This window comes from Scyliorhinus torazame, chromosome 7 (assembly GCF_047496885.1).
Source record: "Scyliorhinus torazame isolate Kashiwa2021f chromosome 7, sScyTor2.1, whole genome shotgun sequence".
In the NCBI taxonomy this organism is placed as follows: Eukaryota; Metazoa; Chordata; class Chondrichthyes; order Carcharhiniformes; family Scyliorhinidae; genus Scyliorhinus; species Scyliorhinus torazame.
The window spans coordinates 307,458,218-307,602,396 of record NC_092713.1 but is presented as its reverse complement, the minus strand read 5'-3'; the positions used below and the strand labels follow the sequence as shown (position 1 = coordinate 307,602,396).

At 59.6% G+C, this 144,179-nt stretch overlaps 1 long non-coding RNA gene across 1 annotated transcript; it reads right to left on the bottom strand.

Moving 5' to 3' along the window:
* Window positions 1-27,533: 27,533 nt before the first annotated feature.
* LOC140427159 (uncharacterized) lies at window positions 27,534-141,231 on the bottom strand. Its single transcript, XR_011948402.1, has 3 exons — window positions 140,325-141,231; window positions 138,036-138,207; window positions 27,534-27,829 (listed from the first exon to the last, which is right to left on the bottom strand). It is a non-coding gene; the product is annotated as an uncharacterized lncRNA (long non-coding RNA).
* Window positions 141,232-144,179: the final 2,948 nt, after the last annotated feature.

The window sequence follows — 144,179 nt, the reverse complement described above, 5'->3', positions numbered from 1 at the left end:
GACTGGGACGCAGCTGAGTCCGGGGAAGCTGCAGATCTCCGACTGCTGACTCACTTGGATGTTCCTGCCACCCCTGATGTGCATCCGCAACTGTGTGGGGCTCACCAGATTGTGCCCCTGAAGCCTATCCATTAGTATCGCCCACCAAGGTGTGTGTCTCTGTGTTGGTGGAAGGTGGGGGCGAGGGGTCGCCTCAGAGCTTTCCGCTAAGATGATCTCTTGGGTGGTCAGGGGAAATGACTCCAGTTGGTGTGGCCCCGTCAGATGGAGATCCTGCGAGACAATGGACATGTGGTCAGTGAGAGGGAAGGATCAATTTGTCTGACCCTGAGCAACTCACTTGAGACATGTCACCTGGGTGAAGGAGCAGCGGATCCTCACCCCTGTGGCCAAGACCAACCTCGCTGTCGGTGACTGCTCCCTCCTTGGGCAATCCCGTGATTTCCAGAGCCCATTCCTCATAGCGGGTGAGGACTTGAATCTCTGGACAGACCCCACAATCCCCCCCCCCCCCAGCTTGGCCCTTTCCCATTTATTATGGCTGCCTTCAATTGCGGTGACAAAGAGAGGGCATTGTGAGCTGCCCACTTGATGGGTCAGGGGGTCTCTGGTAGGTGGCATGGGTGCGCACTGCAACTGGACTTGAAGGGGTTATGCTGGTGGGTGCCGGGGGTGCTGAAAAACAAACGTAAAAAGCGGATGTGGGGAGGGTGCGAGGTAGCATCCAGTGATTTGGTGGGGAGGGGGTTATGAATTTGAGGAGTGGTAAGCGGAGCTGATGCCAGAAGAGGGCTGGTAATGTCCCCTTGCGGCTCGTTGGAGGTCACTGGCCTACTTCCGACATCGGATGGCGGTCCTCCTGGTCACGCTGCCCGCACTGGCAGCCGCTGGCACTGCCTCCCAGACGGCTTGCTGGCCCTGCTGCTGGTACTCTGACCCCCTCAGGGGGAACAGGGTGGCCCGCCTCGCATCCACAACGTCAAGCAGCCTGGCCAAGGTTGGCGTGCCCAAAGCGAGGAGCAAGTCTGCCCGCTGCCACGCCTGCTTCTGGTGAGGGAGCGCTTAAATCAGCTCCCGCTTGTTCGTGGCGAGACGCTGAGGGGCGAGTCTGGCGAATCAAATGGCGAGGGAGCCAGGAATGGTGAGAATCTCGTGGGGGCTCATTTTTGGTGCTAAGTCCCATTGAATAAGGGCCCCGATCTCGCCAACGCGGCTGTCGAGAAACACTCCGCCAAACGCTCCCAAAATTTCCGTTAAATCGCGCCCACCCTCTTTTTGCTTCAGATGTTAAAACAAGGACCCAGTTGGATGTCAGCGATCCTATGGGAACTCTGTGAAGAAGCTTTAGGGAGTTATCCCCCATATCCTAGCCAACATCCAGGCCTCAATTAACAAACAGCGCAAAGACAGATTCCTGAGTCATTGTTACATTGTTAACCACATTCATTAAAATAATGTTGCTGAATTGCGGGTGTGAGGGTGACACAACCAAAGGAAAGACAAGTAAGAACAAGCTCAGTTTGCTTGTTGAAGCTTCTGTAAAAGACCCCGCGGCCCTTTCTGAAGCAGGAGTAGTTTGGTGTTGCGATTTGGGGCTGGAGTTGATTTGTGGGCGGCACTTGAAGGGGAGACGCTGGTCTGGGCAGCCTGGATGGTTAGCACATCGTTCAGCATTACGCCAACAGTGTTGGGCTAAATTCCCATTCTGCCTGAGGTAGACATGCGGCCTGTCTCCTGGCCCTGTTCCTGAGAGTGGAAGGCAGCAACAAACCACTGCTGACAATTAATTGCCAAGAACATCAGCATGAAAGTATCGGCAGGCAAGGGCCTGCCTTTTAGGCAGCACACACATGACAAGACTTGCTAGAGCCAAAAGAACCTCCTCGTTATCCTTTACCCTACACAATGCCATTTGTGTAATTGACTTCCCCGGGCTTGCTATTGTAATCTAATGGGGAGGAGAGAGAGAATTCTTAATTGCTGCCCCTTCGTTTTTAGCAAGGTATTAGAAAAGGAGACCAGAAGATAGGTCAATAGAATAGGAGGAGAGGGAGGGATAGAGAGAGATAGTGGAGAAGTTTAAGGAGGGAATCACAGGGCTTAAGGCTCACACAACTGCAGGCTCAACCCACGAAGGTGGAACGTTTACAATCGATGAGCAGAAAGGTTTTGGGGCAAACAACCTTTCTATTTTGTCCGTGGGGTGTGAGGGTGCCTGGTAAGGCTGGCCTTCATTGGCCGGGGAAGACGGCAGATTGTTGACGCAGTTTGTTACCACGGAGTGGCTCCTTGGGCCATTTCAGAGGGCAGCTAAGAGTCAACCCCACTGCAGTGGCTTTGGCGTCACGTGGCAGGGCCAGACCAGGAAAAGATGGCAGATTTCCTTCGCGAAAGGACGTCAGGGAACCAGATGGTTTTTCATTGAACAGCAATCAACGATCGCTGTTCAGGTCACCGTTATTGAGACCAGTTTATAATTCCAGATTTATTTCATAGATTTCATTTCATAGAATTTACAGTGCAGAAGGAGGCCATTCGGCCCATCGAGTCTGCACCGGCTCTTGGAAAGAGCACCCTACCCAAGGTCCACACCACCCCCATAACCCAGTAACCCACCCAACACTAAGGGCAATTTTGGACACTAAGGGCAATTTAGCATGGCTAATCCACCTAACCTGCACATCTTTGGACTGTGGGAGGAAACCGGAGCACCCGGAGGAAACCCACGCACACACGTTGAATTTAAATTCCACCTGCTGCTGTGGTGGGATTTGGACCCCTGTCCCCAGAGGGCCAGCTCGGGCCTCTGGATTGCTAGGCCACTGACATAACCATTAAGCCAACATCTCTCCACATTAGCATTGCTCTCTGTTTTGTGGGAAGTGCTGTTTTTCATTTCCAATCATTTTCAACACTCAAATGCTTGACCATATTCCAGTGTGATTCTGTTCTCACCGTGAATCTCAAAAAGCTGACGTCCCCCATAAAAATATCTCGCTTTCAAACCTTTCCGTTTGGCAATATTATTTTTTTTAACAAAACAACCCCTTCATTTCCCCAGAATGCAGAATGAGGTCAGGCAGGAACTCGTTTCTGCCAAGCATCTAGTACATTCGCCTCATGCCTTTCTGTAACACCCCTCTCATTGAACTATGTTACAAGCTTGCTGCCCGTCCATCTCCAGACCACTGCCAACATCCGGGCAAAAACCTCTCTGTGTCTGCTCGCCCGCTGGCCAGCCTGAAGCTGGAACTGCGTAGTGCTCGATGGGGAGAAATTTTAAAAACATTTTGTTACTCCTTACATCCTTCTTCTTTTTTCGCTTCTGCCTCCAGGAACTGCCTCGCTGTTCAATTTTTAGAAGTTCTGCAGGAAATGGCTTATTGGGAATTCTGCCTTTAATAACAGATCAAGCCCAAACTGCTCCCATTTACAAGGGAGGGTCTTTCTGGCTGCTGTTAACTTTTTCCACAGGCAAAGGAGGAGGGACCTGGCATCGAGAGCCTTGGAAATGCTGCGGAGAACAAGCTGTGTCTGGGTTTAAATGCTTCTCCCTCCCCTGAATCGTTCTTTGCTATTCTGTCACTCCCAGAGGTACTTTCTCAGGCCTTGCTACAATCATGGCAAACACCTTGACCACCTCTGCTGGCTAATCTCACTCAAGAGGCTCATTGAGCCCAGGCAGTTAAAAACAAACAGCTGCCTGCTCTGATTTTTGCTTAAACATCAGGTAGTGCCGCATTCCAATTATTTAAACCCAACTAATACCTTTGTGGAAATAATCGGAGTTAAGCCGTGCACTTATACACTCATGTGCAAAGTCTGTCGAGGCAATGAGTCAGCTGTGGATTAGTTCAAAGGCAATTTACCCTTCAGATAAAAGGTTCAAACCTCACTCCTGCACTTTGAACCACAGGCGCAATGTTTCAATCACCTTTCACCATGCCAGGGTGTTGCAAAGGGCTTTCCAGCCAACGAGTTTATTTTAAAGTTGCAGCGTAGGAGACGGAGCAGCCAATTTGTGCACAGCAAGCTCCCACAAACTGCAATGTGGACAGTGAACACATAATCTGCTTCTGGATCGATTGAGGATAAATATTGGCCGCGGGACAAAAGGGAGCACAGGCCTTCTGTTTTTCAAAAATCGCGCAATGGGATCCTTTCCACCCACCTCTGAGGGCAGGTGAGGCCATGGCAACGGTGCTCTGCTACCAGCTCTGGAAATGTGGGCTTAGAGTTCGATCTCTGGAGTGGGATCTGAGCCCGTAATCCAGGCTAACGTCCCCAGTGCAGCACTGAGGGAGCACCAGCTGCACCATCAGAGGTACTGCCTTTCGGATGAGGCGTTAAACCGAGGTTCTGGCTGCTCTCCCAGGAGGATGTCGGAGGCCCCGTGGACACGATTCGAAGAAGGGATGCTGGCTCCATCGCTGATGCACGATCAATTACGATGAGACGAGGGCGGAATGTAATCGAGGTTTTATTACACAGAGATGTGTGGCCTCCGACAGCAGCTGACGAAATGGATGCTGTACTGAGAGCAGACATAGTTATACTCCGTCTACTGGGCGGAGCCAGCAGGCAGGGATCTACCCCCGTACCTGTAGTACAGGGGCCTTACCGAAATACCCATATATACAATATAATACAACAGGGGTGACTACCACAATCTCCCAATCTGATTACCAGCCTTTTCTCACCTCCAGGGGCTGGTTTAGCACACTGGGCTAAATCGCTGGCTTTTAAAGCAGACCAAGCAGGCCAGCAGCACGGACTCGGGGCTTTTCACAGTAACTTCATTTGAAGCCTACTTGTGACAATAAGTGATTTTCATTTCATTTCAATTCCCATACCAGCCTCCTCGAACAGGCGCCGGAATGTGGCGACTAGGGGCTTTTCACAGTAACTTCATTTGAAGCCTACTTGTGACAATAAGCGATTTTCATCTTTTCATCTTTCATCTCAGATCACCCTCTTATCTATGCCCCCAGATTATTGATCCCTTTACTTAGGGGAAATGTTTCTTCCCACCTATCCTATCTATGTCCCTCATAATTTTATACACCTCAGCAACCTCCCACCCCCTCAGCCACGTCTGCTCCAAGGAAAACAACCCCAGCCTAACCAGCCTCTCTTCATGGCCGAAACGCTCCAGCCCAGGCAACGCCCTGGGGAATCTCCTCTGCACCCTCCCCAGTGCAATGCGTCCCCACTGGCTCTCCGCTTTGCTTCACAACGTGAATCGAAACAACAATCTCAGGGACACTGGGGATACACAGTGACGGCCTCACAGTGAGAACGGTGCAGTTTGGATCAGGTGGAAGCTGAGCTTTTTGTGTGAACCGATGGCTGTGGGTAACTGGAGGATGGCAGTCCCCCTGTGCACAGTCCAAAGAGGGGATACCCGATACTCTGGGCAGTTCCCCCACCAGCTGACCCCCACAGACACACTGGGGAAAATTCTATTCGGGACATTCCACATGGCGCTCCACATTCACCCCGATACTGAAGCACCTCAGACGAGGCATTGTCGGAGCATTTTAGCAATGCGCAGGTTCTGAGCGTTGTTACACCGTCATCCCTTTGTGCAATCTCTCCCTTTATCTCTCTGTCCATGGATTTGCTGAATGAGCAATAGCTTAGTGCTTTCAGAGAAAACAGTTTATCTCGGGGAGAGAAAGCTACGTGCTGACGCGATGAAGCAATTCATAAAATAAGATAAGGATTAAGCAGGACAAACAGAACAGTGTGCCGTGTGCAAGTACAGTAAAGCCTCTATTTGTCAGGGAAAATAAATGATAGATTAAAATGTTTGAATGCTGCAAATAAACCTGCCAGCTAAATAAACTAAATGAGCAATATACAAGATGCCATATCCTGTTTTCCTTAAAGCAAACAGCACTTGTATTGAGACTATCGATGGTGAGATAGCAGTATCTTTAATGCCACTATTATAAGCCCCCGTGATCGGGCAGCACGGTAACACAAGTGGATAGCACTGTGGCTTCACAGCGCCAGGGTCCCAGGTTTGATTCCCCGCTGGGTCACTGTCTGTGTGGAGTCTGCACGTTCTCCCCGTGTCTGCGTGGGTTTCCTCCGGGTGCTCCGGCTTCCTCCCACAGTCCAAAGACGTGCAGGTTAGGTGGATTGGCCGTGCTAAATTGCCCTTAGTGACCAAAAAGGTTAGGAGGGGTTATTGGGTCATGGTGATAGGGTGGAAGTGAGGGCTTAAGTGGGTCGATGCAGAATCGATGGGCCGAATGGCCTCCTTTTGCACTGTATGTTCTATGATCAATCACTGCTCTAAGAAAAGTTAGTTGGTGTCAGCTGAGGCTTCACTTGATGCAAAAGATCCCACGGCCATTATTTGAAGAAAAGCCCTCACTCTTCTAAACTCCAAAGAACAGTACAGCACAGGAACAGGCCCTTTGGCCCTCCAAGCCCGTGCCGACCATGCTGCCCGTCTAAACTAAAATCTTCTACACTTCCGGGGTCCGTATCCCTCTATTCCCATCCGATTCATGCATTCGTCAAGATGCCTCTCAAAAGTCACTGTTGTGTTCTGCTTCTTCATGTAGCATAAGCTGCTTCCTTGATGTATACTCTGACAAAGGAAGGTTCAGACTTGGAGATAGGTTTAACACATTTATTGAACAGTTAACAATTCTCCGACTTGAGTTCGACTCTCCTGCTAATCTTGCTATAGCAACTCAGTCTAACTAACCAGTCTGCTCTAAGCCATGCGGTGGGTGTGATGCTTCCGACCTGCCCCTGTCTCTTTAAGTGTCACCTGTGGAAAGAGAAAGAGCATGTGTGCCCTGTCCTTTTATATGGGTTGCCCTCTTGAGGTAGTGTCACCTCTGGGTGTTTTGTCTGCCCATTGGTCGTGTCCTATTCTATGTGTTCATTAGCTGTATGTCTGCATGTCATGATGTCTCTGGTGCTCCCTCTAGTGTTTACTTAGTCTTAGTGCATTTACGTTAACCCCTTGTGTATTTACAGTGATGCATATCACCACAGTCACTATCGTATCTGCTGCCACCACCTCTTCTGGCACCCCATTCCAGGCACTCATCACCCTCTGTGTCAAAAACCTTCCCTCGCAAATCTCCTCTAAACCTTGCCCCTTGCGCCTTTGTTGCTACAGTGTGTCTGTAACCCGTAAGCGATGGACAAACGATTGTGAGCCGGTCTTGTTCAATCAAATAGTATTTATTCACACTCACACAACATTTCAGTTTATCAATCACACCATCCAACACAAGGATGGAGAATTGGTTAGGATAACCCCCTCCCCCCTGTAGTCACATGGTCTGATACCATTGATACAAAAGCAAAATAATACTTCAGGTGCTAAAGTCTGAAACAGATCAGAAAATGGTGGAAATGCCCAGCAGGTCTGGCAGCGTCTGTAAAGAGAGAAACAGAATTATCGTTTCAGATCGGTGACCTTACGCCCAACTGGGTCAACTTAGAGATGTAATAGACTTTAAGCAAATACAGAGGCTGGGGAAAGGGGGGTCAGACAGAACAAAAGGAAAGATCTATAAGAGGGTGAAAGGCTGGAGAAATTAGATGATGAAAGGGATAATAATGAGAGGCAAAAGGATTTTGGGAATGGGTCAAGTAAAGAAATAAATGATGGGTCTAGAGGAGGTGTGAATGGTAAGAAGCAGAATGTTTACCGATAGCTGTTGTTCAAAGCAATGGGGCAGTGGGTATGGCCTGAAATTATTGAACTCAATGTTGAGTCTGGATGACTGTAATGTGTCTAATGGTGAGCGGGATTCTCTGTCCCGCAGCACCCGCCTCCTGGTGCGGCGCGCCCCCACCAGCAGGGGATCCTCCGTCCCGCTGCACCCGCCTCCTGGTGCAGCGCGCCCCCACCAGCAGGGGGATCCTCCGTCCCGCTGCACCCGCCTCCTGGTGCGGCGCGCCCCCACCAGCAGGGGATCCTCCGTCCCGCTGCACCCGCCTCCTGGTGCGACGCGCCGCCACCAGCAGGGGGATCTTCCGTCCCGCTGCACCCGCTTTCTGGTGTGGCGTGCCCCCACCAGCAGGGGGATCTCCCGTCCCGTTGCACCCGCTTTCTGGTGCAGCGCGCCCCCACCAGCAGGGGGATCCTCCGTCCCGCCAGCCGGCCAATGGGGTTTTTCATTGTGGGCATCTCCACACTGTCGGGAAATCCGCGGGCTGAGTGCGCTGCCAGCGAAGCGGAGAATCCTGCCGAGGGGTTTTTCAGAGACTGAGAGACTGAAGGAGCCGGGAGTTAGCCTTACGAAGTTGAGGGAAGGGTGAAAACTGGAAGAAACTGTCCAGTTTGAGGCAAGAACATGAAATGGCGCCTACAGGGGGCGACGCTCCAAAATGGAGACGAAGTGTTCGCGCTGCCGTGAACACCGTCACTATTCACGACGGCGCGAAACGGGCACAGGGTCGACCGATTCTGTCCCCACAGGGGGCCAGCATGGCGGTGGAGCAGTTCACACCGCTCCAGCCTCTCTTCCTGGTGCCAAATGGGTGCATGCGCAGTTGGGCCGCGCCAACCCGCGCATGCGCGGGGGACTCCTTCAACGCTCCGGCCCCGACGCAACATGGCGTCGGTGTTCAGGGGCCGGCCGCGCAGGAAAGTAGGCCCGGGGGGGGGAGAGGCCGGCCCGCCGATCGGTGGGCCCCGATCGCGGGCCAGACCCCACCGGAGGCCCCCCCCCCCCCCCCCCCCCCCGGTGAAGGATCGCTTTTCCCCGCCCCACAGGCCGCCCCCGACCCTTCGCGCAGAGCTCCCGCCGGCAGCGACCAGGGGTGAACGGCGCCGGCGGGATTCTGTCGTGGCCGCTCGGCCTATCTGGGCCGGAGAATGGGCGGCCCCGCCGATTCCAGCGGCCCGCGGCCGGCGCCGCGTCAAACGCGGCGGCGCAAATGGCGCCGATTCTCCGCACCTCGGAGAATCGGGCGCCGGCGCGGGGGGGGGCGTCGTGGCGCGGTTGCGGCGATTCTCCAGCCCGGCGCGGGGCTCGGAGAATCGCCCCCAGACTGTCAACAGCGTACCAGGGGAAAAGGCAGAGGAGTCATGATCTTATTGAATGGTGGTGCACACTCGATGGGCCAAATGGCTTACTTCTGCTCCGACGTCACATGATCGGATGGTCTTGGTGGGGGACGGGACCTGAGTAGGACTAGAAAAAACTGTTGCATAGATCCCACAAAGAGGCTGGCCTAGCTAGGTTCTGTCGAAGGGTCATATGGACTCGAACCGTTAACTCTATTTCTCTCTCCACAGATGCTGCTAGACACGCTGAGCCGCCCCAGTGGTATACGGCGCGTGACGCGATGATGCCATTTCAGAGGGGGCGGAGCACACAAAACCTGCATCAAACAGGCGGCGCCTCCGATTTCGGCGTCAAAAGGGGTTCTCCGCCCGATCGGCGATTACAAATTTGGCGTCGGGGAACGGAAAATCCCGGCCGCCGAGTTCATCCAGCAATTTCCGGCTTTGTTTGAGATTTCCAGCATCTGCTGTATTTTGCTTTTATTGGCTGGGCCCCGTACGGGTTCCCTGAATTTGGAGGGAGTGAATGGAGTCAAAGGAAGAGAGGTTGTTCAGTTTGAGAACAATACCAGCCAGGCAGAGGAGGGTGGTGATAGATGGAGACTGCTTAGGCCTCTGTTTAAGAAAGCAGGAAAGGTCCTTCAGGCTGTTCTGCTGGGGGAGGGACGTGTGAGAGGAATTGGATATCCAAGATGATACAAAAGGTCTACTGATACCATTCACGCTCAAATGTGAATAATTCCACCCTGAGATGAAGTATCAAAACCTGGTGGATTTCTACACAATTAGAGAGGGACCCACAGAAACACATGGTAAAAAATCCCTCAGAGCTTCTTGACAGGAAGGCTGTCCCTCCAGTCCTGGACATTACACTTTGGGGAATGATGTGAAGGCTTAGAGAAGATAGCCCAGAGAATTTACTCGCATAGTACCGACGATAGGGGACCTTCAGTTATCTGGAGAGACTGGGGGTGTCACACTCCTGCCTGGCCCCCTCTATGCGAAGTTGCCGGGAGAATTTTGTTATATTGTTGGTCCCTGGGACTTTCTGATTCCTGCAGTGAAGGTGCTGACTGGTGTTCGGACAGGCCCATCAGTACTGGCAGCCGCCCGGCCTCTTCGCCAAGGAGCCATTTGTCACGTATCAGCATCAACAGCAAGTGCTGGAAGGCCAATTGCCTGGGGTGGGCATCACACAGGGGCCTAATCCAAATGCATCTTTTAATCGGGATTGACCCGAGATCAAGAGTAATAATTAACCCTCGCTGTATTTTCCCACTTGTTATACTGGGGACTGGAAAACTGGGGACTTTTCAACTTTCAGTCCCATTAATTTCCCCAATACAACCATCTTACTTATACTAATTTCCTGCAACCCCTTATTCTCCCTAGTCCTTTAGATCTCTACATCTGGGCAATGTGCTGCATCTCTCTCAGTGAAAACAGGCACAAAGAAATCATTTAGTTTCTTTGCCATTTCTCTATTCCCCATTGTAAATTCTCCTGACCCTGCCTGCAATGGACCCACATTTGTCTTCGCCAAATGTTTCTGTTTTACACACCTATAGAAGCTTTTACAGTCCGTTTTTATATTTTGTGCTGGATTGCATTAATATTCTGTTCTCCCTTTTATTATCCGTTGCTTGGCCTTCTTTTTCTTTATTCTAAACACCTCCTAATCCTCACATTTACTACTGTTTCTGGAAACCTTATGAGCCTTTACCTTTAATCTCGTACAGTCCTTAACTTGCTTTGTTGGCCACGGTTGACTCGTTTTGTTTTGCGTTTTTGCACCCTGAAGGAATGTATAGGTGCTGTACGTGATGTAATGGTTCTTTGAAAACTACCCATTGCCAATGCACACCTTCGAATGTACTTTCCCAATCCACCTCACCAATTTGTCCCTCGTAACTTCATAATTTCCTTGATTCAACTTGAACACCTTGGCTTCAGATTGAACTTCCTCACTTTCAAACATAATGTAAAATTCTATCATATTGTGGTCACTCTTCCCTAAACTAGATAATCAATTAGCCCTTTTTCATTACATAGTACTCAATCGACTTGCTTTTGAAGCAGTTCAGAGATTCCTGGGGTGCAGGTTTGTCTTATGAGGAAAGTTAGAGCAGACTGGGCCTACACTTGTTGGAGCTGAGAAGAAAGAGAGGTGATGTTATTGAAACGCATCAGGTTCTGAAGGGGCTCATCAGGGTAGATTATGAGGGATGTATCCTCGCCTGAGGGAATCTAGAACTGGGGACAGAGTTCGAAGATTAGGGGTCTCCCATTTCAGACAGAGATGAGAAATTTCCTCTCTCAAAGGGTCATTAATCTTTGGAATTCTCTTCAACAGAGAGCAGTAGGGGCTGGGTCACTGAATATATTCAAGGGCGAGTTAGACATATTTGATTGACAAGAGAGTCAAAGGTTATGGACTGCAGCCAGGAAAGTGGAGTTAAAGTCTCATTAGATCAACTGTGAACCTATTGAGTGGTGGAGTAGGCTCCACAGGTCAAAGGTTCGATCCCTGCCCCAGGGCAGATGGTGGTGTAGTTGTGACATCACTGGGCCTAATAATCCAGGCTCATGCTCTGGGAACACAGGTTCAAAACCCCAACACTAAAGCTGATGGAATTGAAATCCGATTAATAAATATGGAATTGAAAGCTAGTCTCCGTAATGGTGGCCATGAAACTATCATTAATTATTGCAAAAAAAAACATCTGGGGCGTCATTCTCCGACCCCCCCGCCGGGTCGGAGAATGGCCGTTGGCCGCCGTGAATCCCGCCCCCGACCCCGCCGAAGTCTCCGGTACCGGAGATTGGGCGGGGGTGGGAACCGGGCCGCGCCGGTTGGCGGGACCCCCCGCTCAATTCTCCGGCCTGGATGGGCCGAAGTCCCGCCCAGAAATTGCCTGTCCCGCCGGCGTAAATTAAACCTGGTATTTACCGGCGGGACTAGGCGGCGTGGGCGGGCTCCGGGGTCCTGGGGGGGGGGGGGCGCGGGACGATCTGACCCCGGGGGGTGCCCCCACGGTGGCCTGGCCCGCGATCGGGGCCCACCGATCCGCGGGCGGGCCTGTGCCGTGGGGGCACTCTTTCCCTTCCGCCTCCGCCACGGCCTCCACCATGGCGGAGGCGGAAGTGACTCTCCCCACTGCGCATGCGCGGGAAACTGTCAGCGGCCGCTGACGCTCCCGCGCATGCGCCGGGAAACTGTCAGCGGCCGCTGACGCTCCCGCGCATGCGCCGCATTTCCGTGCGGGGCAACAAACGCCATTTCCGCCAGCTGGCGGGGCGGAAATCCCTCCGGCGTCGGCCTAGCCCCTCAATGTTGGGGCTCGGCCCCCAAAGATGCGGAGCATTCCGCACCTTTGGGGCGGCACGATGCCCGTCTGATTGGTGCTGATTTGGGCGCCAGTCGGCGGACATCGCGCCGTTGGGGGAGAATTTCCCCCCTGGTCGTTTTGCGAATTAAATCGTCCAACCTTACCTGGTCTGGCTTACGTGTCTGACCACAGCAATGTGGTCATTTCTTAACTGCTCTCTGGAGTGGCCCAGCAAGCCACTCAGTTCAAGGGCAATTAGGGATGGGTAACAAATGTTGGCCTTGCCAGGGATGCCCACATCCCGTCAATGCAGCACAGTAGCATTGTGGATAGCACAATTGCTTCACAGCTCCAGGGTCCCAAGTTCGATTCCGGCTTGGGTCACTGTCTGTGCGGAGTCTGCACATCCTCCCCGTGTGTGTGTGGGTTTCCTCCGGGTGCTCCAGTTTCCTCCCACAGTCCAAATTTGAGTGGGTTAGGTGGATTGGCCATGCTAAATTGCCCTTAGTGTCCAAAATTACCCTTAGTGTTGGGTGGGGTTACTGGGTTATGGGGATAGGGTGGAGGTGTTGACCTTGGGTAGGGTGCTCTTTCCAAGAGCCGGTGCTGTCTCGGTGGGCCGAATGGCCTCCTTCTGCACTGTAAATTCTATGATAATCTTGTATTCTTAGATTTTAAAAAAGATTTAGAGTGCCCAATTCTTTTTTTCCAATTAAGGAGCAATTTAACATGGCCAATCCACCTACTCTGCACATCTTTGGGTTGTGGGGGGTGAGACCCACGCAGACATGGGGAGAATGTGCAAACTCCACACGGACAGTGACCCAAGGCCGGGATCGAACCCGGGTTCTGCAGTGCCTTGTGGCAGCAGTGCTAACCACTGTGCCACCGTGCTGCACCTGTGTTCTTAGATGAAGTGAATAACAGATACCTCTCTGACCACAGACTGGTCTCAGATGTGTTATAACACATCTGTTGCCATTTGAATGATCCTTCAGCAAAGCCAAACACCCACGCGGGGGTGGACTCTGTCACAGGGGTCACGGAGCACGGGCAGGAGGTAATAATGCCCCTATATAGAATCTTCTGACCAAATATGTGCCAACACAAGGCAGACAAATATGTGCGTGACATGTCTCAAACTGCAAAAGAATCTTTCGCTGGCTGCAGCTGTATAACTGGTAACAGTGAGCTGCAATGACCATTGTCTGACCCCGCACAGCCAGACAACCCATCAGTCCAATCTCACCGCACTAACATTGACGTACACTGTTAATGGAGCAGACATTAGGGGCGTCATTCTCCGACCCCCCGCCGGGTCGGAGAATGGCCGTTGGCCGCCGTGAATCCCGCCCCCGCCGAAGTCTCCGAAGGGAGAAAAGTCGGCGGGGCGTTAATGGCGCCGCTGCCGCGGAGAATGTCACGGGTCTGCGCAAGGCAGCCGATTTTCGGCCTGCCGATATTCTCCCTTCCGGATGGGCCGAAGTCCCGTCGACGTGATGGCCGTTCACGTCGACGTGAATCAAACCTCCTTTTCATCGGCGTGACCCGGTGCTCCAGGCTCACGCCGACCAGCGAGGAGGTGAGTGACGGCCTGGGGGGTTGGCTCTGGGCAGGAAATGGCGTGGCCGCAGACTGATTGCGTGAGGAGAGGTGTGTCTCGGCTTGTGTGTGTGTGTGTGCGGCGGGGGGGGGGGGGGGGGGGGGTGGTTAGAGTAGGCTGGGCTCCGGGGGAGTGCCGGGAGGGGGTCCGTGCTGGGGTGGAGGTTGGGGAGGGGGTCCGTGCCGGGGTGGAGGTTGGGGGGGGGGTCCGTGCTGGTGTGGAGGTTGGGGGGGGGGGGTCCGTGCTGGGGTGGAGGTTGGGGGTTGGGGAGGGGGTCCGTGCCGGGGTGGAGGTTGGGGGGGGTCCGTGCTGGGGTGGAGGTTGGGGGTTGGGGAGGGGGTCCGAGCTGGGGTGGAGGTTGGGGAGGGGGTCCGTGCTGGGGTGGAGGTTGGGGGGGGGGTCCGTGCTGGGGTGGAGGTTGGGGGTTGGGGGGGGTCCGTGCTGGGGTGGAGGTTGGGGAGGGGGTCCGTGCTGGGGTGGAGGTTGGGGGTTGGGGAGGGGGTCCGTGCCGGGGTGGAGGTTGGGGGGGGGTCCGTGCTGGGGTGGAGGTTGGGGGTTGGGGGGGGTCCGTGCTGGGGTGGAGGTTGGGGAGGGGGTCCGTGCCGGGGTGGCGGTTGGGGGGGGGGGTCCGTGCTGGGGTGGAGGTTGGGGGTTGGGGAGGGGGTCCGTGCCGGGGTGGAGGTTGGGGGGGGTCCGTGCTGGGGTGGAGGTTGGGGGTTGTGGAGGGGGTCCGTGCCGGGGTGGAGGTTGGGGGGGGGTCCGTGCTGGGGTGGAGGTTGGGGGTTGGGGAGGGGGTCCGTGCTGGGGTGGAGGTTGGGGAGGGGGTCCGTGCTGGGGTGGAGGTTGGGGGGGGGGTCCGTGCTGGGGTGGAGGTTGGGGGTTGGGGGGGGTCCGTGCTGGGGTGGAGGTTGGGGAGGGGGTCCGTGCTGGGGTGGAGGTTGGGGAGGGGGTCCGTGCCGGGGTGGAGGTTGGGGGGGGGGGTCCGTGCTGGGGTGGAGGTTGGGGGTTGGGGAGGGGGTCCGTGCCGGGGTGGAGGTTGGGGGGGGGTCCGTGCTGGGGTGGAGGTTGGGGGTTGGGCGGGTCCGTGCTGGGGTGGAGGTTGGGGAGGGGGTCCGTGCCGGGGTGGAGGTTGGGGAGGGGGTCCGTGCCGGGGTGGAGGTTCGGGGGGGGGGTCCGTGCCGGGGTGGAGGTTGGGGGTTGGGGGGGGTCCGTGCTGGGGTGGAGGTTGGGGAGGGGGTCCGTGCCGGGGTGGGTAATGGGAGGGCAAATGAGTTGGTCCACCTGGCCAGGTGCCAGCCTCCAACAGTTGGACCCATGCGGTCCATGCCACTGGGGAGGAGGGGATATGGGCAATGATGACATGTCGTCGTTCCCCTCCCCCCCCCACCAGGCCGTCATGTTTTCAGACCATCCAGCGATGTTGGCCGCCGTGGTGGCAGCCGCTCATGTCTATGTTGCCCTGGATGAGGAGGAGGAGGAGGAGGAGGAGGAGGAGCGTGCCAGAGAGGCGGCGCAGGCTGCCGCAGAGGGGCAGGCGGCAGCCGCCCAGGCTGGAGGGACACCTGACCGACAGGACGAGGAGGGGGAGGAGGACGTCGCGGCCCCACGGCAACGGAGGCACCCGAGGGCGCCCCGTGTGTACCGGCCCCGGCAGTCATACCAGGACCTCACGGACCGGGAATGCAGGAGGAGACTCCGGATGAGCCGGGAAACCATGGCACACATCTGCCACCTGCTGGCACACCTGTCACCGCGTGGCACTGGCGGGGGACACCCTCTCCCCGTGTCCGTCAAGGTTACGGTGGCCCTGAACTTTTATGCAACGGGGTCATTCCAGGCACCGAGTGGGGACCTGTCCGGCATATCGCAGACATCGGTGCATCGGTGCATCCGGGCAGTGACAGATGCCCTTTATGCCATGGCGCACCGCTACATCCGCTTCCCCGTGGACCGGGCCAGCCAAGATGCCCGGGCCGTGGGCTTCTCTGCCGTTGCCGGGTTCCCCATGGTCCAGGGCGCGATCGATGGGATGCACGTCGCCGTGCGGCCACCTGCAGAGAACAGGGCCGTGTTCACTAATAGGAAGGGGACCTATTCAATGAACGTACAGGTGGTCTGCGACCACCGCATGATGATCCTGCACGTCTGCGCCCGTCACCCAGGCAGTGTACACGACTCATTCGTGGTGTCGCGGTCATCCATCCCCGGCATGTACGAGGGACGCCATCCCCGGCTGAGGGGCTGGTTGCTGGGCGACAGGGGCTACCCATTGCGATCGTGGCTGATGACGCCTATACGGAGGCCACGCAATGAGGCGGAGAACCGCTACAATGATGCCCATGTAGCGACAAGGGGAGTGATCGAGAGGTGTTTTGGCGTGCTGAAGATGCGTTTCAGGTGCCTGGACCTCTCTGGGGGCGCCCTCCAGTATCGGTCAGATAGGGTCGGCCGCATCATTGTGGTGTGCTGCGTCCTGCACAACATAGCCCAGCAGAGGGGCGATGTGCCGCAGGCAGAGGAGGGCGGAGTGGAGGAGCAGCAGGAAGAGGCCCAGTCCTCCCCAGATGAGGGGGATGGGGGCAATGCTCAGGGCAGACGGGGTAGACACAGGCGGGTGGCTGTCCACCGTTACCGGCTGGCCCAGCGGGCACGGGACAGACTGATAGACGCCCGCTTCACTGACTAGATGGGCGTGGGAATCGGGTAGTATGGCCACAGACCGCACACCATGACAACAGCCGACCACCCACACCCCCCACCCATCCACCCACCCAGCACCCTCACCCCCCTCCCCAACCCGACACACCCCACCCGCATGCACACCACCCCCCCCCCCAATTGCCGATCCACCGGCGGCACAACGGGCCGGGCTCACCCAGTTGCGGGTGGACGCGTGTCTATCGCAGGCCATGGAGGATGATGACAACCCGCCTCCGATGAGCTCCTGGCTCTACATCGTTGGACTATGTCTGACCCATGGCCACAGTACCACCATCCACCCGGACCATGCCTGCATGCGGCTGTGACACTGCAGCGCACGGTCCCATCCTCTGCCCGGGGGATGTTGATGGCGGCCCAGGGGGAAGGGGGCAGACTCACCTGGGGCTGAGGTAAGACCACCCGTCACACACACACTTGCGCTCAACGTACATGACACGCCCGCACACTTTGGACAGAGCACAAAGGCAGCTTCGGTAGGTGTAACATTGACTTTAATAACCAAAGGAGTTCATGCACGTGCCCTAGCCCCTAAAACTCATCTGTGCCCTGCACCCGTGCCAACTTACTCAGTGTCTAATTGTTTGGCCTTACGGGCCCTTTGACTACGTCTACGTGGTTCCCCAGACGGTACAGCAGAACTGGAGGTGGACTCCTGTGATTCCTGCCCTCTGACACTGGATCCCTTTGGCGGCCGTTTCCTGGGGCGTCCTGGCCTAGATGGGCCAGGCTGCGGCCCGGGCGACTGGGATGGCGAGCTGCCAGCCTGTCCTTCCCGTTGCCCACCCGATGCACCTGGGACGGAAGGGGGGGAGTCCGAGGTGTCGTGGTGTACCGGGACCTCCCCTACAGAGGGAGCCGGGACGGACCACACCACCTCCTCCTCCCTCGGGGTGCCCGATGGCCCCCAGGCCTCTACATGGGTGGGGGATGCGAACGGACTGGCCATCCGACGCGCCCCCGACATCTGGCGCTGCCAGTCCTGGAGGCCCGTGCTGGTATCGACAGGGGTCTGCAGGTTTGCAGCCATGGAGCCCAGGGGGTTGTCGAACCCTGTCTGTGACAGTGCGACGCCGGCTCGCACATGGCCACTGGCGCCGATGCCCTCAGCGATGGCCTGCTGAGACTGGGCCATGGCCTGCAGAGACTGGGCCATGGCCTGCAGAGACTGGGCTATGGCCTGCTGAGACTGGGCTATGGCCTGCTGAGACTGGGCCATGGCCTGCTGAGACTGGGCCATGGCCAGCTGAGACTGGGCTATGGCGTTGAGCGCCTCTGCCATCTGGCGCTGGCACTGGCTCATGGCCTCCTGTGAGAGGGCAGCCATTTCCTGGGCCACAGACGCCGCCTGCACGGAAGACCCCAGGCCTCGCAAACCGTTCCCCATGTCTGACACCGTCGCACCCATTGCCTCCACCGCGGACGCCACCCGTGCGGTGTCAGCCTGGGTGGCACGCATGACCGGGACCACTCCCAGCTCCTGGACGCGGGTTAGACATCAGGCAGTGATCAGGTGATACGGGGGAGAGGGATATAGGGGAGGGGGGATATGGGGACGGGCTGTTGGTGGCTCACTTGCTTGTGGGGCCCCGACCTCTGCATCAGCAACCTCCCGGTCCTCAGGTCTGCCTGCCAGTTCCAGGGCCCTTTCCTCGTGTACGGTCAGTGGCCTCTCATCAGCGGGCCCTCCTCCAGTCCTCACATGCTCCCCATTGTTGTGTGCGCGCTTCTCCTGTGGGGGGGGGGGGGGTGGTGGCAGGGGTAAAAGGCAACAGTGTTAGGCAGGTATATGAATGCACGCCATCGGTTGCGCGTGCATTGCAGAGGTTAAGGTTAGGGCTGGATTCACTTGGGGATATGGGGGAGGGGGGATATGGGGGAGGGGGAATATGGGGGATATGGGGGAGGGGGGATATGGGGAGGGGGATATGGGGGAGGGGGGTATGGGGGAGGGGGGATATGGGGAGGGGGGATATGGGGGAGGGGGGATATGGGGAGGTGGGATATGGGGGAGGAGGGATATGGGGGAGGGGGGATATGGGGGAGGGGGGATATGGGGGAGGGGGGATATGGGGGATATGGGGGAGGGGGGATATGGGGAGGGGGATATGGGGGAGGGGGGATATGGGGGTTATGGGGGAGGGGGGATATGGGGGAGGGGGGTATGGGGGAGGGGGGATATGGGGGAGGGGGATATGGGGAGGGGGGTATGGGGGAGGGGGGTTATGGGGGAGGGGGGGACATGGGGGAGGGGGGATATGGGGGATATGGGGGAGGGGGGATATGGGGGAGGGGGGTATGGGGGAGGGGGGGATATGGGGGATATGGGGGAGGGGGGATATGGGGGAGGGGGATATGGGGGAGGGGGGATATGGGGGAGGGGGGATATGGGGAGGGGGGATATGGGGAGGGGGGATATGGGGGAGGGGGGATATGGGGAGGGGGATATGGGGGAGGGAGGATATGGGGGAGGGGGGATATGGGGGATATGGGGAGGGGGATATGGGGAGGGGGTATGGGGGAGGGGGGATATGGGGGAGGGGGGATATGGGGGATATGGGGAGGGGGGATATGGGGAGGGGGATATGGGGGAGGGGGGGATATGGGGGATATGGGGGAGGGGGGTATCGGGGAGGGGGGATATGGGGGAGGGAGGATATGGGGAGGGGGGATATGGGGGATATGGGGGAGGGGGGATATGGGGGAGGGGGGATATGGGGAGGGGGGATATGCGGGAGGGGGAGATATGGGGAGGGGGGATATGGGGGAGGGGGGATATGGGGGAGGGGGGATATGGGGGAGGGGGGATATGGGGGAGGGGGGATATGGGGAGGGGGGATATGGGGGATATGGGGGAGTGGGGATATGGGGGAGGGGGGATATGGGGGAGGGGGGTATGGGGAAGGGGGATATGGGGAGGGGGATTATGGGGGAGGTGGGATATGGGGGAGGGTGGATATGGGGGAGGGGGGATATGGGGGAGGGGGGATATGGGGGATATGGGGGAGGGGGGATATGGGGGAGGGGGGTATGGGGGAGGGGGATATGGGGAGGGGGGATATGGGGGAGGGGGGATATGGGGGAGGGGGATATGGGGAGGGGAGATATGGGGGAGGGGGGATATGGGGGATATGGGGGAGGGGGGATATGGGGGAGGGGGGGATATGGGGGATATGGGGGAGGGGGGATATGGGGGAGGGGGATATGGGGGAGGGGGGATATGGGGGATATGGGGGAGGGGGGTATGGGGGAGGGGGGATATGGGGAGGGGGGGATATGGGGGAGTGGGGATATGGGGGATATGGGGAGGGGGGATATGGGGGAGGGGGATATGGGGGATATGGGGGAGGGGGATATGGGGGAGGGGGAGATATGGGGGATATGGGGAGGGGGGATATGGGGGAGGGGGGATATGGGGGATATGGGGGAGGGGGGATATGGGGAGGGGGGGATATGGGGGATATGGGGGAGGCTCACCCTGCCTGCTCTGACGAGGTCGTTCACCTTCTTGTGGCACTGGGTGCCTGTCCGTGGTATTAGGGCCACAGCGGTGACGGCCTCTGCCACCTCCCTCCACAGACGCCGGCTGTGGCGTGGGGCAACTCTGCGGCCGTGCCCGGGATACAGGGCGTCCCTCCTCTGCTCCACCGCGTCCAGGAGCGCCTCCACATCGCGTGACTCGAACCTCGGGGCTGAGCGACGGCCAGCCATCAAGTCGGGTGTTGCGGTCGGGTGTTCCGGTCGGGTGGGGGGGAGCTGCGCGGCCTTATGAGCTGTCACGCCGTGCAGCGCGTATGACGCTGCACGGCGTGAACCATTGCGCAAGCGCGGATCCCGTCACGTCGCTGCTAGCCCATTTCGGGCCGGAGACTATCGGCCCATTTTTATGACGTGACGCAAGTGGGATTTGCGCCGTTTTTTGCGCCGATCGGCAGACTTTCCGCCGATAACGGAGAATTTCGCCCTAGTTGTCTCAATAGTAAATACACAGCAGATGGATGGATGGGAATCTGGAGCGGGATTCTCTGATCCTGGGGCTACAGGGGTCCAGCACGGCACTGGAGCGCCTCTTGCAGATCCAGCCGCCGATACAGGCGCCAGCACGGGCGGTGCGAGTTCACACATGCGCGCTACGGCCAGTGCAAATTTGCGCATGCACGTGTGTTGCCTTCCCTGTGACGGCCCCTGGGCAACATGGTGGAGCCCTACGGCGCGGAGGAACATAGACCCCTCCCCCCCCGGGATAAACTGGCCCGCCGATTGGTTGGTGTTGCTCGCGGGCCTGGCCACCGTGGAGCCCCCCCCCCCCCCCGTTGACGGAGCCACCCTCCCCCACACAAGGGTGGCCCCTGCAGCAGGAACGCTGAGGTCCTGCCGGGTAGGACCACATGCGAACGGCGCCGGCAGGGCACTTGGCCAGTCGAGCGTGGAGAAAAGCCGCGTCGAGCGGCCCCGGACCGGCGCCGCGGTGACTGCGCCGGCACTATAGGCACCGATTCTTCGGTTGCCGGAGAATCGATGAATCAGCATCAGAGCGGCGCGTGTGATTCACGCCCCCGCCTCCCCCCACCCCCCCCCCCCCCCCCCCCCCCCCGCGATTCTCCGGCCTGCCGCGGGGTCGGAGAATCCCGCCACTGGTAAATTGTTACTGCCGACCAACATAGCTTTCTCCAGCCTGGAAAAAACCTGTATTTATTGGTATTCACATCAGAATTCATTCGGAAATTGCAACTACAACAGCACTCATGCTGGATGCCACCCAGGAGAAAACAGCACACTTGATTGGCAATCCATGCACCATATTATACAGCTGCAAACTCCAGCAGTGTGCACCATCAAACGATGCACTGTAGCAATTCCCCAAGGCTCCTTCAACACCACCTTCCAAACTCACCACCGCAGCCACCTAGAAGGACAAGGGCTGCAGATGGCATGGGAACACCGCCTCCTGCAAGTTCCTCTCCGAGCCGCACACCATCCTGATTTGGAACTACATTGTCGTTCCCTCACTGTGTTACGATCCCAGTTGGAGTTACTACTGGAGGGGAAGGTCCCAGAATGGAACACTGGCTCGAAAGGGTGAAAACGTGGATGCAGACAGACACAGGGCTGCCAATTGGCTTTTCAACATTAAAAAAACATTTAATAAACATGAAGGGCGGAATTCTCCGACCCCCCCGCCTGGTCGGAGAATCAGCGCGGCGCTGCGTGAATCGCGCCATGCCGTCCCGATGCGGGGACGCAATTCTCCACAGTGCGGAGAATCGGCGCCATTGGCACCGGCGTGGTCGGCACGGCGTCGGTCAGGGTATGCGCTAGTTGGCGCCGTCCCAACTGCGCCGATTTCACGCCGGAATCAGCAGCTGGGGCGGCAGAGGCTGCTCCAGCACCGTCCTAGCCCCCTGTGGGCCACAGGATGGGGTCCTGGAATGGGCGCCGACACCAGAGTAAAACACTCCCGTTTTTACTTCGGCGTCGGCACTTAGCCGCCCGTTGGAAGAATCCTGCCCGAAAAGTTTGACTATAATACAATAGTCCTTCACCCCCACTTATTTTCTGCGATACACACAGATTTTAATGATAACATAGCTGACAGATATATCATTACTGTTAAATGGCTCTCTAGAATGGTCCAGCCAGTCACATAAGGGGTTAGTTTAGCACAGGGCTAAATCGCTGGCTTTGAAAGCAGACCAAGGCAGGCCAGCAGCAGTGTTCAATTCCTGTACCAGCCTCCCCGAACAGGTGCCGGAATGTGGCGACTGGGGGCTTTTCACAGTAACTTCATTTGAAGCCTACTTGTGACAATAAGCGATTTTCATCTCATTTTCATTTCATAATTCAAGGGCAATTTGGGGATGGGCAATAAATGCTGGCGCAGCCCATTCCGTCAATAAGTTATAAAAATATATTCTTTACTAAGAAACCGGCCGTCCTTACCCTGTCTACTTGTGACTCCAGACCCACAGCAATGTGGTTGACTCTTAAATGCCCTCTGAAATGACCCAGCGAGCCACTCGGTTGAAGGGCAATTAGGAATGGGCAATAAATGCTGGCCCTGCCAGTGACACACACACCCCATGAACACATTTTTCAAAGGAGGAAAGGAGAACAGGTAGACGTAGCAGTCTATCTGGCAAGAGTATCGAGCAGCTCCACTCCACATCCCACATGTCAGACCTTATCAGTACCAGCAGGGTTGAATACCACAAGAAATGCTCGTTGTGTGATGTCACCCTATCGCCCACAGGTATTTAAACCACAACAAACTTGTAGGACTTGAGTCATCAATTGCAATATCTCCGGTCAACCCTTCAGTTGCGACTCCCAAGAGTTCATAAGTTTGAGTTTTCAAAAGGGCGGTGGGGAGGGGGGGAGGGGTCGATGGGGGTGGAGGCAGCTAAGATGGAAATGGAATGGAAATGGTTAACTTTGGACCCCATCTGTGGTTAAAACCGGACGGAGGTCAGGGTTCACCGAATAGCGAGTGGCTGTAGGAAGACCCTCCAGTTACACAAATGTGCTCGAAAACCTTTGAGTCGTTCAGGAGAGAGGCGGTGAGGGGGGTTATAGCCGATCGGCCAAATGGCCTTCCTCATCCATGTGTATCCTTTCAATCTTTCTGATCCCTGGAATGACACCACAAGGCACAGATAAGTTGAAATTTCCGCCTGCCCCCCTCCTCCGTCTCTCCGAGGAAAACAATCCTGCTGACCGTGAGTTTGTCTTGCACATTAATTCCACTCCGCTGCTCCACGACCACCTCCTCCCCTGCCCTGCGATGTTAGTCTGCGTGAGCAGCGTTGGGACAATTGTAACAATTGTGACAATTTATCACGTAAGTGTTTTTTTCCCCTGGAAAAAGCGCATGTCCACATGGATTTAATAATAATAACAATCTTTATTGTCACAAGTCGGCTTAGAGTAACACTGCAATGAAGCTACTGTGAAAATGCCCTGGTCGCCACTGTCCGCCACCTCTTCGGGTACACAGAGGGAGAATTCAGAATGTCCAATTCACCTAACAGCACGTCTTTCGGGACTTGTGGGAGGAAACCAGAACGCCCGGAGGAAACCCACGCAGACACGGGGAGAACGTGCAGACTCCGCACAGACAGTGACCCAGCGGGGTATTGAACCTGGGACCCTGGTGCTGTGAAGGCACAAGTAGCAGGGTAGCACAAGTTGACAGATGATCTTGTGATGTGACAGGAATTGCAGAGTAAAGGGCTAACATCAGAATCATACAATGGTGCTGATGTCAGATCATATGACTGAGAAGTAAGCAAGATTTGGAAGGAGATTTGCTGTCAATCAGGGGTAAGGCTTTTGACAAGCGAGCAGCGAGCTTCCCGTACCAGCCTCCCTGAACAGGCGCCGGAATGTGGCGACTAGGGGCTTTTCACAGTAACTTCATTTGAAGCCTACTTGTGACAATAAGCGATTTTCATTTCGGCATACTTTGGGAGAATGGACAATCACCAAGTCCTCTGACTAGGTCCCGATCATACAACAAAGGAGAAGGTTCAAGACTGGTCCCTTGCTCTTTGCAGCATATTTCAATGTTTCAGATTTAAATGGAGGGGCCATGATTAACGGTAGCACAGTGTTTAGCACTGTTGCTTCACAGCTCCAGGGACCCAGGTTCGATTCCCGGCTTGGGTCACTGTCTGTGCAGAGTCGGCACGTTCTCCCTGTGCCAGTGTGGGTTTCCTCCGGGTGCTCCGGTTTCCTTCCACAAGTCCCGAAGGATTGGATTGGATTTGTTTATTGTCACGTGTACCGAGGTACAGTGAAAAGTATTTTTCTGCGAGCAGCTCAACAGATCATTAAGTACATGGGAAGAAAAGGAAATAAAAGAGAATACATAATAGGGCAACACAAGGTACATAATGTAACTGCATAAACACCGGCATTGGGTGAAGCATACAGGGTGTAGTGTTAATGAAGTCAGTCCATAAGAGTGTCATTTAGGAGTCTGGTAACAGTGGGGAAGAAGCTGTTTTTGAGTCTGTTCGTACGTGGTCTCAGACTTCTGTATCTCCTGCCTGATGGAAGAAGTTGGAAGAGTGAGTAAGCAGGTGGGAGGGGTCTTTGATTATGCTGCCCGCTTTCCCCAGGCAGCGGGAGGTGTAGATGGAGTCAATGGATGGGAGGCAGGTTTGTTTGATGGACCGGGCGGTGTTCACGACTCTCTGAAGTTTCTTGCGGTCCTGGGCCGAGCAGTTGCCATACCAGGCTGTGATGCAGCCAGATAGGATGCTTTCTATGGTGCATCTGTAAAAGTTGGTACGGGTTAATGTGGACATGCTGAATTTCCTTAGTTTCCTGAGGAAGTATAGGCGCTGTTGTGCATTCTTGGTGTTAGCGTCGACGTGGGTGGACCAGGACAGATTTTTGGTGATGTATACCCCTAGGAATTTGAAACTGCTAACCATCTCCACCTCGGCCCCGTTGATGCTGACAGGGATGTGTACAGTACTTTTCTTCCTGAAGTCAATGACCAGCTCTTTAGTTTTGCTGGCATTGAGGGAGAGATTGTTGTCGCTGCACCACTCCACTAGGTTCTCTATCTCCCTCCTGATTATGACTCGTCGTTATTCGAGATCCGGCCCACTATGGTCGTATCATCAGCAAACTTGTAGATGGAGTTGGAACCAAATTTTGCCACGCAGTCGTGTGTGTACAGGGAGAAGAGTAGGGGGCTAAGTACGCAGCCTTGCGGGGCACCAGTATTGAGGACTATTGTGGAGGAGGTGTTGTTTATTCTTACTGATTGTGGTCTGTGGGTCAGAAAATCGAGGATTCAGTTGCAGAGCCAAGTGCTAGGTTTTGGAGCGCTGATATGAGCTTGGCTGGGATTATGGTGTTGAAGGTGGAGCTGTAGTCAATAAATAGGAGTCTGATGTAGGAGTCCTTGTTGTCGAGATGTGCTCGGGATGAGTGTAGGGCCAGGGAGATGGCGTCTGCTGTGGACCGGTTGCGACGGTATGTGAATTGCAGTGGGTCAAGGCGTTCTGCGAGTATGGAGGTGATGCGCTTCATGATCAACCTCTCGAAGCACTTCATTACGACTGAAGTCAGGGCCACTGGTCGGTAGTCATTGAGGCACGTTGCCTGGTTCTTCTTTGGCACCGGTATGATGGTGGTCTTCTTAAAGCAGGTGGGGACCTCGGATGGAGTAGGGCCAGATTAAAGATGTCCGCGAACACATCTGCCAGCTGGTCCGCGCAGGCTCTGAGTGCACGACCAGGGATCCCGTCCGGGCCCGTCGCCTTGCGAGGGTTCTTCTGAGGAAGGCTGATCTGACTTCGGAAGCTGTGACGGTGGGTATGGGTGAGTTATGGGCTGCTGGGGCACTTGACAGCGGATTGTTGGCTACTTGCTCGACCCAAGCATAAAATGCATTGAGTTCATCGGGGAGGGGTGCGCTGCTGCCGGAGATACTGCTCGGCTTCGCTTTGTAGCCCGTTATGTTGTTTAGTTCTTGCCACAACCGCCGAGAGTCTGTCTGTGACTCTAGCTTGGTTGATATTCTCTCTTGGCATCTCGGATGGCTTTGCGGAGGTCGTACCTGGATTTCGTGTATAGGTCAGGGTCGCCTGACTTGAACGCGTCAGACCTGCCCTTCAGTAGCGAATCAATCTCGTGATTGAGCCATGGTTTCCAGTTGGGGAACGTACGTACTGCTTTCTTCGGCACGCAGTCATCCACACATTTGCTGATGAAGTCTGTGACGGTGGTGGCATACTCATTTAAGTTGGTCGCTTAGTTCTTAAATATGGGCCAGTCCACTGTCTCTAAGTAGTCACGTAAGAGCTCTTCTGTTTCCTCGGACCAGCACTGCACAACCTTCTCAGCTGGATTCTTCCGTTTGAGTTTCTGCTTGTATGCCGTTCCGTCTTATGGTCTGATTTCCCAAAGTGCGGTCGAGGGATGGAACGGTAGGCGCCCTTGATTTTTGTGTAGCAGTGGTCAAGAGTGTTGTCGCCCCTGGTGGGACAGGAGATGTGCTGGTGGGATTTTGGCAGTACACTCTTGAGGTTGGCCTTGTTGAAGTCTCCGGCCACGATGAACAAGGCCTCCGGGTGTTCTGCTTCGTAGTTGTTTATAACTGCGTACAGTTCGTCCAGCGCCTTCCTCACTTCTGCCTGGCGTGGGATGTAGACCGCTGTGATAATGGCTGAAGTGAACTCACGTGGAAGATAGTATGGGCGGCACTTCACGGTCAGGTATTCCAGGTCCGGGGAGCAGTCGGTCACCAGGGTCGCCACATCCAAGCACCAGGAGGAATTGATGAGGAGGCAAACCCCTCCACCCTCCACCCCTCCAGGACGTGCTGTTCGGTGAATTCAGCATTCTGAATTCTCCCTCCGTGTACCCGAACAGGCGCCGGAATGTGGCGACTAGGGGATTTTCACAGTAACTTTATTGCACTGTTAATGTAAGCCTACTTGTGACATTAATAAAGATTATTATAAAGGAGTTTGCAGATAACGTAAAAAATGGTTAGTGGTTAATAATGAGGGAGGAAGCTGCAGACTGCAGGAAGGTGTCAATGGATTGGTCAGGTTGGCAGATGAATGAGATATGGAGTTCAGTGCGGTAATGCACAATGGGAGGGCAAACAAGGGGAGGGAACGTACTGGGTAATATATTGAAAGGTGTAGAGGAACAAAAGGACCCTGGGCGTGTATGTTGTTACCGTACCCTGGGCTAGTGTGTGGTCAATCCAAGCCCATGTGCGCCGGAGTCACAAGTATGTTTATAAAAATACCCAATGTCTTTGGCCCTTGGCTGCCCAATAATCAGTCACCAGGTTTGTAAATCTAAACACAATTAGTGTTTATTTGCAACAAGAACTTTCATGAAATATGCAGTAAATACAACTGGTTAATAAGCTAATACTTCATGCCCACTGTAACTTGCCCCCCCCTCTATACATGCACACACAAGACAGACAAACACAGAGGGGTGGAAAGGTGTAAAAAAACATAAGTGGTGGGAAGAAAGAGTCTTTGTTCCAGATGATGGGTTTAGCACACGATTCTTCACAGCAAACTTGCAGATTAAAGTCTTTGGGTTTCAGCCTGTAATGGTCTTCTTTGTAGATTCATTCGTTCAGGTACCCTGTAATTAGAAATGCATTACTCACAGCGTTTCCTGGAGAGGGGCATTATTTCTCATCAAACTGTGTTTTCAGTTCATAGTTTATCTTCAGGTCCCTGGAGTTTCAAGAAAACTGCACCCAGAGGCATTCTGGAGAGAGAGTCAGTCCTCACACCGGATCTTTCTGGAGAGAGTTAGCAAGATCTTTCTGGTGAAAGTTAGCGGGATCTTTCTGGGGATGGTTAGCTGGATCTCTCTGGGGAGAGTAAGCTGGATCTCTCTGGGGAGAGTTAGCTGGATCTCTATGGGGAGAGTTAGCTGGATCTCTCTGGGGAAAGTTAGCTGGATCTCTCTGGAGAGAGTTAGCTGGATCTCTCTGGAGAGAGTTAGCTGGATCTCTCTGGAGAGAGTTAGCTGGATCTCTCTGGAGAATTATAGCTGGATCTCTCTGGAGAGAGTTAGCTGTATCTCTCTGGGGAAAGTTAGCTGGATCTCTCTGGAGAGAGTTAGCTGGAACTCTCGGGAGAGAGTTAGCTGGGTCTCTCTGGGGGAGAGTTAGCTGGACCTCTCTGGGGAAAGTTAGCTGGATCTCCCTGGAGAGAGTTAGCTGTATCTCTCTGGGGAAAGTTAGCTGGATCTCTCTGGAGAGAGTTAGCTGGATCTCTCTGGAGAGAGTTAGCTGGATCTCTCTTGGGAGAGTTAGCTGGATCTCTCTGGGGAGAGTTAGCTGGTTCTCTCTGGGGAGAGATATGCTGGATCTCTCTGGAGAGAGTAAGCTGGATCTCTCTGGGGAGAGTTAGCTGGATCTCTCTGGGGAGAGTTAGCTGGATCTCTCTGGGGAGCGTTAGCTGGATCTCTCTGGGGAGAGTTAGCTGGATTTCTCTGGAGAGAGTTAGCTGGATCTCTCGGGGGAGAGTTAGCTTGATCTCTCTGGAGAGAGTTAACTGGTTCTCTCTGGGGAGAGTTAGCTGGATCTCTCTGGAGAGAGTTAGCTGGTTCTCTCTGGGGAGAGTTAGCTGGATCAGTCTGGGGAGAGTTAGCTGTATCTCTCTGGGGAAAGTTAGCTGGATCTCTCGGGCGAGAGTTAGCTGTATCTCGCTGGAGAGAGTTAGCTGGATCTCTCTGGAGAGAGTTAGCTGGATCTCTCTGGGGAGAGTTAGCTGGATCTCTCTGGGGAGCATTAGCTGGATCTCTCTGGGGAGAGTTAGCTGGGTCTCTCTGGGGAGAGTTAGCTGGATCTCTCTGGGGGTTAGCTGGATCACTCTGGGGAGAGTTAGCTGGATCTCTCTGGGGAGAGTTAGCCGGGTCTCTCTGGGGAGAGTTAGTTGGATCTCTCTGGGGAGAGTTAGCAGGATCTCTCTGGAGAGAGTTAGCAGGATCTCTCTGGGGAAGGTTAGCTGGTTCTCTCTGGAGAGAGTTAGCTGGATCTTTCTGGGGAGAGGGTTAGCTGGATCTCTCTGGGGAGAGTTAGCTGGATCTTTCTGGGGAGAGTTAGCTGGATCTTTCTGGGGAGACTTAGCTGGATCTATCTGGGGAGAGTTAGCTGGATATCTCTGGGGAGAGTTAGCTGGATCTCTCTGGGGAGCGTTAGCTGGATCTCTCTGGGGAGAGTTAGCTGGATCTCTCTGGGGAGAGTTAGCTGGATCTCTCTGGAGAGAGTCAGCTGGTTCTCTCTGGGGAGAGTTAGCTGGATCAGTCTGGGGAGAGTTAGCTGTATCTCGCAGGAGAGAGTTAGCTGGATCTCTCTGGAGAGAGTTAGCTGGATCACTCTGGAGATAGTTAGCTGTATCTCTCTGGGGAGAGTTAGCTGTATCTCTCTGGGGAAAGTTAGCTGGATCTCTCGGGCGAGAGTTAGCTGTATCTCTCTGGGGAGAGATAGCTGGATCAGTCTGGGGAGAGTTAGCTGTATCTCGCTGGAGAGAGTTAGCTGGATCTCTCTGGAGAGAGTTAGCTGTATCTCGCTGGAGAGAGTTAGCTGGATCTCTCTGGAGAGAGTTAGCTGGATCTCTCTGGGGAGAGTTAGCTGGATCTCTCTGGGGAGCGTTAGCTGTATCTCTCTGGGGAGAGTTAGCTGGGTCTCTCTGGGGAGAGTTAGCTGGATCTCTCTGGGGGTTAGCTGGATCTCTCTGGGGAGAGTTAGCTGGATCTCTCTGGGGAGAGTTAGCTGGATCTCTCTGGGGAGCGTTAGCTGTATCTCTCTGGGGAGAGTTAGCTGGGTCTCTCTGGGGAGAGTTAGCTGGATCTCTCGGGCGAGAGTTAGCTGTATCTCGCTGGAGAGAGTTAGCTGGATCTCTCTGGAGAGAGTTAGCTGGATCTCTCTGGGGAGAGTTAGCTGGATCTCTCTGGGGAGCGTTAGCTGGATCTCTCTGGGGAGAGTTAGCTGGGTCTCTCTGGGGAGAGTTAGCTGGATCTCTCTGGGGGTTAGTGGAACTCTCTGGGGAGAGTTAGCTGGATCTCTCTGGGGAGAGTTAGCAGGGTCTCTCTGGGGAGAGTTAGTTGGATCTCTCAGGGGAGAGTTAGCAGGATCTCTCTGGAGAGAGTTAGCAGGATCTCTCTGGGGAAAGTTAGCTGGTTCTCTCTGGAGAGAGTTAGCTGGATCTTTCTGGGGAGAGTTAGCTGGATCTTTCTGGGGAGAGTTAGCTGGATCTCACTGGAGAGAGTTAGCTGCATCTCTCTGGGGAGAGTTAGCTGGTTCTCCCTGGTGAGAGTTAGCTGGATCTCTCTGGGGAGAGTTAGCTGGATCTCTCTGGGGAGAGTTAGCTGGTTCTCTCTGGTGAGAGTTAGCTGGATCTCTCTGGGGAGAGTTAGCTGGATCTCTCTGGAGAGAGTTAGCTGCATCTCTCTGGGGAGAGTTAGCTGGTTCTCTCTGGTGAGAGTTAGCTGGATCTCTCTGGGGAGAGTGAGCTGGATCTTTCTGGGGAGAGTTAGCTGGATCTCTCTGGAGAGAGTTAGCTGCATCTCTCTGGGGAGAGTTAACTGGTTCTCTCTGGGGAGAGTTAGCTGGGTCTCTCTGGGGAGAGTTAGCTGGATCTCTCTGGGGAGAGTTAGCTGGATCTCTCTGGAGAGAGTTAGATGGTTCTCTCTGGGGAGAGTTAGCTGGATCTCTCTGGGGAAAGTTAGCTGGTTCTCTCTGGAGAGAGTTAGCTGGATCTTTCTGGGGAGAGTTAGCTGGATCTTTCTGGGGAGAGTTAGCTGGATCTCACTGGAGAGAGTTAGCTGCATCTCTCTGGGGAGAGTTAGCTGGTTCTCCCTGGTGAGAGTTAGCTGGATCTCTCTGGGGAGAGTTAGCTGGATCTCTCTGGGGAGAGTTAGCTGGTTCTCTCTGGTGAGAGTTAGCTGGATCTCTCTGGGGAGAGTTAGCTGGATCTCTCTGGAGAGAGTTAGCTGCATCTCTCTGGGGAGAGTTAGCTGGTTCTCTCTGGTGAGAGTTAGCTGGATCTCTCTGGGGAGAGTGAGCTGGATCTTTCTGGGGAGAGTTAGCTGGATCTCTCTGGAGAGAGTTAGCTGCATCTCTCTGGGGAGAGTTAACTGGTTCTCTCTGGGGAGAGTTAGCTGGGTCTCTCTGGGGAGAGTTAGCTGGATCTCTCTGGGGAGAGTTAGCTGGATCTCTCTGGAGAGAGTTAGATGGTTCTCTCTGGGGAGAGTTAGCTGGATCTCTCTGGAGAGAGTTAGCTGGATCTCTCTGGAGAGAGTTAGCTGGATCTCTCTGGAGATAGTTAGCTGGATCTCTCTGGGGAGAGTTAGCTGTATCTCTCTGGGGAAAGTTAGCTGGATCTCTCGGGCGAGAGTTAGCTGTATCTCGCTGGAGAGAGTTAGCTGGATCTCTCTGGAGAGAGTTAGCTGGATCTCTCTGGGGAGTGTTAGCTGGATCTCTCTGGGGAGAGTTAGCTGGATCTCTCTGGGGAGCGTTAGCTGAATCTCTCTGGGGAGAGTTAGCTGGGTCTCTCTGGGGAGAGTTAGCTGGATCTCTCTGGGGGTTAGCTGGATCTCTCTGGGGAGAGTTAGCTGGATCTCTCTGGGGAGAGTTAGCAGGGTCTCTCTGGGGAGAGTTAGCTGGATCTTTCTGGGGAGACTTAGCTGGATCTTTCTGGGGAGAATTAGCTGGATCTCTCTGGGGAGAGTTAGCTGGATCTCTCTGGGGAGAGTTAGCAGGGTCTCTCTGGGGAGTGTTAGCTGGATCTCTCTGGGGAGAGTCAGCTGGATCTCTCTGGGGAGAGTTAGCAGGGTCTCTCTGGGGAGTGTTAGCCGGATCACTCTGGGGAGTGTTAGCTGGATCTTTCTGGGGAGAGTTAGCTGGATCTCTCTGGGGAGAGTTAGCTGGATCTCTCTGGTGAGTGTTAGCTGGATCTCTCCGGGGAGAGTTAGCTGGATCTTTCTGGGGAGAGTTAGCTGGATCTCTCTGGAGAGAGTTAGCTGGATCTCTCTGGAGAAAGTTAGCTGGATCTTTCTGGGGAGACTTAGCTGGATCTCTCTGGGGAGAGTTAGCTGGATCTCTCTGGGGAGAGAGTTAGCTGGATCTCTCCGGGGAGAGTTAGCTGGATCTCTCTGGGGAGAGTTAGCTGGATCTCTCTGGGGAGAGAGTTAGCTGGATCTCTCCGGGGAGAGTTAGCTCGATCTCTCTGGGGAGAGTTAGCTCGATCTCTCTGGGGAGAGTTAGCTGTATCTCTCTGGGGAACGTTAGCTGGATCTCTCGGGCGAGAGTTAGCTGTATCTCGCTGGAGAGAGTTAGCTGGATCTCTCTGGAGAGAGTTAGCTGGATCTCTCTGGGGAGAGTTAGCTGGATCTCTCTGGGGAGCGTTAGCTGTATCTCTCTGGGGAGGGTTAGCTGGGTCTCTCTCGGGAGAGTTAGCTGGATCTCTCTGAGGGTTAGCTGGATCTCTCTGGGGAGAGTTAGCTGGATCTCTCTGGGGAGAGTTAGCTGGATCTCTCGGGCGAGAGTTAGCTGTATCTCGCTGGAGAGAGTTAGCTGGATCTCTCTGGAGAGAGTTAGCTGGATCTCTCTGGGGAGAGTTAGCTGGATCTCTCTGGGGAGCGTTAGCTGGATCTCTCTGGGGAGAGTTAGCTGGGTCTCTCTGGGGAGAGTTAGCTGGATCTCTCTGGGGGTTAGCTGGATCTCTCTGGGGAGAGAGTTAGCTGGATCTCTCCGGGGAGAGTTAGCTGGATCTCTCTGGGGAGAGTTAGCTGGATCTCTCTGGGGAGAGTTAGCTGGATCTCTCTGGAGATAGTTAGCGGGATCTCACTGGGGAGAGTTAGCTGGATCTCTCTGGGGAGAGTTAGCTGGATCTCTCTGGGGAGAGTTAGCTGGATCTCTTTGGGGAGAGTTAGCTGGATCTCTCTGGAGAGAGTTAGCTGGATTTCTCTGGGGAGAGTTAGCTGGATCTCTCTGGAGAGAGTTAACTGGTTCTCTCTGGGGAGAGTTAGCTGGATCTCTCTGGAGAGAGTTAGCTGGTTCTCTCTGGGGAGAGTTAGCTGGATCTCTCTGGAGAGAGTTAGCTGGTTCTCTCTGGGGAGAGTTAGCTGGATCTCTCTGGGGAGAGTTAGCTGGATCTCTCTGGGAGAGTTAGCTGGATCTCTCTGGAGGGAGTTAGCTGGTTCTCTCTGGGGAGAGTTAGCTGGATCTCTCTGGGGAGAGTTAGCTGGATCTCTCTGGGGAGAGTTAGCTGGATCTCTCTGGAGAGAGTTAGCTGGTTCTCTCTGGGGAGAGTTAGCTGGTTCTCTCTGGGGAGAGTTAGCTTGATCTCTCTGGGGGAGAGTTAGCTGGGTCTCTCTGGGGAGAGTTAGCTGGATCTCTCTGGGGAGAGTTAGCTGGATCTCTCTGGGGAGAGTTAGCTGGATCTCTCTGGAGAGTTAGCTGGATCTCTCTGGAGGGAGTTAGCTGGTTCTCTCTGGGGAGAGTTAGCTGGATCTCTCTGGGGAGAGTTAGCTGGATCTCTCTGGGGAGAGTTAGCTGGATCTCTCTGGAGAGAGTTAGCTGGTTCTCTCTGGGGAGAGTTAGCTGGTTCTCTCTGGGGAGAGTTAGCTTGATCTCTCTGGGGGAGAGTTAGCTGGGTCTCTCTGGGGAGAGTTAGCTGGATCTCTCTGGGGAGAGTTAGCTGGATCTCTCTGGGGAGAGTTAGCTGGATCTCTCTGGAGAGAATTAGCTGGATCTCTCTCGTGAGAGTTAGCTGGTTCTCTCTGGGGAGAGTTAGCTGGATCTCTCTGGAGAGAGTTAGCTGGATCTCTCTGGGGAGAGTTAGCTGGATCTCTCTGGGGAGAGTTAGCTGGATCTCTCTGGGAATAGTTAGCTGGATCTCTCTGGGGGAGAGTTAGCTGGATCTCTCTGGAGAATGTTAGCTGTATCTCTCTGGGGAGCGTTAGCTGGATCTCTCTGGAGAGAGTTAGCTGGATCTCTCTGGGGAGTGTTAGCTGGATCTCTCTGGGGAGAGTTAGCTGGATCTCTCTGGGGAGCGTTAGCTGGATCTCTCTGGGGAGAGTTAGCTGGGTCTCTCTGGGGAGAGTTAGCTGGATCTCTCTGGGGGTTAGCTGGATCTCTCTGGGGAGAGTTAGCTGGATCTCTCTGGGGAGAGTTAGCAGGGTCTCTCTGGGGAGAGTTAGCTGGATCTTTCTGGGGAGTCTTAGCTGGATCTTTCTGAGGAGAATTAGCTGGATCTCTCTGGGGAGAGTTAGCTGGATCTCTCTGGGGAGAGTTAGCAGGGTCTCTCTGGGGAGTATTAGCTGGATCTCTCTGGGGAGAGTTAGCTGGATCTCTCTGGGGAGAGTTAGCAGGGTCTCTCTGGGGAGTGTTAGCCGGATCTCTCTGGGGAGTGTTAGCTGGATCTTTCTGGGGAGAGTTAGCTGGATCTCTCTGGGGAGAGTTAGCTGGATCTCTCTGGTGAGTGTTAGCTGGATCTCTCCGGGGAGAGTTAGCTGGATCTTTCTGGGGAGAGTTAGCTGGATCTCTCTGGAGAGAGTTAGCTGGATCTCTCTGGAGAAAGTTAGCTGGATCTTTCTGGGGAGACTTAGCTGGATCTCTCTGGGGAGAGTTAACTGGATCTCTCTGGGGAGAGAGTTAGCTGGATCTCTCCGGGGAGAGTTAGCTGGATCTCTCTGGGGAGAGTTAGCTGGATCTCTCTGGGGAGAGAGTTAGCTGGATCTCTCCGGGGAGAGTTAGCTGGATCTCTCTGGCGAGAGTTAGCTGGATCTCTCTGGGGAGAGTTAGCTGGATCTCTCTGGAGATAGTTAGCGGGATCTCACTGGGGAGAGTTAGCTGGATCTCTCTGGGGAGAGTTAGCTGGATCTCTCTGGGGAGAGTTAGCTGGATCTCTCTGGGGAGAGTTAGCTGGATCTCTCTGGAGAGAGTTAGCTGGTTCTCTCTGGGGAGAGTTAGCTGGATCTCACTGGAGAGAGTTAGCTGGTTCTCTCTGGGGAGAGTTAGCTGGATCTCTCTGGGGAGAGTTAGCTGGATCTCTGTGGGAGAGTTAGCTGGATCTCTCTGGAGGGAGTTAGCTGGTTCTCTCTGGGGAGAGTTAGCTGGATCTCTCTGGGGAGAGTTAGCTGGATCTCTCTGGGGAGAGTTAGCTGGATCTCTCTGGAGAGAGTTAACTGCTTCTCTCTGGGGAGAGTTAGCTGGATCTCTCTGGAGAGAGTTAGCTGGTTCTCTCTGGGGAGAGTTAGCTGGATCTCTCTGGATAGAGTTAGTTGGTTCTCTCTGGGGAGAGTTAGCTGGATCTCTCTGGGGAGAGTTAGCTGGATCTCTGTGGGAGAGTTAGCTGGATCTCTCTGGAGGGAGTTAGCTGGTTCTCTCTGGGGAGAGTTAGCTGGAGCTCTCTGGGGAGAGTTAGCTGGATCTCTCTGGGGAGAGTTAGCTGGATCTCTCTGGAGAGAGTTAGCTGGTTCTCTCTGGGGAGAGTTAGCTGGTTCTCTCTGGGGAGAGTTAGCTTGATCTCTCTGGGGGAGAGTTAGCTGGGTCTCTCTGGGGAGAGTTAGCTGGATCTCTCTGGGGAGAGTTAGCTGGATCTATCTGGGGAGAGTTAGCTGGATCTCTCTGGAGAGTATTAGCTGCATCTCTCTGGTGAGAGTTAGCTGGTTCTCTCTGGGGAGAGTTAGCTGGATCTCTCTGGACAGAGTTAGCTGGATCTCTCTGGGGAGAGTTAGCTGGATCTCTCTGGGGAGAGTTAGCTGGATCTCTCTGGGGAGAGTTAGCTGGATCTCTCTGGGGGAGAGTTAGCTGTATCTCTCTGGAGAATGTTAGCTGTATCTCTCTGGGGAGCGTTAGCTGGATCTCTCTGGGGAGAGTTTGCTGGATCTCTCTGATGAGTGTTAGCTGGATCTCTCTGGGGAGAGTTAGCTGGATCTCTCTGGTGAGTGTTAGCTGGATCTCTCTGGGGAGAGTTAGCTGGATCTCTCTGGGGAGAGTTAGCTGGATCTCTCTGGGAGTTAGCTGGATCTCTCTGGGGAGAGTTAGCTGGATCTCTCTGGGAGTTAGCTGGATCTCTCTGGGGAGAGTTAGCTGGATCTCTCTGGGGAGAGTTAGCTGGATCTCTCTGGGGAGAGTAAGCCGGATCTCTCTGGGAGTTAGCTGGATCTCTCTGGGGAGAGTTAGCTGGATCTCTCTGGGAGTTAGCTGGATCTCTCTGGAGAGAGTTAGCTGGATCTCTCTGGGGAGAGTTAGCTGGATCTCTCTGGAGAGAGTTAGCTGGATCTCTCTGGAGTGAGTTAGCTGGATCTCTCTGGTGAGTGTTAGCTGGAACTCTCTGGGAGTTAGCTGGATCTCTCTGTGGAGAGTTAGCTGGATCTCTCTGGAGTGAGTTAGCTGGATCTCTCTGGGGAGAGTTAGCTGGATCTCTCTGGGAGTTAGCTGGATCTCTCTGGGGAGAGTTAGCTGGATCTCTCTGGAGTGAGTTAGCTGGATCTCTCTGGTGAGTGTTAGCTGGAACTCTCTGGGGAGAGTTAGCTGGATCTCTCTGGGGAGAGTTAGCTGGATCTCTCTGGGGAGAGTTAGCTGGTTCTCTCTGGGGAGAGTTAGCTGGATCAGTCTGGGGAGAGTTAGCTGGATCTCTCTGGGAGTTAGCTGGATCTCTCTGGGGAGAGTTAGCTGGATCTCTCTGGGGAGAGTTAGCTGGATCTCTCGGGAGAGAGTTAGCTGGATCTCTCTGGGGAGAGTTCGCTGGATCTCTCTGGGGAGAGTTCGCTGGATCTCTCTGGGGAGAGTTAGCTGGATCTCTCTGGGGAGAGTTCGCTGGATCTCTCTGGGGAGAGTTAGCTGGATCTCTCTGGGGAGAGTTAGCTGGATCTCTCTGGGAGGGAATAGTGGGATCTTTCTTTCACGTTGCTGCCAGAATCAAATCTCAAACCAAACTCAAATCCTGTGACCTCCCAGTGGAATAGGATTCAATTGCCACCTGCTTCCGGACAGGACACAGCCTGTTGGTCAATTTGCAGGCCACTATCCAGGTCAATCAAACCGCCATCCAACCCATCTCCCTCTTTGGGGCCGACAAGTCTGCAGCTTCTGTTCAAACCAGCACAGCCTTCCAGATCCTTCCTGCTTGAATAAAAGATACAGGGCGGGATTCTCCGACCCCCCGACGGCTCGAGAGAATTGCCGGGGGACGGCGTGAATCCCACCCCCGCCGGCTGTCGAATTCTCCGGCGCCGGGTTTTGGCTGGGGCGGGAATCGCGGCCCGCGATGGGCCGAGTGGCCGCCCGTTTTCGACCTGGCTCCACGGGCGGCCTGCAGAGTCCGCGGGTGGGGGGGGGATCTGGCCCCGGGGGGGGGGGGGCCCACGGTGGCCTGGCCCGCGATCGGGGCCCACCGATCCGCGGGCGGGCCTGTGCCGTGGGGGCACTCCCTCCGCGCCGGCTGCTGTCAACCTCCGCCATGCCATGCGCTGGGATGACGCCAGGACAAGCCGGCGCTCCTGCGCATGCGCCAACTCGCGCCGACCGGCGGTGGCCCTTCGGCGCCGCTTGGCATGGCGTCAAGCCCTTCCATGCCGGCTGGCGCGGCGGCAAACACTCCAGTGCCGACCTAGCCCCTGATGGTGCGGAGGATTCCGCACCTACGGGATGGCCCGACACCGGAGTGGTACACGCCACTCCTCGGCACCGAAGTGGCCCGCCCTGCCGGTTCACGGAGAATCTCGCCCACGGGCTTCTTGCCTTAAAGCCACATGTCCATTAATCATCCATGGATCAAAAATGTAACGGAAAAATTAAAGAAAGGCGAAATAAAGGAATAAACAGAGAATAAACAGGAAGAACCCTTACAATGTTTACAGATCCCTGAAAGGAGCAGCACTGGACGATACTGTGGTTAACAAGGCTATAGGATGCTTTCTTCTATTGCCCATGAGTCTTGTATTATAAGGTCAGGGAGGGTACATTGGGACAATAAAAAACACGAGGTAGGCCTCAGTGAGAGTACCATGCACAGCTCTGTGTACCACATGACAGGGAGGATGTGATCATACCAGGGAAGATACACAGGAAGGTGTTTCCAGGACTGGAGGGGGTGGTGTTCCCCTATGTCTGCTGCCCTTGTCCTTCTAGGTGGTCGCGGTCGTGGTTTTGGAAGACGCTGCCGAAGGAAACTTGGTGAGTTCCTACTTAGACCCGAAGAGGCTGGGGATTTGGTTTAATTCAGCTGCATGAAATTACGAGGAAGCAAGATAGGGTAGACAGAAAGGAGCTTTTCCCCTGAGCAGAGAGGCGATTAACCAGGGTGAGCAGATTTACAGTAATTCACTACTGAATTAAAGAGGAGTTGAGGAGGCATTTTTCCAGAGTTTGGTGAGGTCCCGCTCTCGCTGCCTGAACTGGTGGTCGAGGAAGAAACACTTATCACATTTTAAAAATACTTGGATTTTCGCTTGAAATGGGATTAAGCTGGATTACAAATGTGTCGGACAGAAAATCGTCCTTTTAAGTGCTGTGAACTTCGTCAGCGTGATTCTCCATTACTGGGACAATGTCCCCGCCCCGGCGTCAAAATTTACTCCTGAAATTCCTGCAAAGAAGTGAAACAAATTCTAAGCCCTGCAGGGAACCCGGGTAAATCCCGCAGCTTTTGCTGCAGATACGGCCCCCGCATGTCCGAGTCCGAGGCCGCGCATGCGCACGGCGGGCGACCTCCAGCGGCCGCGCCGTGCTCCATGGCGGACTCGGCCCCCGGAGCCAGACCCAAGAAAGAGACCCCCCCCGATCGGCAGCGCCCCCGACCCGCACATTAACACCCCAGCCGCCACTAAGGCCCCGCCTGTTCTCCGATCCGCCTGCCCGTGACCAGGGCGGCCACGGACTGAGTCCGCAGCCACCACGAGAGCATCCCCGCCGGCAATAGATGGTTAGTTCCACGCCGTCGGGAACTTGGCTGGTCGGGAGCAGAGGATTGCTGAGCGGCCCTCTGGCCCCCCCCCCCCCCCCCCCCAACCCCCCCCCCACCCCCCCGGCAGCGGGGCGTTATCCCCGTAGTGATGCCAATTTTCGGTGCCCGGAGAATCGCCAAACCGGCACCAGGCCCGATTACAGCGCCAAACTGGACTCTCCACCCCGGTGCCGCCCGCGATTTCGTCATCGGTCTGCAGAGAACCCAGCCCCCTATGTTTCTCTATTGTGAAGTAAACATAGATAGGATTGTGAACAGGTGTGATGTTTTCACAGTCTGTCCAGATGCAGCATTGAGGTAAGATGGTGGTGAATAGCTGGGCGCCGCAGATCATAAGACCATGAGACATAGGAGCAGAATTAGGCCATTCGGCCCATCGAGTCTGCTCCGCCATTCAATCATGGCTGATATGTTTCTCATCCCCATTTCTCCTGCCTTCTCCCCATATCCCCTGATCCTCCTTAGTTTCAGTTCTCTTCCCTCACCTAGTTGTCCACTAAGACAGGCTTTCGTCTGTTTCCATAGATAGCAATTCCTAGAACAAGTGGCTACTCTGTCCCCAGAGGTTTATAGTATGAGGAGCCCAACCCTACATCAGACATGGCAGACCAGGAGTCTCTCCCACTCTCACCACCAGCCATTGACGTGTTTGGAAAGGTTTGCAGGTTGACTCACTCAACCTGTTTGGCCACATTATGAACTTAGTCATCCTTAGTCATCAAGCCTTGTAATGTTAGCATTCATGTTGAGAGGGCTAGAATACAAGAGCAGGGATGTACTTGTGAGGCTGTATAGGGCTCTGGTCAGACCCCATTTGGAGTATTGTGAGCAGTTTTGGGTCCCGTATCTAAGGAAGGATGTGCTGTACTTGGAAAGGGTAAGGAGGAGCTTCACAAGAATGATCCCTGGAATGAAGAGCTTGTCGTATGAGGAACGTTTGAGGACTCTGGGTGTGCACTCGTTGGCGTTTAGAAGAATGAGAGGGGATCTTATTGAAACTTACAAGATACTGCGAGGCCTGGATAGAGTGGACGTGGAGAGGATGTTTCCACTTGTAGGAAAAACTAGAACCAGAGGCACAATCTCTGACTAAAGGGACGATCCATTAAAACAGAGATCAATTTCTTCAGCCAGAGGGTGGTGAATCTGTGGAACTCTTTGCCGCAGAAGGCTGTGGAGGCCAAATCACTGAGTGTCTTTAAGACAGAGATAGATAGGTTCTTGATTAATAAGGGGATCAGGGTTGATGGGGAAAAGTCAGGAGAATGGGGATGAGAAAAATATCAGCCATGATTGAACGGCGGAGCAGACTCGATGGGCCGAGTGGCCTAATTCTGCTCCTATGTTTTATGGTCTTATGGGACTCGAACCCGGAGCTTCTGGGTCAGAGGCAGGGACACTGCCCCTGCACCACATGACTCCCACATACCTCAGTGAGGGCCCACATTTTCAGGAAAGTGATAAGGGAAAGCTGAACATTAAAGCGAAACATCCAAAGGGCAGAAGATTTCACAGATTAACCAGTGAGTGCACTCTCTTCCTTTTCTGTGAAGAGAAACACCCTGATCGGCACTGGAGAAACACAAATTCTTTCTTTCCTCCTGCAGCACGGAGAGGGTTAAATGACGTAAGAGGCTGCACATTCTCAGCTGTAATGCGGTCTGACAACACTCCCCTGTGGAGCTAGGCCTGAAAGGGATGGGAATAAAGAGATGAGAGACATCGAAACCCGCAGCGAGTCATCCTATCCTCTGCCAGAGCATTCCGGAGGAACCCGGCTCTTGCCAATGACCTTTTCAGACTTGTCTGCTCGCACAGATCTGAACGTAAGCCAGGAATCTCTAACCCGTTTCTCCTCGGCACACGGTTCGACAGTTCAGGAGAGCAAGCACTCCGACGCCCAGGAGCTTCTCCATTCCTTCACACTGCTCGCCGTGATGCACCCCTGGACCATCTCCCCGGTCACTCAGGTTGCAACACACAGGCGTTTCGAATTCATGCACCGCTTCTCCCCCAGCCGAGTGGGCAGCGTGACAGCGGCCTGCGTGTTCACGCACGGGATAACATGCAGTTGGAAATGTTTGTACAGAAATCCAGGACGGCAATACACACCTGGATCTAACTTGTATTCAAGTTGCCCGGATGCTTTCATTTTGGTCTGATTGCCTGGCCTGTGTTTCTAAATATAATTTCCTTTTCCATGTATTACTGCTGGTTTCTGGAGTCAGTTCCATGGGCATCGAGTGATACAACGCAGAAGGAGGGTATTCGGCCCATCAAACCCATACTGGATCTCTTAAACAGCTATCCAATCAGTCCCACACTTTCACCAAAACCTTGCCAATGTTATTCCCATTGAAGTATATATCCTCCAATCTCTTGCCTGAATCCCATTGATGGCAGACGTTTTGACTGCAGGAGGCCCTACAGATGAGTGCAACCCTGCCCTGCAGTAACTTCCACACTCATACTTTCCAGCAGAGATACTTGAATAGGAGTCAGGGACAGAGAGCTGAGCATCTACCATCTACACTGCCGGCAAGACTGTGAAAGACCTAATACAGACCTTAAACATTCACTCCACCCAACGCTGACGGACAGTGGCAGCCGTGTGTACCATCTACAAGATGCACTGCAGTAACTCACCAAGGTTTCTTTGGTAGCACCTTCCAAACCCACGATCTCTGCCATCTAGAAGGACAAGGGCAGCAGATACCTGGGAACCCCACCCGCCTTGAGGTTCCCCTCCACGTCACTCACCATCCAGACTTGGAAAAGTATCGGCCGTTCCTTTACTGTCACTGGGTCAAAATCCTGGAACTCCCTCCCTAACAGCACAATGGGTGTACCTACACCGCATGGACTGCAGCGGGTCAAGAAGGCGGCTCACCGCCACCTTCTTAAGAGCATTAGGGATGGGCCAGTGGTGCCCACATACCGTGAAAGAGTAAGTTGATACAAACTGACGGGGGAGGCAGTGTTTGATGCCTTTGTATGGCTTAGAAGAAAGAAAACCGAGACAGGGAAGCGAGAGGCAATATTTGGCTGCAGACATGTTGGAGATCAGACTAATTTCACCCGCCGTTACTTTGTTGTGAGAAAGAAGCGGGTGTCTCTTTTCGTGAGGCCAGGCCCTTCGTGGTGTTTGGACACATCTTCCACAATCCGCCTGTGCACAAGCTGACACAGTTAACCCTTGACCAATTAACTGAGTCAATCTATTTCCTCCCCTCTGTCACATTGTTTGGTTGTTTGCTGTCATTGATGCCGTGTCTGTGGTAAAAGCCGAGGGGTGGTTTCAAACGCAGTAACCTCTTTTCAGTGTCCCTGTATTGGTGGTTGTTACTTCCTGGGCAGTGCTGGGACTCACATTCAGTACTTATAATCATGCTCGTAAAATTTGGCATTGAGAATACTGGATAACACTAAATGTACGGAAGATCAATCCAAACTCCACAGTTACGAAGGTTCGAACATGTAAACAGGAAGAGCAGTAATCGGTCTGACAATTAATCAAGCTTCTCCTATGTTATGTGACCTCTCCACACTCTCATTCCGACTGAAACCCGGTTCGATATTCATCCACCAGCCATGTAATCGCCCACATGAGCCAATTAATCAGAGGGAGAAAGTAAAGAAAGTAACCTCCTATTTCATGCCTGGTGTTCCTCTCATTGAGGCACGATCAATTTGGCTGGAGACGAAGTTGAATTCAAACTGAGGCTTTATTAGTCTCTGAAGTGTGGCCTCCCACAGCAGCTGGCGAAATGGCTGCTCACGGGAGGCCACGCATATTTATAACCCGCCTCCTGGGCGGAGCTAGCATGCAGGGGCCCAGGTGAACCTGTAGTGCAGGTTCTACCGTACAACCCTTAATACAGGAACACAGTGGTTTACCACACTCATTTTTTTGCCTTGTTTTTCTATTTTTAATGCTGATACTGAGGTTCTCTGAAACTTTGTGTTCAGCTCATCCTCGTGGTTAGAGCCTCGGGTGGGTGGGCAGGAGTAGAAAATGATGTATCAATTAAGCAGCAGTGCCAATTAAAGGGGAGTTACATGGGGCGAAATTCTCCGGAAACGGCGCGATGTCCGCCGACTGGCGCCCAAAACGGCGCAAATCAGTCGGGCATCGCACCGCCCCAAAGGTGCGGAATGCTCCGCATCTTTGGGGGCCGAGCCCCAACCTTAAGGGGCTAGGCCTGCGCCGGACAAATTTCCGCCCCGCCAGCTGGCGGAAAAGGCCTTTGGTGCCCCGCCAGCTGGCGTGGAAATGACATCTCCGGGCGGCGCATGCGCGGGAGCGTTAGCGGCCGCTGACGGCATCCCCGCGCATGCGCAGTGGAGGGAGTCTCTTCCGACTCTGCCATGGTGGAGACCGTGGCGAAGGCGGAAGGAAAAGAGTGCCCCCACGGCACAGGCCCGTCCGCGGATCGGTGGGCCCCGATCGCGGGCCAGGCCACCGTGGGGGCACCCCCTGGGGCCAGATCGCCCCGCGCCCCCCCCCCCAGGACCCCGGGGCCCGCCTGCGCCGCCTTGTCCCGCCGGTAAGGTAGGTGATTTAATCTACGCCGGCGGGACAGGCATTCTAGCAGCGGGACTTCGGCCCATCCGGGCCGGAGAGTCGCGGGGGGGGGGGGGGGGCCCGCCAACCGGCGCGGCGCGATGCGATTCTCGCCCCCGCTGAATATCTGGTGGTGGAGAATTCGGCAACCGGCGGGGGCGGGATTCACGCCAGCCCCCGGTGATTCTCCGACCTGGCGGGGGGTCGGAGAATCCCGCCCATGATGTGTATTGTACTTGCACATTCAGTACTTGGACACTAGAGGGGTCCCTGATTATAATGTGGGGATAACAATCGAGCGTCTCCTCTTGCCCCGAGTCTTGCAACCAGAGAGAACATTCAAGGTGGTCTGCAACATAAGCAGCAATAGCATTACCACACGAAGCTGAGTGTTTGGCTGGTACGTCACGCCAGATATTGAATAAATAATCAGAACAATATCTCAATACCTGAGCCCACCGAAGGTTTAAGTTCCACTTCAGAAACAAAGCTGGTTGTGACTCCCCGGCCGTGATTTTCCACCCTCCAGCTCCTCCCCCCCCCCACCCCCGCGGATTGTTTTCCAGCAGAGGCGGATCCCCATTGGATGCCAGCGGGGTTTTCCAGTCCCGTCGAGGTCCACGGCCGTTTGCGTCGCTCGCCGGCTGCACCAGGGTTTGGGGAGGGGTGGGGTGCCTTCGGTGAGGCGGGACCAGAAAATGCCCGGCCGCTGTGTGGGACCTGAGGGAGTGCTGCACTGTTGGAGGTGCTGCTGTGGGACAACAAACCGCCGGGCCTGCCTCTCCACCCAGGTAGCTGTTAAAGAAAACTGCCGTGGAACCAAAAGGTTCTCCCACCGGTGCCCTGGGACGATAGTCATCCGTCCAGACCAGATTATCTGTTCATTCACAGCTGTCTGTGGGATCTTGCTGTGTATAAACTGGCTGCCACGTTTCCTACATTACAAAAGACACTTAATTATAATAATAGCTTATTGCCACAAGTAGGCTTCAATGAAGTTAGTGTGAAAAACCCCTAGTCGCCACTTTCCAGGCCCTGTTTGGGGAAGCCGGGACGGGAATTGAACCCGCGCTGCTGGAAAAGTTCTGCATTACAAGCCAGCTGTTTAGCCCACTGTGCTAACACGCTCTGCCATAGGCTGTAAATCACCGAATGACATGAAAGGTGCGATGTATTTTCACGTTATTTCTCATGCATGCATTGGCCTAAACCTTCTCACATATTTTCGTGTGACTGGACAAAGCTCGCTCAGCGCAGCGATCAATAAACTGGAGGTTAGACATTGATGGTAATCGGCATCGTCAACCATAGTGAGTCATACCTTGCCAAGTGTCATAGAACAGTAACCAGGAGGCCTCCCTAGGACGTAGCATCAACACAGTTCTCTAACAATCGTTGGGAGCAATGCCCACTTGCCTTGTTCACTCGAAACTGTCTCCCTGTCAGAAGCACAAGTCAGTTTCCAACCTCCCCTAATCCCAGCTCCCACCCTGGTCTCGTCAACAGAGATTCAGGTCATCCCATAGAGAGTCATGCAGAAGTAGCAGGTGCGACTGAGTTGCGCCTGCTGCCCCTGGAGGCAAACTGCTGCCAAGACAGGTTGTGCAGAAGGCCTTGGTTTTTTGAGACATTGGCCCAGTTTTATAAGAGGCTGTTAGGTCCTCTAGCCCTCACCCCTCACCCTTCCCTGCCATCTCCATGCCCCCTAACTACTCCACAAAACCTCTATGCCCCCTCATAGTCCTCCTGCCATCTCCATTCCCTTTTATAACACAGGCTACCTCCACTGCCACTCACCCAGTATCCATTATGGGAAGAGCTCAGGAACCGTGGGCTGTGTTCTCCAAAAATGGGGTCTGTCCCCACGCCAGCGTAAAATCACTGGCGTTTCACTCCCCGGTTTCCTGCAAAAAATAACGAGCGATTCACTTACCTGCAGAGGGCTAGCAGGGACGGGGGGAGCTTCTCGCAGCTTTGGCTGCGGATACGAGCCCCCGCACTTCTGGTTCCGAGTCCGCGCATGCGCACGGCAGAGGCCTCCAGCGGCCGCATCAAGTGCCATGGCAGACTCGGATCACGGACCAACACGAGGAAATAAGGTCCCGCCCGATCGGCCCCAAGCCCCTGCATCGGACCGGCCCGATCGCTGTCCCAGCCACCCATAAGGCCCCCAACCGGTGCTGGATCACCCCCCCCCCCCACCCCCCACCCCCACCAGGGCGGCCACGGACTGGGTCCGCAGCCGCCGCACGAGAGTCCCGACCGTCCAGGCGTGGTTAGAACCACACCTTCGGGAATTTGGCCGGTCGGGAGCGGAGAATCGGCGGAGCGGCGCGGGCCACAATTCGGCCGTGAACGTCGATTCTCCACCCCCCGGCGCAAACACGATTTTGCCGCGGGTCTGCGGAGAATCCAGCCCCATGTGGTGGTGAAAGAAAATCAAACTACTGCCAACATAAGCGAGCTCTCATTCATCCGTGAAAAAAAAGACTCTCATTTATGAAACCCGTTCAAAGAATTCAAATCCCATCAAGTGATCAATCTGTTATAAAAATGAATTCCTGCTCACTACCCACATCCAAGACAGCTGATCCTTTAACAGCCTCTTAAAACCGTCCATCAAAATGTGCACTTCCTATATCAATGTACTGGGACATATAATTGACCTCCAACTGCAATAATCTTCCTTTGGGCCGGGTATGACTCCAAACAGTGGAGGGTTTTCCCCCTGATTCCCATTGACTCCAGTTTAGCGAGGGCTCATTGGATGCCATACTCGGTCAAATGTTGCCTTGATGTCGAGGGCAGTCACTCTCACCTCACCTCTGGGGTTCAGCTCTTCTGTCCATGTTTGAACCAAGGAGGAGATGTACGAGGCAGGTTTTTTACACAGAGGGTAGTGGGTGCCTGGAACTTGCTGCCGGAGGAGGTGGTGGAAGCAGGGACGATAGTGACATTTAAGGGGCATCTTGACAAATACATGAATAGGATGAGATTAGAGGGATACGGACCCCGGAAGTGCAGAGGATGTTGGTTTAGACGGGCAGCATGGTCGGCACGGGCTTGGAGGGCCGAAGGGCCTGTTCCTGTGCTATACCTTTGTTCAGAGGAAAAAAAAGGTCAGGAGCAGAGTGACCCTGACGAATCCAAACTGAGCATCGGTGAATTGCTGAGTAAGTACTGCTGGATAGCAGTGTTGATGACCCCCTTCCATCACTTTACTGATGATTGAGCATGGACAGGAATTGGGTTAGTCCCGCTTTTTTGTAGACAGGACATTCGTGTTCAACTTTGCACATTGTTAGGTGGATACCAGTGTTGGAACAGCTCAGCTGGAGCCGTGGCTGGTTCTGGAATACAAGGACCAATGCTGGAATGTTGTCAGCGCCCATAGGCTTTGCAGTGCCTTCAGCTGCCTCTTGATATTCCAGAGAGCAAATTGAATTGGCAGAAGATTCTGTGATACTGGGGACCTCAGGACGAGATTGTAGCTCAGTAAGAGGCACTCTCACCTCTGAGTGGTAAAGCCATGGGTTCAAATCCTATTCCTAAGACATAAGTAAGGCTGGAGCTCCCAATGCCAGTGCTGAGGGGGTGCTGCACTGCCAGAGGTGCTGTTTCTCAGATACGTGTGAAACCAAAGTTCTGTCTGTTTTGTCAGATGAATTTGCCCATCTAGCAACAAACACTTATGCGAGAAGGAGAACTGGCTGTGTGAATATGTTAGCTGCGAAGTTTCTCAGAGCTGGTCAGATTCAGCTAAATATACACATGGAGGCTTTCTGAGCAAGAGTGTGGGGATTTTCACAATAACTTCATCGCAGTGTTAATGTAAGCTTACTTGTGACAATAATAAAGATTATTATAGTGTTTTGCAGTATCAAGAATGCGGATTGGGTTGCCTGTGGCCTATTTTAAATTGTAGTGAAAGATTTCACTCAATGTATGACTTTCATACGATGTTATTTTAAACCCACCACAGTATTGGACGTAGTAAAAGTCACACAGAGCATCGCACCAGAGATGAACAGAGCTCCAAAGGTTCAAGGGCAGTGGATCTACCCAGAACTGACCTCTGCCAGTCTTTGTGTGAGGGCCCAAAAGTGTAAATGTGTGCCTTCCCCATTCACCCACATCACCTGTCAGTACTGGGGTTCCTGGCAATGTAGCCTGTAATTCTTCTTCGCGTTCGGCCTGTCTGTTGCCTGCACAGTCGATGGGGCATGCTTCTGATCATGTCCATACACACGCCCTTAAAGGATCTGCTACTGATGGACACGTATCATCAGACTTCTTTGCTGTCATGGCCACCTTACCCAGGCTGGTTGCCAGGGAGGGCCCCTGCTTCTGGCCTCTGGTATTGCTATGCCACTTGAAGCAGTCGAGGGGAAGTCACAGGTGGTGCGCCAAGGTTAGAATAGCCCCCGGGGGAGAAGGAGATGCCCCTGGGCACCCTGGCAGTGCCAGGGGTGGGCCCTCAGGGGAGCCCCATTGGGGGGGGGGGTCCCATATATGTAGTGAGGGGGACCCTGTGCTTGTGTGCAGAGTCGCCCATATCCGTGGGAGGTTGGGGGTGGGGGGGGGGGGGGGGTGTTATTTTATCACGAATTGGGGAGCCCTTTAAAAATGGCGTCCCGGTTTCTGTGGAGCCAGCTTTGCCGACTCAATCAGGTCCCCCCACCTGCCAGGCGGCGAGAACCACGCCCCCACACCAGGTCTTGTTTTGCACAGAGTGCAATAGCATCTGGAGAGAAATCTCGGCTGTGCAGCTGGAGAACCACACGCCGGCTTCCGTGCCTCAGCCAGCACTCTCTGCACCGAGGGGACGATTCTGTCCATCCTTTCTACACAGATGATACAGTGAGGGTTTACGGGACTATGGGTAAAGAGCAGGTGATTGTTGCTCTTTGAAAGAGGTAGCGGTGATAAACGAAAATGAAAATCGCTTATTGTCACAAGTAGGCTTCAAATGAAGTTACTGTGAAAAGTCCCTAGTCGCCACATTCCGGCGCCTGTTCGGGGAGGCTGGTACGGGAATTGAACCGTGCTGCTGGCCTGCCTTGGTCTGCTTTAAAAGCCAGCTCTTTAGCTCTGTGCTAAACCAGCCCCGTGGCCCAATGGATTCTACAATATACTTCTATAGAAGCTCACTCCTTAGTCATTTCCTTTCAAGAGCTCAAACTTATCCAGTATTTAAGTGTAAGGGAGCGATTTTCCCACCACGTTGTGCCCAGCATCGCGGTATCTGGGTGCACTGGAGCATCATGGGAGAGGCCAATATCAGGCTTTGCGCCAGGCCCAAAACCTGCCCGCTCAGCCTGGCACGATCCGGATCACGCTTTCACCGGGTGCGATCCAGATAATAATATTTCAATGAGCCATGAGGTTTATCTGAATATTTCCGGCCTCTTTGAGGCCGCATTCTCCTGGTGCCTGGGAGTCAATTAGTACTGGCACCCAAAAGGGGAGAACAGGCGAGATGGCCACTCTGGAGATCTTGGAAGCCATTGGAATGCCACCCCCACTCCCCCCCAAAGATGGTCGGGGTCAGGGCAGGGAAAGTCAGTACCCTGGCACTCTCCCTGGCCACCCTGGCAGTGCCAACCTGGCACCCTGAAAGTATCACCTGGCAAATTGGCACACCCAGGGTACCAAGGACAGTACCCGGGTGCCAGGCTAGCTGTGCCAGGATGCATGGGTGGCACTGCCAATGGTCAGGGCCTGGGGGGGAGGGGGCATGCTTATGAAAAGGGTGGGTGAAGGGGGGTACGAAGGGCTTCAAGAAGGTTGGGGGTGAAGCGAGGTCCATAAAGGGAGGATTGAGAGGGACCTGAAGGGGAGGGGGGGGACGACCTCAGCGACCCCGTAGTGGTGTGTGGTCACCTGGGTGGAGGGGATGGGTTACGCCCATATCTGCGGGGGTTGGCATTGTCCATGGGTGGGGGGGGGGTGCAGGGGGTGCGGGGGACACACTCAATCTCACTGAGAGATCGGGGAACCCTTTCAAAATGATGGCTCGATCTTTGAGGAGCCGGCCCGCACCGGGGAGTTTGGTTCCCCACTGATGAAAAAATTGTGGGCTAGACCGGAGAGAAACCCCCCAAGGCCCCCCAAAAAAACAACCAAGTGTGGGTGAATCCGGGTCCGGATCTCACCCAAAACGCCAGCGGGAAGAACCCCACCAAGCCTGCCCAAAATGACACTTAGAATCACGACGGTGCAGAAGGTGCCCATTCAGCCCATCAGGCCTGCACCGACAATCCGAAAGAGCACTCTCACTAGGCCCACTCTAACTAAATGGGCCAGCCTTTCTTGCCCATCCCTAATTGCCCTTGAACTGAATGTCGTGCTCAGCCATTTCAGTGGGGGGCAGTTAAGATTCAACCGCATCGTTGAGTGGGTGTCGAGACACCTGTAGGCCAGACCGGGTAAGGACATGAGTGAATCGGATGAGAAGTTCCCCAGGGCCCAGAAAAGTGACAAAGTGTGGTTAGCTAACGGTGGGGAACCGGCGGAAAGCTCCGAACAAAACATCGCCACAAGTGATAATTAACTTTTCTGTTTGATGGTGCCCCAAATCTCCCAACCTTCCTTCTTCGCCAGAATACAACCAATTTGCCTCTTGAATCTATTTCTGTTTCAGCAACCTTTTCGAGGAAGGTGTTCTGCTTGTCTGCTACTGTTGAATGAAATACTTGCGCCAGAATTCTCCTCTTATCACTAATTATTTCAATGATGCCTTCTTAAAACAGTAAAGTTCTGATGTAAAAATTGCGTCTATCAGTTCTGCACGGAATCTTCAAGGGGTTGCTTTGAAGCACTCTGTCATTCTCTGAAGAAGGTCAGAGAGGAGGGAACGTGGAGCTTCTTTCAGTGCAGGGAGCATGGTGAGGGAGCTGAAACTTAGCCACTCTGGCTGGACGTATACCTGGGTGTGTCACTGCCTCAACCGCGATATAGCACTCCCCACACTTTGCCCATTGCCTGACTGACATGTCCACTCTCATCACCATCCCCCACACCACCATCCCTCCCCATACCACACCACCACCCACATTGCCCACATCACCCACACTGCCCACACTGCCCACACTGCCAACACCGTCGACACTGCCCACACCGCCCACGCTGCCCATACTGCCAACACCGTCCACACTGCCCACACCGTCCATACTGCCCACACCGCCCACGCTGCCCATACTGCCAACACCGTCCACACTGCCCACACCGCCCACATAGCCCATACTGCCAACACCGTACACACTGCCCACACTGTCCACACTGCCCACACCACCCACACAGCCCACACAGCCCATACTGCCAACACCGTCCACACTGCCCACACTGCCCACACTGCCCACACCGTCCACACCGCCCACACCATCCACACTGCCCACAGTGCCCACACTGCCCACACCGTCCACACCGCACACACCGCCCACACCGCCCACACCATCCACACTGCCCACAGTGCCCACACTGCCCACACTGCACACATGCCCACACAGCCCACACCGTCCTCACCGTCCACACTGCCCACACCGTCCACACAGCCCACACTGTCCACACAGCCCACAATGCCCACACTGCCCACACCGCCCGCACGGCCCACATTGCCCACACTGCCCACACTGTCCACACTGCCCACACTGCCCACACCGTCCTCACCGTCCACACTGCCCACACCGTCCACACAGCCCACACTGTCCACACAGCCCACAATGCCCACACTGCCCACACCGCACACACCGCCCACACTGCCCACACCGCCCGCACGGCCCACACTGCCGACACTGCCCACACTGCCCACACCGCCCGCACTGCCCACACTGCCCACACTGCCCACACTGCCCACACCGCCCACAACGCCAACACTGCCCACACTGCCCACACCGCCCGCACGGCCCACACTGCCCACAAGGCCAACACCATCCACACTGCCCACACCGTCCACACAGCCCACACTGCCCACACTGCCCACACTGCCCACACTGTCCACACTGCCCACACCGCCCACACCGTCCACACAGCCCACACTGCCCACACTGTCCACACTGCCCATACTGCCAACACCGCCCACACTGCCCACACTGCCCACACTGCCCACACTGCCCACACTGCCCACACTGCCCACACTGTCCACACCGTCCACACTGCCCACACCGCCCACACTGCCCACACTGCCCACACTGTCCACACTGCCCACACCGCCCACACCGTCCAAACTGCCCACACTGCCCACACTGCCCACACCGTCCACACGCCCACACTGCCCACACCGTCCACACTGTCCACACTGCCCACACTGTCCACACTGCCCACACTGCCCACACTGTCCACACTGTCCACACTGCCCACACCGTCCACACTGCCCACACTGTCCACACTGCCCACACTGCCCACACCGTCCACACTGCCAACACCGCCCACACTGCCCACACTGCCCACACCGTCCACACTGTCCACACTGCCTGCAATGCCCACACTGCCCACACTGTCCACACTGCCCACACTGCCCACACCGCCCACACCGCTCACACCGCCCACACTGCCCACACTGCCCACACCGCCCACACTGCCTACACTGCCCACACTGCCCACACCGTCCACACCGTCCACACCGCCCACACCGCCCACACTGCCCACACCGTCCACACCGCCGACACTGCCCACACTGCCCACACCGCCCACACCGCCCACACTGCCCACACCGTCCACACTGCCCACACTGCCCACACTGCCCACAGTGCCCACACCGCCGACACTGCCCACACTGCCCACACTGTCCACACTGCCCACACTGCCCGCACCGTCCACACTGCCCACACTGCCCACAGCGCCGACACTGCCCACACTGCCCACACTACCCACACTGCCCACACTGCCCACACCGTCCACACAGCCCACACTGCCCACACCGTCCACACTGCCCACACTGCCCACACTGTACACACTGCCCACACTGCCCACACTGCCCACACTGCCCACACTGCCCACACCGCTCACACCGCCCACACGGTCCACACTGCCCACACTGCCCACACTGCCCACACCGCTCACACTGCCCACACCGCCCACACTGCCCACACCGCCCACACTGCCCACACTGCCCACACTGCCCACACCGCCCACACTGCCCACACTGCCCACACTGCCCACACTGCCCACACTGCCCACACCGCCCACACGGCCCACACTGCCCACACTGCCCACACTGCCCACACCGCCCACACTGCCCACACCGCCCACACTGCCCACACTGCCCACACTGCCCACACTGCCCACACCGCTCACACTGCCCACACCGCTCACACTGCCCACACTGCCCACACTGCCTACACTGCCCACACTGCCCACACTGCCCACACCGTCCACACAGCCCACACTGCCCACACTGCCCACACTGCCCACACTGCCCACACTGCCCACACTGCTCACACCGCCCACACTGCCCACACCGCCCACACTGCCCACACCGTCCACACTGCCCACACCGCTCACACCGCCCACACTATCCACACCGTCCACACTGCCCACACTGCCCACACTGCTCACACTGCCCACACTGCCAACACTGCCCACACCGCCCGCACTGCCCGCACTGCCCGCACTGCCCACACTATCCACACCGTCCACACTGCCCACAACGCCACACTGCCCACACTGCCCACACCGCCCGCACTGCCCACACTGCCCACACTGCCCACACCGCCCACACCGCCCACACTGCCCACACCGCCCACACTGCCCATACTGCCCACACTGCCCACACCGCCCACACCGCCCACACTGCCCATACTGCCCACACAGTCCAGACTGCCCACACTGCCCACACCGCCCACACTGCCCATACTGCCCACACTGCCCACACGGCCCACACCGCCCACACTGCCCATCCTGCCCACACAGTCCAGACTGCCCACACCGCCCACACCGCCCACACCGCCCACACTGCCCATACTGCCCACACTGCCCACACTGCCCACACCGCCCACATTGCCCACACTGCCCATACTGCCCACACTGCCCATACTGCCCACACCGCACACACTGCCCACACCGCCCACACTGCCCATGCTGCCCACACTGCCCATACTGCCCACACTGCCCACACTGCCCACACTGCCCACACCGCCCACACCGTCCACACCGTCCACACTGCCCACACTGCCCACACTGCCCACACCGCCCACACTGCCCACACCGCCCACACTGCCCACACTGCCCACAACGCCCACACTGCCCACACTGCCCACACTGCCCACACTGCCCACACTGCCCACACCGCCCACACCGCCCACACCGCCCACACCGCCCACACTGCCCACACTGCCCACACTGCCCACACTGCCCACACTGCCTACACTGCCCACACTGCCCACACCGCCCACACTGCCCACACCGCCCACACTGCCCATACTGCCCACACTGGCCATACTGCCCACACAGTCCAGACTGCCCACACCGCCCACACCGCCCACACTGCCCATACTGCCCACACCGCCCACACCGCCCACACTGCCCATACTGCCCACACAGTCCAGACTGCCCACACTGCCCACACCGCCCACACCGCCCACACCGCCCACACTGCCCATACTGCCCACACTGCCCACACCGCCCACACTGCCCACACTGCCCACACTGCCCACACTGCCCACACTGCCCACACTGCCCGAACTGCCCACACTGCCCACACCGCCCACACTGCCCACACTGCCCACACTGCCCATACTGCCCACACTGCCCATACTGCCCACACAGTCCAGACTGCCCACACCGCCCACACCGCCCACACCGCCCATACTGCCCACACAGTCCAGACTGCCCACACCGCCCACACCGCCCACACTGCCCACACTGCCCACACTGCCCACACTGCCCACACTGCCCACACTGCCCACACCGCCCACACTGCCCACACCGCCCACACTGCCCATACTGCCCACACTGCCCATACTGCCCACACAGTCCAGACTGCCCACACCGCCCACACCGCCCACACCGCCCACACTGCCCACACAGCCCACACTGCCCACACAGTCCAGACTGCCCACACCGCCCACACCGCCCGCACTGCCCATACTGCCCACACTGCCCACTCTGCCCACACTGCCCACACCGCCCACACTGCCCACACTGCCAACACTGCCCACACTGCCCATACTGCCCACACCGCCCACACCGCCCACACTGCCCACACTGCCCACACCGCCCACACTGCCCACACCGCCCACACCGCCCACACCGCCCACACTGCCCATACTGCCCACACAGTCCAGAATGCCCACACCGCCCACACCGCCCACACCGCCCACACTGCCCACACTGCCCACACTGCCCACACTGCCCACACTGCCCACACCGCCCACACTGCCCACACCGCCCACACTGCCCATACTGCCCACACTGCAGATACTGCCCACACAGTCCAGACTGCCCACACCGCCCACACCGCCCACACCGCCCACACTGCCCACACAGCCCACACTGCCCACACAGTCCAGACTGCCCACACCGCCCACACCGCCCACACTGCCCATACTGCCCACACTGCCCACACTGCCCACACTGCCCACACCGCCCACACTGCCCACACTGCCAACACTGCCCACACTGCCCATACTGCCCACACCGCCCACACCGCCAACACCGCCCACACTGCCCACACTGCCCACACAGTCCAGACTGCCCACACTGCCCACACCGCCCACACCGCCCACACTGCCCACACTGCCCACACCGCCCACACTGCCCACACCGCCCACACCGCCCACACCGCCCACACTGCCCACACTGCCCACACTGCCCACACCGCCCACACTGCCCATACTGCCCACACAGTCCAGACTGCCCACACCGCCCACACCGCCCACACCGCCCATACTGCCCACACAGTCCACACTGCCCATACTGCCCACACCGCCCACACCGCCTACACTGCCCACACTGCCCATACTGCCCACACCGCCCACACCGCCTACACTGCCCACACTGCCCACACCGCCTACACTGCCCACACTGCCCACACCGCCCACATTGCCCATACTGCCCACACAGTCCAGACTACCCACACTGCCCACACCACCCACACTGCCCATACGGCCCACTCAGTCCAGACTGCCCACACTGCCCACACCGCCCACACTGCCCACACAGTCCAGACTGCCCACACTGCCCACACCACCCACACTGCCCATACGGCCCACTCAGTCCAGACTGCCCACACTGCCCACACTGCCCACACCGCCCACACTGCCCACACCGCCCACACCGCCCACACCGCCCACACCGTCCACACCGCCCACAGCGCCTACACTGCCCACACTGCCCACACTGCCCACACCGTCCAAACAGCCCACACTGCCCACACTGCCCACACTGCCCACACTGACCACACTGCTCACACCGCCCACACTGCCCACACCGCCCACACTGCCCACACCGTCCACACTGCCCACACCGCTCACACCGCCCACACTATCCACACCGTCCACACTGCCCACACTGCCCACACTGCTCACACTGCCCACACTGCCCACACTGCCCACACCGCCCGCAAGGCCCGCACTGCCCGCACTGCCCACACTATCCACACCGTCCACACTGCCCACAACGCCACACTGCCCACACCGCCCGCACTGCCCACACTGCCCACACTGCCCACACCGCCCACACTGCCCACACTGCCCACACCGCCCACACTGCCCATACTGCCCACACTGCCCACACCGCCCACACCGCCCAACTGCCCATAATGCCCACACTGCCCACACTGCCCACACCGCCCACATTGCCCACACTGCCCATACTGCCCACGCTGCCCATACTGCCAACACCGTCCACACTGCCCACACCGTCCATACTGCCCACACCGCCCACGCTGACGATACTGCCAACACCGTCCACACTGCCCACACCGCCCACATAGCCCATACTGCCAACACCGTACACACTGCCCACACTGTCCACACTGCCCACACCACCCACACAGCCCACACAGCCCATACTGCCAACACCGTCCACACTGCCCACACTGCCCACACTGCCCACACCGTCCACACCGCCCACACCATCCACACTGCCCACAGTGCCCACACTGCCCACACCGTCCACACCGCACACACCGCCCACACCGCCCACACCATCCACACTGCCCACAGTGCCCACACTGCCCACACAGCCCACACCGTCCTCACCGTCCACACTGCCCACACCGTCCACACTCCCCACACTGTCCACACAGCCCACACTGCCCACACTGCCCACACCGCCCGCACGGCCCACATTGCCCACACTGCCCACACTGTCCACACTGCCCACACCGCACACACCGCCCACACTGCCCACACCGCCCGCACGGCCCACACTGCCGACACTGCCCACACTGCCCACACCGCCCGCACTGCCCACACTGCCCACACTGCCCACACTGCCCACACCGCCCACAACGCCAACACTGCCCACACTGCCCACACCGCCCGCACGGCCCACACTGCCCACAAGGCCAACACCATCCACACTGCCCACACCGTCCACACAGCCCACACTGCCCACACTGCCCACACTGCCCACACTGTCCACACTGCCCACACCGCCCACACCGTCCACACAGCCCACACTGCCCACACTGTCCACACTGCCCATACTGCCAACACCGCCCACACTGCCCACACTGCCCACACTGCCCACACTGCCCACACTGCCCACACTGTCCACACCGTCCACACTGCCCACACCGCCCACACTGCCCACACTGCCCACACTGCCCACACTGCCCACACCGTCCACACGCCCACACTGCCCACACCGTCCACACTGTCCACACTGCCCACACTGTCCACACTGCCCACACTGCCCACACTGTCCACACTGTCCACACTGCCCACACCGTCCACACTGCCCACACTGTCCACACTGCCCACACTGCCCACACCGTCCACACTGCCAACACCGCCCACACTGCCCACACTGCCCACACCATCCACACTGTCCACACTGCCTGCAATGCCCACACTGCCCACACTGTCCACACTGCCCACACTGCCCACACCGCCCACACCGCTCACACCGCCCACACTGCCCACACTGCCCACACCGCCCACACTGCCTACACTGCCCACACTGCCCACACCGTCCACACCGTCCACACCGCCCACACCGCCCACACTGCCCACACCGTCCACACCGCCGACACTGCCCACACTGCCCACACCGCCCACACCGCCCACACTGCCCACACCGTCCACACTGCCCACACTGCCCACACTGCCCACAGTGCCCACACCGCCGACACTGCCCACACTGCCCACACTGTCCACACTGCCCACACTGCCAGCACCGTCCACACTGCCCACACTGCCCACAGCGCCGACACTGCCCACACTGCCCACACTACCCACACCGTCCACACTGCCCACACCGTCCACACTGCCCACACTGGCCACACCGTCCACACTGCCCACACTGTACACACTGCCCACACCGTCCACACAGCCCACACTGCCCACACCGTCCACACTGCCCACACTGCCCACACTGTACACACTGCCCACACTGCCCACACTGCCCACACTGCCCACACTGCCCACACCGCTCACACCGCCCACACGGTCCACACTGCCCACACTGCCCACACTGCCCACACCGCTCACACTGCCCACACCGCCCACACTGCCCACACCGCCCACACTGCCCACACTGCCCACACTGCCCACACTGCCCACACCGCCCACACGGCCCACACTGCCCACACTGCCCACACTGCCCACACCGCCCACACTGCCCACACCGCCCACACTGCCCACACTGCCCACACTGCCCACACTGCCCACACCGCTCACACTGCCCACACCGCTCACACTGCCCACACTGCCCACACTGCCTACACTGCCCACACTGCCCACACTGCCCACACCGTCCACACAGCCCACACTGCCCACACTGCCCAGACTGCCCACACTGCCCACACTGCCCACACTGCTCACACCGCCCACACTGCCCACACCGCCCACACTGCCCACACCGTCCACACTGCCCACACCGCTCACACCGCCCACACTATCCACACCGTCCACACTGCCCACACTGCCCACACTGCTCACACTGCCCACACTGCCCACACTGCCCACACCGCCCGCACTGCCCGCACTGCCCGCACTGCCCACACTATCCACACCGTCCACACTGCCCACAACGCCACACTGCCCACACTGCCCACACCGCCCGCACTGCCCACACTGCCCACACTGCCCACACCGCCCACACCGCCCACACTGCCCACACCGCCCACACTGCCCATACTGCCCACACTGCCCACACCGCCCACACCGCCCACACTGCCCATACTGCCCACACAGTCCAGACTGCCCACACTGCCCACACCGCCCACACTGCCCATACTGCCCACACTGCCCACACGGCCCACACCGCCCACACTGCCCATACTGCCCACACAGTCCAGACTGCCCACACCGCCCACACCGCCCACACTGCCCATACTGCCCACACTGCCCACACTGCCCACACCGCCCACATTGCCCACACTGCCCATACTGCCCACACTGCCCATACTGCCCACACCGCACACACTGCCCACACCGCCCACACTGCCCATGCTGCCCACACTGCCCATACTGCCCACACTGCCCACACTGCCCACACTGCCCACACCGCCCACACAGTCCACACCGTCCACACTGCCCACACTGCCCACACTGCCCACACCGCCCACACTGCCCACACCGCCCACACTGCCCACACTGCCCACAACGCACACACTGCCCACACTGCCCACACTGCCCACACTGCCCACACTGCCCACACCGCCCACACCGCCCACACCGCCCACACTGCCCACACTGCCCACACTGCCCACACTGCCCACACTGCCTACACTGCCCACACTGCCCACACCGCCCACACTGCCCACACCGCCCACACTGCCCATACTGCCCACACTGGCCATACTGCCCACACAGTCCAGACTGCCCACACCGCCCACACCGCCCACACTGTCAATACTGCCCACACCGCCCACACCGCCCACACTGCCCATACTGCCCACACAGTCCAGACTGCCCACACTGCCCACACCGCCCACACCGCCCACACCGCCCACACTGCCCATACTGCCCACACTGCCCACACCGCCCACACTGCCCACACTGCCCACACTGCCCACACTGCCCACACTGCCCACACTGCCCGAACTGCCCACACTGCCCACACCGCCCACACTGCCCACACCGCCCACACTGCCCATACTGCCCACACTGCCCATACTGCCCACACAGTCCAGACTGCCCACACCGCCCACACCGCCCACACCGCCCATACTGCCCACACAGTCCAGACTGCCCACACCGCCCACACCGCCCACACTGCCCACACTGCCCACACTGCCCACACTGCCCACACTGCCCACACTGCCCACACCGCCCACACTGCCCACACCGCCCACACTGCCCATACTGCCCACACTGCCCATACTGCCCACACAGTCCAGACTGCCCACACCGCCCACACCGCCCACACCGCCCACACTGCCCACACAGCCCACACTGCCCACACAGTCCAGACTGCCCACACCGCCCACACCGCCCACACTGCCCATACTGCCCACACTGCCCACTCTGCCCACACTGCCCACACCGCCCACACTGCCCACACTGCCAACACTGCCCACACTGCCCATACTGCCCACACCGCCCACACCGCCCACACTGCCCACACTGCCCACACCGCCCACACTGCCCACACCGCCCACACCGCCCACACCGCCCACACTGCCCATACTGCCCACACAGTCCAGACTGCCCACACCGCCCACACCGCCCACACCGCCCACACCGCCCACACTGCCCATACTGCCCACACAGTCCAGACTGCCCACACCGCCCACACCGCCCACACTGCCCACACTGCCCACACTGCCCACACTGCCCACACCGCCCACACTGCCCACACCGCCCACACTGCCCATACTGCCCACACTGCCCATACTGCCCACACAGTCCAGACTGCCCACACCGCCCACACCGCCCACACCGCCCACACTGCCCACACAGCCCACACTGCCCACACAGTCCAGACTGCCCACACCGCCCACACCGCCCACACTGCCCATACTGCCCACACTGCCCACTCTGCCCACACTGCCCACACCGCCCACACTGCCCACACTGCCAACACTGCCCACACTGCCCATACTGCCCACACCGCCCACACCGCCCACACCGCCCACACTGCCCACACTGCCCACACAGTCCAGACTGCCCACACTGCCCACACCGCCCACACCGCCCACACTGCCCACACTGCCCACACCGCCCACACTGCCCACACCGCCCACACCGCCCACACCGCCCACACTGCCCACACTGCCCACACTGCCCACACCGCCCACACTGCCCATACTGCCCACACAGTCCAGACTGCCCACACCGCCCACACCGCCCACACCGCCCATACTGCCCACACAGTCCACACTGCCCATACTGCCCACACCGCCCACACCGCCTACACTGCCCACACTGCCCATACTGCCCACACTGCCCACACCGCCTACACTGCCCACACTGCCCACACCGCCTACACTGTCCACACTGCCCACACCGCCCACATTGCCCATACTGCCCACACAGTCCAGACTGCCCACACTGCCCACACCACCCACACTGCCCATACGGCCCACTCAGTCCAGACTGCCCACACTGCCCACACCGCCCACACTGCCCACACAGTCCAGACTGCCCACACTGCCCACACCACCCACACTGCCCATACGGCCCACTCAGTCCAGACTGCCCACACTGCCCACACTGCCCACACCGCCCACACTGCCCACACCGCCCACACCGCCCACACCGCCCACACCGTCCACACCGCCCACAGCGCCTACACTGCCCACACTGCCCACACTGCCCACACCGTCCACACAGCCCACACTGCCCACACTGCCCACACTGCCCACACTGACCACACTGCTCACACCGCCCACACTGCCCACACCGCCCACACTGCCCACACCGTCCACACTGCCCACACCGCTCACACCGCCCACACTATCCACACCGTCCACACTGCCCACACTGCCCACACTGCTCACACTGCCCACACTGCCCACACTGCCCACACCGCCCGCACGGCCCGCACTGCCCGCACTGTCCACACTATCCACACCGTCCACACTGCCCACAACGCCACACTGCCCACACCGCCCGCACTGCCCACATTGCCCACACTGCCCACACCGCCCACACTGCCCACACTGCCCACACCGCCCACACTGCCCATACTGCCCACACTGCCCACACCGCCCACACCGCCCACACTGCCCATACTGCCCACACAGTCCAGACTGCCCACACTGCCCACACCGCCCACACTGCCCATACTGCCCACATTGCCCACACGGCCCACACCGCCCACACTGCCCATACTGCCCACACAGTCCAGACTGCCCACACCGCCCACACCGCCCACACCGCCCAACTGCCCATAATGCCCACACTGCCCACACTGCCCACACCGCCCACATTGCCCACACTGCCCATACTGCCCACACTGCCCATACTGCCCACACCGCCCACACTGCCCACACCACCCACACTGCCCATACTGCCCACACTGCCCATACTGCCCACACTGCCCACACTGCCCACACCGCCCACACCGTCCACACCGTCCACACTGCCCACACTGCCCACACTGCCCACACCGCCCACACTGCCCACACCGCCAACACTGCCCACACTGCCCACACCGCCCACACTGCCCACACTGCCCACACTGCCCACACTGCCCACACTGCCCACACCGCCCACACCGCCCACACCGCCCACACCACCCACACTGCCCACACTGCCCACACTGCCCACACTGCCCACACTGCCTACACTGCCCACACTGCCCACACCGCCCACACTGCCCACACCGCCCACACTGCCCATACTGCCCACACTGCCCATACTGCCCACACAGTCCAGACTGCCCACACCGCCCACACCGCCCACACTGCCCATACTGCCCACACCGCCCACACTGCCCACACTGCCCATACTGCCCACACAGTCCAGACTGCCCACACTGCCCACACCGCCCACACCGCCCACACCGCCCACACCAGCCACACTGCCCATACTGCCCACACTGCCCACACCGCCCACACTGCCCACACTGCCCACACTGCCCACACTGCCCACACTGCCCACACTGCCCACACTGCCCGAACTGCCCACACTGCCCACACCGCCCACACTGCCCACACCGCCCACACTGCCCATACTGCCCACACTGCCCATACTGCCCACACAGTCCAGACTGCCCACACCGCCCACACCGCCCACACTGCCCATACTGCCCACACAGTCCAGACTGCCCACACCACCCACACCGCCCACACCGCCCACACCGCCCACACTGCCCACACTGCCCACACTGCCCACACTGCCCACACTGCCCACACTGCCCACACTGCCCACAGCGCCCACACTGCCCATACTGCCCACACTGCCCATACTGCCCACACAGTCCAGACTGCCCACACCGCCCACACCGCCCACACCGCCCACACAGCCCACACTGCCCACACAGCCCACACTGCCCACACAGTCCAGACTGCCCACACCGGCCACACCGCCCACACTGCCCATACTGCCCACACTGCCCACTCTGCCCACACTGCCCACGCCGCCCACACTGCCCACACTGCCAACACTGCCCACACTGCCCATACTGCCCACACCGCCCACACCGCCCACACTGCCCACACTGCCCACACCGTCCACACTGCCCACACTGCCCACACTGCCCACACTGCCAACACTGCCCACACTGCCCACACTGCCCACACCGCCCACACCGTCCACACTGCCCACACCGCCCACACTGCCCACACTGCCAACACTGCCCACACTGCCCATACTGCCCACACCGCCCACACTGCCCACACCGCCCACACCGCCCACACCGCCCACACTGCCCACACTGCCCACACTGCCAAACCGCCCACACTGCCCATACTGCCCACACAGTCCAGACTGCCCACACCGCCCACACCGCCCACACCGCCCACACCGCCCACACCGCCCACACTGCCCACACTGCCCACACTGCCCACACCGCCCACACCGCCCACACCGCCCACACCGCCCACACTGCCCACACTGCCCACACAGTCCAGACTGCCCACACTGCCCACACCGCCCACACCGCACACACTGCCCACACTGCCAAACCGCCCACACTGCCCACACCGCCCACACCGCCCACACCGCCCACACTGCCCACACTGCCCACACCGCCCACACCGCCCACACCGCCCACACTGCCCATACTGCCCACACAGTCCACACTGCCCATACTGCCCACACCGCCCACACCGCCTACACTGCCCACACTGCCCACACCGCCCACACTGCCCACACTGTCCACACAGTCCAGACTGCCCACACTGCCCACACCACCCACACTGCCCATACTGCCCACACCGCCCACACCGCCTACACTGCCCACACTGCCCACACCGCCCACACTGCCCATACTGCCCACACAGTCCAGACTGCCCACACTGCCCACACCACCCACACTGCCCATACGGCCCACTCAGTCCAGACTGCCCACACTGCCCACACCGCCCACACTGCCCACACATTCCAGACTGCCTACACCGTCCACACCGCCCACAGCGCCCACACTGCCCACACTGCCCACACTGCCCACACTGCCCATACTGCCCACACCGCCCACACCGCCCACACCGCCCACACTGCCCACACTGCCCACACTGCCCACACTGCCCACACCGTCCACACCGCCCACACTGCCCACACTGCCCACACCGCCCACACTGCCCACACCGCCCATACTGCCCACACTGCCCACACTGCCCATACTGCCCACACCTTCCACACTGCCAACACCGTCCACACTGCCCACACCGCCCACACCGCCCACACCATCCACACTGCCCACACTGCCCACACCATCCACACTGCCCACACTGCCCACACCATCCACATTGCCCAAACTGCCGACACTGCCCACACCGCCCACACTGCCCACACCGTCCACACTGCCCACACTGCCCACACTGCCAACACCATCCACACTGACCACACCGCCCACACTGCCCATACTGCCCACACTGCCCACACCGCCCACACTGCCCACACTGCCCACACTGCCCACACTGCCCACACTGCCCACACTGCCCGAACTGCCCACACTGCCCACACCGCCCACACTGCCCACACCGCCCACACTGCCCATACTGCCCACACTGCCCATACTGCCCACACAGTCCAGACTGCCCACACCGCCCACACCGCCCACACCGCCCATACTGCCCACACAGTCCAGACTGCCCACACCGCCCACACCGCCCACACCGCCCACACTGCCCACACTGCCCACACTGCCCACACTGCCCACACTGCCCACACCGCCCACACTGCCCACACCGCCCACACTGCCCATACTGCCCACACTGCCCATACTGCCCACACAGTCCAGACTGCCCACACCGCCCACACCGCCCACACCGCCCACACTGCCCACACAGCCCACACTGCCCACACAGTCCAGACTGCCCACACCGCCCACACCGCCCACACTGCCCATACTGTCCACACTGCCCACTCTGCCCACACTGCCCACACCGCCCACACTGCCCACACTGCCAACACTGCCCACACTGCCCATACTGCCCACACCGCCCACACCGCCCACACTGCCCACACTGCCCACACCGCCCACACTGCCCACACCGCCCACACCGCCCACACTGCCCACACTGCCCATACTGCCCACACAGTCCAGACTGCCCACACCGCCCACACCGCCCACACCGCCCACACTGCCCACACTGCCCACACTGCCCACACTGCCCACACTGCCCACACCGCCCACACTGCCCACACCGCCCACACTGCCCATACTGCCCACACTGCCCATACTGCCCACACAGTCCAGACTGCCCACACCGCCCACACCGCCCACACCGCCCACACTGCCCACACTGCCCACACTGCCAAACCGCCCACACTGCCCATACTGCCCACACAGTCCAGACTGCCCACACCGCCCACACCGCCCACACCGCCCACACCGCCCACACTGCCCACACTGCCCACACTGCCCACACCGCCCACACCGCCCACACCGCCCACACCGCCCACACTGCCCACACTGCCCACACAGTCCAGACTGCCCACACTGCCCACACCGCCCACACCGCACACACTGCCCACACTGCCAAACCGCCCACACTGCCCACACCGCCCACACCGCCCACACCGCCCACACTGCCCACACTGCCCACACCGCCCACACCGCCCACACCGCCCACACTGCCCATACTGCCCACACAGTCCACACTGCCCATACTGCCCACACCGCCCACACCGCCTACACTGCCCACACTGCCCACACCGCCCACACTGCCCATACTGCCCACACAGTCCAGACTGCCCACACTGCCCACACCACCCACACTGCCCATACGGCCCACTCAGTCCAGACTGCCCACACTGCCCACACCGCCCACACTGCCCACACATTCCAGACTGCCTACACCGTCCACACCGCCCACAGCGCCCACACTGCCCACACTGCCCACACTGCCCACACTGCCCATACTGCCCACACCGCCCACACCGCCCACACCGCCCACACTGCCCACACTGCCCACACTGCCCACACTGCCCACACCGTCCACACCGCCCACACTGCCCACACTGCCCACACCGCCCACACTGCCCACACCGCCCATACTGCCCACACTGCCCACACTGCCCATACTGCCCACACCTTCCACACTGCCAACACCGTCCACACTGCCCACACCGCCCACACCGCCCACACCATCCACACTGCCCACACTGCCCACACTGCCCACACCATCCACACTGCCCACACTGCCCACACCATCCACATTGCCCAAACTGCCGACACTGCCCACACCGCCCACACTGCCCACACCGTCCACACTGCCCACACTGCCCACACTGCCAACACCATCCACACTGACCACACCGCCCACACTGCCCATACTGCCCACACTGCCCACACCGCCCACACTGCCCACACTGCCCACACTGCCCACACTGCCCACACTGCCCACACTGCCCGAACTGCCCACACTGCCCACACCGCCCACACTGCCCACACCGCCCACACTGCCCATACTGCCCACACTGCCCATACTGCCCACACAGTCCAGACTGCCCACACCGCCCACACCGCCCACACCGCCCATACTGCCCACACAGTCCAGACTGCCCACACCGCCCACACCGCCCACACCGCCCACACTGCCCACACTGCCCACACTGCCCACACTGCCCACACTGCCCACACCGCCCACACTGCCCACACCGCCCACACTGCCAATACTGCCCACACTGCCCATACTGCCCACACAGTCCAGACTGCCCACACCGCCCACACCGCCCACACCGCCCACACTGCCCACACAGCCCACACTGCCCACACAGTCCAGACTGCCCACACCGCCCACACCGCCCACACTGCCCATACTGTCCACACTGCCCACTCTGCCCACACTGCCCACACCGCCCACACTGCCCACACTGCCAACACTGCCCACACTGCCCATACTGCCCACACCGCCCACACCGCCCACACTGCCCACACTGCCCACACCGCCCACACTGCCCACACCGCCCACACCGCCCACACTGCCCACACTGCCCATACTGCCCACACAGTCCAGACTGCCCACACCGCCCACACCGCCCACACCGCCCACACTGCCCACACTGCCCACACTGCCCACACTGCCCACACTGCCCACACCGCCCACACTGCCCACACCGCCCACACTGCCCATACTGCCCACACTGCCCATACTGCCCACACAGTCCAGACTGCCCACACCGCCCACACCGCCCACACCGCCCACACTGCCCACACAGCCCACACTGCCCACACAGTCCAGACTGCCCACACCGCCCACACCGCCCACACTGCCCATACTGCCCACACTGCCCACTCTGCCCACACTGCCCACACCGCCCACACTGCCCACACTGCCAACACTGCCCACACTGCCCATACTGCCCACACCGCCCACACCGCCCACACCGCCCACACTGCCCACACTGCCCACACAGTCCAGACTGCCCACACTGCCCACACCGCCCACACCGCCCACACTGCCCACACTGCCCACACCGCCCACACTGCCCACACCGCCCACACCGCCCACACCGCCCACACTGCCCACACTGCCCACACTGCCCACACCGCCCACACTGCCCATACTGCCCACACAGTCCAGACTGCCCACACCGCCCACACCGCCCACACCGCCCATACTGCCCACACAGTCCACACTGCCCATACTGCCCACACCGCCCACACCGCCTACACTGCCCACACTGCCCATACTGCCCACACCGCCCACACCGCCTACACTGCCCACACTGCCCACACCGCCTACACTGCCCACACTGCCCACACCGCCCACATTGCCCATACTGCCCACACAGTCCAGACTGCCCACACTGCCCACACCACCCACACTGCCCATACGGCCCACTCAGTCCAGACTGCCCACACTGCCCACACCGCCCACACTGCCCACACAGTCCAGACTGCCCACACTGCCCACACCGCCCACATTGCCCATACTGCCCACACAGTCCAGACTGCCCACACTGCCCACACCACCCACACTGCCCATACGGCCCACTCAGTCCAGATTGCCCACACTGCCCACACCGCCCACACTGCCCACACAGTCCAGACCGCCCACACTGCCCACACCGCCCACACTGCCCACACCGCCCACACCGCCCACACCGCCCACACCGTCCACACCGCCCACAGCGCCTACACTGCCCACACTGCCCACACTGCCCACACCGTCCACACAGCCCACACTGCCCACACTGCCCACACTGCCCACACTGACCACACTGCTCAAACCGCCCACACTGCCCACACCGCCCACACTGCCCACACCGTCCACACTGCCCACACCGCTCACACCGCCCACACTATCCACACCGTCCACACTGCCCACACTGCCCACACTGCTCACACTGCCCACACTGCCCACACTGCCCACACCGCCCGCACGGCCCGCACTGCCCGCACTGCCCACACTATCCACACCGTCCACACTGCCCACAACGCCACACTGCCCACACCGCCCGCACTGCCCACACTGCCCACACTGCCCACACCGCCCACACTGCCCACACTGCCCACACCGCCCACACTGCCCATACTGCCCACACTGCCCACACTGCCCACACCGCCCACACTGCCCATACTGCCCACACAGTCCAGACTGCCCACACTGCCCACACCGCCCACACTGCCCATACTGCCCACATTGCCCACACGGCCCACACCGCCCACACTGCCCATACTGCCCACACAGTCCAGACTGCCCACACCGCCCACACCGCCCACACCGCCCACACCGCCCAACTGCCCATAATGCCCACACTGCCCACACTGCCCACACCGCCCACATTGCCCACACTGCCCATACTGCCCACACTGCCCATACTGCCCACACCGCCCACACTGCCCACACCACCCACACTGCCCATACTGCCCACACTGCCCATACTGCCCACACTGCCCACACTGCCCACACCGCCCACACTGCCCACACCACCCACACTGCCCACACTGCCCACACTGCCCACACCGCCCACACTGCCCACACCACCCACACTGCCCATACTGCCCACACTGACCATACTGCCCACACTGCCCACACTGCCCACACCGCCCACACCGTCCACACCGTCCACACTGCCCACACTGCCCACACTGCCCACACCGCCCACACTGCACACACCGCCCACACTGCCCACACTGCCCACACCGCCCACACTGCCCACACTGCCCACACTGCCCACACTGCCCACACTGCCCACACCGCCAACACCGCCCACACCGCCCACACTGCCCACACTGCCCACACTGCCCACACTGCCCACACTGCCTACACTGCCCACACTGCCCACACCGCCCACACTGCCCACACCGCCCACACTGCCCATACTGCCCACACTGCCCATACTGCCCACACAATCCAGACTGCCCACACCGCCCACACCGCCCACACTGCCCATACTGCCCACACCGCCCACACCGCCCACACTGCCCATACTGCCCACACAGTCCAGACTGCCCACACTGCCCACACCGCCCACACCGCCCACACCGCCCACACCAGCCACACTGCCCATACTGCCCACACTGCCCACACCGCCCACACTGCCCACACTGCCCACACTGCCCACACTGCCCACACTGCCCACACTGCCCACACTGCCCGAACTGCCCACACTGCCCACACCTCCCACACTGCCCACACCGCCCACACTGCCCATACTGCCCACACTGCCCATACTGCCCACACAGTCCAGACTGCCCACACCGCCCACACCGCCCACACTGCCCATACTGCCCACACAGTCCAGACTGCCCACACCGCCCACACCGCCCACACCGCCCACACTGCCCACACTGCCCACACTGCCCACACTGCCCACACTGCCCACACTGCCCACACCGCCCACACTGCCCACAGCGCCCACACTGCCCATACTGCCCACACTGCCCATACTGCCCACACAGTCCAGACTGCCCACACCGCCCACACCGCCCACACCGCCCACACTGCCCACACTGCCCACACAGCCCACACTGCCCACACAGTCCAGACTGCCCACACCGGCCACACCGCCCACACTGCCCATACTGCCCACACTGCCCACTCTGCCCACACTGCCCACACCGCCCACACTGCCCACACTGCCAACACTGCCCACACTGCCCATACTGCCCACACCGCCCACACCGCCCACACTGCCCACACTGCCCACACCGTCCGCACTGCCCACACTGCCCACACTGCCCACACTGCCAACACTGCCCACACTGCCCACACTGCCCACACCGCCCACACCGTCCACACTGCCAACACCGCCCACACTGCCCACACTGCCAACACTGCCCACACTGCCCATACTGCCCACACCGCCCACACTGCCCACACCGCCCACACCGCCCACACCGCCCACACTGCCCACACTGCCCACACTGCCAAACCGCCCACACTGCCCATACTGCCCACACAGTCCAGACTGCCCACACCGCCCACACCGCCCACACCGCCCACACCGCCCACACCGCCCACACTGCCCACACTGCCCACACTGCCCACACCGCCCACACCGCCCACACCGCCCACACCGCCCACACTGCCCACACTGCCCACACAGTCCAGACTGCCCACACTGCCCACACCGCCCACACCGCCCACACTGCCCACACTGCCAAACCGCCCACACTACCCACACCGCCCACACCGCCCACACTGCCCACACTGCCCACACCGCCCACACCGCCCACACCGCCCACACTGCCCATACTGCCCACACAGTCCACACTGCCCATACTGCCCACACCGCCCACACCGCCTACACTGCCCACACTGCCCACACCGCCCACACTGCCCACACTGTCCACACAGTCCAGACTGCCCACACTGCCCACACCACCCACACTGCCCATACTGCCCACACCGCCCACACCGCCTACACTGCCCACACTGCCCACACCGCCCACACTGCCCATACTGCCCACACAGTCCAGACTGCCCACACTGCCCACACCACCCACACTGCCCATACGGCCCACTCAGTCCAGACTGCCCACACTGCCCACACCGCCCACACTGCCCACACAGTCCAGACTGCCTACACCGTCCACACCGCCCACAGCGCCCACACTGCCCACACTGCCCACACTGCCCACACTGCCCATACTGCCCACACCGCCCACACCGCCCACACCGCCCACACTGCCCACACTGCCCACACTGCCCACACTGCCCACACCGTCCACACCGCCCACACTGCCCACACTGCCCACACCGCCCACACTGCCCACACCGCCCATACTGCCCACACTGCCCACACTGCCCATACTGCCCACACCTTCCACACTGCCAACACCGTCCACACTGCCCACACCGCCCACACCGCCCACACCATCCACACTGCCCACACTGCCCACACTGCCCACACCATCCACACTGCCCACACTGCCCACACCATCCACACTGCCCACACTGCCGACACTGCCCACACCGCCCACACTGCCCACACCGTCCACACTGCCCACACTGCCCACACTGCCAACACCATCCACACTGACCACACCGCCCACACCGCCCACACTGCCCACACTGCCCATACTGCCCACACCATCCACACTGCCAACACCGTCCACACTGCCCACACCGCCCACACCGCCCACACCATCCACACTGCCCACACTGCCCACACTGCCCACACCATCCACACTGCCCACACTGCCCACACCATCCACACTGCCCACACCGCCCACACCGCCCACACTGCCCACACTGCCCATACTGCCCACACCATCCACACTGCCAACACCGTCCACACTGCCCACACCGCCCACACCGCCCACACCATCCACACTGCCCACACTGCCCACACTGCCCACACTGCCCACACCATCCACACTGCCCACACTGCCCACACCATCCACACTGCCCACACCGCCCCCACTGCCCACACTGCCCACACCATCCACACTGCCCACACCGTCCACACAGCCCACACCGCCCACACTGCCCACACTGCCCACACCGCCGACACTGCCCGCACTGCCCGCACTGCCCACACTATCCACACCGCCCACACTGCCCACACCGCCCACACCGTCCACACTGCCCACACTGCCCACACTGCCCGCACTGCCCACACTGCCCATACTGCCCACACTGCCCACACTGCCCACACTGCCCGCACCGCCCACACCGCCCACACCGCCCACACTGCCCACACTGCCCACACCGCCCACACTGCCCACACTGCCCACACCGTCCACACTGCCCACACTGCCCACACCGCCCACACCGCCCACACTGCACACACTGCCCGCACCGCCCACACTGCCCACACTGCCCACACCGTCCACACTGCCCACACTGCCCACACCGCCCACACCGCCCACACTGCACACACTGCCCACACTATCCACACTATCCACACCGCCCACACTGCCCACACTGCCCACACTGCCCACACCGCCCACACTGCCCACACTGCCCACACTGCCCACACTGCCCACACTGCCCACACCGCCCACACTGTCCTCACTGCCCACACTGCCCACACTGCCCACACTATCCACACTATCCACACCGCCCACACTGCCCACACCGACCACACTGCCCACACCGCCGACACCGCCCACACTGTCCACACCGCTCACGCTGCCCACACTCCCCACACTGCCCACACTGCCCACACTGCCCACACTATCGACACCGTCCACAACGCCCACACCGCCCGCACTGCCCACACCGCCCACACTGTACACACCACCCACACCGCCCACACTGCCCACACTGCCCTCACTGCCCACACCGCCCGCACTGCCCACACTGCCCACACTATCCACACTATCCACACCGCCCACACTGCCCACACCGCCGACACTGCCCGCACTGCCCACACTATCCACACCGCCCACACTGCCCACACCGCCCACACTGCCCACACTGCCCACACTATCCACACTATCCACAGCGCCCACACTGCCCACACTGCCCACACCGTCCACAACGCCCACACCGCCCGCACTGCCCACACCGCCCACACTGCCCACACCGCCCACACTGCCCACACTGCCCACACCGTCTACACCGCCCACACTGCCCACACCGCCCACACTGCCCACACTGCCCACACTGCTCACACCGCCCACACCGCCCACACCGCCCACACTGCCCACACTGCCCACACCGCCCACACTGCCCATACTGCCCACACCGTCCACACAGCCCACACTGCCCAAACTGCCCACACCGTCCACACAGCCCACGCTGCCCACACCGTCCACACAGCCCACACCGTCCACACTGCCCACACTGCCCACACTACCCATACTGCCCACACTGCCGACACCGCACACACTGCCCACACTGCCCACACCGCACACACTGCCCACACCGTCCACACCGCCCACACTGCCCACACCGCACACACTGCCCACACCGTCCACACTGCCCACACTGCCCACACCGCACACACAGCCCACACCGCCCACACTGCCCACACTGCCCACACCATCCACACTGCCCACACCGCACACACAGCCCACACTGCCCACACTGCCCACACTGCCCACACCGTCCACACTGCCCACACCATCCACACTGCCCACACCGCCTACACCGCCCACACTGCCCACACTGCCCATACTGCCCACACGATCCACACTGCGAACACCGTCCACACTGCCCACACCGCCCACACCGCCCACACCATCCACACTGCCCACACTGCCCACACTGCCCACACTGCCCACACCATCCACACTGCCCACACTGCCCACACCATCCACACTGCCCACACCGCCCCCACTGCCCACACTGCCCACACCATCCACACTGCCCACACCGTCCACACAGCCCACACCGCCCACACTGCCCACACTGCCCACACCGCCGACACTGCCCGCACTGCCCGCACTGCCCACACTATCCACACCGCCCACACTGCCCACACCGCCCACACCGTCCACACTGCCCACACTGCCCACACTGCCCGCACTGCCCACACTGCCCATACTGCCCACACTGCCCACACTGCCCACACTGCCCGCACCGCCCACACCGCCCACACCGCCCACACTGCCCACACTGCCCACACCGCCCACACTGCCCACACTGCCCACACCGTCCACACTGCCCACACTGCCCACACCGCCCACACCGCCCACACTGCACACACTGCCCACACCGCCCACACTGCCCACACTGCCCACACCGTCCACACTGCCCACACCGCCCACACCGCCCACACTGCACACACTGCCCACACTATCCACACTATCCACACCGCCCACACTGCCCACACTGCCCACACTGCCCACACCGCCCACACTGCCCACACTGCCCACACTGCCCACACTGCCCACACTGCCCACACCGCCCACACTGTCCACACTGCCCACACTGCCCACACTGCCCACACTATCCACACTATCCACACCGCCCACACTGCCCACACCGCCCACACTGCCCACACCGCCGACACCACCCACACTGTCCACACCGCCCACGCTGCCCACACTGCCCACACTGCCCACACTGCCCACACTGCCCACACTATCGACACCGTCCACAACGCCCACACCGCCCGCACTGCCCACACCGCCCACACTGTACACACCACCCACACCGCCCACACTGCCCACACTGCCCACACTGCCCACACTGCCCACACTGCCCAAACCGCCCACACTGCCCACACTGCCCACACTATCCACACTATCCACACCGCCCACACTGCCCACACCGCCGACACTGCCCGCACTGCCCACACTATCCACACCGCCCACACTGCCCACACCGCCCACACTGCCCACACTGCCCACACTATCCACACTATCCACAGCGCCCACACTGCCCACACTGCCCACACCGTCCACAACGCCCACACCGCCCGCACTGCCCACACCGCCCACACTGCCCACACTGCCCACACTATCCACACCGCCCACACTGCCCACACCGCCCACACCGTCCACACCGCCCACACCGCCCACACTGCCCACACTGCCCACACCGCCCACACTGCCCACACTGCCCACACCGTCTACACCGCCCACACTGCCCACACCGCCCACACTGCCCACACTGCCCACACTGCTCACACCGCCCACACCGCCCACACCGCCCACACTGCCCACACTGCCCACACCGCCCACACTGCCCAAACTGCCCACACCGTCCACACAGCCCACGCTGCCCACACCGTCCACACAGCCCACACCGTCCACACTGCCCACACTGCCCACACTACCCATACTGCCCACACTGCCGACACCGCACACACTGCCCACACTGCCCACACCGCACACACTGCCCACACCGTCCACACCGCCCACACTGCCCACACCGCACACACTGCCCACACCGTCCACACTGCCCACACTGCCCACACGGCACACACAGCCCACACCGCCCACACTGCCCACACTGCCCACACCATCCACACTGCCCACACCGCACACACAGCCCACACCGCCCACATTGCCCACACTGCCCACACCGTCCACACTGCCCACACCGTCCACACTGCTCACACTGCCCACACTGCCCACACCGCCGACACTGCCCGCACTGCCCGCACTGCCCACACTATCCACAACGCCCACACTGTCCACACAGCCCACACTGCCCACACCGCACACACTGCCCACACTGCCCACACTGCCCACACCGTCCACACAGCCCACACTGCCCACACTACCCACACTGCCCACACCACTCACACCGCCCACACTGCCCACACTGCCCACACCGCCCACACTGCCCACACTGCCCACACTATCCACACTATCCACACCGCCCACACTGCCCACACCGCCGACACTGCCCGCACTGCCCACACTATCCACACCGCCCACACTGCCCACACCGCCCACACCGCCCACACTGCCCACACTGCCCACACTATCCACACTATCCACACCGCCCACACTGCCCACACCGCCGACACTGCCCGCACTGCCCACACTATCCACACCGCCCACACTGCCCACACCGCCCACACTGCCCACACTGCCCACACTATCCACACTATCCACACCACCCACACTGCCCACACTGCCCACACGGTCCACAACGCCCACACCGCCCGCACTGCCCACACCGCCCACACTGCCCACACTGCCCACACTATCCACACCGCCCACACTGCCCACACCGCCCACACCGTCCACACCGCCCACACCGCCCATACTGCCCACACTGCCCATACTGCCCACACAGTCCAGACTGCCCACACCGCCCACACCGCCCACACCGCCCACACTGCCCACACTGCCCACACAGCCCACACTGCCCACACAGTCCAGACTGCCCACACCGGCCACACCGCCCACACTGCCCATACTGCCCACACTGCCCACTCTGCCCACACTGCCCACACCGCCCACACTGCCCACACTACCAACACTGCCCACACTGCCCATACTGCCCACACCGCCCACACCGCCCACACCGCCCACACTGCCCACACTGCCCACACAGTCCAGACTGCCCACACTGCCCACACCGCCCACACCGCCCACAATGCCCACACTGCCCACACCGCCCACACTGCCCACACCGCCCACACCGCCCACACCGCCCACACTGCCCACACTGCCCACACTGCCAAACCGCCCACACTGCCCATACTGCCCACACAGTCCAGACTGCCCACACCGCCCACACCGCCCACACCGCCCACACTGCCCATACTGCCCACACAGTCCACACTGCCCATACTGCCCACACCGCCCACACCGCCTACACTGCCCACACTGCCCACACCGCCCACACTGCCCACACTGTCCACACAGTCCAGACTGCCCACACTGCCCACACCACCCACACTGCCCATACTGCCCACACCGCCCACACCGCCTACACTGCCCACACTGCCCACACCGCCCACACTGCCCATACTGCCCACACAGTCCAGACTGCCGACACTGACCACACCACCCACACTGCCCATACGGCCCACTCAGTCCAGACTGCCCACACTGCCCACACCGCCCACACTGCCCACACAGGCCAGACTGCCCACACAGCCCACACCGCCCACACTGCCCACACAGTCCAGACTGCCCACACTGCCCACACCACCCACACTGCCCATACGGCCCACTCAGTCCAGACTGCCTACACTGTCCACACCGCCCACAGCGCCCACACTGCCCACACTGCCCACACTGCCCACACTGCCCATACTGCCCACACCGCCCACACCGCCCACACCGCCCACACTGCCCACACTGCCCACACTGCCCACACTGCCCACACCGTCCACACCGCCCACACTGCCCACACTGCCCACACCGCCCACACTGCCCACACCGCCCATACTGCCCACACTGCCCACACTGCCCATACTGCCCAGACCTTCCACACTGCCAACACCGTCCACACTGCCCACACCGCCCACACCGCCCTACCATCCACACTGCCCACACTGCCCACACTGCCCACACCATCCACACTGCCCACACTGCCGACACTGCCCACACCGCCCACACTGCCCACACCGTCCACACTGCCCACACTGCCCACACTGCCAACACCATCCACACTGACCACACCGCCCACACCGCCCACACTGCCCACACTGCCCATACTGCCCACACCATCCACACTGCCAACACCGTCCACACTGCCCACACCGCCCACACCGCCCACACCATCCACACTGCCCACACTGCCCACACTGCCCACACCATCCACACTGCCCACACTGCCCACACCATCCACACTGCCAACACCGTCCACACTGCCCACACCGCCCACACCGCCCACACCATCCACACTGCCCACACTGCCCACACTGCCCACACTGCCCACACCATCCACACTGCCCACACTGCCCACACCATCCACACTGCCCACACCGCCCCCACTGCCCTCACTGCCCACACCATCCACACTGCCCACACCGTCCACACAGCCCACACCGCCCACACTGCCCACACTGCCCACACCGCCGACACTGCCCGCACTGCCCGCACTGCCCACACCATCCACACTGCCCACACTGCCCACACTGCCCACACCATCCACACTGCCCACACTGCCCACACCATCCACACTGCCCACACCGCACACACCGCCCACACTGCCCACACTGCCCATACTGCCCACACCATCCACACTGCCAACACCGTCCACACTGCCCACACCGCCCACACCGCCCACACCATCCACACTGCCCACACTGCCCACACTGCCCACACTGCCCACACCATCCACACTGCCCACACTGCCCACACCATCCACACTGCCCACACCGCCCCCACTGCCCTCACTGCCCACACCATCCACACTGCCCACACCGTCCACACAGCCCACACCGCCCACACTGCCCACACTGCCCACACCGCCGACACTGCCCGCACTGCCCGCACTGCCCACACTATCCACACCGCCCACACTGCCCACACCGCCCACACCGTCCACACTGCCCACACTGCCCACACTGCCCACACTGCCCACACTGCCCACACTGCCCACACTGCCCACACTGCCCACACTGCCCGCACCGCCCACACCGCCCACACCGCCCACACTGCCCACACTGCCCACACCGCCCACACTGCCCACACTGCCCACACCGTCCACACTGCCCACACTGCCCACACCGCCCACACCGCCCACACTGCCCACACTGCCCACACTATCCACACTATCCACACCGCCCACACTGCCCACACCGCCCACACCGCCCACACTGCCCACACCGCCCACACTGCCCACACTGCCCACACTGCCCACACCGCCCACACTGCCCACACTGCCCACACTGCCCACACTGCCCACACTGCCCACACCGCCCACACTGTCCACACTGCCCACACTGCCCACACTGCCCACACTATCCACACTATCCACACCGCCCACACTGCCCACACCGCCCACACCGCCCACACTGTCCACACCGCCCACACTGCCCACACTGCCCACACTGCCCACACTGCCCACACTGCCCACACTATCGACACCGTCCACAACGCCCACACCGCCCGCACTGCCCACACCGCCCACACTGTCCACACCACCCACACCGCCCACACTGCCCACACTGCCCACACTGCCCACACCGCCCACACTGCCCACACTGCCCACACTATCCACACTATCCACACCGCCCACACTGCCCACACCGCCGACACTGCCCGCACTGCCCACACTATCCACACCGCCCACACTGCCCACACCGCCCACACTGCCCACACTGCCCACACTATCCACACTATCCACAGCGCCCACACTGCCCACACTGCCCACACCGTCCACAACGCCCACACCGCCCGCACTGCCCACACCGCCCACACTGCCCACACTGCCCACACTATCCACACCGCCCACACTGCCCACACCGCCCACACCGTCCACACCGCCCACACCGCCCACACTGCCCACACTGCCCACACCGCCCACACTGCCCACACCGTCCACACAGCCCACACCGCCCGCACTGCCCACACTGCCCACACCGCCCACACCGTCCACACCGCCCACACCGCCCACACTGCCCACACTGCCCACACCGTCTACACCGCCCACACTGCCCACACCGCCCACACTGCCCACACTGCCCACACTATCCACACTGCCCACACTGCTCACACCGCCCACACCGCCCACACCGCCCACACTGCCCACACTGCCCACACCGCCCACACTGCCCATACTGCCCACACCGTCCACACAGCCCACACTGCCCAAACTGCCCACACCGTCCACAAAGCCCACGCTGCCCACACCGTCCACACAGCCCACACCGTCCACACTGCCCACACAGCCCACACCGCCCACACCGCCCACACAGCCCACACTGCCCATACTGCCCACACCGTCCACACAGCCCACACTGCCCAAACTGCCCACACCGTCCACAAAGCCCACACCGCCCACACCGTCCACACAGCCCACACTACCCATACTGCCCACACTGCCGACACCGCACACACTGCCCACACTGCCCACACCGCACACACTGCCCACACCGTCCACACCGCCCACACTGCCCACACCGCACACACTGCCCACACAGTCCACACTGCCCACACCGTCCACACTGCCCACACTGCCCACACCGCACACACAGCCCACACCGCCCACACTGCCCACACTGCCCACACCATCCACACTGCCCACACCGCACACACAGCCCACACCGCCCACACTGCCCACACTGCCCACACCGTCCACACTGCCCACACCGTCCACACTGCTCACACTGCCCACACTGCCCACACCGCCGACACTGCCCGCACTGCCCGCACTGCCCACACTATCCACAACGCCCACACTGTCCACACAGCCCACACTGCCCACACCGCACACACTGCCCACACTGCCCACACTGCCCACACCGTCCACACAGCCCACACTGCCCACACTACCAACACTGCCCACACCACCCACACCGCCCACACTGCCCACACTGCCCACACTGCCCACACCGCCCACACTGCCCACACTGCCCACACTATCTACACTATCCACACCGCCCACACTGCCCACACCGCCGACACTGCCCGCACTGCCCACACTATCCACACCGCCCACACTGCCCACACCGCCCACACTGCCCACACTGCCCACACTATCCACACTATCCACACCGCCCACACTGCCCACACTGCCCACACCGACCACAACGCCCACACCGCCCGCACTGCCCACACCGCCCACACTGCCCACACTGCCCACACTATCCACACCGCCCACACTGCCCACACCGCCCACACCGTCCACACCGCCCACACCGCCCACACTGCCCACACTGCCCACACCGCCCACACTGCCCACACTGCCCACACCGTCCACACCGCCCACACTGCCCACACCGCCCACACTGCCCACACTGCCCACACTGCCCACACTGCTCACACCGCCCACACCGCCCACACCGCCCACACTGCCCACACTGCCCACACCGCCCACACTGCCCATACTGCCCACACCGTCCACACAGCCCACACTGCCCAAACTGCCCACACCGTCCACACAGCCCACGCTGCCCACACCGTCCACACAGCCCACACCGTCCACACTGCCCACACTGCCCACACTACCCATACTGCCCACACTGCCCACACCGCACACACTGCCCACACTGCCCACACTGCCCACACCGCACACACTGCCCACACCGTCCACACCGCCCACACTGCCCACACCGCACACACTGCCCACACAGCCCACACTGCCCACACCGTCCACACTGCCCACACTGCCCACACCGCACACACAGCCCACACCGCCCACACTGCCCACACTGCCCACACCATCCACACATGCCCACACTGCCCACACCGTCCACACTGCCCACACCGTCCACACTGCTCACACTGCCCACACTGCCCACACCGCCGACACTGCCCGCACTGCCCGCACTGCCCACGCTATCCACACCGCCCACACTGTCCACACAGCCCACACTGCCCACACCGCACACACTGCCCACACTGCCCACTCTGCCCACACCGTCCACACAGCCCACACTGCCCACACTACCCACACTGCCCACACCGCCCATACTGCCCACACTGCCCACACCGCACACACTGCACACACTGCCCACACTGCTCACACTGCCCACACCGTCCACACTTCCCACATCGCCCACACTGCCCACATCGTCCACACTACCCACACTGCTCACACTGCCCACACCGCCCACACTGCCCACACTGCCCACACCGCCCGCACGGCCCACACTGCCCACCCCGCACACAGTGCACAAATCACCCACACTGCCCACACTGCCCACATCGCCCACACCGTACACACTGCCCACACTGCCCACACCACCCACACCGCCCATACTGCCCACATTGCCCACACCGGCCACACTGCCCACTCTGCCCACACCACCCACACCACCCACACCGCCCATACTGCCCACACTGCCCACACTGCCCACACTGCCCACACTGCCCACACCGTCCACACAGCCCACACTGCCCACACTGCCCACACTGCCCACACTGTCCACACTGCCCACACCGTCCACACAGCCCACACTGTCCACACTGCCCATACTGCCAACACCGCCCACACTGCCCACACTGCCCACACTGCCCACACTGCCCACACTGCCCACACTGCCCACACTGTCCACACCGTCCACACTGCCCACACCGCCCACACTGCCCACACTGCCCACACTGTCCACACTGCCCACACCGCCCACACCGCCCACACTGCCCACACTGCCCACACCGCCCACACTGCCCACACCGTCCACACAGCCCACACCGCCCGCACTGCCCACACTGCCCACACCGCCCACACCGTCCACACCGCCCACACCGCCCACACTGCCCACACTGCCCACACCGTCTACACCGCCCACACTGCCCACACCGCCCACACTGCCCACACTGCCCACACTATCCACACTGCCCACACTGCTCACACCGCCCACACCGCCCACACCGCCCACACTGCCCACACTGCCCACACCGCCCACACTGCCCATACTGCCCACACCGTCCACACAGCCCACACTGCCCAAACTGCCCACACCGTCCACAAAGCCCACGCTGCCCACACCGTCCACACAGCCCACACCGTCCACACTGCCCACACAGCCCACACCGCCCACACCGCCCACACAGCCCACACTGCCCATACTGCCCACACCGTCCACACAGCCCACACTGCCCAAACTGCCCACACCGTCCACAAAGCCCACACCGCCCACACCGTCCACACAGCCTACACTACCCATACTGCCCACACTGCCGACACCGCACACACTGCCCACACTGCCCACACCGCACACACTGCCCACACCGTCCACACCGCCCACACTGCCCACACCGCACACACTGCCCACACAGTCCACACTGCCCACACCGTCCACACTGCCCACACTGCCCACACCGCACACACAGCCCACACCGCCCACACTGCCCACACTGCCCACACCATCCACACTGCCCACACCGCACACACAGCCCACACCGCCCACACTGCCCACACTGCCCACACCGTCCACACTGCCCACACCGTCCACACTGCTCACACTGCCCACACTGCCCACACCGCCGACACTGCCCGCACTGCCCGCACTGCCCACACTATCCACAACGCCCACACTGTCCACACAGCCCACACTGCCCACACCGCACACACTGCCCACACTGCCCACACTGCCCACACCGTCCACACAGCCCACACTGCCCACACTACCAACACTGCCCACACCACCCACACCGCCCACACTGCCCACACTGCCCACACTGCCCACACCGCCCACACTGCCCACACTGCCCACACTATCTACACTATCCACACCGCCCACACTGCCCACACCGCCGACACTGCCCGCACTGCCCACACTATCCACACCGCCCACACTGCCCACACCGCCCACACTGCCCACACTGCCCACACTATCCACACTATCCACACCGCCCACACTGCCCACACTGCCCACACCGACCACAACGCCCACACCGCCCGCACTGCCCACACCGCCCACACTGCCCACACTGCCCACACTATCCACACCGCCCACACTGCCCACACCGCCCACACCGTCCACACCGCCCACACCGCCCACACTGCCCACACTGCCCACACCGCCCACACTGCCCACACTGCCCACACCGTCCACACCGCCCACACTGCCCACACCGCCCACACTGCCCACACTGCCCACACTGCCCACACTGCTCACACCGCCCACACCGCCCACACCGCCCACACTGCCCACACTGCCCACACCGCCCACACTGCCCATACTGCCCACACCGTCCACACAGCCCACACTGCCCAAACTGCCCACACCGTCCACACAGCCCACGCTGCCCACACCGTCCACACAGCCCACACCGTCCACACTGCCCACACTGCCCACACTACCCATACTGCCCACACTGCCCACACCGCACACACTGCCCACACTGCCCACACTGCCCACACCGCACACACTGCCCACACCGTCCACACCGCCCACACTGCCCACACCGCACACACTGCCCACACAGCCCACACTGCCCACACCGTCCACACTGCCCACACTGCCCACACCGCACACACAGCCCACACCGCCCACACTGCCCACACTGCCCACACCATCCACACATGCCCACACTGCCCACACCGTCCACACTGCCCACACCGTCCACACTGCTCACACTGCCCACACTGCCCACACCGCCGACACTGCCCGCACTGCCCGCACTGCCCACGCTATCCACACCGCCCACACTGTCCACACAGCCCACACTGCCCACACCGCACACACTGCCCACACTGCCCACTCTGCCCACACCGTCCACACAGCCCACACTGCCCACACTACCCACACTGCCCACACCGCCCATACTGCCCACACTGCCCACACCGCACACACTGCACACACTGCCCACACTGCTCACACTGCCCACACCGTCCACACTTCCCACATCGCCCACACTGCCCACATCGTCCACACTACCCACACTGCTCACACTGCCCACACCGCCCACACTGCCCACACTGCCCACACCGCCCGCACGGCCCACACTGCCCACCCCGCACACAGTGCACAAATCACCCACACTGCCCACACTGCCCACATCGCCCACACCGTACACACTGCCCACACTGCCCACACCACCCACACCGCCCATACTGCCCACATTGCCCACACCGGCCACACTGCCCACTCTGCCCACACCACCCACACCACCCACACCGCCCATACTGCCCACACTGCCCACACTGCCCACACTGCCCACACTGCCCACACCGTCCACACAGCCCACACTGCCCACACTGCCCACACTGCCCACACTGTCCACACTGCCCACACCGTCCACACAGCCCACACTGTCCACACTGCCCATACTGCCAACACCGCCCACACTGCCCACACTGCCCACACTGCCCACACTGCCCACACTGCCCACACTGCCCACACTGTCCACACCGTCCACACTGCCCACACCGCCCACACTGCCCACACTGCCCACACTGTCCACACTGCCCACACCGCCCACACCGTCCACACTGCCCACACTGCCCACACTGCCCACACTGCCCACACTGCCCACACTGTCCACACTGCCCACACTGCCCACACCGTCCACACTGCCCACACTGCCCACACCGTCCACACTGTCCACACTGCCCACACTGTCCACACAGCCCACACTGCCCACACTGTCCACACTGTCCACACTGCCCACACCGTCCACACTGCCCACACTGTCCACACTGCCCACACTGCCCACACCGTCCACACTGCCAACACCGCCCACACTGCCCACACTGCCCACACCGTCCACACTGTCCACACTGCCCGCACTGCCCACACTGCCCACACTGTCCACGCTGCCCACACTGCCCACACCGCCCACACCGCTCACACCGCCCACACTGCCCACACTGCCCACACCGCCCACACTGCCTACACTGCCCACACTGCCCACACCGTCCACACCGTCCACACCGCCCACACCGCCCACACTGCCCACACCGTCCACACTGCCCACACTGCCCACACTGCCCACACTGCCCACAGCGCCCACACCGCCGACACTGCCCACACTGCCCACACTGTCCACAGTGCCCACACTGCCCACACCGTCCACACTGCCCACAGCGCCGACACTGCCCACACTACCCACACCGTCCACACTGCCCACACCGTCCACACTGCCCACACCGTCCACACTGCCCACACTGCCCACACCGTCCACACTGCCCACACTGTACACACTGCCCACACCGTCCACACAGCCCACACTGCCCACACCGTCCACACTGCCCACACTGCCCACACTGTACACACTGCCCACACCGTCCACACTGCCCACACTGCCCACACCGTCCACACTGCCCACACTGTCCACACCGCCCACACCGTCCACACTGCCCACACCGTCCACACTGCCCACACCGTCCACACTGCCCACACTGCCCACACCGTCCACACTGCCCACACTGTACACACTGCCCACACCGTCCACACAGCCCACACTGCCCACACCGTCCACACTGCCCACACTGCCCACACTGTACACACTGCCCACACCGTCCACACTGCCCACACTGCCCACACCGTCCACACTGCCCACACTGCCCACACTGCCCACACCGTCCACACAGCCCACACTGCCCACACTGCCCACACTGCTCACCCTGCGCACACTGCCCACACTGCCCACACTGCCCACACCGCCCACACCGCCCACACTGCCCACACTGCCCACACTGCTCACACTGCCCACACTGCCCACACTGCCCACACCGCCCACACTGCCCACACCGCCCACACTGCCCACACTGCCCACACTGCCCACACTGCCCACACTGCCCACACCGCCCACACTGCCCACACCGCCCACACTGCCCACACTGCCCACACTGCCCACACTGCCCACACTGCCCATACCGCTCACACCGCCCACACGGACAACACTGCCCACACTGCCCACACTGCCCACACCGCTCACACTGCCCTCACCGCCCACACTGCCCACACTGCCCACACTGCCCACACTGCCCACACCGCCCACACCGCCCACACTGCCCACACTGCCCACACTGCCCACACTGCCCACACCGCCCACACGGCCCACACTGCCCACACTGCCCACACTGCCCACACCGGCCACACTGCCCACACTGCCTACACTGCCCACACCGCCCACACTGCCCACACTGCCCACACTGCCCACACTGCCCACACCGCTCACACTGCCCACACCGCTCCCACTGCCCACACTGCCCACACTGCCTACACTGCCCACACTGCCCACACTGCCCACACCGTCCACACAGCCCACACTGCCCACACTGCCCACACTGCCCACACTGCCCACACTGCTCACACCGCCCACACTGCCCACACCGCCCACACTGCCCACACCGTCCACACTGCCCACACCGCTCACACCGCCCACACTATCCACACCGTCCACACTGCCCACACTGCTCACACTGCCCACACTGCCCACACTGCCCACACCGCCCGCACTGCCCGCACTGCCCGCACTGCCCACACTATCCACACCGTCCACACTGCCCACAACGCCACACTGCCCACACTGCCCACACCGCCCGCACTGCCCACACTGCCCACACTGCCCACACAGCCCACACCGCCCACACTGCCCACACCGCCCACACTGCCCATACTGCCCACACTGCCCACACCGCCCACACCGCCCACACTGCCCATACTGCCCACACAGTCCAGACTGCCCACACTGCCCACACCGCCCACACTGCCCATACTGCCCACACTGCCCACACGGCCCACACCGCCCACACTGCCCATACTGCCCACACAGTCCAGACTGCCCACATCGCCCACACTGCCCATACTGCCCACACTGCCCACACTGCCCACACCGCCCACATTGCCCACACTGCCCATACTGCCCACACTGCCCACACCGCCCACACTGCCCACACTGCCCACACCGCCCACACTGCCCATACTGCCCACACTGCCCACACTGCCCACACCGTCCACACTGCCCACACTGCCCACACTGCCCACACCGCCCACACTGCCCACACCGCCCACACTGCCCACACTGCCGACACCACCCACACTGCCCACACTGCCCACACTGCCCACACTGCCCACACCGTCCACACCGCCCACACCGCCCACACCGCCCACACTGCCCACACTGCCCACACTGCCCACACTGCCCACACCGCCCACACTGCCCACACCGCCCACACTGCCCATACTGCCCACACTGCCCATACTGCCCACACAGTCCAGACTGCCCACACTGCCCACACCGCCCACTCCGCCCACACTGCCCATACTGCCCACACCGCTCACACCGCCCACACTGCCAATACAGCTCACACAGTCCAGACTGCCCACACTGCCCACACCGCCCACACCGCCCACACCGCCCACACCGCCCACACTGCCCATACTGCCCACACCGCCCACACTGCCCACACTGCCCACACTGCCCACACTGCCCACACTGCCCACACTGCCCACACTGCCCACACTGCCCACACCGCCCACACTGCCCACACCGCCCACACTGCCCATACTGCCCACACTGCCCACACAGTCCAGACTGCCCACACCGCCCACACCGCCCACACTGCCCATACTGCCCACACAGTCCAGACTGCCCACACCGCCCACACCGCCCACACAGCCCACACTGCCCACACTGCCCACACTGCCCACACTGCCCACACTGCCCACACCGCCCACACTGCCCACACCGCCCACACTGCCCATACTGCCCACACTGCCCATACTGCCCACACAGTCCAGACTGCCCACACCGCCCACACCGCCCACACTGCCCATACTGCCCATACTGCCCACACCGCCCACACCGCCCACACTGCCCATACTGCCCACACAGTCCAGACTGCCCACACCGCCCACACCGCCCACACTGCCCATACTGCCCACACAGCCCAGACTGCCCACAATGCCCACACCGCCCACACCGCCCACACTGCCCATACTGCCCACACAGTCCAGACTGCCCACACCGCCCACACCGCCCACACCGCCCACACTACCCATACTGCCCACACAGTCCAAACTGCCCACACCGCCCATACCGCCCACACTGCCCACACCGCCCACACAGTCCAGACTGCCCACACCGTCCACACTGCCCACACCGCCCACACTGCCCACACCGCCCACACCGCCCACACTGCCCACACCGCCCACACTGCCCATACTGCCCACACAGTCCAGACTGCCCACACTGTCCACACTGCCCACACTGCCCACACTGCCCACACCGCCCACACTGCCCACACCGCCCACACCGCCCACACTGCCCACACTGCCCACACTGCCCACACAGTCCAGACTGCCCACACTGCCCACACCGCCCACACCGCCCACACTGCCCATACTGCCCACACTGCCCACTCTGCCCACACTGCCCACACCGCCCACACCATCCACACCACCCACACTGCCCACACTGCCCACACTGCCCACACTGCCCATACTGCCCACACCGCCCACACCGCCCACACCGCCCACACTGCCCAGACTGCCCACACCGCCCACACCGTCCACACCACCCACACTGCCCACACTGCCCACACTGCCCACACTGCCCATACTGCCCACACCGCCCACACCGCCCACACCGCCCACACTGCCCACACTGCCCACACAGTTCAGACTGCCCACACTGCCCACACCGCCCACACGGCCCACACTGCCCACACTGCCCACACCGCCCACACTGCCCACACCGACCACACCGCCCACACCGCCCACACTGCCCACACTGCCCACACTGCCCACACCGCCCACACTGCCCATACTGCCCACACAGTCCAGACTGCCCACACCGCCCACACCGCCCACACCGCCCACACTGCCCATACTGCCCACACAGTCCACACTGCCCATACTGCCCACACCGCCCATACCGCCTACACTGCCCACACTGCCCACACCGCCCACACTGCCCACACTGTCCACACAGTCCAGACTGCCCACACTGCCCACACCACCCACACTGCCCATACTGCCCACACCGCCCACACCGCCTACACTGCCCACACTGCCCACACCGCCCACACTGCCCATACTGCCCACACAGTCCAGACTGCCCGCACTGCCCACACCACCCACACTGCCCATACGGCGCACTCAGTCCAGATGCCCACACTGCCCACACCGCCCACACTGCCCACACAGTCCAGACTGCCTACACTGCCCACACCGCCCACACTGCCCACACCGCCCACACCGCCCACACCGCCCACACCGTCCACACCGCCCACAGCGCCCACACTGCCCACACTGCCCACACTGCCCACACTGCCCACACCGTCCACACCGCCCACACTGCCCACACTGCCCACACTGCCCATACTGCCCACACTGCCCACACTGCCCATACTGCCCACACCATCCACACTGCCAACACCATCCACACTGCCCACACTGCCCACACCATCCACACTGCCAACACCGTCCACACCGTCCACACCGCCCACACTGCCCACACTGCCCACACCGACCACACTGCCCACACCGTCCACACTGCCCACACTGCCCACACTGCCCACACTGCCCACACCGTCCACACTGCCCACACCGCCCACACCGCCCACACCATCCACACTGCCCACACTGCCCATACTGGCCACACCATCCACACTGCCAACACCGTCCACACCGCCCACACTGCCCACACTGCCCACACCGCCCACACTGCCCACACCGTCCACACTGCCCACTCTGCCCACACTGCCCATACTGCCCACACCATCCACACTGCCAACACCGTCCACACTGCCCACACCGCCCACACCGCCCACACCATCCACACTGCCAACACCGTCCACACTGCCCACACTGCCCACACTGCCCACACCATCCACACTGCCCACACTGCCGACACTGCCCACACCGCCCACACTGCCCACACCGTCCACACTGCCCACACTGCCAACACCATCCACACTGACCACACCGCCCACACCGCCCACACCGCCCACACCGCCCACACCGCCCACACTGCCCACACCGTCCATACTGCCCACACCATCCACACTGCCAACACCGTCCACACTGCCCACACCGCCCACACCGCCCACACCATCCACACTACCCATACTGCCCACACTGCCCACACCGCACACACTGCCCACACTGCCCACACTGCCCACACCGTCCACACAGCCCACACTGCCCACACTACCCATACTGCCCACACTGCCCACACCGCACACACTGCCCACACTGCCCACACTGCCCACACTGCCCACACTGCCCACACCGTCCACACCGCCCACACTGCCCACACCGCCCACACTGCCCACACTGCCCACACTGCCCACACCGTCCACACCGCCCACACTGCCCACACCGCCCACACTGCCCACACTGCCCACACTGCCCACACTGCTCACACCGCCCACACCGCCCACACCGCCCACACTGCCCACACTGCCCACACCGCCCACACTGCCCATACTGCCCACACCGTCCACACAGCCCACACTGCCCAAACTGCCCACACCGTCCACACAGCCCACACCGTCCACACTGCCCACACTGCCCAATCTACCCATACTGCCCACACTGCCCACACCGCCCACACTGCCCACACTGCCCACACCGCACACACTGCCCACACCGTCCACACCGCCCACACTGCCCACACCGCACACACTGCCCACACAGCCCACACTGCCCACACCGTCCACACTGCCCACACTGCCCACACCATCCACACATGCCCACACTGCCCACACCATCCACACTGCCCACACCGTCCACACTGCTCACACTGCTCACACTGCCCACACCGCCGACACTGCCCACACCGCCCGCACTGCCCACACCGCCCACACTGCCCACACTGCCCACACTGCCCACACTGCCCACACTGCACACACAATGCCCACACTGCCCACACTGCCCACACTGCCCACACTGCCCACACTGCCCACACCGTCCACAACGCCCACACCGTCCACACTGCCCACACTGCCCACAGCGCCCACACTGCCCACACTGCCCACACTGCCCACACTGCCCACACTGCCCACACTGCCCGCACTGCCCACACTTTCCACACCGTCCACAACGCCCACACCGTCCACACCGCCCACACCGCCCACACTGCCCACACTGCCCACATCGTCCACGCCGCCCACACCGCCCACTCCGCCCACACCGCCCACACTGCCCACACCGCCCACACTGCCCACACCGTCCACACCGTCCACACCGTCCACACCGCCCACACTGCCCACACTGCCCACACTGCCCAAACTGCCCACACCATCCACACAGCCCACGCTGCCCACACCGCCCACACTGCCCACACTGCCCACACCGTCCACACCGTCCACACTGCCCACACCACCCACACTGCCCACACTGCCCACACTGCCCACACTGCCCTCACTGCCCACACTACCCATACTGCCCACACTGCCCACACTACCCATACTGCCCACACTGCCCACACCGCACACACTGCCCACACTGCCCACACTGCCCACACCGTCCACACAGCCCACACTGCCCACACTACCCATACTGCCCACACTGCCCACACCGCACACACTGCCCACACTGCCCACACTGCCCACACTGCCCACACCGTCCACACAGCCCACACTGCCCACACTACCCATACTGGCCACACTGCCCACACCGCACACACTGCCCACACTGCCCACACTGCCCACACTGCCCACACAGCCCACATCGTCCACACTACCCACACTGATCACACTGCCCACACCGCCCACACTGCCCACACTGCCCACACCGCCCGCACCGCCCACACTGCCCACCCCGCACACAGTGCACACACCACCCACACTGCCCACACTGCCCACATCGCCCACACCGTACACACTGGCCACACCGTCCACACCGCCCACACCGTCCACACTGTCCACACTGCCCGCACTGCCCACACAGCCCACACTGTCCACGCTGCCCACACTGCCCACACCGCCCACACCGCTCACACCGCCCACACTGCCCACACTGCCCACACCGCCCACACTGCCTACACTGCCCACACTGCCCACACCGTCCACACCGTCCACACCGCCCACACCGCCCACACTGCCCACACCGTCCACACTGCCCACACTGCCCACACTGCCCACACTGCCCACAGCGCCCACACCGCCGACACTGCCCACACTGCCCACACTGTCCACAGTGCCCACACTGCCCACACCGTCCACACTGCCCACAGCGCCGACACTGCCCACACTACCCACACCGTCCACACTGCCCACACCGTCCACACTGCCCACACCGTCCACACTGCCCACACTGCCCACACCGTCCACACTGCCCACACTGTACACACTGACCACACCGTCCACACAGCCCACACTGCCCACACCGTCCACACTGCCCACACTGCCCACACTGTACACACTGCCCACACCGTCCACACTGCCCACACTGCCCACACCGTCCACACTGCCCACACTGTCCACACCGCCCACACCGTCCACACTGCCCACACCGTCCACACTGCCCACACCGTCCACACTGCCCACACTGCCCACACCGTCCACACTGCCCACACTGTACACACTGCCCACACCGTCCACACAGCCCACACTGCCCACACCGTCCACACTGCCCACACTGCCCACACTGTACACACTGCCCACACCGTCCACACTGCCCACACTGCCCACACCGTCCACACTGCCCACACTGCCCACACTGCCCACACCGTCCACACAGCCCACACTGCCCACACTGCCCACACTGCTCACCCTGCGCACACTGCCCACACTGCCCACACTGCCCACACCGCCCACACTGCCCACACTGCCCACACTGCCCACACTGCTCACACTGCCCACACTGCCCACACTGCCCACACCGCCCACACTGCCCACACCGCCCACACTGCCCACACTGCCCACACTGCCCACACTGCCCACACCGCCCACACTGCCCACACCGCCCACACTGCCCACACTGCCCACACTGCCCACACTGCCCACACTGCCCATACCGCTCACACCGCCCACACGGACAACACTGCCCACACTGCCCACACTGCCCACACCGCTCACACTGCCCACACCGCCCACACTGCCCACACTGCCCACACTGCCCACACTGCCCACACCGCCCACACCGCCCACACTGCCCACACTGCCCACACTGCCCACACTGCCCACACTGCCCACACCGCCCACACGGCCCACACTGCCCACACTGCCCACACTGCCCACACTGGCCACACTGCCCACACTGCCCACACTGCCCACACCGCCCACACTGCCCACACTGCCCACACTGCCCACACTGCCCACACCGCTCACACTGCCCACACCGCTCCCACTGCCCACACTGCCCACACTGCCTACACTGCCCAGACTGCCCACACTGCCCACACCGTCCACACAGCCCACACTGCCCACACTGCCGACACTGCCCACACTGCCCACACTGCTCACACCGCCCACACTGCCCACACCGCCCACACTGCCCACACCGTCCACACTGCCCACACCGCTCACACCGCCCACACTATCCACACCGTCCACATTGCCCACACTGCCCACACTGCTCACACTGCCCACACTGCCCACACTGCCCACACCGCCCGCACTGCCCGCACTGCCCGCACTGCCCACACTATCCACACCGTCCACACTGCCCACAACGCCACACTGCCCACACTGCCCACACCGCCCGCACTGCCCACACTGCCCACACTGCCCACACAGCCCACACCGCCCACACTGCCCACACCGCCCACACTGCCCGTACTGCCCACACTGCCCACACCGCCCACACCGCCCACACTGCCCATACTGCCCACACAGTCCAGACTGCCCACACTGCCCACACCGCCCACACTGCCCATACTGCCCACACTGCCCACACGGCCCACACCGCCCACACTGCCCATACTGCCCACACAGTCCAGACTGCCCACACCGCCCACACTGCCCATACTGCCCACACTGCCCACACTGCCCACACCGCCCACATTGCCCACACTGCCCATACTGCCCACACTGCCCACACCGCCCACACTGCCCACACCGCCCACACTGCCCATACTGCCCACACTGCCCACACCGCCCACACTGCCCATACTGCCCACACTGCCCATACTGCCCACACAGTCCAGACTGCCCACACTGCCCACACCGCCCACACCGCCCACACTGCCCATACTGCCCACACCGCTCACACCGCCCACACTGCCAATACTGCTCACACAGTCCAGACTGCCCACACTGCCCACACCGCCCACACAGCCCACACCGCCCACACCGCCCACACTGCCCATACTGCCCACACCGCCCACACTGCCCACACTGCCCACACTGCCCACACTGCCCACACTGCCCACACTGCCCACACTGCCCACACTGCCCACACCGCCCACACTGCCCACACCGCCCACACTGCCCATACTGCCCACACTGCCCACACAGTCCAGACTGCCCACACCGCCCACACCGCCCACACTGCCCATACTGCCCACACAGTCCAGACTGCCCACACCGCCCACACCGCCCACACCGCCCACACTGCCCACACTGCCCACACTGCCCACACTGCCCACACTGCCCACACCGCCCACACTGCCCACACCGCCCACACTGCCCATACTGCCCACACTGCCCATACTGCCCACACAGTCCAGACTGCCCACACCGCCCACACCGCCCACACTGCCCATACTGCCCATACTGCCCACACCGCCCACACCGCCCACACTGCCCATACTGCCCACACAGTCCAGACTGCCCACACCGCCCACACCGCCCACACTGCCCATACTGCCCACACAGCCCAGACTGCCCACAATGCCCACACCGCCCACACCGCCCACACTGCCCATACTGCCCACACAGTCCAGACTGCCCACACCGCCCACACCGCCCACACTACCCATACTGCCCACACAGTCCATACTGCCCACACCGCCCATACCGCCCACACTGCCCACACCGCCCACACAGTCCAGACTGCCCACACCGTCCACACTGCCCACACCGCCCACACTGCCCACACCGCCCACACCGCCCACACTGCCCACACCGCCCACACTGCCCATACTGCCCACACAGTCCAGACTGCCCACACTGTCCACACTGCCCACACTGCCCACACTGCCCACACCGCCCACACTGCCCACACCGCCCACACCGCCCACACTGCCCACACTGCCCACACTGCCCACACAGTCCAGACTGCCCACACTGCCCACACCGCCCACACCGCCCACACTGCCCATACTGCCCACACTGCCCACTCTGCCCACACTGCCCACACCGCCCACACCGTCCACACCACCCACACTGCCCACACTGCCCACACTGCCCACACTGCCCATACTGCCCACACCGCCCACACCGCCCACACCGCCCACACTGCCCACACTGCCCACACCGCCCACACCGTCCACACCACCCACACTGCCCACACTGCCCACACTGCCCATACTGCCCACACCGCCCACACCGCCCACACTGCCCACACTGCCCACACAGTTCAGACTGCCCACACTGCCCACACCGCCCACACGGCCCACACTGCCCACACTGCCCACACCGCCCACACTGCCCACACCGCCCACACCGCCCACACCGCCCACACTGCCCACACTGCCCACACTGCCCACACCGCCCACACTGCCCATACTGCCCACACAGTCCAGACTGCCCACACCGCCCACACCGCCCACACCGCCCACACTGCCCATACTGCCCACACAGTCCACACTGCCCATACTGCCCACACCGCCCATACCGCCTACACTGCCCACACTGCCCACACCGCCCACACTGCCCACACTGTCCACACAGTCCAGACTGCCCACACTGCCCACACCACCCACACTGCCCATACTGCCCACACCGCCCACACCGCCTACACTGCCCACACTGCCCACACCGCCCACACTGCCCATACTGCCCACACAGTCCAGACTGCCCACACTGCCCACACCACCCACACTGCCCATACGGCGCACTCAGTCCAGATGCCCACACTGCCCACACCGCCCACACTGCCCACACAGTCCAGACTGCCTACACTGCCCACACCGCCCACACTGCCCACACCGCCCACACCGCCCACACCGCCCACACCGTCCACACCGCCCACAGCGCCCACACTGCCCACACTGCCCACACTGCCCACACTGCCCACACCGTCCACACCGCCCACACTGCCCACACTGCCCACACCGCCCATACTGCCCACACTGCCCACACTGCCCATACTGCCCACACCATCCACACTGCCAACACCATCCACACTGCCCACACTGCCCACACTGCCCACACCATCCACACTGCCAACACCGTCCACACCGTCCACACCGCCCACACTGCCCACACTGCCCACACCGCCCACACTGCCCACACCGTCCACACTGCCCACACTGCCCACACTGCCCACACCGTCCACACTGCCCACACCGCCCACACCGCCCACACCATCCACACTGCCCACACTGCCCATACTGCCCACACCATCCACACTGCCAACACCGTCCACACCGCCCACACTGCCCACACTGCCCACACCGCCCACACTGCCCACACCGTCCACACTGCCCACACTGCCCACACTGCCCATACTGCCCACACCATCCACACTGCCAACACCGTCCACACTGCCCACACCGCCCACACCGCCCACACCATCCACACTGCCAACACCGTCCACACTACCCACACTGCCCACACTGCCCACACCATCCACACTGCCCACACTGCCGACACTGCCCACACCGCCCACACTGCCCACACCGTCCACACTGCCCACACTGCCAACACCATCCACACTGACCACACCGCCCACACCGCCCACACCGCCCACACCGCCCACACCGCCCACACTGCCCACACCGTCCATACTGCCCACACCATCCACACTGCCAACACCGTCCACACTGCCCACACCGCCCACACCGCCCACACCATCCACACTACCCATACTGCCCACACTGCCCACACCGCACACACTGCCCACACTGCCCACACTGCCCACACCGTCCACACAGCCCACACTGCCCACACTACCCATACTGCCCACACTGCCCACACCGCACACACTGCCCACACTGCCCACACTGCCCACACTGCCCACACTGCCCACACTGCCCACACCGTCCACACCGCCCACACTGCCCACACCGCCCACACTGCCCACACTGCCCACACTGCCCACACCGTCCACACCGCCCACACTGCCCACACCGCCCACACTGCCCACACTGCCCACACTGCCCACACTGCTCACACCGCCCACACCGCCCACACCGCCCACACTGCCCACACTGCCCACACCGCCCACACTGCCCATACTGCCCACACCGTCCACACAGCCCACACTGCCCAAACTGCCCACACCGTCCACACAGCCCACACCGTCCACACTGCCCACACTGCCCAATCTACCCATACTGCCCACACTGCCCACACCGCCCACACTGCCCACACTGCCCACACCGCACACACTGCCCACACCGTCCACACCGCCCACACTGCCCACACCGCACACACTGCCCACACAGCCCACACTGCCCACACCGTCCACACTGCCCACACTGCCCACACCATCCACACATGCCCACACTGCCCACACCATCCACACTGCCCACACCGTCCACACTGCTCACACTGCTCACACTGCCCACACCGCCGACACTGCCCACACCGCCCGCACTGCCCACACCGCCCACACTGCCCACACTGCCCACACTGCCCACACTGCCCACACTGCACACACAATGCCCACACTGCCCACACTGCCCACACTGCCCACACTGCCCACACTGCCCACACCGTCCACAACGCCCACACCGTCCACACTGCCCACACTGCCCACAGCGCCCACACTGCCCACACTGCCCACACTGCCCACACTGCCCACACTGCCCACACTGCCCGCACTGCCCACACTTTCCACACCGTCCACAACGCCCACACCGTCCACACCGCCCACACCGCCCACACTGCCCACACTGCCCACACCGTCCACGCCGCCCACACCGCCCACTCCGCCCACACCGCCCACACTGCCCACACCGCCCACACTGCCCACACCGTCCACACCGTCCACACCGTCCACACCGCCCACACTGCCCACACTGCCCACACTGCCCAAACTGCCCACACCATCCACACAGCCCACGCTGCCCACACCGCCCACACTGCCCACACTGCCCACACCGTCCACACCGTCCACACTGCCCACACCACCCACACTGCCCACACTGCCCACACTGCCCACACTGCCCTCACTGCCCACACTACCCATACTGCCCACACTGCCCACACTACCCATACTGCCCACACTGCCCACACCGCACACACTGCCCACACTGCCCACACTGCCCACACCGTCCACACAGCCCACACTGCCCACACTACCCATACTGCCCACACTGCCCACACCGCACACACTGCCCACACTGCCCACACTGCCCACACTGCCCACACCGTCCACACAGCCCACACTGCCCACACTACCCATACTGGCCACACTGCCCACACCGCACACACTGCCCACACTGCCCACACTGCCCACACTGCCCACACAGCCCACATCGTCCACACTACCCACACTGATCACACTGCCCACACCGCCCACACTGCCCACACTGCCCACACCGCCCGCACCGCCCACACTGCCCACCCCGCACACAGTGCACACACCACCCACACTGCCCACACTGCCCACATCGCCCACACCGTACACACTGGCCACACCGTCCACACCGCCCACACCGCCCACACTGCCCACACCACCCACACCGCCCATACTGCCCACACTGCCCACACCGGCCACACTGCCCACTCTGCCCACACCACCCACACCGCCCAAAATGCCCACACTGCCCACACTGCCCACACTGCCCACACTGCCCACACCGCACACACTGCCCACACTGCCCACACTGCCCACACTGCCCATACTGCCGACACTGCCCACGCTGGCAACGCTGCCCACACTGCCCACACCGCCCACACTGCCCACACTGCCCACACTGCCCACACCGCCCACACTGCCCACACTGCCCACACCGCCCACACCGCCCACACTGCCCACACTGCCCACACTGCCCACACCGCCCACACTGCCCACATCGCCCACGCTGCTCACACTGCCCACACTGCCCACACCACCCACACTGCCCACACCGCCCACACTACCCACACTGCCCACACTGCCCACGCTGCCCACACCGCCCGCACCGCCCGCGCCGCCCATGCTGCCCACGCCGCCCATACTACCCACACTGCCGACAATACCCACACTACCCACACTGCCCACACTGCCCACACCGCCCACACTGCCCACACTGCCCACACCGCCCGCACCGCCCACACTGCCCACCCCGCACACAGTGCACACACCACCCACACTGCCCACACTGCCCACATCGCCCACACCGTACACACTGGCCACACCGTCCACACCGCCCACACCGCCCACACTGCCCACACCACCCACACCGCCCATACTGCCCACACTGCCCACACCGGCCACACTGCCCACTCTGCCCACACCACCCACACAGCCCATACTGCCCACACTGCCCACACTGCCCACACTGCCCACACTGCCCACACCGCACACACTGCCCACACTGCCCACACTGCCCACACTGCCCATACTGCCGACACTGCCCACGCTGGCAACGCTGCCCACACTGCCCACACCGCCCACACTGCCCACACTGCCCACACTGCCCACACCGCCCACACTGCCCACACTGCCCACACCGCCCACACCGCCCACACTGCCCACACTGCCCACACTGCCCACACCGCCCACACTGCCCACATCGCCCACGCTGCTCACACTGCCCACACTGCCCACACCACCCACACTGCCCACACCGCCCACACTACCCACACTGCCCACACTACCCACACTGCCCACACTGCCCACGCTGCCCACACCGCCCGCACCGCCCGCGCCGCCCATGCTACCCACGCCGCCCATACTACCCACACTGCCGACAATACCCACACTACCCACACTGCCCACACTGCCCACACCGTCCACACTGCCCACACTAGCCACACTGCCCACACTACCAACACTGCCCACACCGTCCACACTACCCACATTACCCACACTGCCCACACTGCCGACAATACCCACACTACCCACACTGCCCACACTGCCCACACCGTCCACACTGCCCACATTACCCACACTGCCCACACTGCCCACACCGTCCACACCGCCCACACCGCCCACACTGCCCACACCGCCCACACTGCCCACACTGCTCACACTGCCCACACTGCCCACACTGCTCACACCGTCCACACTGCCCACACCATCCACACCGCCCACACCGCCCACACTGCCCACACTGCCCACACCGCCCACACCGCCCACACCGCCCACACTGCCCACACTGCCCACACCGTCCACACTGCCCGCACTGCCCACACCGTCCACATCGCCCACACCGCCCACACTGCCCACACTGCCCACACTGCACACACTGCCCACACCGTCTACACTGCCCACACTGCCCACACCGCCCACACCGCCCACACCGCCCACACTGCCCACACTGCCCACACCGTCCACACTGCCCGCACTGCCCACACCGTCCACATCGCCCACACCGCCCACACTGCACACACCGTCCACACTGCACACACCGTTCACACTGCCCACACCGCCCACACCGCCCACACCGCCCACACTGCCCACACTGCCCACACCGCCCACACTGCCCACACTGCCCACACTGCCCACACTGCCCACACTGCCCACACCGCCCACACCGCCCACACCGCCCACACTGCCCACACTGCCCACACCGCCCACACTGCCCACACCTCCCACACTGCCCACACTGCCCACACCGTCCACACTGCCCGCACTGCCCACACCGTCCACACTGCCCACACCGCCCACACTGCACACACCGTCCACACTGCCCACACCGCCCACACCGCCCACACCGCCCACACCGCCCACACTGCCCACACTGCCCACACCGCCCACACTGCCCACACTGCCCACACTGCCCACACTGCCCACACCGCCCACACTGCCCACACCGCCCGCACTGCCCACACTGCCCATACTGCCCACACTGCCCACACTGCCCACACTGCCCGCACTGCCCACACTGCCCATACTGCCCACACTGCCCACACTGCCCACACTGCCCGCACCGCCCAAACCGCCCACATTGCCCGCACAGCCCACACCGCACACACTGCCCACACCACCCACATTCCCACGCTGCCTAAACTGCCCACACTGCGCACACTGCCCACACCACCCACATTCCCACACTGCCCACAGCCCACACTGCCCACACTGCCCACACTGCCCACACCACCCACACCGCCCACATTGCCCACACCACCCACACTGCCCACACCGTCCACACCGTCCACACTGCCCACACCACCCACACCGCCCACACCGCCCACACCGCCCGCACTGCCCACACCACTCACACTGCCCACACCGTCCACACCGCCCACCCTGCCCACACACACCACACCGCCCACACTGCCCACACCACCCACACTGCCCGCACCGTCCACACTGCCCACACTGCCCACACTGCCGACACTGCCCACACCGCCCACACTGCCCACACTGCCCACACTGCCCACACTGCCCACACCGCCAAACTGCTCACACTGCCCACACTGCCCACACTGCCCGCACTGCCCACACTGCCCACACTGCCCACACCGCCCCCACTGCCCACACCGCCCACACTGCCCACACCACCCACACTGCCCACACCGTCCACACTGCCCGCACTGCCCACACCACCCACACTGCCGACACGTCCACACTGCCGACACCGTCCACACCGCCCCCACTGCCCACACCGCCCACACTGCCCACACCGCAAACACTGCCCACACTTCCCACACCACCCACACTGCCCACACCGTCCACACTGCCCACACTGCCCACACCGCCCACACTGCCTACACCGCCCACACTGCCCACACCACCCACACTGCCCACACCGTCCACACTGACCAAACTGCCCACATAACCCACACTGCCGACACCGTCCACACTGCCCACACTGCCCACACTGCCCACACCGCCCACACCGCCCACACTGCCCACACCGTCCACACTGCCCGCACTGCCCACACAACCCACACCGCCCACACCACCCACACTGCCGACACCGTCCACACTGCCCACACTGCCCACACTGCCCACACTGCCCACACTGCCCACACCGCCAACACCGCCCACACCGTCCACACCGCCCACACCGTCCACACCGCCCACACCGTCCACACTGCCCGCACTGCCCACACCACCCACACCGCCCACACCACCCACACTGCCGACACCGTCCACACTGCCCACACTGCCCACACTGCCCACACCGCCCACACCGCCCACACCGTCCACACTGCCCACACCGCCCACACCGTCCACACCGCCCACACCGTCCACACCGCCCACACCGTCCACACTGCCCGCACTGCCCACACCACCCACACCGCCCACACCACCCACACTGCCGACACCGTCCACACCATCCACACTGCCCACACTGCCCACACCACACACACCGCCCACACTGCCCACACCGTCCACACTGCCCACACCGTCCACACTGCCCACACTGCCCACACCGCCCACACCGTCCACACTGCCCACACTGCCCACACTGCCCACACCGTCCACACCGCCCACACCGTCCACACCGTCCACACTGCCCACACCGTCCACACTGCCCACACCGTCCACACCGTCCACACCGTCCACACCGTCCACACTGCCCACACTGCCCACACCGTCCACACCGCCCACACCGTCCACACCGCCCACACTGCCCACACTGCCCACACCGTCCACACCGCCCACACCGTCCACACCGCCCACACCGCCCACACCGCTCACACTGCCCACACCGCCCACACCGTCCACACCGCCCACACTGCCCACACTGCCCACACCGTCCACACCGCCCACACCGTCCACACCGCCCACACTGCCCACACTGCCCACACCGTCCACACCGTCCACACTGCCCACACCGTCCACACCGCCCACACCGTCCACACCGTCCACACCGTCCACACTGCCCACACTGCCCACACTGCCCACACTGCCCACACTGCCCACACTGCCCACACCATCCACACTGCCCACACCGTCCACACCGCCCACACCGTCCACACTGCCCACACCGTCCACACTGCCCACACTGCCCACACCGTCCACACTGCCCACACTGCCCACACTGCCCACACTGCCCACACCGCCCACACCGCCCACACTGCCCACACCATCCACACCGCCCACACCGTCCACACTGCCCACACTGCCCATACTGCCCACACCATCCACACTGCCCACACCGTCCACACTGCCCACACTGCCCACAACGTCCACACTGCCCACACTGCCCACACTGCCCACACCGTCCACACCACCCACACCGCCCACACTGCCCACACCGTCCACACAGCCCACACTGCCCACACTGCCCACACTGCCCACACCGCCCACACCGTCCACACCGTCCACAACGCCAACACCGCCCACACCGCCCACACCGTCCACACCGCCCACACCGCCCACACCGTCCACACCGCCCACACTGCCCACACTGCCCACACCGCCCACACTGTCCACACTGCCCACACTGCCCACACTGCCCACACCACCCACACCGTCCACACTGCCCACACTGCCCACAGCGCCCACACCGCCCACACCACCCACACCGTCCACACTGCCCACACCGCCCACACTGCCCACACCGCCCACACCGTCCACACTGCCCACACTGTCCACACTGCCCACACTGCCCACACCGCCCACACCGCCCACACCGCCCACACCGTCCACACCGCCCACACCGTCCACACTGCCCACACTGCCCACACTGCCCACACCACCCACACCGTCCACACTGCCCACACTGCCCACAGCGCCCACACCGCCCACACCGCCCACACCGTCCACACTGCCCACACCGCCCACACTGCCCACACTGCCCACACCGCCCACACCGCCCACACCGTCCACACTGCCCACACTGCCCACACCACCCACACCATCCACACTGCCCACACTGCCCACAGCGCCCACACCGCCCACACCGCCCACACCGTCCACACTGCCCACACCGCCCACACCGCCCACACTTCCCACAGCGCCCACAGTGCCCACACTGCCCACACCGTCCACACTGCCCACACCACCCACACTGCCCACACCGCCCACACTGCCCACACCGCCCACACTGCCCACACCGCCCACACCGTCCACACCGCCCACACTGCCCACACTGCCCACACCGCCCACACCGCCCACACCGTCCACACCGCCCACACCGTCCACACCACCCACACTGCCCACACCGCCCACACTGCCCACACTGCCCACACCGCCCACACTGCACACACCGTCCACACTGCCCACACCGCCCACACTGCCCACACCGCCCACACCGCCCACACTGCCCACACCGCCCACACCGCCCACACCGTCCACACCGCCCACACCGTCCACACCGTCCACACCGCCCACACTGCCCACACTGCCCACACTGCCCACACTGCCCACACTGCCCACACCGTCCACACCACCCACACTGCCCACACTGCCCACACTGCCCACACTGCCCACACCTCCCACATCGTCTACACCACCCACACCGCCCACACCGCCCACACTGCCCACATCGTCCACACCGCCCACACTGCCCACACCGCCCACACCGCCCACACTGCCCACACCGCCCACACCGCCCACACCGTCCACACTGCCCACACTGCCCACACTGCCCACACTGCCCACACCGCCCACACCGCCCACACCGTCCACACCGCCCACACTGCCCACACTGCCCACACTGCCCACACTGCCCACACTGCCCACACCGCCCACACCGCCCACACCGCCCACACCGCCCACACCGTCCACACCGCCCACACCGTCCACACCACCCACACTGCCCACACTGCCCACACTGCCCACACCGTCCACACCGCCCACACCGTCCACACCACCCACACCGCCCACACTGCCCACACTGCCCACACTGCCCACACCGCCCACACTGCCCAATCTGCCCACACCGCCCACACTGCCCACACTGCCCACACCGCCCTTACTGCCCACACTGCCCACACTGCCCACACTGCCCACACTGCCCACACTGCCCACACCGCCCACACTGACCACACCACCCACACCGCCCACACTGCCCACACCGCCCACACCACCCACACCGCTCACACTGCCCACACTGCCCACACCGCCCACGCTGCCCACACCGCCCACACTGCCCACACTGCCCACACAGCCCACACTGCCCACACCATCCACACTGCCCACACTGCCCACACCGCCCACACTGGCCACACTGCCCACACTGCCCACACCGCCCACACTGCCCACACCGCCCACACCGCTCACACTGCCCACACCGCCCACACCACCCACACTGCCCACACCGCCCACACTGCCCACACTGCCAAACCGTCCACACCGCCCACACCACCCACACTGCCCATACTGCCCACACTGCCCACAACGGTCAAACCGCCCACACCACACACACTGCCCACACTGCCCACACTGCTCACACTGCCCACACCGCCCACACTGCCCACACAGCCCACACTGCCCACAACGGTCACACCGCCCACACTGCCCACACCGCCCACACCACCCACACTGCCCACACCGCCCACACTGCCCACACTGCCCACACCGCCCACACCACCCACACTGCCCATACTGCCCACACTGCCCACACTGCCCACAACGGTCACACCACCCACACCACACACACCACCCACACTGCCCATACTGCCCACAACGGTCACACCGCCCACACCACACACACTGCCCACACCGCCCACACTGCTCACACCGTCCACACCGCCCACAGCGTCCACACTGCCCACACTGCCCACACCGCCCACACTGCCCACACTGCCCACACTGCCCGCACTGTCCACACCGTCCACACTGCTCACACTGCCCACACTGCCCACACTGCTCACACCGCCCACACCGCCCACACCATCCACACCGCCCACACCGTCCACACCGCCCACACTGCCCACACCGCCCACACCGCCCACACCACCCACACTGCCCATACTGCCCACACTGCCCACACCGCCCACACCGCCCACACCGCCCACACCGCCCACACTGCCCACACTGCCCACACTGCCCACACCGTCCACACTACCCACACCGCCCACACTGCCCACACTGCCCACACTGCCCACACTGCCCACACTGCCCACACCGCCCACACCGCCCACACTGTCCACACTGCCCACACCGCCCACACCGCCCACACCGTCCACACCGCCCACACCGTCCACACCACCCACACCGCCCACACTGCCCACACCGCCCACACTGCCCACACCGCCTACACCGTCCAGACTGCCCACACCACCCACACCGCCCACACCGTCCAGACTGCCCACACCGTCCACAACGCCCACACCACCCACACCGCCCACACTGCCCACACTGCCCACACTGCCCACACTGCCCACACTGCCCACACTGCCCACACCGCCCACACTGCCCACACCGCCCACACCGCTCACACTGCCCACACCGCCCACACCACCCACACCACCCACACTGCCCACACCGCCCACACTGCCCACACTGCCCACACCGCCCACACCACCCACACTGCCCACACCGCCCACACCACCCATACTGCCCACACTGCCCACAACGGTCACACCGCCCACACCACACACACTGCCCACACTGCCCACACTGCTCACACCGCCCACACCGCCCACACTGCCCACACCGCCCACACTGCCCACAACGGTCACACCGCCCATACTGCCCACACCGCCCACACCACCCACACTGCCCACACCGCCCACACTGCCCACACTGCCCACACCGCCCACACCACCCACACTGCCCACACTGCCCACAACGGTCACACCGCCCACACCATACACACTGCCCACACTGCCCATACTGCCCACAACGGTCACACCGCCCACACCACACACACCACCCACACTGCCCATACTGCCCACAACGGTCACACCGCCCACACCGCCCACACCGCCCACACTGCTCACACCGTCCACACCGCCCACAGCGTCCACACTGCCCACACCGCCCACACTGCCCACACTGCCCGCACTGCCCACACCGTCCACACTGCTCACACCGCCCACAGCGTCCACACTGCCCACACTGCCCACACTGCCCACACTGCCCGCACTGCCCACAGCGTCCACACTGCCCACACCGCCCACACTGCCCACACTGCCCACACCGCCCACACCGCCCACACCGCCCACACTGCCCACACTGCCCACACTGCCCACACCGCCCACACTGCCGACAAAACCCACACTACCCACACTGCCCACACCGTCCACACTGCCCACACCGCCCACAGCGTCCACACTGCCCACACCGCCCACACCGCCCACACTGCCCACACCGTCCACACTGCCCGCACTGCCCACACCGTCCACACTGCCCACACTGCCCACACTGCCCGCACTGCCCACACCGTCCACACTGCCCACACTGCCCACACTGCCCACACTGCCCACACTGCCCACACTGCCCACACTGCCCACACCGCCCACACTGCCCACACCGCCCGCACTGCCCACACTGCCCATACTGCCCACACTGCCCACACTGCCCACACTGCCCGCACTGCCCACACTGCCCATACTGCCCACACTGCCCACACTGCCCACACTGCCCGCACCGCCCAAACCGCCCACATTGCCCGCACAGCCCACACCGCACACACTGCCCACACCACCCACATTCCCACGCTGCCTAAACTGCCCACACTGCGCACACTGCCCACACCACCCACATTCCCACACTGCCCACAGCCCACACTGCCCACACTGCCCACACTGCCCACACCACCCACACCGCCCACATTGCCCACACCACCCACACTGCCCACACCGTCCACACCGTCCACACTGCCCACACCACCCACACCGCCCACACCAACCACACCGCCCGCACTGCCCACACCACTCACACTGCCCACACCGTCCACACCGCCCACCCTGCCCACACACACCACACCGCCCACACTGCCCACACCACCCACACTGCCCGCACCGTCCACACTGCCCACAGTGCCCACACTGCCGACACTGCCCACACCGCCCACACTGCCCACACTGCCCACACTGCCCACACTGCCCACACCGCCCACACTGCTCACACTGCCCACACTGCCCACACTGCCCGCACTGCCCACACTGCCCACACTGCCCACACCGCCCCCACTGCCCACACCGCCCACACTGCCCACACCACCCACACTGCCCACACCGTCCACACTGCCCGCACTGCCCACACCACCCACACTGCCGACACGTCCACACTGCCGACACCGTCCACACCGCCCCCACTGCCCACACCGCCCACACTGCCCACACCGCAAACACTGCCCACACTTCCCACACCACCCACACTGCCCACACCGTCCACACTGCCCACACTGCCCACACCGCCCACACTGCCCACACCGCCCACACTGCCCACACCACCCACACTGCCCACACCGTCCACACTGACCAAACTGCCCACACAACCCACACTGCCGACACCGTCCACACTGCCCACACTGCCCACACTGCCCACACCGCCCACACCGCCCACACTGCCCACACCGTCCACACTGCCCGCACTGCCCACACCACCCACACCGCCCACACCACCCACACTGCCCACACCGCCCACACCGCCCACACCGTCCACACCGCCCACACCGTCCACACCACCCACACCATCCACACTGCCCACACTGCCCACACCACACACACCGCCCACATTGCCCACACTGCCCACACCACCCACACCATCCACACTGCCCACACTGCCCACACCGCCCACACTGCCCACACCGTCCACACCGCCCACACCGTCCACACTGCCCACACTGCCCACACCACCCACACCGTCCACACCGCCCACACTGCCCACACCGTCCACACCGCCCACACTGCCCACACTGCCCACACCACCCACACCGTCCACACTGCCCACACTGCCCACACCACACACACCGCCCACACCGCCCACACCGCCCACACCGCCCACACCGTCCACACCGCCCACACCGTCCACACCACCCACACTGCCCACACTGCCCACACTGCCCACACTGTCCACACTGCCCACACTGCCCACACCGCCCACACCGCCCACACCGTCCACACCGCCCACACCGTCCACACCACCCACACTGCCCACACTGCCCACACTGCCCACACTGCCCACACCGCCCACACCGCCCACACCGCCCACACCGCCCACACCGTCCACACCGCCCACACCGTCCACACCACCCACACTGCCCACACTGCCCACACTGCCCACACCGTCCACACCGCCCACACCGTCCACACCACCCACACCGCCCACACTGCCCACACTGCCCACACTGCCCACACCGCCCACACTGCCCAATCTGCCCACACCGCCCACACTGCCCACACTGCCCACACCGCCCTTACTGCCCACACTGCCCACACTGCCCACACTGCCCACACTGCCCACACTGCCCACACCGCCCACACTAACCACACCACCCACACCGCCCACACTGCCCACACCGCCCACACTGCCCACACCACCCACACCGCTCACACTGCCCACACTGCCCACACCGCCCACGCTGCCCACACCGCCCACACTGCCCACACTGCCCACACAGCCCACACTGCCCACACCATCCACACTGCCCACACTGCCCACACCGCCCACACTGCCCACACTGCCCACACTGCCCACACCGCCCACACTGCCCACACCGCCCACACCGCTCACACTGCCCACACCGCCCACACCACCCACACTGCCCACACCGCCCACACTGCCCACACTGCCAAACCGTCCACACCGCCCACACTACCCACACTGCCCATACTGCCCACACTGCCCACAACGGTCAAACCGCCCACACCACACACACTGCCCACACTGCCCACACTGCTCACACCGCCCACACCGCCCACACTGCCCACACAGCCCACACTGCCCACAACGGTCACACCGCCCACACTGCCCACACCGCCCACACCACCCACACTGCCCACACCGCCCACACTGCCCACACTGCCCACACCGCCCACACCACCCACACTGCCCATACTGCCCACACTGCCCACACTGCCCACAACGGTCACACCACCCACACCACACACACCACCCACACTGCCCATACTGCCCACAACGGTCACACCGCCCACACCACACACACTGCTCACACCGTCCACACCGCCCACAGCGTCCACACTGCCCACACTGCCCACACTGCCCGCACTGTCCACACCGTCCACACTGCTCACACTGCCCACACTGCCCACACTGCCCACACTGCCCACACTGCCCACACTGCCCACACTGCCCGCACTGTCCACACCGTCCACACTGCTCACACTGCCCACACTGCCCACACTGCCCACACCGCCCACACTTCCCACACTGCCCACACTGCCCGCACTGTCCACACCGTCCACACTGCTCACACTGCCCACACTGCCCACACTGCTCACACCGCCCACACCGCCCACACCATCCACACCGCCCACACCGTCCACACCGCCCACACTGCCCACACCGCCCACACCGCCCACACTGCCCACACCGCCCACACCGCCCACACAGCCCACACCGCCCACACCGCCCACACCGTCCACACCGCCCACACCGTCCACACCACCCACACTGCCCACACTATCCACACCGTCCACACTACCCACACCGCCCACACTGCCCACACTGCCAACACTGCCCACACTGCCCACACTGCCCACACCGCCCACACCGCCCACACTGCACACACTGCCCACACCGCCCACACCGCCCACACCGTCCACACCACCCACACTGCCCACATCGCCCACACTGCCCACACCGCCCACACTGCTCACACCGCCCACACTGCCCACACCACCCACACCGCTCACACTGCCCACACTGCCCACGCTGCCCACACCGCCCACACTGCCCACACCGCCCACACCACCCATACTGCCCACACAACCCACACCGTCCAGACTGCCCACACCACCCACACCGCCCACACCGTCCAGACTGCCCACACCCTCCACAATGCCCACACCACCCACACCGCCCACACTGCCCACACCGCCCACACTGACCGCACCGCCCACACCGCCCACACTGCTCACACCGCCCACACTGCCCACACCACCCACACCGCTCACACTGCCCACACTGCCCACGCTGCCCACACCGCCCACACTGCCCACACTGCCCACACTGCCCACACCATCCACACTGCCCACACAACCCACACCGCCCACACTGCCCACATTGCCCACACTGCCCACACCGCCCACACTGCCCACACCGCCCACACCGCTCACACTGCCCACACCGCCCACACCACCCACACTGCCCACACCGCCCACACTGCCCACACTGCCCACACCGCCCACACCACCCACACTGCCCACACCGCCCACACCACCCATACTGCCCACACTGCCCACAACGGTCACACCGCCCACACCACACACACTGCCCACACTGCCCACACTGCTCACACCGCCCACACCGCCCACACTGCCCACACCGCCCACACTGCCCACAACGGTCACACCGCCCACACTGCCCACACCGCCCACACCACCCACACTGCCCACACCGCCCACACTGCCCACACTGCCCACACCGCCCACACCACCCACACTGCCCACACTGCCCACAACGGTCACACCGCCCACACCACACACACCACCCACACTGCCCATACTGCCCACAACGGTCACACCGCCCACACCACACACACTGCCCACACCGCCCACACTGCTCACACCGTCCACACCGCCCACAGCGTCCACACTGCCCACACCGCCCACACTGCCCACACTGCCCACACTGCCCACACTGCCCGCACTGCCCACACCGTCCACACTGCTCACACCGCCCACACTGCCCACACCGCCCACACTGCCGACAAAACCCACACTACCCACACTGCCCACACTGCCCACACCGCCCACACTGCCCACACCGCCCACACTGCCCACACTGCCCACACCGTCCACACTGCTCACACTGCCCACACTGCCCACACTGCTCACACAGCCCACACTGCCCACACCGCCCACACTGCCGACAATACCCACACTACCCACACTGCCCACACTGCCCACACCGCCCACACTGCCCACGCCGCCCGCACTGCCCACACTGCCCACACTGCTCACACCGCCCACACTGCTCACACCGTCCACACCGCCCACACCGTCCACACTGCCCACACTGCCCACACTGCCCACACTGCCCGCACTGCCCACACTGCCCACACTGCTCACACCGCCCACACTGCCCACACCGCCCACACTGCCCACACTGCTCACACCGCCCACACTGCCCACACCGCCCACACTGCCCGCACTGCCCACACTGCCCACACTGCTCACACCGCCCACACTGCCCACACTGCCCACACTGCCCACACTGCCCGCACTGCCCACACTGCCCACACCGCCCACACTGCTCACACCGCCCACACTGCCCACACCGCCCACACTGCCCGCACTGCCCACACTGCCCACACTGCTCACACCGCCCACACTGCCCACACCGCCCACACTGCCGACAATACCCACACTACCCACACTGCCCACACCGCCCACACTGCCCACGCCGCCCGCACTGCCCACACTGCCCACACTGCCCACACTGCTCACACCGCCCACACTGCTCACACCGTCCACACCGTCCACACTGCCCACTCCGCCCACACTGCCCACACCGCCCACACTGCCCACACTGCCCACACTGCCCACTGCCCACACCGCCCACACTGCCCACACTGCCCACACTGCCCACACTGCCCACACTGCCCACACTGCCCACACCGCCCACACTGCCCACACTGCCCACACCGTCCACACAGCCCACACTGCTCACACTGCCCACACCGTCCACACTGCCCACACCGTCCACACTGCCCACACCGCCCACACCGCCCACACTGCCCACACCGCCCACACTGCCCACACCGCCCACACTGCCCACACCGCCCACACCGCCCACACAGTCCACACTGCCCAAACTGTCCACACCGCCCACACTGCCCACACCGCCCACACAGTCCACACTGCCCAGACTGCCCACACTGCTCACACCGCCCACACCGCCCATACTGCCCAAACTGTCCACACCGCCCACACTGCTCACACCGCTCACACTGCCCACACCGCCCACACTGCCCACACCGCCCACACTGCTCACACCGCTCACACTGCCCACACCGTCCACACTGCCCACACTGCCCACACCGTCCACACTGCCCACACCAACCACACCGCCCACACTGCCCACACTGCCCACACCGCCCACACCGCCCACACCGCTCACACCGCCCACACTGCCCACACTGTCCACACTGCCCACACTGACTCACCGCCCACACTGCCCACACTGTCCACACCGCCCACACCGCCCACACCGCCCAAACTGCCCACACTGCCCACACTGCCTACACCACCCACACCGCCCACACCGCCCACACTGCCCACACCGCCCACACCGCTCACACTGCCCACACTGCCCACACCGCCCACACTGCCCACACCGCCCACACTGCCCACACTGCCCACACCGCCCACACTGCCCACACTGTCCACACTGCCCACACTGACTCACCGCCCACACTGCCCACACTGCCCGCACCGCCCACACCGCCCACACTGACTCACCGCCCACACCGCCCACACTGACTCACCGCCCACACTGCCCACACCGCCCGCACCGCCCACACCGCCCACACTGACTCACCACCCATACTGCCCACACTGCCCACAACGGTCACACCGCCCACACCACACACACTGCCCACACTGCCCACACTGCTCACACCGCCCACACCGCCCACACTGCCCACACCGCCCACACTGCCCACAACGGTCACACCGCCCACACTGCCCACACCGCCCACACCACCCACACTGCCCACACCGCCCACACTGCCCACACTGCCCACACCGCCCACACCACCCACACTGCCCACACTGCCCACAACGGTCACACCGCCCACACCACACACACCACCCACACTGCCCATACTGCCCACAACGGTCACACCGCCCACACCACACACACTGCCCACACCGCCCACACTGCTCACACCGTCCACACCGCCCACAGCGTCCACACTGCCCACACCGCCCACACTGCCCACACTGCCCACACTGCCCACACTGCCCGCACTGCCCACACCGTCCACACTGCTCACACCGCCCACACTGCCCACACCGCCCACACTGCCGACAAAACCCACACTACCCACACTGCCCACACTGCCCACACCGCCCACACTGCCCACACCGCCCACACTGCCCACACTGCCCACACCGTCCACACTGCTCACACTGCCCACACTGCCCACACTGCTCACACAGCCCACACTGCCCACACCGCCCACACTGCCGACAATACCCACACTACCCACACTGCCCACACTGCCCACACCGCCCACACTGCCCACGCCGCCCGCACTGCCCACACTGCCCACACTGCTCACACCGCCCACACTGCTCACACCGTCCACACCGCCCACACCGTCCACACTGCCCACACTGCCCACACTGCCCACACTGCCCGCACTGCCCACACTGCCCACACTGCTCACACCGCCCACACTGCCCACACCGCCCACACTGCCCACACTGCTCACACCGCCCACACTGCCCACACCGCCCACACTGCCCGCACTGCCCACACTGCCCACACTGCTCACACCGCCCACACTGCCCACACTGCCCACACTGCCCACACTGCCCGCACTGCCCACACTGCCCACACCGCCCACACTGCTCACACCGCCCACACTGCCCACACCGCCCACACTGCCCGCACTGCCCACACTGCCCACACTGCTCACACCGCCCACACTGCCCACACCGCCCACACTGCCGACAATACCCACACTACCCACACTGCCCACACCGCCCACACTGCCCACGCCGCCCGCACTGCCCACACTGCCCACACTGCCCACACTGCTCACACCGCCCACACTGCTCACACCGTCCACACCGTCCACACTGCCCACTCCGCCCACACTGCCCACACCGCCCACACTGCCCACACTGCCCACACTGCCCACTGCCCACACCGCCCACACTGCCCACACTGCCCACACTGCCCACACTGCCCACACTGCCCACACTGCCCACACCGCCCACACTGCCCACACTGCCCACACCGTCCACACAGCCCACACTGCTCACACTGCCCACACCGTCCACACTGCCCACACCGTCCACACTGCCCACACCGCCCACACCGCCCACACTGCCCACACCGCCCACACTGCCCACACCGCCCACACTGCCCACACCGCCCACACCGCCCACACAGTCCACACTGCCCAAACTGTCCACACCGCCCACACTGCCCACACCGCCCACACAGTCCACACTGCCCAGACTGCCCACACTGCTCACACCGCCCACACCGCCCATACTGCCCAAACTGTCCACACCGCCCACACTGCTCACACCGCTCACACTGCCCACACCGCCCACACTGCCCACACCGCCCACACTGCTCACACCGCTCACACTGCCCACACCGTCCACACTGCCCACACTGCCCACACCGTCCACACTGCCCACACCAACCACACCGCCCACACTGCCCACACTGCCCACACCGCCCACACCGCCCACACCGCTCACACCGCCCACACTGCCCACACTGTCCACACTGCCCACACTGACTCACCGCCCACACTGCCCACACTGTCCACACCGCCCACACCGCCCACACCGCCCAAACTGCCCACACTGCCCACACTGCCTACACCACCCACACCGCCCACACCGCCCACACTGCCCACACCGCCCACACCGCTCACACTGCCCACACTGCCCACACCGCCCACACTGCCCACACCGCCCACACTGCCCACACTGCCCACACCGCCCACACTGCCCACACTGTCCACACTGCCCACACTGACTCACCGCCCACACTGCCCACACTGCCCGCACCGCCCACACCGCCCACACTGACTCACCGCCCACACCGCCCACACTGACTCACCGCCCACACTGCCCACACCGCCCGCACCGCCCACACCGCCCACACTGACTCACCGCCCACACTGCCCACACTGCCCACACCGCCCACACTGCCCACACCGCCCACACTGTCCACACTGCCCGCACCGCCCACACTGCCCACACTGACTCACCGCCCACACTGCCCACACTGCCCACACTGCCCACACTGTCCACACTGACTCACCGCCCACACTGCCCACACTGCCCACACTGACTCACCGCCCACACTGCCCACACTGCCCACACCGCCCACACTGCCCACACCGCCCACACTGTCCACACTGCCCGCACCGCCCACACTGCCCACACTGACTCACCGCCCACACTGCCCACACTGCCCACACTGACTCACCGCCCACACCGTCCACACTGCCCACACTGCCCACACTGACTCACCGCCCACACTGCCCACACTGCCCACACTGCCCACACCGCTCACACTGCTCACACTGCCCACACTGTCCACACTGCCCACACTGACTCACAGCCCACACTGCCCACACTGACTCACCGCCCACACTGCCCACACCGCTCACACTGCCCACACTGCCCACACTGTCCACACTGCCCACACTGACTCACCGCCCACACCGTCCACACTGCCCACACTGACTCACTGCCCACACCGCCCACACTGCCCACACTGCCCACACTGCCCACACTGCCCACACTGCCCACACTGCCCACACTGCCCGTACTGCCCACACTGCCCACACCGTCCACACTGCCCACACTGCCCGTACCACCATTGCGCTCAGTCATTGGTTGCCCAACATGTTGATCTTCACAGCTCAAAGTGCCAATCGGAACATACAAAACGTCTTCATTACCTGAGTGGATAATTCATGAGAGTTTTCACGGACATTTCTCCCCCCGCCGCAATATTGTTTTGAAATTAATGAATTAAGTGTTCAGCGAAAATGTAAAAAACACATTTTTAATGTCCCTTGTAATGTTCCTCTCGGAGATTTGCTCACAATAGTGTCCTGGAATCTAATCTTCAAGGGTTGGAGACTCCAGCTTAAACCTGTATGGCTAGTATCTCCCGAGGAACAGAATGGAAGGCCAGCAAGGCGGTGGGATCCAGGTCGGCGCAGTGAGTGAATACAGATTTCAGCCAACACATATCGCAATTCTACTTAGAAAATACACCGCCCTCCCCTCACAATAACCTACGGTTCAGTGGGAGGGGGAGCTGGGGCGAAGGTGGCACCGTGGTAATGTCGCTGGCCCCTCGGGATGCATAGGCCCAGACCAACGCCCTGGGGACATGGGATCAAATACCACCGCGGCAGCTGGTGGAATTTAAATTCAGTTAATAAAATCTGGAATATAAAAGCTCGTCTCAGCAGCGATGACCTGAAAACTATCATCGATTGTTGTAAAAGACTATCCGGTTCACTAATGTCCTTTAGGGAAGGAAATCTGCCGCCCTTACCCGGTCTGGCCTACATGTGACTCCAGACCCACAGCAATCTGGTTGACCCTTAACTGCCCTCTGAAATGGCTCAACGTGGCAATTAGGGATGGGCGAAAAATGCTGGACCAGCCCAGCGATGCCCACATCCCACCAATGAATAAAGAAAAAATGGGTCTTACTGTCAGTTAGAACGCTGTGAGACCAAGTTCCACATCACAGGCTTGACCACATCATTTAGGCTGGCACTAGCAGTGCAGTCCTCAGGCAGTGCTGCACAGTCAGAGGTGCTGATTATCAGATGAGATATTAAGGCAAGGTCCCATCTGACCCAGTGTGTCATTTTAAAGGTCCCATAGCACTCTCTCAAAGATGAGCGGGACTGAGGGGAGTTCATGCGAGTGTCCGAGCGAACTCAATCAAGCGTTGTTGCATTTACCATTTAAGATCTCGACTGCAATTATTCTGTAACTAAAACTCTTATCGTTCCAGATCATCTCAGTCTTACAACAAACACCAGGTTAAAGTCCAACAGGTTTGTTTCGAATCGCTAGCTTTCGGAGCACTGCTCCTTCCTCAGGTGAAGAGCTACGTTCTAGAAACATATAGATAGACAAAGTCAAAGATGCAAGACAATGCTTTGAATGCGAGCATTTGCAGATCCAGAGAGAGGGGTAACCCCAGGTTAAAGAGGTGTGAATTGTCTCAAGCCAGGACAGTTGGTAGGATTTCGCAAGCCCAGGCCAGATGATGGTGGGGGGGGTGAATGTAATGCGACATGAATCCAAGGTCCCGGTTGAGGCCGTACTCACGTGTGCGAAACGTGGCGATAAGCTTCTGCTCGGCGATTCTGCGTTGTCGCGCGTCCTGAAGGCCACCTTGGAGAACGTTTACCCGAAGATCAGAGGCTGAATGCCCTTGACTGCTGAAGTAAGACTTCTTACGGTGCTCACCCCAGTCCAACGCCGGCATCTCCACATCATGGCTATCATCCTCATAGTTTAACATCTGTTGGGTCCTGTGGAGGTTCTTGCCAATGCAAACTGGCATTGTGCTGTGTTTGCAATCCAACTGAAGTCATTGCCAAAAGCAACATGAGTTTAAAAGGGCTTCAATGATCCACCAGGCCAGCTTTGAAGTTATAAACAACTCACTCTGTCCTTTTCTAACTTTAGCAGGAGTGTGTAGCAAACACCCTTAGGTCTGCACATATAAAGCTCCATCTTCTTGGTCTGGCGCAGTGTGAACAGGTAGGATAGCTGCATATCCGCGCACCCATCCACTCGCACCTCCGTTACTTCCTGGAGGGTAACTGGGACACAGAACAGCTGACAAGGCTTTCAAATTTCTCTTGTACTCCAATCTCTGCCAGGTTCATTTACAGTTTTGCTTCCCCCTCTGTTCAGTACAACATTACTATCGTAGTAAATGTGTAAGGCAGATAAGGGGCGTGATTCTCCATTGTCCAACACCAAAATCGTGCTCGGCGATCAGGCAGAGAATAAGCTCCGAGGCCTAAATCGACTCCGGTCAGCCATGCTCCACCGCCTCCGGACTGGCGTTATTGAGACGCGCCGTTGAAACGGCGTTGGCGGGTTATCGGCCGGACCTCCCGCAATGCCCGCCCCCCCCCCCCCAGTGGGCCGAGCTCCTGGGACATGTGTGATCTCAGCCGTGCGGGAACCCGGCATGGGGGCTGCGGACTGTGTCCAGTGCCGTCACACTCGGCCGCGCTCCTTGCCGCTGGCCGGGGGGGGACTGGTGGGGGGGGTGGAAAGTGGATGGCCGGGGGTGGGGGGGGGGAGTGGGCTGTGGGGTCACGGATGGCGGGTCGGGTCGGCGCATGGCCGGTGCCATGTTGTATGCACCCACCTCCGGTGCTGACCCCTCACCAGATCCGCAATCGGTGAGGGTTTCACACAGATTGATTGTAAAAGACCACACATGCTCCACAGGTGCCAGCACGTAGCCGCTGTAACGGAGAATCCAGCCCCGGTTCTTTGCTGTTTGAACCCAGGTATTTGGCAGAGGCCTTGCCAATGCTAACACTATCCCGTGACTCTTCTGGCTATCAGATGAGGGTAGATTCAGGGACACTCCACCCCTCCCTCATGATCGAATAGCTCACCGACGTACATTGCTCCTGATGGCTTGGTGCTCCTCACGTTAAGCATTGAAATTCCATATTTGATAGATCCGGGGCAGGATTCTCCATGGCCTGCCGCGAGTAGCGGAGTTCCCGATGTGACGGATACTCTAGCGCAGCCAAAAAAAACGGGATCGCCGCCCAGTTCCGATCACATTCCGAAGCTCCAGTCCCCTGCTGGGAGCGGCATCGAGGTTCGCAACCTGCGCCAGCGGAGTGGGTCAAATTGACCCATTTGCATCCTATTGACGGGCTGGGCACTGGACTCTCCAAACCCACGCGAATTTCCGGTCCTCTGAGCCGGGATTGACATGGGCAAGAATCCAGTCCTCTGGGCCGGGATTGACATGGGCAAGAATCCAGTCCTCTGGGCCGGGATTGACATGGGCAAGAATCCAGCGTGGCCCCTGCTCAGTGGACCTTGCGCTGGACCAAGGGAATAACTCTTTTAGGGAGTTGTCTCCAAAGATCCTCAGAGGCCCACAATGCCAATCCTGCCCATCGCACCCCCCCACCCCCCCCCCCCCACCCCCACCTTTCTGCAGAGAAAAAGAAGAAGTGAGAGCAAGGGATAGTGAATCACCGCTCATAGCACGAGCGCTAATCAGAGGTCATTCATCTCTGGCGGGACAACATGGTCTGCCAAATTCCGGCCCTGATCTATTGAAATGGTGTTATGGTTCGCTCGCGTTGTGGTGTACAGCATGGTTAGTAATGGTGGAGGCTTCCATATTCCACCAATCACATAAATAAAAGCACATCACTGCAGATGCTGGAAGTAGAAATAAAACAGAAAAATGCTGGAAATATTCAACTGCTCTGGCAGCATCTGTGGAACGAGGAGAGAAACAGAGTTGATCTTTTGAGTTCCATGTGACTCTTCTTCAGAGCCAAAGAGGTGGATTGTGTGCTGGTGCAGAAAGGGGGTGGAGATGGTGGAGCAAAGTGGAAGGTCAGAGATAGGTGGGAGCCAGGAGAGATTGGCCAAAGATGTGCAGGACACAAGATGGAGGAAGTGTTAATGGCAGTGGGAAGGACGAAAGAAGGTGCTGATAGTGGCATAAAGGTGAGATAGCAGAATGTGTGAATAGGAGAACAAAGATGCGCAAATAAAAGCTAATTACTAGTGATAATTTATCAAAATTCACTAGACTCTGGGGTGGTCCCAGAGGATTGGAAAGTAGCAAACGTGACACCACTGTTTAAAAAAGGAGGTCGGCAGAAAGCGGGTAATTATAGGCCGGTAAGCTTAACTTCGGTTGTAGGGAAAATGCTGGAATCTATCATTAAGGAGGAACTAGCGGGGCACCTGGAGGGAAATTGTCCCATTGGGCAGACGCAGCATGGGTTCACAAAGGGTAGGTCGTGTCTGACTAATTTGGTAGAATTTCTTGAGGACGTTACCAGTGCAGTAGATAACGCGGAGCCAATGGATGTGGTATATCTGGATTTCCAGAAAGCTTTTGACAAGGTGCCACACAAAAGGTTGCTGCATAAACTAAAGATGCATGGCATTGAGGGTAAAGTGGTAGCATGGGTAGAGGATTGGTTAACTAACAGAAAGCAGAGAGTGGGGATAAATGGGTGTTTCTCTGGTTGGCAACCTGTAACTAGTGGGGTCCCTCAAGGATCAGTGTTGGGCCCGCAGTTGTTCACAATTTACATAGACGATTTGGAGTTGGGGACCAAGTGCAATGTGTCAAAGTTTGCAGACGACACTAAGATGAGTGGTAAAGCAAAAAGTGCAGAGGATACCGGAAGTCTGCAGAAGGATTTAGATAGGTTAGCTGAATGGGCTAGGGTCTGGCAGATGTAATTCAATGTTGCCAAGTGTGAGGCTATCCATTTTGGGAGGAATAACAGCAGAATGGATTATTATTTAAACGGTAAGATGTTAAAACATGCTGCTGTGCAGAGGGACCTGGGTGTGCTGGTGCACGAGTCGCAAAAAGTTGGTGTGCAGGTGCAACAGGTGATTAAGAAGGCTAATCGAGTTTTGTCTTTCATTGCTAGAGGGCTGGAGTTCAAGACTAGGGAGGTTATGCTGCAATTGTATAGGGTGTTGGTGAGGCCGCATCTGGAGTATTGTGTTCAGTTTTGGTCTCCTTACCTGAGAAAGGACATATTGGCACTGGAGGGAGTGCAGAGGAGATTCACTAGGTTGATCCCAGAGTTGAGGGGATTAGATTATGACGAGAGGTTGAGTAGACTGGGACTGTACTCATTGGAGTTTAGAAGGATGCGGGGGGATCTTATTGAAACATATAAAATTATGAAGGGAGTAGATAGGATAGATACGGGCAGGTTGTTTCCACTGGTCGGGGAAAGCAGAACTAGGGGGCATAGCCTCAAAATCAGGGGAAGTAGATTTAGGACGGAGTTTAGGAGGAACTTCTTCACCCAAAGGGTTGTGAATCTCTGGAATTCCTTGCCCAGTGAAGCAGTTGAGGCTCCTTCTTTAAACGTTTTTAAGAAAAAGATAGATACCTTTCTAAAGAATAAAGGGATTAAGGGTTATGGTGTTCGGGCCGGAAAGTGGAGCTGAGTCCACAAAAGATCAGCCATGATCTCATTGAATGGCGGAGCAGGCTCGAGGGGCCAGATGGCCTACTCCTGTTCCTAGTTCTTATGTTCTTATGTACTGCGGATGCTGGAATCTGAAACCAAAGAGAAAATGCTGGAAAATCTCAGCAGGTCTGGCAGCATCTGTAGGGAGAAAAAAGAGCTGATGTTTCGAGTCCAGATGACCCTTTGTCAAAGCTAAAAGACTTAGAAAGTGGGAAATATTTATACTGTGTCGCGAGAGATTGAAAGATGACTCATAGCTAATGGCCACAGAAACCATGGGAACAGGGTGCTAATAGCCACAGAAACCATGGGAACAGAGTGCGAATGGCAGTCCCCAGAGAGAACAAAAGGTGTGAAAGGCCAAACTGCAGAGAAACTAACATCAGAGGGTAAACTGTGACAGATGTAGATGTGGGGGAGGGGGAGGGGGAAGCAAAGGGGAGAAAAGGAAAGGAGGATAGGATAGGGGGAAAGAGCGGGGGATTACATATATTTATAAAGAAAGCCAAGAAAGAACGTAATGGTAAAAGACAGTTAAAATGAAATGGGATGAAAATAAAGGGGTCGAAGTGGGGTAGAGCTAATCATCTGAAATTGTTGAATTGGGTGCTCAATGAGAGAATCACTTAAGAACAAATGACCCAGTGGGGGAGAGGGGGAGTTGTGTTGACACCAAACATTTATTTATTTTTGGATAAAAGGGGGTCAAGATGGAGCAGAAAGGTCAAAATCTCAAGTGGTTGAACTGAATGTTGAGCCCCAAGCAGCACATCACACGGTAGACCAGGAATCTCTCCTGCTCTTTACACCAGCCATTGGAAGGATTTGCGGGCTGATAATGAACCTGTTTGGCCAGGTTATGAACTTAGCCATCAAGCCCTGGGGTAGAACTTGAACCCAGAGCTTCTGGCACAGAGGCAGGGGCACAACCCACTTTGCCACAGGGCTGCCTGAACTATTGGAGAAAGATTTGCATTTCTGTAAAGCCAGTCACAACCTCAGGATGTCCCGACATGTACTGCAGCCAATGAAATACTTTGGAAGTAGCCTGTCAAGGGCAATTAGTGATGGACAACTAGAGTGCCCATATCCCACAAATTAATAACAAATAGTGGAGTCATAGATTTACTGCAGGAACTGTGGCAGCCATTTTGTGCACAGTCAGATCCCACAAACAATAATGCCATAATGAACAGATCATCTGTATTTTTAACGATGCCGATTGAGGGATAAATATTGGCCCAGGACACCTGGGAGAAGCCCTCCTTGCTCATGGGGGCAATTAGGTCTACCTGAACAGTGAGGCAGAGCCTTGGTTTAATGTCCCACCTGACAGATGGCACCTCTCGCGAAGCAAGGTTTGCATCATAGCTCTGACACAGGCTCCCTCTCGGGCAAGGCTGTGCACCAGAAAGTGGGAAGCGATGCATTGCCTCAGGCCACCAACCTCAGGGGCCTCCAGGGCTGTTCCTGGGGCTGAGAGTGAAGGAGACAGAGCTTGGGTTTCCTGGCCTCCATTGCTATCTGCGCCCACCAGCACCCCCCTCCCTACCCCATGGGCCCCACCATACCGCAGCCCCCTCCCCACTGCCTCAGACCCACCAACCCAAGGAGGGGAGAGAAAGGGAGAGAGGCCAAGGTGGGCTTTGGTGATGAAAGGTTGCTTGCGGCAAAGCTGCACCATACGCAACCAGGAGGGTTAGGGTTAGGCAAGGATTTGATAAGAATGGTGAAGTACATGTAAACCCGTTCTGTCGGGACCAGGCTATTAATAGATTGACTATGAGGAAGTAGAGAGTGTCGAGAAGCTTGATTGCATTCGAGACAGGGGACAAAGCAACTAATGATGACCCATCCAAACCAATCGGTGAGAAAGGAGGCTGGATAATAGTGCTCACTAATGGGAGGGTTCGCATGAGACAGTCATACTCCAGGAGAATAAAAAGCTGGCTGGAGGGAAATAGGGCGAGACAGCAGACCAGGGTGTGGGGTTCGCCAAACAGGAAAAGTGTTGGTTGGAGATTTGGGGTTCGAAATGACAGAAAACACGTGTGCACAAAAATGGATACGGAGCCTTAAATTGCAGGTATCCGCGGCAAGGAAACTAGGAAGGCCGAGGGAGGGGGGTGACTGAGAGAAGGGGCAACCAGTCCAATACACAAGGTTCGACCTTGAGGCGAGACCTCGATGTAACAGGCAGGAGTGTAATGCAGTCTGGTTCAGGAATCAACAGGGTCTCGAGGGACCAGCTTGGAGCCAGCAGTGAGAAAAAGCTAATTCAGGAGCCGGTCAGGGACTGATTTCCAATCGGAGGAACCAACGGAAGAGCAGAGGAAAAGATGAAGCTTGGCCAAGGAACTGTTTTGTTGCGTGGACAGTGTCTCGACGGCAGTTTTGGGGGTTGGCTGTTCCCCCAATGTATGCTGCTCGAGTCTGTAGCTTTCCAGAATCATTACTCTTAGTTTACAGAATATTTACATATTTGGACCTCTGCACGAACCTGGTAGCTTCTCCACCTCCAGGGTCCTGCTTACTTCTCAGTCATGTGCTCTGATATTATCAGCATCATGTATGCTTCTGATGCGAACCCTTTGAAGTGTTGGGTGCTCTGCTACACAGACGAACCAACACGGTTGCGAATGGTACAACGCAGTTTAATTTCAAACATCTATTTACACTGGTAAACTGTTTACTGAGGTTCGATCATGACCCTTGATTCTGTGGACCTATTCCTAATTCTATCGTGTAGTGGCACTCAGCACATGGTGGATGTCTGAGTGGCTTGTAATGAGCTCTGTGCCCTGAGCTGTCTCCTGCTGGAATGCCCGGGAAGTGTCGTGTTCTCTGTTTTGTAGTGTGTATGCTCTTGCCTGTGATTGGCTGTCGTGTTGTGTGTGTTGATTGGTCCGTTGATTTGTCCATCAGCATTAATGTATGTAGGTGCTATGATGTTTACCTGAATATCATGACACCCTTGACTCTAAAGGAGCTACCATGGCAACAGGATTAGATCCAGAAGCCAGAGGAGACATAGAGTTCTGCTCAGCGGGCGAGTAAATTGAAAATCAAACTAATTCATCTGCCAGAGACTCTTGGTAGAACCAGTGGTAGGATCAAAAAACCCTGTCTGCAAATAGATTCCAGGTCCTCTATCTCAGCAACAGTCCTGCGGAGCAAGGAGAGGAGATGATGGAATATTGATTGACTGGGCATAGCAGGATGAGGGAGTTGGAAGATGAAGGATTTTAGGGGCAGGTGGATATGGGCCGGAGAAAGTAGATTTCACTTCCGGATCAAGCTAAAATGGAATGAGTCGGGGGACAGGGGTGTGCGAAGGGAGGGATGGGAAGCAGGGGACCCCCACCAATGATGCTGTAGGGAAGAGGAGCTCAGTTTGGAGCTCTGAGTCCAGGTAAACGCTTGAAACAATAACCCCAAATTTCAGGAATGCTCTCGATCCTTCCTGCCACACCAGCGCGCTTGGAGAGCGGAAATAGTGTTTACTTTTGAGGACATTTAATAAGCGCCACTCACAAGATGGAGCGGGTCAGCCGGAGAGAACACAAGAACAACAAAGAGGTTCTCAGGACGCATGAATGAGGAATGGACGTCAGTGAATACCGCCAAGAATAGGCTGGACTGGCTGTATTCTGAAGCATTCGAACTTGCTGAAGGAGGTGACTGAAGGAAGATTAGAGGGAGGTAGAGCAAGAGGAAGAAAGGGAATGACCATTTTAGACAAGTTGAAGTTGTAAATGGGAAGCTGCTACAAGCAACTTACAAAGAAAAGTGGAAGACTGAGAGACAGGGAGAAATTAGCAGAGTTCTTCGGCAAATCCCCACAATTATAGATTCCGCGCATTGAAGCATAGAGAATAGGAGCAGGAGGAGGCCATTCGGCCCTTCGAGCCCGCTCCGTCATTCATTATGATCATGGCTGATCGTCCAACTCAATAGTCTAAACCCGCTTTCCCCCCATATCCCTTGATCCACTTCCCCCCCAGAAGCTATATCCAGCTGCCTCTTGAAAAGATATCCAGCGGGATTTGCCATCCGTTCACTCCGGCGGGATTCTCCGTTCCCGCTACAGTGACTGGGGTTTCGGCTGAGCGGCAAGTTCTCCGTCCTCGCTGGCAGCGGTAGCGGGACGAATTCGCAACGTCGGGTCCCGGCCATAATGTTTTGGTCTCGACTGTTTTCTGTGGTAACGAATGCCACAGGCGCACCACTCTCTGGGTGAGGAGCTTTCTCCGCATCTCTGTCCTAAACGGTGTACCTCGCATCCTCAGACTGTCACCCCCTGATTCTGGACTCCCCGCCATCAGGAACATCCTTCCTGAACCTACCCTCTCCTGTCCAGTTTGAATTTTATACATTTCTATGAGATTCCCCCCTCATTCTTCTAAACTCCAGCGAATCTAATCCTAACCGACCCAGCCTCTCCTTGTACATCAGTCCCGCCGTCCCAGGAATCAGTCTGGTAAACCTTCGCTGCACTCCCTCTGGAGCAAGAAAATCCTTCCTCAGAGAAGGAGGCCAAAACTGCTCACAATACTCCAGGTGTGGCCTCACCAAGGCCCTGCACAATTGCAGCAACACATCCCTGTTCCTATACTCGAAACCTCTCGCTATGAAAGCCAACGCACCATTTGCCTTCTTTACCACCGGCTGTACCTGCACGCTTACCTTCAGAGACTGGTGTACAGGGACACCCAGGTCTCGTCGCACATTCCCCTCTCCGAATTTATGGCTGTTCAGAAATTAATCTGCCTTCCTGTTTTTGCTACAATAGTGGATAACTTCACGTGTGTCTAGATTGTACTGGATCAGCCATTCATGTGCCCCCACTCACTCAGCTTGTCCAAATTACACTGAGGCGTCTCTGCATCCTCCTCACAGCTCACCCTCCCACCCAGCTTTGTGTCATCTGCAAATTTGGAGATATTGGGCGGGATTCTCCGCCGGCTTGATTCTCTACTTTGCCGGCAGCCCGGGGGTTTCCCGACGGCGTGGGGCTGCCCCACAATGGGAAACCCCATTGACTGGCCGGTGTAACGGGGAATCCCGCCGGCGGGTGGGGGCAGAAATGTGGCGGGGCGGGACGGAGACTCCAGCCCATTATGTTTAGCTTCCTCGTCTAAAACATTAATATATCATGGGCGTCATTCTCCGACCCCCCGCCGGGTCAGAGAATCGCCGGGGGCTGGCGTGAATCCCGCCCCCGCCGGTTGCCGAAGTCTCCGGCACCGGAGATTCGGTGGGGGCGGGAATCGGGCCGCGCCGGTTGGCGGGCCCCCCCGCTCGATTCTCCGGCCCGGATGGGCCGAAGTCCCCCGATAAATTGCCTGGCCCGCCGGCGTGGATTAAACCACCTTTTGAACGGCGGGACAAGGTGGCGTGGGTGGGCTCCGGGGTCCTGGGGGGGGCGCGGGGCGATCTGGCCCCGCGGGGGTGCCCCCACGGTGGCCTGGCCCGCGATCGGGGCCCACCGATCCGCGGGCGGGCCTGTGCCGTGGGGGCACTCTGTCCCTTCCGCCTCCGCCACGATCTCCACCATGGCGGAGGCGGAAGAGACTCCCTCCACTGCGCATGCGTGGGAAACTGTCAGTGGCCGCTGACGCTCCCGCGCATGCGCCGCCCCGAGATGTCATTTCCGCGCCAGCTGGCGGGGCAGAAATTCCTCCGGCGTCAGCCTAGCCCCTCAATGTTGGGGCTCGGCCCCCAAAGATGCGGAGCATTCCGGACCTTTGGGGCGGTGCGATGCCCGTCTGATTGGCACCGTTTTGGGCGCCAGTCGGCGGACATCGCGCCGTTTCGGGAGAATTTCGCCCCATATTCCTGATATACCTGTTTTGTTTTCTGACACTTTTCAGCCTTGGCAGTGTCCCGCAGTACGGAGTGTGGTCCTTCACATGAGTTTTCCCATTGATAATAAGAACAGAGGAAGGAGAGGCTATTCAACCCATGGAGTCCGTGCTGCCATGCAGTGAGATCATGGTTGATCTTTGTCCTAACTTCATACTCCTATCCGGGCTCCATGTCCTTTAACACCTTTGACACCACCATCATGCTAAATGGAATAGTTTTCAAACATACCTAGCAACTCAAGACTGGGCAATCCATGAGGGGCTGTGGGACATCAGCCGCAGCAGAATTGTACTCAGCCGTAATCTGTAACCTCACGCCCCGGCACATCCGCCACGTTGCCATCACCTCCGAGCTAGGGGATCAACCCTGCTTCAATTAAGAGTGCAGGAGAGCGTGGCAGCAGCAGCACCTGGCTAACCGAAAAAAAATGAGGTGTCAACACGGGAGGGCAGCACGGTAGCACAGTGGTTAGCACCGCGGCTTCACAGCGCCAGGGTCCCAGGTTCAATTCTCCGCTGGGTCACTGCCTGTGCGGAGTCTGCACGTTCTCCCCATGTCTGCGTGGGTTTCCTCCGGGTGCTCCGGTTTCCTCCCATAGTCCAATGACGGCAGGTTAGGTGGATTGGCCATGATAAATTGCCCTTAGTGTCCAAAAATAGGTTAGGAGGGGTTATTGGCTCACGGGGATAGGGTGGAAGTGAGGGCTCAAGTGGGTCGGCGCAGACTCGATGGGCCGAATGGCCTCCTTCTGCACTCTATGTTCTATGCTCTATGTATGTTCTATGTTCAACCTGGTGAAGCTGCAACACAGGACTACTTGTGTGGGGGTAGACAGCGCTAAATGGTTCCACAACCAAAGGTTCAGGTCTAAATTCTGTAGCCCTGCTACATCCAAAGAATGATGAATGTTGAAACGTGGTGAGCAGTTTAGCAACTCCCTGGAGGAGGATGCTCCACAAATATCCCCATCCTCAATGACGGAGGTGCCTAGTACATCAGTGCCAAAGACATGGCCAGTTCATTTGTTATCGCCTTCAGCTAGAAATGCCAAGTTGATGATCAATCTCGGCTTCCTCCTGAGGTCCCCAGCATCACAGGTGACAATCTTCAGTCAACTCGATTGACTCCATGTGAGATAAAGGCACTGGGAGCCGCAAATACTATGGCCTCTGATAACATTTTGGTAATAGTACTGGAGACCTGTACCCCAGAACTAGCCGTGCCCCTAGCCAAGCTGTTCCAGTACAGCTACAACCCTGACATTTACCCTGAAATGTGGAAAATTGCCCGGGTATGCCCTGTACACAGAAAGCAGGACAAATCCAACCTGACCAATTACCACCCCAAATCAGCCTACTCTTGATCATCAGGAATGTGATGAAAAATGTGCTAGCAAGCGACACTTACTTTGCAATTACCAGCTCGTTGTTGCTCAATAGGGGCTCCACCAGGGTCACTCAGCTCCAGACCTCATTAAAGCCTTGGTTCAAACATGGACAAAAAAAGCTGAACTCAAGAGGGCATGCGAGAGTGACTGCCTTGCCCCCAAGGCAGCATTTGAATGAGTGCGGCATCAAGGAGGAATCTAGCTTAAGGAGGCATTGCAGATGGAGGTGAGGAGGATTTTCTTTTCTCAGAGGGTGGTTAGTCTGTGGAATTTTCTTCCCCAGAGAGCAGTGGAGGCTGTGGGTGACTCAGACAGAATTTTGATTGACAAGGGAGTTGAGGGCAATGTGGGAAGCCGGCAGGAAAGTGGAGCGAAAGCCACATCAATTCAAACATTGTTAAAAATTCATTTTACGGGATGTGGGCGTCGCTGGTTAGGCCCGCATTTATTGCCCATCACTAATTGCCCTTCAGAAGGTGGTGGTGCGTTGCCTTCTTGAACCGCTGCAATCCATGAGATGTAGGTACCCCCGCTGTGCTGTTAGGGAGGGAGCTCCAAGATGTTGCCCCAGCGACAGTGAAAGAACGGCCGATATATTTCCAAGTCAGGGTGGTGAGCGACTTGGGAGGGGAACCTCCAGGCGGTGGGATTCCCAGGTATCTGCTGATCTTGCCCTTCCAGATGGTAGTGGTCATGGGGTTTGGAAGGTGCTGCCTAAGGAACCTTGGTGAGTTCCTGCAGTGGCATCTTGAAGATGGTGCACACGGCTGCCACTGTTTGTCGGTGGAGGAGGGTTTGAATATTTGTGGAAAGGGGAGCAATCAAGCGGGGCTGCTTTGTCCTGGATGGTGTTGAGCTTCTTGAGTGTTGTTGGAGCTGCGCTCATCCAGGCAAGTGGAGAGTATTCCTGACTTGTGCCTTGTAGATGGTGGACAGGCTTTGGGGGGTCAGGAGGTGAGTTACTCACCGTAGGATTCCTCGCCTTTGACCTGCCCTGGTGGCCGCGGTATTAATGTGACTAGTCCAGTTCAGTTTCTGATCAATGGTAATCACCAGGATGCTGTTTTTGGGGGATTCAGCGATGGTAATGCCATTGAATGTCACGGGGCGATGGTTCGATCCTCTCTTGTAGGAGATGGTCATTGCCTGGCACTTGTGTGGCCGAATGTAACTGTCACTTGTTTGTGAGTTTCTGACATCAGGGGCGCGATTCTCCGACCCCCCACCGGGTCGGAGAATCGCCGGGGGCTGGCGTGAATTCTCCGCCACCAGAGATTCGGCAGGAGCGGGAATCGTGCCGCGCCAGTCGGCGGAAATCGCGCCGGTCGGCGGGCCCACCCCCGGCGATTCTCCGGTCCGCGATGGGCCGAAGTCCCGCCGCTGTCAACCCACGCCAGCCGGCGTGGATTGAACCACCTTTCGAACGGCGGGACAAGGCGGCGCGGGCGGGCTCCGGGGTCCTGGGCGCGGGGCGATCTGGCCCCAGGGGATGCCCCCACGGTGGCCTGGCCCGCGATCGGGGCCCACCGATCTGCGGGCGGGCCTGTGCCGTGGGGGCACTCTTTTCCTTCCGCCTTCGCCATGGTCTTCACTATGGCGGAGGCGGAAGAGACACCCTCCACTGCGCATGCGCGGGGATGCCGTGAGCGGCCGCCTGCGCACCCGCGCATGCGTCATCCGGCAAAGTCATTTCCGCGCCAGCTGGCGGGGCGCCAAAGGCCTTTCCCGCCAGCCGGCGGGGCGGAAATCACTCCGGCGCGGGCCTAGCCCCTCAAGGTGAGGGCTCGGCCCCCCAAGATGCGGAGAATTCCGCACCTTTGGGGCGGCGCGATGCCGGACTGATTCGCGCCGTTTTTGGCGCCGGTCGGCGGACATCGCACCGTTTGCGGAGAATCCCGCCCCTTGTTGCAATCTCTCCCAGCTACAGAATAATTCCGAACACATTTTCCCCCTCTTTTAGTTCCGATGAAGAGGCAAACATACTCAAAACGGTAACTCTGTACAGATGCTGCCAGACTTGCTGAGTTTTCCAGCACTCTCTGTTTTTATCGTGAACATTTTATTTTTGGTCAAATTGTGCTTACGTGAGAATGTAAGAATGAGGAGCAGGAGTCGGCCATTCAGCCCCTCGAGCCCACTCTGTCATTCTATCCAATCGTAGCTGATCTCTCCTGGCCTCAACTCCACTTTCCTGCACGTTCTCCGAAACCCTTCAACCCACTACTAATTAAAGATCTATTACATAGATTACATAGAACATACAGTGCAGAAGGAGGCCATTCGGCCCATCGAGTCTGCACCGACCCACATTAATCCCTCACTTCCACCCTATCCCCGCAACCCAATAACCCCTCCCAACCCTTATGGACACTACGGGCAATTTTTAGCATGGCCAATCCACCTAACCTGCACGTCTTTGGACTGTGGGAGGAAACCGGAGCACCCGGAGGAAACCCACGCAGACACGGGGAGAACGTGCAGACTCCGCACAGACAGTGACCCAGCGGGGAATCGAACCTGGGACCCTGGCGCTGTGAAGCCACAGTGCTATCCACTTGTGCTACCGTGCTGCCCCTTACATCTATCTTACATTTACTCAATGTCCCAGCATCCACCGCACTCTGGGGTACTGATCTCCACATATTCACGACTCTTAGAGAGAAGTCATTTCTCCTCATCTGTTTTAAATCAGCTACCCTTTATTCTAAAACTGTGACCTCTCGTTCCTCTTGCCCCACAAGAGGATGCATCCGGCTCTACGTCTACTTTGTTAATGCGTTTTATCACAGCTCCAGGGTCCCGGGTGACTGTCTGTGTGGAGTTTATAGGTGCAACAGGTGATTAAGAAGGCAAATGGAGTTTTGTCCTTCATTGCTAGAGGGATAGAATTTAAGACTAGGGAAGTCTGCCCTGGTTCACTCACGTTGATGCAACAGTCAAGAAAGCCCAACAACGTCTCTACTTCCTACGAAGCTAAAGAAATTCGGCATGTCTGCATCGACTCTCATAAACGTCTACAGATGTGCCACAGAGAGCATCCCATCCAGCTGCATCACAGTTTGGTATGCCAACTGCTCGGCCCAAGATCGCAAGTAACTACAGAGTGTGGTGAACTCAGCCCGACGCATCACACCCTCCACCCCCACATTGATTCTGTCTTCACCTCCCGCTGCCTCAGGAAGGCAGACAGCACTGTCAGAGACCCCTCCCACCCAGGCTTTGCCCTCTTCCAGACCCTTCCATCAGGCAGAAGATACAGAAGTCTGAAGACCCGCACATCCAGACATAGGAACAGCTTCTTCTCCACAGCTACAAGACTCCTCAACGACTCCCCCTCGGACTGATCTGTTCCCTGTCAGAACACTAATCTCAATGCCCTATGCTGCTCTTGTCTGGCCTTGTTCCGCACTGTAACCAATCAGTATTTGTTGATGCACCATCAATGTACTCTGTCGATTATTCTTTTGTCTACTATGTATGTACTGTGTACGTTCCCTTGGCCGCAGAAAAATACTTTTCACTGTACTTCGGTACATGTGACAATAAATATCAATCAATCAATTAGTCAATCGATCAATCAATCAGTTGTGCTGCAATTGTATAAGGTGTTAGTGAGGTCACATCTGGAGCATTGCGTTCAGTTTTGGTCTCCTTACCTGAGAAAGGACGTACTGGCGCTGGAGGGTGTGCAGAGGAGATTCATTAGGTTAATCCCAGAGTTGAGGGGGTTGGATTACGAGCAGAGGTTGAGTAGACTGGGACTGTACTCGTTGGAGTTTAGAAGGATGCGGGGGGATCTCATAGAAACATATAAAATTATGAAGGGAATAGATAGGATAGATGCGGGCAGGTTGTTTCCACTGGCGGGTGAAAGCAGAACTAGGGGGCATAGTCTCAAAATAAGGGGAAGTAGATTTAGAACTGAGCTAAGAAGGAACTTCTTCACCCAAAGGGTTGTAAATCTATGGAATTCCTTGCCCAGTGAAGCAGTTGAGGCTCCTTCATTAAATGTTTTCAAGATAAAGATAGATAGTTTTTTGAAGAATAAAGGGATTAAGGGTTATGGTTTTCGGGCTGGAAAGTGGAGCTGAGTCCACAAAAGATCAGCCATGATCTCATTGAATGGCGGAGCAGGCTCGAAGGGCCAGATGGCCTACTCCTGCTCCTAGTTCTTATGTTCTTATGTTTGCACTTTCTCCCCATGTCTGCGTGGGTTTCCTCCGGGTGCTCCGGTTTCCTCCCACATTCCAAAAAAGTGCAGGTTAGGTGGACTGGCCATGCTAAATTGTCCCTTAGTGTCCAAAATGTTGGGAGGGTTTACTGGATTACGGGGATGGGGTGGAGGCGTGGGACTAGGTCAGGTGCTCTTTCCAAAGGTCGATGCAGTCTCGACCGGCCGAATGGCCTCCTTCTGCACTGTAGAAATTCTATTCTATGATCTTATATACCTCGATTAGATCTCCCCTCATTCTTCCACTTTAAGGGGCAGCTTCTAATGTTCTCTTGGCACGGCACCCACAGCCCAGGATCATGTACTTAATGTTGCGAAGTAGTTCTTGGACCCACAAACGTGCATCTCAGAGGCCAGAGTGTTATCTTTGAACAAAGCCAACCTCACATCTACGCTCCGTTGGTTGATCCTAATAGCATATTTGTGGTTAAATGCAGAACAATCCCAATGTTGTGTCTAAGCGTGCCGATTTATTTGTTTTCTTAAAATGCCCAGCAATGCTAAAAGCGCTGACCCCTGATAAGCCATCTTTTCCAGATAGCAGCTCTGAGGAATGTGCCTGAAAATCTGATCAAACGTTCAGAAGCCTCAGCAAATGGGAGCCGTCTTGCTTTAAAAATGTTTAGCGTGGCCTTTACGGTCGGTAGCTCAGTAACATCTCTCACCATTCTTCCACTGATTGCTTCATTGTACTGCTCCGTGATTCACCGCAGATAATTAGATGTCGTGGAACTGGAAGGTTAGCGCAGAGAGAAATAACCCACTGTTTTGCCATGTGTCACGAGAGGTTTTCTCCCAGTAGATTAGGGCTGAGATTAACAATGACTCTGTGTGTTTTCCAAAAGCTACTGTGGTATTAACTCTGTTTCACTGAGATCGAGGCTGCTTAAAACAGTGAGCAGCATGTCTGCCTGATCAACAAAGTTTTTTTTACCGAAAATATACTTTATTCATAATTTTTTTTAAAAATATATCCCGTGACTGTTCAATGTTGACATTTCATTCAGTGAAAGCAACTTTTTTTTCCCAATACTTTATGTTGCCTATCAAATTGAAAATTACAGACAATATTTACAGTGTTTATCCACAGACATTCACTCCCTCCACCACCGACGCACAGTGGTATCCGTGTGTACCATTTACAAGATGCACTGCAGGAACTCACCAAGGCCCAATGACCACTACCGTCTAGAAGCAGATACCTGGGAACCCCACCACCTGGAAGTTCCCCTCCGGGCCCCTCACCATCCTGACTTGGAAATATATCGGCCATTCCTTCACTGTCGCTGGGTCAGAATCCTGGAACTCCCTCCCGAACAGCACTGTGGGTGTACCTACACCTCAGGGACTGCAGCGGTTCAAGAAGGCAGCTCACCACCACCTTCTGAAGGGTAATTAGGGATGGGCAATAAATGCTGGCCGAACCAGCATTCACCAAAGAGAAGGAATTGGTAGATGTTGAGTCTGGAGAAGGGTGTGTAGATAGCCTGGGTCACATTGAGATCCAAAAAGACGAGGTGTTGGGCGTCTTGAAAAATATTACGGTAGATAAGTCCCCAGGGCCTGATGGGATCTACCCCAGAATACTGAAGGAGGCTAGAGAGGAAATTTCTGAGGCCTTGACAGAAATCTTTGGATCCTCACTGTCTTCAGGTGATGTCCCGGAGGACTGGAGAATAGCCAATGTTGTTCCTCTGTTTAAGAAGGGTGGCAAGGATAATCCGGGGAACTACAGGCCGGTGAGCCTTACGTCAGTGGTAGGGAAAGTACTGGAGAGAATCCTTCGAGACAGGATCTACTCCCATTTGGAAGCAATGGACGTATTAGTGAGAGGCAGCATGGTTTTGTGAAGGGGAGGTTGTGTCTCACTAACTTGATAGAGTTTTTCGAGGAGGTCACAAAGATGATTGATGCAGGTAGGGCAGTGGATGTTGTCTATATGGACTTCAGTAAGGCCTTTGACAAGGTCCCTCATGGTAGACTAGTACAAGAGTATTGAAAGTCAGAGAGATCTAGGTGTACAGGTCCACAGGTCACTGAAAGGGGCAACACAGGTGGAGAAGGTAGTCAAGAAGGCATATGGCATGCTTGCCTTCATTGGCTGGGGCATTGAGTATAAGAATTGGCAAGTCATATTGCAGCTGTATTGAACCTTAGTTAGGCCACACTTGGAGTATAGTGTTCAATTCTGGTCGCCACACTACCAGAAGGATGTGGAGGCTTTAGAGAGGGTGCAGAAGAGATTTACCAGAATGTTGCCTGGTATGGAGGGCATTAGCTATGAGGAGCGGTTGAATAAACTCGGTTTGTTCTCACTGGAACGATGGAGGTTGAGGGGCGACCTGATAGAGGTCTACAAAATTATGAGGCGCATAGACAGAGTGGATAGTCAGAGGCTTTTCCCCAGGGTAGAGGGGTCAATTACTAGGGGGCATAGGTTTAAGGTGCGAGGGGCAAGGTTTAGAGTAGATGTACGAGGCAGGTTTTTTACACAGAGGGTAGTGGGTGCCTGGAACTCGCTACCGGAGGAGGTGGTGGAAGCAGGGACGATAGTGACATTTAAGGGGCATCTTGACAAATACATGAATAGGATGGGAATAGAGGGATATGGACCCAGGAAGTGTAGAAGATTGTAGTTTAGTTGGGCAGCATTGTCGGCACGGGCTTGGAGGGCCGAAGGGCCTGTTCCTGTGCTGTACATTTCTTTGTTCTGTGTTCTTTGTCCACAACCCATAAACCTGATCACATGCTTTTTTTAAAGTGCGGTCAATTGAGGGGTAAATATTGTCCAGGTGCTGGGCTGCCGCATTCTGTCTCGTAAGATGATGACTTGCTCCATGAAGGTTGACCTGCAACATTCAGTCCTGGAATGCACTGGAAGGTTTCGGGCCAGATTTTGCCCCCATCAATGCTGAGTCAGTTTACGTTACTAAGCAACTGCAGACCACCCGTTCTGTCCACTGGACCAGGCAGCTTGAAGTCTGACAGTGCCCCATTGGTACCACACTGCTATCCCAGGGTGGTATTCTCAATGTTGTCATTCTCGAACCCACAATCTCAGAGGCCAGGGCGTTGCGCCTGACCAGCATGTGTCTGGCTTGCTGCAATTGTCCTCGGCTTCCAGGGTCAGGGTGGGGAGATTCAGCCAGGGCTCATGCTACTTATGGTTCTCCAGTCCTCCCTTTCACCCACCCCACCCCATCCCACTCGCCACCCGATGGATAACGTGCATGCGCGGCCGGTGGACAAAGACATCATGAGCTTTGGTGACAATAACCCCCCCCCCAATCACTGCTGCTGCTTGCATTCGGCAGCTGGGAGTGGCAGGGGTGGGAGGGGGTGGGGTTTGGGGGCAACACCCTTGAGGAGGTGGTTAAAACGTTGCCCCTCGCTGCACATCTGCCAGATTTGAAGGAAGAACTCTCTGACAGACATTGGAAAAGACCAAAATGACTCACCCTCCAAATGTTACCAGATCGCTCTCATAAATTTTACACGCTCTCTGTCCCGCTGGAAAATCCATTCCACATGTTCACCTCCCTCAGTGTGAGGTAGCTAAATCTCATCTGTCTCTTCATATCCCTCCTCCAAGTGTGAGTGCTTGTCCTCGGTTTTAGACGTTGTGACAATCTAAAACATATTGCACAGGATCAGTTCCCTTACGAATGCTAAATCGTGGAATAATATTCTTGCTACCACTCAGCAACGAAAATTACACACAGAGGAATAGATACCTTCACGGTTCTTCTTATGTGTTATAAATGTAAACTGAATTGAAACCAGATGAGAGAGATGTAGATTTACTTGACCTTTTCTTCTGCCTGAGGTGCAGTTTATATCCAGCAAGAACTTTTGATGACTGAGCTACGGTTCAGTTGGTTGCAACCTTTTTTTCCCGCCATGAGATGTGGGCACGGCTGGCTGGCCCCGCGTTTGCTATCCATCCCTAATTGCCCCTTCAGAAGGTGGTGCAGAGCTGCCTTCTTGAACCGCTGCAGTCCCTGAGGTGTAGGTACACCCACAGTGCTGTTAGGGAGGGAGTCCCAGGATTTTGACCCAGCGACAGTGAAGGAACGGCCGATTTGGTACAACTCAGTTGACTCCCAGGCGCCGGAAGAATGTGGCATCGGCATATTTAAATAAGCTGAATAGCTCATTTGAATATCGAGATTTGTATCATGCCCTTGTTGGGCTTGATCCATATCGTGCCGGGGTGGGGGAAATGAGCCAGATAACCCGCGATCGGTTTGGTGCTCAGCCCGAAGCTCAATGTGGGGCTCTCTCGGGATTGGCCCACCATGCCCGGCTCCGCGCCGTGGACAACCTGCCGGCTGAATCGTGCCCAATATTTTCATGTTTGCCGATGTAACAAAACTCAGCGGGAATGTGAGTTGTGAGGAGGATACAGAGTGGCATCTAGGTGATTTAGCTAGACCGTGAGTGGACAAGAACATGGCAGATGGAATCTAATGTGGGAAAATGTGAAGTTACCCACTCTGATGGGAAAAACAGAAACGCTGAGTATTTCTGAAATGGTGAGAGATTGGCAAGGGTTGATGGCCATAGGGACCTGGGTGTCCTTGATCGTAAGGCACTGAAAGCTAACAAGCAATTAGAAAGAGAAATGGTATGTTGACCTTTATTGCGAGGGGATTTGTGTACAGGAGTGAGGAATACTTGCTGCAATTGTATAGCGCCTTGGAGAGACTGCACCTGGAGTACCATGTACACTTCCATTACCCAAGGAAGGATCTATTTGCCACGGAGAGAGTGCAAGGTTCACTGAAATCACTGGGATGGCGGAATTTTCCTATGAGCAGAGATTGCGGAGACTGCACCTCTATTCTCTAGAGTTTAAAAGAATGAGGGATGATTCCAACAGGTGGACAAAGTTCTTACATTGCTCGCCAGGGTAGATGCAGGACGATATTTCCACTGGCTGAGGGGGTCTGGGTACGTGGTCTCAGATTAAGAGGGAGGCCACTTAGGACCAGGATGAGGTTGAGAGTTGAGATTGAAGTTGAGATGGCGGACGTGGCGGGAATTTCACCGGCCCAGTATCCGAGAGGCCCAGGTTAATGTACATACACTACACCTAGCTAGACACTAGAGGGAGCACCAGAGAAATGACACACAGACATTCAACCAATACGTCAGTAAGATAGGACACGACCAATGGGCATTCACGATACCCATAGAGGTGACACTACCACAGGAGGGCAGTACACCAACCCATATAAAAGGACACATCACACATGCTCAGTCTCTTTCCAGTGGAGACTCTCAGTGAGTACACAGGGTTGATTTGAAACACATCACACCCACCACGTGGATTGTACCAGACTGGTTCATCAGTCTGAGTAGCTATAGAAGGATTAACAGTAGAGTCGAATCCAAGTTGGAGAATTGTTAATAGTTTAATAAACGTGTTAAAGCTATCTCCAAGTCTGAACCTTCCTTTGTCAGAGTGCACATCAAGGAAGCAGCTTATGCCACGTCAAGAGCATAACAAAACATGGTACCAGTGAGTGACTGTTAAATCCATATAGTTTCAACTCAGCGAACAGTGACAACCAGCAACAGCAGCCAGGCAAGATGATGTTCGGGATTCCGGTTCCACAGCAGCTCGGGTACCAAGGCAATCTCAGTGAAAACTGGCGTTGGTTTAGGCAGAGATTCGAGGTCTACCCCGTAGCGCCCGACCTAGATGGCGTGGCGGATGCAGAGAAAATAAAGCTTCTACTTACCATCGCGGGTCCAGAAGCAGCTGAAATCTTCCAGACCTTCAAATACTCAAAGGGGCAAAACAAGAGCGACTTCCAGGCAGTCCTGGACAAATTCCAAGAATTCTGCGAGGAACATAAGGAAAATGACAGTGTCTAATCTACACATCAAGAAGTCCTTCACTGGCTGTAAAGCGATTTTAGATGTCCTTCGGTGCTATGTAAATGCGCCTCATGTGGCCCGGTGTCATACGTTGCTGTGGAATGCTTCTGTGGAGCAGCTCAGGATGTTTTCTTATATTTAAGGTGCCGTACAAATGTAGGTTGTTGATGTAACGCACTTCGGGACACCCTGAGGTTGGGAGAGGTGTTCTATGAATCTTTCTTTTCAGTGGCCGACTGGCAGGAGCACAAACACAGTGGAAACACGGCATGTGGGACTGACTCTTGACAGGGCTTGTGGGGAATTCCTTTATCTCATGCACACGCGCTGTCCTGCACCTTGCTTATTCCTGCGAGGCTGGGTCCCCCCCTCATGTCTTTTCCAGTGTTTGTTTTCTGCCGTAGAGAGATTCATTACCCCGTGTGCATCGCAACCCGCACAGTTGTTATGCTCTTGATGGTCTGTTGACTTTTCCTCTCTTTCAGATGTTGTCTGACAAACCGCTGAAATTCCATCGGACGGCGAACGAGGCGAAGCGACTCTGCCGTTGCTGTTTACTCCCCTGTGCCGGGTTCAACAACAGCGCCAACTCTTTGCATTCAGGTAGTGCCTTCAGCTTCGAAAGACAAGTCCCAAGGTGCACGGCAGAGGTGTCAGCGCAGGGGAAATAAATCGGATGCCGAGTGTAAGAAGGAACGTACGCAGCAAGAGCCAAAAGGCAAAAGCAGAGCGATTCATTTTTCAGAATGATTTTAAAGGAAGAGAAGGATTCGGAGAGATGGAGGAATGTGGGGGTGGGGGTGGTGTGTGTGGGTGGGGGAGGTGAAATTCCAGCTGTTCAGGGTCTAGAACAACAGTGGACACACACGAGAAAGTTGGGGCAGAGGAATGGATAATTCATAGATTTCATAGAATTGATTTCATAGAATTTACAGTGCAGAAGGAGGCCATTTGGCCCATCGAGTCTGCACCAGCTCTTTGAAAGAGCACCCTACCCAAACCCACACCTCCACCCTATCCCAATAAGCCAGTAACCCCACCCAACACTAAGAGCAATTTTGGACACTAAGGGCAATTTATCATGGCCAATCCACCTAACCTGCACATCTTTGGACTGTGGGAGGAAACCGGAGCACCCGGAGGAAACCCACGCAGACACGGGGAGAACGTGCAGACTCCGCACAGACAGTGACCCGTGCCGGGAATCGAACCTGTGACCCTGGAGCTGTGAATCAATTGTGCTAACCACTGTGCTACCGTGCTGCCCAAATTGGAGGAGGCATGGATTTAATACATGTCCAAAGGCATACAGGTTAGGTGGATTGGCCACGCTAAATTGCCCTCAGTGTGTAAAAAGGTTAGATGGTGTTACTGGGTTATGGGAATAGGGTGGAGGTGTGGGCTTGGGTAGGGTGCTCTTTCCATGGGCCGGTGCACACTCGATGGGCAGAATAGCCTCCTTTTGCACTGCAAGTCCCATGATCCTGTAATTCTATGAATACTGGAGGGAGTTACAAAGAAAGCCGAGGTTGAGATGCTCAGATTTTTAATCAGTAAAGGGTTCTGGGGATAAGGCGGAAAGGTGGAGTTGAAGGTTATCAGATCAGTCATGATCTCATTGAATGACGGAGCAGACCCGATGGGCCGAATGGCCTACTTCCACTCTTATGTCTTATGCTCTTTTGGACTTTAAGATCAGGATCAGAGTTTCAAGTTGGAGGCACTGCGGGGGGGGGGGGGTTACTGAGAACCAATGTATGGTCCTGAGAGTCGGGGTGAAGGGTGAGTGGGAATTGCTGCTGGATAGTTTTACTAGCAGCAGAGCCTGGATGAGCTGCAGGTCACTCACAGCGGAGGATGGAAGAGCAGCTACGACAGCTGTGCACTAATTGAGTCTGGAGGTGGCAAAGACACAAAGGCAAACTCCAGCGGCAGATGGGCTGTGGTAGGGTTGCAGGCAAGCAACAAAGGTGACGTAAGTGCAAGGTGGCACAATGGTTAGCACTGCTGCCTCACAGCGCCAAGGTCCCGGGAACAATTCCGGCCTCGGGTGACTGGCTGTGCGGAGTCTGCACGTGCTCCCCGTGTGTGAGTGGGTTTCCTCCGGGGGCTCCTGTTTCCTCCCACAATCCAAAGATGCGCAGGTTAGGTGGATTGGCCATGATAACATTGCATCCTAGTGGTTAGGTGGGGTTATGGGGTGAGGGTGGGGAATGGAGGTAGGGTGCTCTTTCAGAGGGTTTTTATTTTTATTTTTTATTTGTTCATGGGATGCAGGCGTCGCTGGCTGTTCCAACATTTATTGCCCATCTCTGAGGGCATTTTTAAGAGTCACCCACATTAGCTGTGGGTCTGGAGTCACGTGTAGGCCAGACCAGGTAAGGACGGCAGATTTCCTTCCCTAAAGGACATTAGTGAATCAGATGGATTTTTACGACAGTCGACTGTTGCTCTTATTAGCCTTAGTTTTATTAGCTCTGATTATGTCACCTTTGCTCACGAGTCGCCAGGTATCTTTCTGATACCGCCACGTGGTTCAAGCTCGAGTTATGATTAATAAGTCAGCACACCGCTTAGTAAGATTGAAATCAACGGTCATTTATTATGTACAGCAATAAATACTTACACAATAATCCTACTGTCTATATCACTACCTACCACTACGGCCAATACTTAACTTTTGGGGATGGCCCACCAGGTCAGGGAAACAAATGGTTTATCGAATTGGGTCTGGCCTGCCAGATTCAAAAGGCTGATACGGGTCGATGGCTAGGAGTCTCTATTGGGTAGCGATCGCTGGAGTCAAACTTACAGTTTCTGGTCGATGTTCTTGCAAAGGTTGCTAGCAGGTGAAGAAGGGAGAATGAGAGCGAGATCTGAACTTGGCCCCTCACTTTATAGGGCCCAGGGGCTTCCCGCCTCTCGGGGCGGCCCTTGACCCTGAGTCCCAAGTGATTGGACTTGTCCCCAATCACTGGGTTCGATATGCTCCAATAATGGGGCGATTCCTCGATCGGGGGGTGGTCGTTCACCTGTCTTTGTTTCGGCCACTGCAGGCGCCGACAGGTCTGGTTCGGCATTCCATTGCTAATATGTTGCAATTGTTCCCGGGGATAGCCGATTACACTGCAGATGCCTGGGTTGATGTGCTGCTAATGGTCTTGAGTATCGATCTGGGCCGACTTCCCCAGCGCCGAATACGCTATTCTGTCTGCAGTGTCCGTTTGTGTCCTGTTGGCTGCTTTTCCCATCAGCCTTTTCGGTTAGCCATTTTAAATCGGGTTTTGGCCAAATTAATCGGGAATCAACCATTTTAGGTGGCTACACGACAAAGATTTCATCGTCACCTTTAGACTTTTAATTCCAGATTTATTTTATTGAGTTCAAATTTCACCATCTGCAGTGACGGGATTTGAACCTAGGTTCCCAGAGCATTACTCTGGGTCTTGTTGCTAACTTTTGGTTGGTTCAATTGGCTCTGTTTTATAACCTTTGCTCTCGAGTCGCCAGGTATCTTTATGATACCGCCACGAGGTTCAAGTTCAAGTAATGATCAATAACTCAAGACACTGATTAGTAAGATTTAAATCAAAGCACATTTATTATACACAGTAATCGCTACTCATGCATAAATTCTACGTCTAAGCTATTTCTACGATTAACAGGCCTTAGTATACTTAGCTTCGGACAGGGGAACAAATGGCCTTTCGTTCGGG